The sequence below is a fragment of the Epinephelus fuscoguttatus genome, linkage group LG11, assembly GCF_011397635.1.
Source record: "Epinephelus fuscoguttatus linkage group LG11, E.fuscoguttatus.final_Chr_v1".
Classification (NCBI taxonomy): Eukaryota; Metazoa; Chordata; class Actinopteri; order Perciformes; family Serranidae; genus Epinephelus; species Epinephelus fuscoguttatus.
Window position 1 is genome coordinate 29,999,501 of NC_064762.1, and position 121,896 is coordinate 30,121,396.

At 41.1% G+C, this 121,896-nt stretch overlaps 6 protein-coding genes and 1 long non-coding RNA gene across 10 annotated transcripts; 6 read left to right on the top strand and 1 right to left on the bottom strand.

Annotated features, from left to right (window-relative positions):
* Positions 1-18,148: 18,148 nt before the first annotated feature.
* Positions 18,149-25,080, bottom strand: LOC125896885 (uncharacterized). Of its 2 annotated transcripts, none has more exons than XM_049589838.1 (7): positions 24,996-25,080; positions 24,503-24,826; positions 24,103-24,360; positions 23,916-23,993; positions 22,116-22,202; positions 21,991-22,019; positions 18,149-19,937 (listed from the first exon to the last, which is right to left on the bottom strand). In XM_049589838.1, the coding sequence occupies exons 1-7, from the start codon at positions 25,051-25,053 to the stop codon at positions 19,860-19,862; spliced, it is 912 nt and encodes a 303-aa protein (XP_049445795.1). In that variant the 5' UTR covers positions 25,054-25,080; the 3' UTR covers positions 18,149-19,859. The 2 variants fall into 2 exon arrangements, with proteins under 2 accessions (XP_049445795.1, XP_049445794.1); XM_049589837.1 differs by having other exon boundaries at positions 24,503-24,841; positions 24,996-25,068.
* A 4,291-nt stretch (positions 25,081-29,371) lies between these two features.
* LOC125896894 (cilia- and flagella-associated protein 20-like) lies at positions 29,372-31,686 on the top strand. The gene is made up of 6 exons (XM_049589852.1): positions 29,372-29,560; positions 30,449-30,528; positions 30,626-30,737; positions 30,892-31,080; positions 31,202-31,315; positions 31,513-31,686. Exons 1-6 carry the CDS (start codon positions 29,477-29,479, stop codon positions 31,516-31,518), a joined length of 585 nt encoding a protein of 194 aa, XP_049445809.1. The 5' UTR covers positions 29,372-29,476; the 3' UTR covers positions 31,519-31,686.
* A 12,613-nt stretch (positions 31,687-44,299) lies between these two features.
* LOC125896897 (uncharacterized) lies at positions 44,300-49,182 on the top strand. The gene is made up of 5 exons (XR_007450357.1): positions 44,300-44,451; positions 44,631-44,705; positions 44,919-45,005; positions 45,105-45,133; positions 49,059-49,182. It is a non-coding gene; the product is annotated as an uncharacterized LOC125896897 (long non-coding RNA).
* Positions 49,183-55,799: 6,617 nt separating this feature from the next.
* LOC125896871 (probable serine/threonine-protein kinase dyrk2) lies at positions 55,800-78,977 on the top strand. 3 transcript variants are annotated; one of them, XM_049589777.1, is made up of 9 exons: positions 55,800-55,899; positions 56,043-56,354; positions 64,687-64,965; positions 65,138-65,287; positions 65,468-65,581; positions 65,762-65,848; positions 65,952-65,980; positions 78,159-78,227; positions 78,587-78,977. In XM_049589777.1, the coding sequence occupies exons 1-9, from the start codon at positions 55,836-55,838 to the stop codon at positions 78,737-78,739; spliced, it is 1,257 nt and encodes a 418-aa protein (XP_049445734.1). In that variant the 5' UTR covers positions 55,800-55,835; the 3' UTR covers positions 78,740-78,977. The 3 variants fall into 3 exon arrangements, with proteins under 3 accessions (XP_049445734.1, XP_049445735.1, XP_049445736.1); XM_049589778.1 differs by lacking the exons at positions 55,800-55,899; positions 56,043-56,354; positions 64,687-64,965; ... (2 more) ...; positions 65,762-65,848; positions 65,952-65,980 and adding exons at positions 64,024-64,089; positions 72,523-72,834; positions 72,977-73,249; positions 73,630-73,716; positions 73,811-73,839; XM_049589779.1 differs by lacking the exons at positions 55,800-55,899; positions 56,043-56,354; positions 64,687-64,965; ... (2 more) ...; positions 65,762-65,848; positions 65,952-65,980 and adding exons at positions 72,314-72,379; positions 72,523-72,834; positions 72,977-73,249; positions 73,630-73,716; positions 73,811-73,839.
* A 9,061-nt stretch (positions 78,978-88,038) lies between these two features.
* Positions 88,039-100,522, top strand: crip2l (cysteine-rich protein 2-like). Its single transcript, XM_049589851.1, has 8 exons — positions 88,039-88,258; positions 93,732-93,826; positions 96,788-96,845; positions 96,930-97,058; positions 97,403-97,471; positions 97,603-97,697; positions 97,811-97,868; positions 99,946-100,522. The coding sequence occupies exons 1-8, from the start codon at positions 88,216-88,218 to the stop codon at positions 100,008-100,010; spliced, it is 612 nt and encodes a 203-aa protein (XP_049445808.1). The 5' UTR covers positions 88,039-88,215; the 3' UTR covers positions 100,011-100,522.
* A 2,489-nt stretch (positions 100,523-103,011) lies between these two features.
* pnrc1 (proline-rich nuclear receptor coactivator 1) lies at positions 103,012-109,841 on the top strand. Its single transcript, XM_049589849.1, has 2 exons — positions 103,012-103,651; positions 106,981-109,841. Exons 1-2 carry the CDS (start codon positions 103,310-103,312, stop codon positions 107,467-107,469), a joined length of 831 nt encoding a protein of 276 aa, XP_049445806.1. The 5' UTR covers positions 103,012-103,309; the 3' UTR covers positions 107,470-109,841.
* Positions 109,842-116,148: 6,307 nt separating this feature from the next.
* LOC125896882 (uncharacterized) lies at positions 116,149-120,359 on the top strand. The gene is made up of 7 exons (XM_049589833.1): positions 116,149-116,254; positions 116,460-116,804; positions 116,947-117,213; positions 117,348-117,413; positions 119,325-119,429; positions 119,520-119,548; positions 119,769-120,359. Exons 1-7 carry the CDS (start codon positions 116,194-116,196, stop codon positions 119,850-119,852), a joined length of 957 nt encoding a protein of 318 aa, XP_049445790.1. The 5' UTR covers positions 116,149-116,193; the 3' UTR covers positions 119,853-120,359.
* Positions 120,360-121,896: the final 1,537 nt, after the last annotated feature.

Here is a 121,896-nt window from a genome sequence, read left to right on the forward strand (position 1 = left end):
GAAAGACAATGAAGCCTATGAATGAAAACAAACTTTCTTGTGACACCGCTTGTACACTGTCTTGTTGGTGTATATGTACTTGTCTAATAAATTTAAACCTACACCATCCTCCCAGTCCCATTATTCTATACAGTACTTACTTAGAGGAACCCAAAAGGCTGCTTGGTCTAGTGAACCTCCTGAACAATGAACGTATGATGGGATCCTGAAAATTGGACAATGAGGAACAGAGGTGAGACATGATCATTGATGAATATTAAAATGAATAAATGACAGATTCAGTAATATTTTCATAGACTATGTACTCACCACATCAATAAACAGCACACCAACACATAATACTTCCTCAAACATGGCAACCTTTAAAAAGTGAAGGGATATTTTAAATTGAATGGAAACATGCCCACAATAAAAACAAAATACAGGTAATTATTGTCCACAAGAGTTTGCTGTTACATGTCAGTAAAAAAAAAAACCCAATAAGATAAAAACACAACATATCTAGAATAAAGAGAATATTTATGTATAAAAGATAAATACATTTAAGTAGTTACTTTTAACTCCAAGCCACTTTTATGTTAATGAGCAGCATCACATCTCCTGGCAAATCCTAATTTGATTCATTCTAAAGTATATCTGCAAGTGCAGAGGGTTTATGATGAGTACTAGGCTAATCATTTGGTTTTACATGAACATTTTTGCTCTGTTGAGCTTTATCTGTTTCAGAGTAAAGAATTACTGCATAGTGCACTTATATCAATTAATAGACATTGAAATATTTTACTACCTAACTAATAAAGACTATACTTAACTAACTAAATGAATAAAATAAAGTGACTGAAGCACTAAGATCACCATCACTAGTATAACATCATAGAAACAGCCCAGCAGTAGAGAAACCCCTGCTCACACTGCTCAACAGCCAGCTAAATTGTTAAATGGCCTACTCATAACTATGCTGTGTTAAGAGTTAGCAAGCACAACGGAAATAAACTATCAACCAAACATGATTCATATCTGACCCAGGTAGACTGCAGTTCATCACTTCTTACCTGAAGTTCAAATTCCCCTCCAGTTGCACAGCCTGTGGCATCGTCATATAATGCGGCGGCTGCGGGTCTCCTCCTCCTGCCTCCCCTTCGCCTCATCCACCTGCTGACGGCCACCTCCGCCATTATTACCTGCTGCAGCTGCTTTGGATGCCAGTGCGGGTGCGGTCACTGATGCTGCCGCTGAAGAAGCTCCGCCATAGCCAGCAAACATCTGTGTTATTTTAACACATTTGGCAGCATCTTCCTAAAGGGCTTGTCTCTTTTTCTCTCTTATTTTTTCCGCACCTCCTTTGAGTTTCTTCTCAATTTTGTCAATCTCCTCTCTCTCTCTGTATGACTGATTGACTGGCAGCCGAGGCCCAAGTGGGAGGGGGCATGACATGACTAAAAAAAAAAAAAAGGCCCAGCCTAAAATTACCATCGGCCCGGTATGCCCGATGGCCAGTCCAGCACTGGCTAACCTCTGACCACTAACCAACGCTGGGATTTTACCAGAACTTTTTTTCCCACTCATTTTCTTAAACATTGCCCAAACATTTTGTAGTTTTATTTCTCTTCCTATGGATGAACAATAGTTTCTCCATGTTTCCTTTATTACCCTTCAGGCTACAGCCCTTTTCCTTTTATAATCTACAAGGTTCTCTATTGACATGTTCTTTCTTAACATTCTAAGAGCCTTGTTTCTTTCTTATATTGCTCGTCATTCCACCAGGGGACTACTCTTACCTCACTTTTTGTTGTTCTTTTTGGAATACAAAGATTTGCAGTATTTAAGATATGCTCTGTAACTTCACTAGCACATTCCTCAATATTTCCTCCAAGTGTTACCATGTGTGCAGTCTCCCTACAACACAACCTAAAATGTTCCCAGTTAGCTTTACTAATGCGCCAACTGGTGACTGTATACCCTTCTTGCTTGCACACATTATCATTTATTGTGGTAATAATTGGAAAATGATCAGTGTAGTGTCATCTTTAACACACCATTCACAAATATTCACCATTTTATCTGACACCAGAGTAAGATCTAGTACTGATACTGCTCCTCTGTTTACATTTATTCTGGTTCCTTTTCCATCATTAATACAAACCAGATTTCTCTCATCCATCATTTCCTCAACTACACTCCCGTTATTGTCTGTAAGATTACTGCCCCATAAGCTGTTATGAGCATTGAAATTTCTCTCTAATATACTATACCTGCTATTTCTTTAAACATGTCACATGTTAAGTTCCTGCATGGATTATAGAAGTTTATTATCTTCAAATTTCTTTCCTTCCGTGAGCTGCAGAGCTCTACTACAACACACTCTATCTCTTTAGGTGAGGTGATCTCTCTGTAGGCCAACCCATCTCTGATAAATGTGGCACAACCACCTCCACTATGCTTATCATCTCTGTCATGTCTAACTACGCTGAATCCAGGGATCCTAAAATCTATCTGTGGTCTCAACCAAGTTTCCTGAACACAAATAACATCTGGAACTACTTTCAGATCATAAATATATCTTTTAAGCTCCTGACCATTAGCTAACAAACTTCTGGCATTCCATTGAAGAATGTGTATAACCATAAATAGTGCATCAAGCCACATCTTTGGTGTTTTCTGCAGCTTCTGCCACTGTCAACAGTGTATGTATTTGATTGCCTTTAATTTCTTTCATGTCGAGGAATTTTCCTGCTGCCTCTACAATTGTCTTAATTTTATCACTTTTCTTTTTCATGTTTACTGCTACATTGATGGCATGGCAGATAAAAGCCACAAAGTTCTCTTTTTTCACTACCATGGTACTGTCATCCACTTTACATTTATGTGAGCATGTCCTTTGCTCTGGTACAGAGGGCCCTCGTATTTGGGTCTGATTTCCTTGAGTGCTTGCTCTCTCCACTGACATCCATACTGTGAGCTCCCTCCTTTCTTATTCTCTTTAGAGCTTCTGCATATGAGACATTCTCTGTTATTTTGACTCTCTGAGCTTCCCTTGCTTCTCTCTGAGCTATGCATCCTCCGTATGCAGCTCTATGATCTCCTCCACAGTTACAGCATTTCACTTGAGCGTCTTTTCCACATTTTCCATACTCATGCTGCCCTCCACATCGTGCACACCGTAGTTTCCCTTTGCATTCTTTAGCAATATGTCCCATTCTTTGACATACAAAGCACCTGATTGGTTTAGGTATATACTCTCTCACATTGTAATTCATGTACCCAATCTGCACTGATTTTGGGATGCTGTTCTCAAACTGTAGAATCACTGACACTGAGTCTTTCAGAATACCATCCCTTTTGCTCTTAATCCTGGTCGCATCAATCACTTTCCCTCCTTTGACTTCTTTTTTAATGTCATCCATAGACACACTAAGTGGCATCCCTGAGATTACTCCCTTCAACCTGGCTCCAGGTACATAGGCCTTGATCTTTTCCCCTACTAGTGATGTCATTTTAATGATCTTATCCTGCTGTTGTTTGCTCATGAATAAGCACTCTCTTTTTATTCAGCAGCTTTGCTAACTTGATCTTACCAATTTCCTGTTCAATTGCTAGTTAGTTTGATCAGATGGAAACGACCCCCCACCCGATCAGATTCAATCATTACTTTCATCTCATCTGTCTGTTTTTGCTCCTCATGCACTGTTTTTATTGGAGAGGTCCGCGTCTTCTTGTTATGACTTTTCGAGTTTTCACGTTCTTCTGACCAGCTCCTCGCTCTTTCTTGCCTATCTCTAAGCACTCTTTTCATTCTAGCAGATCTAGAGATCATCCACCATTTCATTCTCACTGTTTCCCCCTGAGGACGAGGACATGGCGCTACAGTCAAAGTACAACTTTACAAGTTTACAACCGCCAAACAATTTTCAATCCTACCGCCAACCGAGTCTCCGAGTTCCACTTCCTCCTCCTTCCTTCTCAGCTCTCCTCACCAGTTACCCACCGGCGTACAGCTTGACATCAGCGTGGCGCTGATTGGCTAATCGCTAGACCCGCCCCCACCCCAGGCGTTCATTGGTCCATCCATCGTTTGGACGAGATAAATCGCAAATTCATTGCAGTATGCCAGACCAGAGACGCAAGCCTCCTCAGTTGAGTGGGCGGGGTCTATGGTCTGGAACCAGGCTACACATTTTGTGCTCCACTGTTCAACTATATAGTGTAGACAGAAGTGGCTGAAGGTGTTGGACATCAATACTTCACCTGTGGTTTGCAGGTTTTTAAAGCTATATGCTCACTGTGTCTCTGTGAACAGGTCTGAGGAAGTATAAATGTGGCTGGAGGGACAGAGAGGCAGAATGTGACACTGCAGAGACAACTAGTTGGATGTTGAAGAAGTGTACCTGTGGTCTGGAGGTTTTTCATATGCTCACTGTGTCTCTGTGAGGGCATTGCAGTAAGGGTTAATGTGGCTGCAGGGACAGAGGAACATGATGCAGACGACTAGTTGAACATTTAAGATATGTGAAATGTATTTGCATTCATATTCACAGTTGGTCAAGTCACAGTAGGTGGTCAGGTGCATCCAAAATGTCTGAAAGTAGTATTCTCAGGTCACTTTGGGTTCACTTATATCTGTATTTAGACACATGTCTGTGTTAGTATATGAAAGAATCACCAAACAAAGTGTAGAATTAAGTGGTGAGCATTTGTGTGCAGGTTATATTGTTATATAAAAATAGAGAATAAATAAAGAGAAGGCTGTCAGTGGTTTTTAACCTGACTGGCTGCTACATGGGTGGCATAGTGGTGCAGTGGTAATAATGTTCTCATCTTCTCCAGGTACTCCAACTTCCTCCCACAGTCCAAAGGATATGTTGGGGATAGGTTAATTGGTGACCGTAAGTGTGAATGGTTGTCTGTCTCTGTGTGTTAGTGGGGTGTACCCTGCCTCTCACCCAATGTCAGCTGAGAAAGGCTCCATCCCCTCCACGATCCTAAAGGGGATAAGCGGTTACGAAAATGGTTGAATGGATGGATGCTGGACCTGAATGCTTCACTGTTTGGCTTCTTACTGAGTTTAAAACAGTGACACATTCACAGTCCTGCATCACAGTAACATGAACAGTCTCCACCAGCATCTTACCATCATTTACACTGACTGACAGTCCCTGATCATTCATAGACATTTTTCACTTCACACGTCACTTCACTTCAGTTTATATTTTCATCTCATTATACTTTGAATCAAAAAGAGAAGTCTCAAGAAGCCACAGTGACCCCAGCAGTCAGGGGCTGATGTCTTCATGTCTCTGTCTTTACCCACATACAGCCACTTCACTGTGTGTCTACACACTCCATATGTCCACACAGAACAGTATAAGGTCACCTCATCAGCTATGGAGTCATATTACAGCTACAGTAAGAGCTCATGTACATCCAACATGAACACTTCTGTACACAACCTGAGACAACGTAATGCAGTTTAGCACCTAACCAGAAGTGCAGTAGTATTATAGAATATATAGAATACACATTAGGGGGTTTATATGAATACACTAAGTTATATACAGTACAGTAGGAGTAGTATTGTTATACCATTTCATTGAATATTGCTTTTTGCTGAGTGAATTTGATTAGCCATGTTATGCTTTAATGAATAAATGATTAGTGTATGGTTATCACCTTGTGAGTGGGATGGATCTTTATGTGTTTGGTGTTTTTAGTCTTTATCATTCTACAGGCAGAAAAACTGTTTGGCCAAATTAAATACTGCAGGAAATTCTCTTCCTCAGCTTTTTTACATTTCAAACACAACACTTTTTCCATTTCTCACCACAGAGTGGCGCCAAAGATCCTTCACAGCATGTGGAGCTCTCTGCTGTCCACTCACACTGTACTGCATAGCCAAAACTATGTAAACACCCAAACATACACACATATGTGATTGTTGACCATCTTACTCCAAAACCATGAATGACATACTGTATGCTGCTGAAACTGCCCCAGCAGACTGAACTCATGTGCTGCATGTTTGATTTAAAACAAAACATGCTCAGTTTTTCCTTAAAGTAGATTTTTGAATATACTTTTACTTAAATAAGGTTTTGAATGGACTTTTAAGTAAAGTATTTTTACAGTGAGGTACTACTGTTACTGAAGTGAAGGACCTGAATACTTCTCCCATCGCTGGGTAAAATGCACAAGCACCTGATGCGTGACCAAATATTGGCGGTGAAGTAAAATTCAGTTTTCACCAGAACAATATCTGTCAGAGAACACACACTGGCTCATATAACAATTCATATTAGAAGATCTTGATTATCTGATTAGATTTACTTTAACATGACAATGTTTAGCATGAAGATATATGGCTTTGGTGGTAGGGGAGGTTGTTGGATGTGAAAGTTTGAAGGCAGCATCCAGGATGAACAGCACAGTTGTAACCTTTCTGAACTCCACTGATAAAGTCAACACTGTTGTTGAATCAGGAATAGCTCTGAGAAACACACATGTAACAGTTTCCCCCTCTTGAATCCAGCAAAAAAACATCATCCTGTCTAACCTGCCACCCTTTTATCAGTGACAAGGTGTTGGAGAGGGAGCTGTCACGTCATGGTGAGACTGTGTCTGCAGTGAAAATGCTTCTGTCAGGTTGTAAATCAGCCAAATTAAAGCATGTTGTTTCATCTAGGAGATAAGTGTACATGATTCTAAGGAATGACAACAATGAGCTAAATGTTGTAATGAAATTTAAAGTTGATGGTTTTGACAATTTTAGCAGCGACAGAGACAATGAAGTGTTTTGGTTGCAGGCAAGAAGGGCACCTAGTGCATAGCTGTCCAGGAAAAGCTCTGAAGTCAGAGGCTGGGTCTGCTCAGGGTGCAGAGGATGGGAGTCAGAGGCTGGGTCTGCTCAGGGTGCAGAGGGTGCAGAGGATGGGAGTCAGAGGCTGGGTCTGCTCAGGGTGCAGAGGGTGCAGAGGATGGGAGTCAGAGGCTGGGTCTGCTCAGGGTGCAGAGGATGGGAGTCAGAGGCTGGGTCTGCTCAGGGTGCAGAGGGTGCAGAGGATGGGAGTCATAGGCTGGGTCTGCTCAGGGTGCAGAGGGTGCAGAGGATGGGAGTCAGAGGCTGGGTCTGCTCAGGGTGCAGAGGGTGCAGAGGGAGGGAGTCAGAGGCTGGGTCTGCTCAGGGTGCAGAGGATGGGAGTCAGAGGCTGGGTCTGCTCAGGGTGCAGAGGGTGCAGAGGGAGGGAGTCAGAGGCTGGGTTTGCTCAGAGTGCAGAGGAGGATGGGAGTCAGAGGCTGGGTCTGCTCAGAGTGCAGAGGAGGATGGGAGTCAGAGGCTGGGTCTGCTCAGGGTGCAGAGGGTGCAGAGGGAGGGAGTCAGAGGCTGGGTCTGCTCAGGGTGCAGAGGGTGCAGAGGGAGGGAGTCAGAGGCTGGGTCTGCTCAGGGTGCAGAGGTTGCAGAGTATGGGAGTCAGAGGCTGGGTCTGCTCAGGGTGCAGAGGGTGCAGAGGGAGGGAGTCAGAGGCTGGGTTTGCTCAGAGTGCAGAGGAGGATGGGAGTCAGAGGCTGGGTCTGCTCAGGGTGCAGAGGGTGCAGAGGGAGGGAGTCAGAGGCTGGGTCTGCTCAGGGTGCAGAGGGTGCAGAGGATGGGAGTCAGAGGCTGGGTCTGCTCAGGGTGCAGAGGGTGCAGAGGATGGGAGTCAGAGGCTGGGTCTGCTTAGGGTGCAGAGGGTGCAGAGGGAGGGAGTCATAGGCTGGGTCTGCTCAGGGTGCAGAGGGTGCAGAGGATGGGAGTCATAGGCTGGGTCTGCTTAGGGTGCAGAGGGTGCAGAGGATGGGAGTCAGAGGCTGGGTCTGCTCAGGGTGCAGAGGGTGCAGAGGATGGGAGTCAGAGGCTGGGTCTGCTCAGGGTGCAGAGGGTGCAGAGGGAGGGAGTCAGAGGCTGGATCTTGCTTCTTGTGTCCATAGATTTATGAGATCACTGTTTGTTAGGAGGAAATGTCTTCATTATAGGGTGAAACCTGAGAGTGCATTTTGGCACTTGGGCCCTAGGTCCTTTTTGGGGTTATTTTACTGCCTTTACTTTTAAGCTCATATCACAGTCATTATAAAGGCTACATACACGTGCTATGTCTTGTTATTTTCAGGACAATCTGGGCTATTCAGATTTGTCATTATTACATGTCTTTCTATGTGCCTGTATTTCATATTAAATTTTATGTCAATGAAAAAAAAATCTGTGTTACTAAATTCTTACATTTTTACATGTATCTCAGCATAGCAAGTTGGAAGTTGACATATTCTGCCATATATGAAGAGGGGAGACTCTCTGGAATCTGGCAATATAAGAACCATGATGCTGGGACATTCTGTCACTTCACAGCTGTCCAAAACATGTGGTTTGTGCCAGGCGGACATGATTGCCAGTATTTTTTCATTAATACAAGAAATTCCATTGACTCATTCACAAGTCAAAAATGTGTTTTATTTGAAAGAAACATGCAATATTTACATCTAAGATAATGGAAAGTGACTATATACATGAAGTGACTGATAACAAGATCTGTTTAATGGATTGTAAAGAAATTCGTCAGGTTTTTATTTTGTAGACAAAAAAAAAAATTTAAAAAAAATCTGTATTTACAGCATGATGGGATGACAGCACAATGATGTGTTTGGTATCATCAGAAAGCTCCGGTCCTGCGCTTTCACGTGATATGCGTGGCTCCTCGCTATGATGAATGGTTACGGAGAAAATCAGTAGAGAAGAACAGGTGTGAATTTGGACGCACTTTGTGTCGTTCGGGCCCACAGGGTTAATACTGTTTTGATACATGATGGTCACTTTAGAAGATGTTTCAATTTTTTTTGGGAAACAATGGAAGTTCATAAAAAATCTCAGTTTGTGTCCCTTCAGCAATGGTGGGATCTTGGAATTAAACTAATTCAACAGTTTTGTAATCGATACAATTTCAGTGTCACTAGACACATCACAGTCTCTCATTAAAGTTAATGGTGGTTTAAGTGCTCCTTTTACGGTTAACAGGGGTAGGCAGCAAGGTGGTGTAATGTCTGTCATGCTTTACTCCTTAGCCATAGAACCAATGTTATGTCAGATCAGGTAAGAGTTAAGAGGGATAAAAATTAGGACCAACTTTTCACCTTCTCATCTCTCTGCATATGCAGATGACATTATGGTGTCTGTGACAGATTATAGTGATGTCCAAAAGTTAATGCACATCATAGATTGTTTTGGAAAAATCTCCTTCTCAAAAGTAAATTGGAATAAGTGTACTGCTTTGTTAGCAGGTAAATGGTGAGGAAATGAGCCTAGGCTACCTGATGGTTTTAAGTGGGGGAAGAATGGGATCAAATATTAAAGGGATAGTGCACCCAAAAATAAAAATTCAGCCATTATCTACTCACCCTCATGCTGAGGAAGGCTCTGGTGAAGTTTTAGAGTCCTCACATCCCTTGCGGAGATCGGCGGGGGGAGCGGCTAGCAAACCTAATGGCAGACGGCGCCCCAGACTAACGTCCAAGAACACAAAATCGAAACCACAAAATATCTCCAACATGCTTATCCATAGTGATCCAAGTGTGCTGCAGCCCCGACATAAAAAGTTGTTTCGAAAAACATCATTTGAACTCTGTTTTTTGCCTCACTGTAGCCTGTAGCTCTGACTGCTTCTCTGTGCTCTGCGTTCATGTGTGCGCGCTCCGGGTGATCGGTGGTGCACAGTCTCTGAAGAGCAGCAGTCTAGTCAGTACTGATGTCCAGATTCTCAAGTGCAGGCATCGCCAAATCCAGTCTGAGCAGCATAGACTTTACTCATCCGTTGGCATTGCTTTGCATTTGAAACAACTACACCACCAGGTTTCCAGTGCTCGACTCCGGTATTCTGCGGCTGGCTGAGAGTTAGGCTCATGAGCTGCGGTGGCTGCTTCTTCCAGTAGCCTGAGTTCCGTCCGTATACTCGGGCTCAAACAAATACGGCTCAACAAAGAAATGCTGTTCCTCCTCAATTTCAAAGTCTTCAGACATGTTGGGCTGTCCTTTGCTAAAAGACCATAGTGCAAATTATCTAATAGCTCTGTGGTTACTGTTGTCTCCCCCTGTGGTGCACGTGTCACGTGATGTAAACACGGGTGAGCAAAGCTCATGCTTTCGCTGGTCTCGCGCAAGCGCGCACACGTGAACGCGGAGCACAGAGAAGCAGTCAGAGCTACAGGCTACAGTGAGGCTAAAAACAGAGTTCATATGATGTTTTTCGAAACAACTTTTTATGTCGCGGCTGCAGCACACTTGGATCACTACGGATGAGCAGTATGGAGATACTTTGTGGATTCAATTTTGTGTTCTTGGACGTTAGTCTGGGGCGCCATCAGCCATTAGGCGTGCTAGCCGCTCCCATGAACTGACCTGCTGGTACTTGTTGTGAAGGCTTTATGATCTATCTTACATACACTTCAGTTAGGATGCTCATCAGAGTTTTCCCTGTTTTTTGCAGCTAGTCTCAGTGACCCAAAACCTTCCAGGGGTTAAATTAATTTATAACATAATTTGATAAGTGCCTTTTTGTCCAAATAAAGTGTGGACTGTTCCTGTGTGTTTCTCATGTGTTTCTGATCTGATCATCATTAGAGGGTAAAACCTCCAGACCTCTGCTGCTGTTGTTAACCACATTCTCACCAAATCACTTCTCCTTCAGTTCTCAGAAAAACAACTTCAAAGACACAATGAGGAACCAACAGCTCTCAGACCAATAAAACATAATCTTATCTGTGTTCCCTCCCAGCTGCTACAGTATCATCATATTGCACCACAGACATCAAGAGTGAAATTCTGGTCGTGTTATTGCACATATATTTGCCTGTTAAAACTTAAAGTCCCCCAATTGAGAGCGACTTTGCAAACACAGTGTGAAACAATGCACTGATCACGAAGAATATAGTGATGTTGCACATCAAATTAAACAGCAGAACCTCAGCTACAAGGCTGTAAAAACCCTTTTTACATGCCCCAAACACAGCTCAAACAACAACTAGATAAACAACAACAAATCCAACTCCATACAGCACCAATATCCCGACCCACTCAGTATATTTCGGGCTCTAACTCCGCTGTTTCCACACATATGTGCCAAAGTACTCTACACCAAAGCACCAGAGAGAGATAGAGGCCAAAGAACAACAACAACAACAACAGAAATCGTTTCGCCTAGCTTTAGTTGTAAAACTTCTCTTATCTTCGCCTGCTTACTACTATGCCCAGACTTGGAATACAAAAGGCAAAACCTGACTTCCCTGTTCCTGAATCTTGGGTCCCGTCTGTGTAAATTTGAAGATGATGTTGCCAGGAGCTTTCTAATCTGTTTTCCACCAGGTCACTATAAACTGTACTTTCGTTTGTTTTGATTGATTCCAATATGCTGAGGTCTATCTCCGGTGATGGTTATAACCAAGGCGGTACAACTGGCCAGTGCACTATAGGGGCAACCCCCACCTCCCCCAACCCCGGCCCCTCCATTTCCTTACTGATCTTAAAGATGAAGCACACCTTTTTGACACTTCCTCCTCCCCACTCACATGCTTCCTCCAGGACTTATTTTGCTGGATTCTCCCCTTTTTCATCCCCTTAGTTTACTTATGTACTGCATTGCCAATTTTGTCCTCCGAATTCCCAGTGGAGTCTCTTCCATTTCAACCTGTAAGGCCGGGATTGGGGTGGTGCGGAGGGCCCCACAGCACACTCTCAATGCTTTTGCTTGCACTACATCAAGACGCTTTAGAGCTGTTTTGGCTGCTGTACCATAGCACAAACATCCATAATCTAGCCTTGATCTTACCATTGCTCTGTATATTAGTATTCGTGTGTCTCGGCCAGCGCCCCAAGTACTTACAGAGAGAGACCTCATCACATTAATAACCTTTTCACTACCTACAGTACTGTCAACATGTTTTCCCCATGTGAGCCTTTCATCAAAATGTACGCCCAAGAATTTAAATACTTTTACCCTCTCAATTGCCTGTCCATACATAGTTAAACCTTGACATTCAGTTTTCTTATTACCGAACACAACATACTTTGTTTTTTCTACTGATATCTTAAAGCCCCACCTGCTTCCCCAGTCAATTATTTTATTTATCGCTCCTTGCATTCTCTCAGTTATGTGTTTCATGTTCCTCCCGCTTTTCCACACTGCTCCATCATCTGCGAACAGAGAGAGACCAAACCAGGCCCAATATCTTTAAAAATGTCATTAATCATAATATTGAATAGTACTGGACTAATTACGCTTCCCTGTGGTGTTCCATTCTCAATGCCTGTGCCGCTAGATAGAGCCCCTCCCACCCTCACCTGTATTTCCCTCTTCTTAAGAAAGTCCTGGATCCAGTTTAGTAAGCGTTCTCGTATTCCTGCGTCATACAATTTCACAATTAGCCCCTCCTTCCACAACATATCATAAGCTTTTTCTATATCTAAAAACATTACTATCAGTCCCTCTTTATTTACCATGGCCTTCTTTATATCAGACTTAAGTGAAAGCAGAGAGTCCATGGTGCTCCTACCTCTACGGAACCCGCTATGCTTTGGAGTGAACCACCCCTCCTTCTCCAATTTATACGTTAACCTATCAGTCACCATTCTCTCCATTATTTTGCATATTACTGCAGTAACTGCAATAGGTCTGTACGACCCTGGCTTCGCTGCATCTTTCCCCGGTTTTAAAATTGGGACCCCTACTGCTTGCTTCCAGGCTGCAGGAAGAACTCCTTCCTTCCATATGTTGTTAATGAGAGCAAGTGTTTCCTCCAACACTAACACTCCTAAAATCTTAAATATTCCAGACTTTAACCCATCTTTTCCTGGTGCTGTCCTTCCCCCATTCTTTATAGCTTTGCACAGCTCTGTCATGGAGAAGTAAATATTGACAGCATCAGTATTATCATCATCCACTTTGAGTTTGAATATGTGGTGTCTCAATGTCTCATTCCTTTTCCTTATACCCTCCTCCCCAATGTTGGTACAACTATGGACAGCCTTAAACTTACTTTCACACATCTTTGCTTTCTCTACATCACTTGTAGCAACCACCCTTTCCTCCTCTAACACTGGCATTCTCTTCTGCCTCACTACCCCTGACATTCGGTGAACTGCTGCCCATACTTCTCCCACTGAAGTGTCTACCCCTAACCCTCCACAGTACTTCCTCCAGCACTCCTTTTTTGCAGACTTAATCACTCTTCTTGCCTTAGCTCTCAACCTTTTATACTCTATCATATTACTCTCTGTCGGGCCCTTTCTCAGTGCTCTATATGCCCGATTCCTACCTCTAACTGCCTTATCATACTCTTTATTCCACCACGGGACACTTACTTTTACAGCAAGGTTTTTCTTAATAGGGCAGATTTGGAGGCCCTTATGCTGTATGCAATAACATTTCACAAAGACTATTACTCCACTCATCTATTGTTCCTTCCCCCTTTACACTATCAAGGGCCTGCACTTCTCTGCAAATTTCCTCCAGTCTGCCTTGCTGTAGTCAAAATAACCTGGCCTAACCTGTTCTTCAATTAACAATGTTAATGTTTTCCCAAATCTCAACAAAATAGGAAAGTGATCACTGCCCAATGTGTACCTGTCCATGGAATCCCATTCTCTCACAGGCGAACATGACGGCCTTCCGGTTCCGGGGATAAGGCTATGGGTACGTCCCAAGTCTCTTATTTTATACTGCTAACTCCTAACTCCTTACTTAAGTCGTTCGAGCTCCGCCATCTTTAAGGCCGTCTCATGTCTCTTATTCCTGCCAGTAAGGAGTTAGCATTAGGCATTAGGAGGATCTGTTAGGTGCGATGAGTAAGGTAACGTGAGAGGTTCCTAACAGGAAGTCTTTTTTAGTTTGAGGCCATGACGTATAAATACCTGCCCCCTTCGTCTGTCTCATTTGAACGAGATGGCGGAGAAACAGCGCAAGTACCCGTTACATGCATTCTTTGCAATGAAATGCTGTAATTCACATGCCTACGTGACTACAAGAGTAACGTTAATGATATTTCGTGCAAGACTGTCATGTTGTAATTAAGTTTATTTCATTCACAACCCGTTGAGTTGTTCAGCGGACTGTCTGTGATGCGTGGCTGTTAAATGTGCAGCTGCTCGAGTGATATAACACCACGCACACACATACACAAACACATTTGCCCATCATTAATTGTCCTGCATGTCATGTGAGTGGAATAATGTTTAATAGGCTGCAGGTAATATTAATTATTAATATTAATATTACTTAATACTGTCCTGCATCTCTCTCTGTCTCTCTCTGTCTCTCTTTCCGTCTCATACGGATTACTGTTAATTTATTATGCTGATCTGTTCTGTACGACATCTATTGCACGTCTGTCTGTCCTGGAAGAGGGATCCCTCCTCGTGCTCTTCCTGAGGTTTCTACCTTTCTACTGTTTTTTCCCCCTTTAAAGGGGTTTTTGCGGAGTTTTTCCTTATCCACTGTGAGGGTCCTAAGGACAGAGGGATACGGCTTTGATCAGCGAATATAATGTGACTTGGGATGTACGCCAAATGCTGGCTCCGTTATGCAGCAGATCCAGCTGTGCCGCCCATAGGCGCCGCCGTCACCAGAATAGGACGTCGCTTTATGTGACGCTTCAGAGTAAGGCCGTCTCATGTCTCTTATCAGCAATCCTCGCTCCTCACTCCTAACTCCTGACTCCTTAAATGTTTTCCTCAGTGGGAGGGGCTAAACAGTTAGGTAAGGTGGCTAGGTTAGGTGGTTAGCAGTAATTTTAAGGGGCTTGGGACGTACCCCAAGGCTATTCAAGAGAAGGCTGAGACACGGGGTCAAACATGGGCGGATTGCACATGTGCAGTGTAACTTGAGCTGCGATGCTGGAGGGTGACAGCAGGGGCGCTAGATAAAAAGCGCAGGATCCGCTCAGGCGATCAAGGAGTGCGCTTGGTGCGGTCTGCTTGGACTTTTGGACGGCGGCTGCCTGAAGTTGTCAGAATTGCATCTCTGTCATTCTCACCCACAACGCAGGCCACCAGTGACAGTCCAGTAGCCTAATAAGCTGTGAAAATTACATGCATGCACATCCCCCTTATTCAGCGGTCTCACGCCATCTACTGAGCCTTTGAGGAAGTGCAGACCAGATTTTACTGCACATGTGCAATTCCCCCATGTTTGACCCCGTGTCTCAGCCTTCTCTTGAATAGCCTTTGGATAAGCATAACAATGACCACTCACAGCAGCTGACATCTCCCCACAATGCGTTCTGCTGACTCTGATTGGCTTACAGTGCTGTCAATCTCTTGGTGGGTATAGCGTCATTCTATTGGCTCTAAAGGCCCAAACATACGCGGAGGTCCGCGCGGACTCAAAGCGGACGTCCGCAAGGCCTGTGCGTGCAAAGCTCAGATTTTACGACCGCACGGACTCCGCTCCGCGCACCAGTAACTGCTCGGCATGTATTTTTCACATCGCGGGGATTTTTCACGAACATTTTTACAGGAAGCTACAACGCGGAAGTGCGCTCGACTATGGAAGCCCGAATGACTGCGGACATTCCTCGCGGAGTCCGTTCCGCTTATAGTACGCCCGAGTATGTTCGGGCCTTAACGAATCAATCACTCAAATTGCCTGAGCCGTCATGGAGATACGGGCCTCCAAATCTCAGAAGAGCAAATCAGTTTCAAATGTAGTAGGTGTGTATTGGTCAGTTTGGAGTCTATTCAAATAGACCTTGTGGTTGCAGAGATATTTCATTTCATTATGGATATGCAATTTTCGAGCAGAGGCCTATAAAATAGGCTTAGGGTTTAATTAAGAAAAGAGATCATATTTCTCCTGTTTTAACTTCCCTGCACTGGCTCCCTGTACTTTTAATTTGAGCTGCACGGTATGCAAAATATTGCCATTATTTTTACAGATACTGTGAATGTGATATAAGTCACAATTTTTTGTATTACATCTTCACTGAGAAAATATAAAAATAATGCTGATGGCATTTTTGCTGGGGTCTGTATCAAACGAGCATGTTTCCTTTCATCTGGAATATGATTTCTGGCCTGGGCATCTCTGTAGCACCGCATTGCTACATTTATGTTGTTGACACATTGACAGGCAGAGATACTGTCCACTATACTAACGAGGAATGCTGCCTGATCATTTTTAATACATTAATGCGCAGGTGGTATTGTTCCAGCAGGAACACACAGAGATAGACAGGAAAGCATTTGCGTTGGTAGACCAAAGGTGTGGAATGTGGATAATTAAGCAATATCACACTCGAGGGCGTGATGTTGTACTGTATATCGTCACAGCTGTAATTCGGTCGAAGCCAATTACAGCCGCTTATCAATAATGAATCAATCTTAATATCTGGGTTATGAATTCTCCATACAGGGATCTTAGTTCCTGCTAAAAAGAGATATAAACAGACAACAACTTGGCGATAAATGCAGATTTATTTAAGCTAAATGTGTAACAACTGAGTCAATGAATAGCAAATGATAATGATATGAAATAACACAAAATCAACAGTATATATACAGTATATGGATTGAAATGAAAGGTAACACGTGTGAGTTATTTAGTTTGGCAATAGTGAGAGTATGTGGCTATAGATAAATTGGGAACGCAGGGATGCGCAAAACCATTCACCTAAGGAAATCTAACTACTAACGACCAGAATAATTAAGCCTCCTAATCGACATCACTCTCTTACCACACAGCGGCGGCCTGGAGTTAGAGAAATTATCTTCCTACTTTCTTAGCAGCTTGATTCAGGTGTTCAGACATTTCTTTCCGAGGGCCCCCAGACTGTCGCTTGGCAGCTCCACACTTCTCAGCAGAATGAAACTGGCTGGCATACAGTGGTGGAGGAGCGGTTGAGCCTGACAGTGGCATCCCTTGGGTGACCCTCAAACGTTGGTTCTCTTAAGCTGCAGAAAGTCTCTGGGTTTGGCAACAGAACCACTGTGACAAGTGGCTGGCAGCTGCTGGCTCCGATGAATCTGGTGTTTGTTATGATTACTCGCTTATCATAAAGTTGAAAACAATCTTGCCGGCCGTTCGATCTTGTTATCGAAGTTACTATTAACGTGCATAAAAATGTTGAAATCGGCTAGCTTCGTCACTTCAAGTATAATGTTACCGAAGGCACTGGAGGTAAAGGACTCCAGGAGAAAAACTGGATAAGTAAAACTTAAAAGTTTAAAATACTTCGATTGTGAGCAAGAAAGAGTTACACTGAACTGACTTTAAGAGCGTAAGAAAAACGCAACAACAAGAGAAACAAAAGAAAGAAAAAGAAGAGTGGAGAAGATGAGAAGTGGAAAAAAAGGTAAGATGGGACAAAAAAGAATAGCCCACTTGTTTTTATCGGGCCAAAGTGGGCGGGTTTGTTAAGGCGGTCACTTAGTTGTAAATTTGCTTCTTATTTTATTTTGGAGGAAACTTAATGCTTCTATTATACAAGATCATATACTTTAACATGTTACGCGCGATAGACACATACTCTTCCCATTATGGTCAAAATTGGTTCTTAACATCCAATTACAGTTTTTCTCAGTTGTTTACACACATTTTCTGAAAGCATGCCTCATACTCTCAGAACTCTACACAAATCAAAAAACACACACATAATTGGCAAAACCCCTCAATTCCCCTGCAAAATGAAACTTTACATTCAAAACAATGTTATTTCTTCTCAAAATGGTATTTTGTTTTCAAATGACACACACAAACCATCATATGAATAGACATTTATAAGAACCAGTTGAACACTGATGTGCTCAATGTAAAACACTATGATGAATGGAAAACACTTCTTCTCCATTCATCATAATGACTTTGGCCTTTTTTTGTTCAGTGTTACACTTACTACAGACAGTACATACATAAGTGTGTTGTAAAATATTTTAGAATATTGTTTTTATACTCAGAACACACAAATACACGGTAACAAATATATTTTATTTTTCCCACAAAAACAATGTACACAGTGTACATCCCAACCAACACAAAGTTGCACATACAGTGGTCTACATACAAAACAACAGAAGAATTTACTGTATACACTTACAGTAAAGAAGCAAAAAACTATGCTGCCACAAGGCCCTTGACCTTCCTCATCCTCGTCCTCCCCGTCCTCCCCGTCCTCCTCCTCTTACTCTCACTCCTCTGGCTCTGGCTCTGCCTCTGTTTCCAATGTTGGCATCCATTGCTCCAAAACAGAAGAGCTCACCTGTTTCCCTTTTAAGCTAAAGCTCTGATTGCTAATTGTAAAACTGTGTGACAGGTGTTTGCCCATGTGATGAGTCAATGTGCATAGTAGGGCAATTAACTTTAGAATTTTGAATGACAGTGTGTTCCTTGTGAAAACGAGATTTTCTTCATGAAAATTGTGCCAAATGCAGAGAACTGTGTGTAGTGTTTTGAAAAAAGTCTGTTTTAGAACTGCAATTTGAATGTAAAGCAAGAATTGTGCTTGTAGTTTAGCAGAATTGGCTCAGGGGGTTGGTGCATGAGTTACATGTTGTGGTCATTGTGTCTCAAGTACCAGTATTTGTGTGTAAACAATTGAGAAAAACTGCAAAGTTAATACAATTATTATACCGCGTGTATCAGCAAAGTACACGTATAAACTGCTTCAAATACACACACTCTAGACTAACCTAGAGTTTTAATATATAATGAAAAAAACAAAATGAAGAAGCAAATATTCATGAAAACAAGTTGATTAATAAACCCAACTATATTCTAACTCTAAATATAATATGGGGCTCCTTAAGAGAACCCACTTTGACTAACATCTCAAGATGGCAGTATGACTATGTTAAATGAGGGATTAAAAATCTAAAATCACAATTTCCTTATCTTCTGTCTTACAAGATCAAAAACAAAACATCATTCAACTAACAAAAAACGATTATGCACATTTACAACGTTAAAACATGGATAAATAGTATAATTTTACTTCCAACAGACATGCCAAGTTTGTTACCACAGAAACTTTTGGTGAGAGAGGGGAAGGATGTGATTCCCCGGGGTGACAGAAATGGACAGGATGTGGTTGAGAAAAGAGGCATTGTCTTAAGACCCTAGCTGGGTGTTAATCAAGTGAGTTGCCCCCAGGGTGGATCCTTTTAAGCGACATCTGGAACTTTGGGGGGATCTCAAGTGAACTTTTTACCTGTTTTTGGCTTAAGGATGGCTGAAAGAAGTGTTTGTCAAGACTGGGGGTGATTCCGGGGTTGAGTACTTAACTTTTGACCCTCTGGTGGTCTCTCGTTGGTCTGTTCATTGATAATACTGGTTCAGGGGAAGTTCAAAAGGGAGGTGTCTGTCCTACAATGTAACAGGCAGAGCTAGATACGGTGTCCCAGCACATCAACAACCAACACAGCCAGGGTACCTTGCACATCGTATCTCAATGTGGATAGTCCACGGCCTAAACGTCGATATGTGACGTTTGGTCAGAGTGAGAATGTGTTGATGCTTCCCAGCATGACACCTGCATATAAAGTCTTTCCTCCTTAGCTGAGATGCTGATCACCACTTCCATCATCCAATAAAGTTTGCTGCTTGTATTACATGCATATATATGCAAGTGTGGCCTGGATGTTTGAGCTCTGTTTAGTCAGTTCATGAGGCCAGGGCTTTACAAGGCTTAAGAGTTAGGGTCGTTGCATTCTTGGGCTTCAGGTCATATCAGCTGTTGCTAACTAACATTAATTCTAAGAGAAACTTGCCAACATACCAAAATGAAGCTAGGCTAAAATGCTTGCTGCAACCCAGTGTCTGTGGTCAAAAAAGAGCACAATATAAAGCAGTCCATTTTGATCAGTGGAGTCTGACAGAGGCATCAAGGTCTCCCAGATTTTCATAGATAACTGTACTATCATTTTCGATGTTGTGCACCTGTGAAGAAAACACAACACAACACATTTGAGATTCCAAGTCAGGAGCTCAAAAGAAACACCTGAGGTTTTTATTGTAGTACTTTGCTCAAGGGAACCTCCTTGAGTGGAGCCATTTTGTTTCGTTGCTGGACACTGTGTGTGTGTGTGTGTGTGTGTGTGTGTGTGTGTGTGTGTGTGTGTGTGTGTGTGTGTGTGTAATGTGGATGTTAATATAGTAAGTAGTTCATCAAACAGTGTCCTGTCAGATTTTCAAAACACATTAGTAGTTCTGCTCTGGTTGCGCTGTCCTCTTTATCTTAAATTTATATTACTTTGTTCAGAGGTTTTAACACAACTCATTTGTGACGTGCCAGTGATGTTGATTGGTCCATCCAGCACTTTGTTCCCGACTAAAATATCTTAACAACTGTGGGATGTTTTGCCATGAAAGGCTGTACAGATATTCATGCTCCTCAGAGGACTGGTGATGCCCTGAAATTTCCTCAGGTCAGAATTTGAATATGTTCAGTCCTTTAGTTTATGAACAAATTCATGCAAAACTACTGCAACCCAATCACGAAAAAAAATATTTTTTTGACTGTTTTTGTAAAAACCTCAGATACGTAGTATTTGTACTTTATTTTGTAGCAGATACATTAAAAGTTTATGTTTCTCAATAACGCTGTGGTAAAGGCGTGGTTAGGTTTAGGCACAAAAATTTGGTCACAGAATGCTAATGTTTTCACTCAAAACACAAAAGCTGCAAGTAAAGTAGGGTCAGGTCAATGAAAAGCTCCACTGGGAAACACTGCGATCTGTCAGTGAAAAACACCCAGGTTCAGTGGCTCAAACACGGCTGGAAAATGCCACAAAGTCTTGAAATCACAATGTCTTGGTACCACAATGTGTTGGTACCACAAATGCTGATGAAAACATCATGAAAGTCAACCCAGTCTCACTCTGAATTTGTCGAAATCCGGTGCTTGGGCAGTGCCTTGCGGTATCAGACACGGACAAAAAAAAGCCATCCTTCAACACTTGCATGATATGCGGCCGGTCGCTGTAATAGTTTAACGGAGCCCGGCAGCATCATGGGGGAAATGCAGCGGTAAAAAAAAGTAAAGTTAAGGCAGCAAAAGTTCAACTTTGGCAGGCTGACGGGGCGGTGGTGGATGGGTCCAACAAACGCCGACTTTAACCCGGAGCGGTGTCCTGTAAGATTCTAAAGCCAAACCCTGTTGTTTTCCTAAATCTAACCAGGTGATTTTGTTGCCTAAACCCAACCATGTGCGTTCGTTGCTGAAGGAAAAAAACTTCAATTCAAGATGTTGTACCAACATTGTGTGTTTAACATACAGAACTTTAACAATATGTGACAAGGTCGAATTGAAAATGTGTTGGAAAGGCTGGCACTGGAAAAGCCTAAACATCATCACCTAGGGAGCATGCTATTCACCATCCACTCCACCTCCCAATAACAAAAGTCAGCTTATACATTAGGTCATTTTGGAATCGTTGATATGATACATATGTGAGTTGTTAGTGGTTTGCATAAATGCATAATGCAGATGTTTTCATCTGGTGACTGGGCCGACTACCAACAATCCTCCCAGCCTCAGCTGTAATTTGTGTTAATTAGCAAATGTTAGCATGGTAACACTTTACCAATATTGTAAGTGTGGTAGACACTGATGAAAACACTGATGATAAACCTTCACATAATCCTTAAAACTATTATGTAATAGTGTCATTCACCTTGCTTAAAGGACCTGAAAATGTATTTTTTCACTCAGCTGCTAATGATGAGCGACGGGATGTTACATGAGCACACGGTTTTCAGTATGTTTTCTATGTTCTCTTCTCACTGGTTTGAAGTTGACAGGACTCTATTTTGGTGCACCAATCTGTGTCTACCCACCTTTAATTAATAGATAACAGTTGGTGGGTTGTCTGTTCACAGTTTTATTTGCTTTACAATAAAAGAGAGTTTCTCATCAGCCAGTGGGCGTTTACGATTATCGTATTAAGCTTCAACTAAAGAATCACAAATAATTGTTAGTTTTAGAACTCACCTGATTTTCATCCATTTGTGTTTTGTTCCCTGAAAAGACAAAGAGCTGGCTTAAGCTTCCACAGGGAAAATCCAGATATATTGAAACCCCTGTCTTATAAAAGTTTAACCATTGGATACTCTCACCTTTAGTTTTTGTCCATATGTTAACAGCCACAACAGTTATTATCAGTGCTGCTAAACACACACACACAATGGTGTATCTCCACCAGTCTGAAAAGATAATAAAAACATTTTAGCTGCAGCTTTCTGTTCTCTTTGAAACCCTGAAGCTGTGCTTTTTAAAAAGTATTGAAATATTCCTTTAAAAATAAAAGACATTAATAAACAAAACAATTTATGTTGGTGCTAAAGTGGCATCCATTAGTAATCTATCATTAGGAGACTTTGATACTTTCAAAGCACACAGAGAGAGTTTATTGAGTTACAGTTGCATGCAAAAGTAGCTAAGTGAGTAAAAGATGATCTGATTTCCAAAAGGCAAAAAGTTAAAGATAACACATTTCTTTATTATTTTAAGCAAGATTACTTTTTAATTTTAAAATAACAAAAAAGGAAAGGGACCTGAAGCAGAAGTTTGGGCACTCTGCATGGTCAGTGCTTACTTCTAAACACATTTTGTAGCCAGCTAAGAGTGTTTCAGTTCTTGTTTGGGGGATTTGCACCCATTCTTTCTGCAAAAGGTTTCTAGCTCTGCGAGATTCTTGGACAGTCTTGCATGTATTGCTCTTTTGAGGTCTATCTACAGACTTTTAATGACATTTATGTCGGGGAACTGTGGCGGCCATGGCAAAACCTTCCGCTTGTGTTTAGGATCATTGTCCTATTGTAGAAGCCATTCTCTCTTCATCTTCAGCTTTTTTTCAGATGGTGTGATGTTTGTCTCCAGAATTTGCTGAAATTTACCTGAATCCATTTTTCCCTCTACCTGTGAAGTGTTCCCTGTACCACTGGCTGCAGCACAAGCCCAAAGCACGATCGAATAACCCCAGTGTTTAACAGTCAGACAGATGCTCTTTTCACAAAATTCTGCACCCTTTCACATACCTTTGCTCGTTGCATCCAAAAAGTTCTATTCTAACTTCATCAGTCCACAGGACTGGTTTCCAAAAAGCATCAGGCTTATTTAAACGTTCCTCTGCAAACTTCTGATGCTGAATTTTATGGTGGGGACACAGGAAAGGTTTTCTTCCACGAAGGTCATATTTGTACAGGTGTCACTGCACAGTAGAACAGTGCACCACTGCAAAAGACCTGCAGGAAGATCTATCAGACTCTGGAGATCTTCCTGCAGGTCTTTTGCAGTCAAACAGGTTTTGATTTGCCCATCTAACAATCCTACGAGCAGCTCTCTCGGAAAGTTTTCTTGGTCTTTCAGACCTTAACTTGACCTCTACAGTTCCTATTAACCGCCATTTCTTAATTACACCACAAACTAAGGAAGCAGCTAGCTAAAAACACTTCTGCTATCTTCTTATAACCTTCTCCTGCTTTGTGGGCATCAATTATATTAGTTCTCAGAGCGTTAGGCAGCTGTTCAGAGGAGCCCATGGTTGCTGATCGTTGGGACAAGGGACTGAAATTTGCATTAGCTGGCCTTTCCTAACGACGATTGTTAACAAACCAAAGCCCAACAAGCTAACTATGGTCTGAGACCCTGTTAAAAGTTGTCTCAGAGCTTAAATGTCTCAGGGTGCCCAAACTTTTGCATGGTGCTCCTTTCCTTTTTTCACTTTCAAATAGTACCAAACAAAAATAATACACGAAGCTTGCTTAAAATGTTGAAATGCATGCTCCATCTTTAATTTAATGCCTTTTTGAGATCGGTTTCTATTCTACTTACTTAACTACTCACAGTAAATGAAATTGTGACTATGGGTGCCCAAACTTTTGCATGCCACTGTATGCTGCATGTTTGATCCCTACCTTGTGGTGATCTTGTGTCGTCTGCAGCTGTTGCTTTTGTGCCGTTTTCAATCGTTCCCATTGTTGTCGCAGCCTCACCTGAACAAATACAATAATGCAAGGTATCAACCTCATGTGCATTTGCAGTGACTAAAAGAGAAATATATAAAAGTTTAAATAAAAAGAGAGTTTAAACAGCTCATCTCACCTGACTGGCGGCTGAAGGTGAACTGCTTCACTTTCCCAGTGAAAATATCAACTGTTTGACACACAGACAATCCATAACTTGATGTGTCAGTGTCGGGAGAGTTCATAAAGGTAAGACTGGACGTGCAGTAAGACTGTGACGTCTTTACATCTCTGATATTGTTACTGTTAAACAGCCAGTTCATTCTCTGTGTACACCATCCGTATGTTGACACAGAGCAGGAGAGTTTAACGTTATCGTTGTCCTTATCTTCCTCCACTGGTGAAGATGGAGATAGTGTGAGAGAAAGACAACAAGAGTAAAATGAACTTCATCACTGTAATCATAATTATTGTAATGTTTCAGTATATTGTTCTAACAAGACAGCTTGAGCTGAAAACATTATGATGGAAATACTCACTGGTAACAACAGACAGATAAACGTGAGCATCTTCACCATGTTGTTGTCCTGATCTGAACTGTCTGCAGCTGTAACGACCAACATCCTCACGTGTGACATTTTTTATAACCAAAGAACAGTCTGCTGTAACACTCAGTCCCTCTGATATGGCGTTTTCAACAATCCGTCCAAGGTTAACCAGCTCCACTGATGGTGTGTTTCCGGCGCCACTGAAGAGCCAGTTTGTATTTTCACATTCATTCTGGTTGTGTGTCACATTTTCACAAGGCAAAGTGACATCATCTCCGTCTCTGACAATGAAGGCTGAGTACCGTCCATTTATAGCTGTCAAAGAAATGACTGAGAAATAAGAGCACAGCTATTCGCAGCGTGAAATTTAAGCAAGGACAAACTAACCACAGCGTTCTAAAAACATAAGAGGGTTAACTAAATGTCATATCTGCTGTGTTACACTGAATGATGAACACTAAATGAACACTAAATGTTGTCTCACCTGTCAAATGAAGCAGCATAAGGAATGAAGACATTTGAGTCCACTTGAAACCAAACATTCTGCTCTCTCTCTGTCAGTGTCTGATGAACAACTGTTTCCTCATATAGAAATACTTCTGTTTTTATGATGAATAGAGGGCGGCACTTACTGATTATGTGGCAAGTCTTTCTGTTTCTGATATAAGGAGCCGTTGCTTCCATCTCCTCCCCAGCCCAGAGCTTTGTTAACATTGTTTGGATGTTATTTTTTTGTTTGTTTGTTTTTTGTACGTGAAAGAGAAAATGCTTTTGAATAACGGCTTCATTAAAATATTTAACAAACAACATGATAAAAGCATATGAAGAACTCACCATAACAGAAAACAGTGTAAACTGAACCAAGACGGACCAACTAGTACTGAGCCTCAATGAGGTGAATGGGCTGTCAGTTTCTTTACATTTCTTCTTCATTTTCTTCTGACCCTGTATGTTATGGTGAAATAAGCACAGGAACTTACAGTTCCTCTAATAATTATTTTTTTGTTCCCTTTTCAAAAGACAAGTGTGTCCACTTCTCATTTGTTTTTCTTTTGAAACTCATAATAGGTCCTGTTTTAGAAAATAGGGTATTTCAAATTTTGACGAGTGGGTGTCGGACTGAGCAGCACTGATGATAGACAGGACAGCTTAGAATGAACTTAAATGCACTGCTTTGATAAACACAGAGTGAGCAGACAGGTGAAGCAACTGGGAGAGTCAGTATCTGGGTTCAGAGCCTTCTAAGAAGCAGGTCCAGCCAAACAATCTGGCAACAAGTGTCTGTAATGCTGGGGTCTTGATAGTGGCAGAGAGTAATGAGGCACGGAGCTGGCTTGTTGAGAAGGGTATGGTGGACCAGCAGGAGTGGGAAATGTGTGGACAGGAGATAGGCTGGCAAGTAGGTGTGGTGGATAGGCGGGGTGAGTGGAAAACTACTGCGTGAGCTGAGATGAGGTTTTGTTACTGCCACAGTATAATACAACAGTCACACACACACACACACACACACACACACACACACACACACACAGATAGTGGACTTATGTTGGGACATCAGGCAGGAACAGTCAGTCCACTAGGATCTCATAATGATAGGATTTTACTGTTGTAGCTGGCTGAGGTGGAGCTCATTTTGAACTATTAACTAATGATTATTTTTATTATGGATGAATCTGCTGATTACTTTCTCCATTATTTGACTGATTGTTTGGTTTGTGAAGCGGCACGGTGTGTAGTGGTTAGCACTGTTGCATCATAGCAAGAGGGTTTTTGGTTCGATCCCGGGTGCGGGAGCCCCTCTGTGCAGAGTTTGCATGTTCTCCCTGTGTCAGTGTGGGTTTTCTCCGGGTACTCTGGTTTCCTCCCACAGTCCATAGACATGCAGGTTAATTGGTGACTCTAAATTGTCCGTAGGTGTGAATGCGAGTGAGAATGGTTGTCTGTCTCTACATGTCAGCCCTGCGATAGTCTGGTGACCTGTCCAGGGTGTACCCTGCCTCTCGCCCAATGTAAGCTGCGATAGGCTTCAGCCCCCCCGCGACCCCCAACAGGATAAGCAGTTAGAAAATTGATGGATGGATGTTTGGTTTGTAAAAATTCTGGAAATTGTGAGAGATAGCATCACACTTACCCAGAGCCCAAAGTGACATCTTCAGAATGTTTTTTTTTTGTCCAACCAACAGTTCAAACCTCAGCTTAAAAAACATTAAATAATAAAAAGCAAAAGCAGAAAAAAAATTATTCATATTTTGAAGGTGAAACCATGAAATGTTGATGATTATCAAAACAGTGGCAAATTTATTTTCTGTCAATACTGACTCATAGTTTCAGCTGCACTTGCACATTTTCTTGTGTTTGGAGTGCAAAATCTAAATTTGTAAAGTGACTAGTAACTAAAGCCCTCAGATATATGTAGTGTAGTAAAGGTAGACGATGGCATGAGAAGAAAAGACTCAGATTTGTACTTACAGTACCTGAGTAAATGTGTTTACTTACATTCCTGTTGTTCCCCAGGAAATAGTTTGTACCAGGCAGAGGCCTGACTTAGTGTTGTGGTCAGTGAGTCAACGGATAGTTTATTTCATTGAGCTGACAGTTCCTTGGGAAGACTCAGTGGAAGAAGCCTATGAAAGAAAAAAGCTTAGATATGCAGACTTAGGAGCAGAAGCTGAGCAGCGAGGATGGAAGACTAGGATTTGTCCAGTGGAAGTGGGGTGTAGGGGATTCATAGCAAGATCAGCTGTCTCGCTCCTGGGGGAACTTGGAGTGTGGGGACAGAGTTTGAGGAAGACAGTGAGGGAAATGTCAGATGAAGCAATTAAATGCAGCCAGTTTATCTATTACAGAAGAAATAATGTCAGCTGGGGGCCAGCAGGGGGAACTACTAAACAGGGCACATAACCCCTTGAGATCAGGTGGAGAGATCCACTTCCTCTCACGAGAAATCCAGGAAGAGGAAGTATTTAAGTGTGGGAGTGGCCTATTTGAATCCATTTTGTTTGAGGCCATGCGGCAAGGTGAGTGTGTTTGCTGATCTTGTAAGTTCATTTAGCTCCTTTAACTTTATCTTATATTGGAGTTATGCTATGTAGCATGTGAAATAGAGTATATTGAATGTGCTAGGAAAGGTAGTATCATGTGAAATAGAGTATGGTGAATGTGTTAGGAAAGGTAGCGTCAGCCCTGCTTCTACTTAGAGCTCGCATGTACAGAGCCTGGGCTTGGTTGAAGATGGCAGTGCTGCTTGGGCTGAGAAAGCCATGTGTCGGCAGAGAAAGCCATGTGTGTAAGTAAGGAGGAAGTCCAGGAAGAGGAAGGGTATTTAAGTGTGGGAGTGGCCTATTTGAATCCATTTTGTTTGAGGCCATGCGGCATGGTGAGTGTGTTTGCTGATCCTGTAAGTTTATTTAGCTCCTTTAACTTTAGCTTATATTGGAGTTATGCTATGTAGCATGTGAAATAGAGTATGGTGAATGTGCTAGGAAAGGTAGCATCAGCCCTGCTTCTACCTGGAGCTCGCATGTACGGAGCCTGGGTTTGGTTGAAGGTGGCAGTGCTGTTTGGGCTGAGAAAGCCATGTGTAAGTAAGGTAAAGGAGGTTGATTAGGTTAGTGTGGAGAGCAGTGAGACCTGGCATTAGGGGAGTGTCTCTGGGACGCCAGAGATCACTGTCTAGCCTCCTGGAGGTGTCGTGGGACCAACTAGACGAAACACTGGTGAAAGGAGGTTCCCACCCGATGACCCCAAAGACATGCTAGTTATCACTGCTCATTGGTTTGTATAGTTAAGTCTTGCCATATTAGCTTATCATAGGGCTTAGGTTTTTCACTGAGTGTTGATCCTTTCTCTAGAGCACAAGCTTCTTGTGTTTTATTTGAATGAACTCCACTGGGTGCAGTTCATGTTTTATATTATCTTTATAAGTTTGTGAGTATGACTTGACGTGTGACTTGCTTGACCTGAGCAATGACTTGACTCCACTTGCTTGGCTTATAGCAAGGACTTGACTTGCTTGATTTTCACCACAGTGACTTGGGACTTGCTTGAGACTTGAAGGTTATGACTTGAGACTTGCTTATGACTTGCACGTGTGACTTACTCCCACCTCTGGCAATTATAAAAGAATGGTTATAGATGTCAAAGAGCTGAACTATTGCTGTATCGATGAAGTTCTTGTGACCTGTTTAAAGTTTGAATGAAGTCTCTAGCTGCACGTATGCGGAAGCAGTGGCAATTCAATGTGGACTGGGCTGAAGAGGAGTTGAAGATTTTCCCAATAGAAATGAATGGCAAAAAAGTTGAAAACAGCTTATATCACAATAAAGTAGAAATAGCAGAAATGTGAAAATATAAAGCAGAAATGTCCACAACAAGCCGGACATTTTGATAGTTGAATGGTTCCTGTGGCACAAAGTATGCAGGAGGAGTAGCGAATTGAAAAATGGCAGAAACTGTACTGAAATAAGAATAAAGATTTGAGAAACATATGCGTGGATGTAGAAGTGTCCACACTAAAAACATATATAGTTTAAATGTGTTGAATATCAGTATAATATTAATATAAAGCAGGTCATTTACAGAAAACCCACAGAAAGCATTGCTCAGGCTTTTGGTTGCCACGGCGACCGAGGTGCGTCACCATTTAAGAACCGGCGTGAACACCTCCAAGAAATTGAGTTCCCCTAGCAACACCAAAATAACGAAGAAATTACCACTACTCTCTTTTTCTTTTTACATGCTCTCAGAAAAAGCGTGTGGGAATATCATACACGACTAATGTTATTTTTATCGAACCGAAACGTTTTAATCTGTGACAGTGGAACTGTTTAGTTTGTACCACACGGAAGCGGTAGCGTTGGAAACGGGAAACAAATCTGTAAACAAACGTAACGCTCGTTGGCTAGCAACAGCTTCATGTAGGCGTAAACTCATTTGCAAAAGGACTGTGGACCAGGAGCAGAGAAGATGTTTAAGAACACGTTTCAAAGCGGATTCTTGTCTATTTTGTACAGCATTGGCAGCAAACCGCTTCAGATATGGGATAAAAAGGTGAGCTGCAGTTCAGACTGAGTGCTGTGAGGCTCCTTGAGCTTCCTTAGCTAGCCGTGCTAAAGCTGGCAAGCGTTGGAGCTCAACGGTTAATAACATTTAAACTGTCATATCTGTTGCAGTGTGTTTTGGATACGTTGTCCAAACGACTGATAAAGCTTGTGTTCGTCACACATGTCAGTTTTACACGTGGTGTAAACCTGCAACAGCAAAAGACAAATAGATAAACTCGATAGAGGTTTAGTTAGACAGAAAAAATATAAAGACTTAATAATTAGGCCAACTCTAAATGGCGTTGATAAAATATTGAAATTTGTATCACCATGATGTTGTCAATTTACACAAAATGATGACTGAAGAAAGCTCCTAGTTCTCACTGAATGCAACATGTAACTATAGCAGGATACAAGGTGGGCTGAAATGTGCTTTTGCCAAGCAGCAGTTAATAGTAACAAAGAAGGTCATAATTTATTTAAGACAGTATGAGGTTAGCTAATTTACAGCACTTTTTTAATATGTAGAATTTCCTGACAATATTCGCTGAGTTCATGCTGACTGACTGCTCCCACATCTGAATTATAGCCTGACTAATGAAGGATTTAAGAGGCCAATAACAGTGTTAATATTTGAGAGATGATACATATGAACAGCTGACATTTTTGATAAGGATTCCTAAAATGTGTGAAGACGACTCTCAAAAACTCTCAGGTTTGCAAACAAACATTATGTAATGGTAATGTTGTTTCTAAATGACCTTAAACATATCTTTGGCTTTGCTGCACATCAATATGGATATATCTGCAATGGACTAATATCTGTGAAGTGAGAGTTACAGCTTGATTTCTCGATATAAACTTGAAGAAAAGCAATATGTCTGTGTCTTCACAGGTGAGGAATGGTCACATCAAGAGGATCACAGACAATGACATCCACTCATCGGTGTTGGAGGTGGAGGGGACAAATGTCAGGTGAGTTTGTGTTTGTTTAACTTTATCCTCTGCTCATTGAAGCTCTACCCACTCTCACCTGCACCCCTCATCTTTTTATTTCTTCTACTCCTCACAGCACCACGTATATAACCTGTCCCCCAGACCCAAAGAAGACATTGGGCATCAAGCTTCCTTTCCTGGTCATGATCATCAAAAATCTGAAGAAGTACTTCACCTTCGAAGTCCAGGTAGGGAAGGTAGTCCTGCAGATACAGCCCCCCCGTCCATGTGTTGTTGGCGCCAACATGTACTCATGCATATGTGAGCACAACATACAGCACATGTGTGTGTGTTAGGATTCATGGTCACTCACACTTTCTCCCCATCTTTTACAACTTCTAGGTGTTAGATGATAAAAATGTTCGCCGGCGGTTTCGGGCGAGTAACTATCAGAGCACGACACGAGTGAATCCCTTTATCTGCACTATGCCTATGAGGCTGGATGATGGCTGGAACCAGATTCAGTTCAACCTGTCGGACTTCACCAGGAGGGCCTACGGGACCAATTACATTGAGACACTGCGGGTACAGGTCAGTGAACAGAGACGGATGGGGAACCAGCTGCCTCCGGATACAACTGACTCTAGCGTGACTGTAGAATCCCCACTGTATCCTCTTTCTGTTGCTAATGTCTGACCTGCTTTCCTCTCAGATCCACGCTAACTGTCGAATAAGGAGAGTGTATTTCTCAGACAGACTGTACTCTGAGGACGAGCTCCCAGCGGAGTTTAAACTCTACCTGCCTGTCCAGAACCAGAAAGCCAAGGTGAAACACACACACAAACAAACAAACAAACACATAACACACCTAAATGCATTTGCATGTTACAGTAATATTATATATGGGAATATTTTATCTTCATGATAACAACTATGAGTCAAACAAGCAGATTAGAAAGTGGATATTTGGACTTCTAGACATTTGTCTTAACACTTGTCCATTTGTGTGTTTGTGTCTTGCAGCAGTAAAGATTGTCCCCCAGCACTGTTCCCCCAGATCTGATGTGGAGCCGTAAGATTTCTCTGTGTGTAGACTCATGATGACATTTAATAATATAATATTATTATAATTTTGGAAGTTTTAGTTTCGAGTGCTCTCTCGTGTTGCTCTCTGCACAATAAAATTTTTTATGGACTCATCTGTCCGCATGGTTAATGCATGCTGTAGTTGTTGAAAGGTGATAGTATCAGTTAAGAAAACTACATGGCAGGGGCGTCGGTAGCATAGTGGATAGTGCCGGCGCCCCACGTCCAGAAGCGATGCCTCACTGCAGCGGTCACAGGTTCGACTCTGGCTTGCAACCCTTTGCTGCATGTCAACCCCCACTCTCTCTCTCACCCCATTTCTATCTGCCCTGTCCATTAAAGGCAAAAAGCCCCAAAAAATAATCTTTAAAAAAACAAAAAAAAGAGAAAACTACATGGCAGACATCTTAGGAATGTAAGGGCTCAGTTCTTGCTCTTAAAAATACAAAGAAATGTAGACAAGTATATTCATCAAATATAAATAATCTTTATCAATGACACAAAAAATTTGAAGTGAATGGCTATGAAAATGATTTGCATTGCCAAAACATTTCATTTTTGCTTCACTTTGTATTTCTGTTTATAGTATGTATCATGGCTTCCTTTGTCACTATCCGCACATACTGGTCTGAAGGGCTTGTATGTGTGCCAATGTAGGCTATAGGTGCTGGTGTAAGTGCACAAACACAGCAAAAATGTCCAAACATTTGCTTTTCTTTGTGCTGATTTATTATATATAGCCAAGGCAAAGTATAGACTGCTTTACCCAATACTCAATACATAATAACAAGTTTAAATAATAACTTACGAGGAACAATACTCTGACCTGCGTCGTTGGCACGCCATGGCATGGTCAAAAACTGTATGGCTTCCCCAGCGTGCGCACCTGCGCTTATTAACCCACCTGACTATATAGACAGAAAACCACAAGCCTGAACAGATACTGCCACCTACTGGCACAAACATGCACAACACCCACAAGCAAAACAGAAAATGAACAACCTGGCCCCTACACACCGGCCCCTAATTGTTAATGGTGTGCAAGCATAACAATTCAAACAAACAAAAGGAGCCAAATGTTCTTCTTGAGTGGTAGTTGTACACGTAACATACCATATTAGTGCATAAACACCAATTAAACATCACAGGCTGCCATCAGCAGGCAAAGCTTTGTTACAGGTCTTTCCATAATATTGCATTTTGTTTTGAGACGGACAGATCGCACAAAACCATTCTTGTCAGGAAAGGTTTCCAGCACTTTACTGAGCAGCCAAGATCCTTGAGGAGCTGTTGAGTCCACCACTAAGACGATGTCCCCAGCAACAAGACTTCTTCTCTCTTTGTTCCATTTCTGCCTCTCCTGAAGCAATGGAAGATACTCTTGCACCCATCGTTTCCAGAACACATCCGAGAGATATTGGACCTGTCTCCACCTTCGTTTGACATACAGATCTTGCTTCACAAACAGTCCAGGTGGTACAGCAGGTTTGCCCTTCAGGAGGAGAATGTGATTGGGTGTAAGAGGTTCAACGTCATTCGGATCCTCAGATAACTTAGTGATGGGCCGATCATTTAGTATGGCCTCAACTTCACAAAGAACTGTATACAGTCCATCATCATCCAGTGTTTGTAGACGCAGAACAGAATTAAGCACCTTTCTGATCATCCAAATAACACGTTCCCAAACACCACCGTAATGGGATGCTGCTGGTGTATTGAAACTCCACTCGATTCCATGTTGAAGCATTGCTCCCTGAATCTTGCTGTGATTCAACTTTGCAAGAGCCTCACGCAATTCTCTCTCGGATCCAACAAAATTAGTGCCATTGTCAGACAGCATATGAGTAACATGGCCTCTTCTGCTCATAAATCACCTCAAAGCATTAATGCATGCATCACTGTCTAATGAGGTCGCCATCTCCAGGTGAACTGCTCTGCTTGACAAACAGGTAAAAATCACTCCATAGCGTTTACACATGCTTCTCCCTCTTTTCACCTCAGCTGGTCCGAAGTAGTCGACTCCAACGCTTGTAAATGGAGGGAAATCAGAGTCGTCTCTAGTGGCAGGTCTGCCATTTTTTGATTTTACTACATGTTACATCGGACAATCATCCAAAAAGAAAAAAGAAAAAAAAACTTCATAAAAGACAGTTCAACTTAAAGCAGCACCCTCAGCATTTTCAACTCCTATTCCGAACACAGACACAGTGCAGTAATGTGGAAACAGGAAGTTCTAGGTGAATTAAAAACAAACAAAAAATCTTGATAATCCCATCTAAAGATGTGGGGATGATACTTTCCATGTTAAACTCAGACGGAACTGGGGAAAAAATCTCACAAAAACAAAATAAAGCAAGGCAGAATTGAAGGAAAAACAACTTGAGTCATACTAGTTTGTAATTTTTTTTTTTATTTTTTTTTTTTGAGTTTGATTTCTTACACTGACTGACTTGAGTAATTTTACTGTTTAGTGTTTGCAGAGAAGCTGCCCAGACAGCAGCTCTCTGCACTGAGATACAATAGTTAATATAGTTCTCAAGACATCGTTGCTACATGTGCAACTTTAGAAATAATCCTCAGATGTTCACTCTATTTAAAACATCAAAAGGTCAGACAAATGTCATGAGCTTACCGGTTGCTCAGTTTATAAGGTTTACACAGATTTTAGACAGGGTCACATTTGTGGACCAAAGTGTCATTCTGACAGAAAATAGAGCTGACAAGATCTTCATCTCACGAAAACTTAGAAATCACTGCTTCAAAAATTTACTTTTGATAAAAAATGGTATTATACTCTTAAAGGGTTAGGTTGCATTTAGACAAGAATTGAAACTACGGGTAATAATACTTCAATACCCAAACATTTCAAAACACCATGAATACTAAAAGCACTTTGAATCAAATGGCTTCATATGATACAGCTGAGGAAATTCATGTTTTTACATGAAACTTTTTAAGCGTATGTTTCAATCAATCAATCAATCAATCAATTTTATTTATAGAGCCCAATATCACAAATCCCAATTTGCCTCAGAGGACTTTACAGCATACGACATCCCTCTGTTCTTAGGACCCTCACAGCAGATAAGGAAAAACTCCCCCAAAAAAAACCTTTAACAGGGGAAAAAAGCGGTAGAAACCTCAGGAAGAGCAACTGAGGAGGGATCCCTCTTCCAGGATAGACAGACGTGCAATAGATGTCGTACAGAACAGATCAACATAATAAATTAACAGTAATCCTTATGACACAATGAGACAGAAGGATAGACAGAGACAGAGACAGAGAGAGAGAGAGAGACAGAGAGATGCAGGACAGACGGTAATGACAGTAGCTTACAACAACATTAATGAAAGTAATAATATTATAGTTATAGTTCTGGCTACTGTGATATAATATGTTGAAAGTATATATTAATATCTGACAGTATACATATGTGACAACAATCATATGTGTATAATAACAGTAGAAGTATGACTAATGATGACAGCAGCAGCAGGAGGCATCTGGCAGGACCACGGCAGCAGCACAACCACACACGTCACACCATCCAGGCACCACTGCGATATGAGTTAACCTGAGAGACAGTGGAGCACAAAGGCTCCAGAGAAGAGGCCGAGTTAGTGACATGCAGTACAGCCGAGTTAGCAAGATGCAGTAATAGAATACGAGAGAGAGAGAGAGAGAGAGAGAGAGAGAGAGAGAGAAGGAGACAGAGAGAGAGAGAGAAGGAGAGAGACAGAGAAGGAGGGAAGGTGCCCAGTGTATTATAGGAGGTCCCCCAGCAGACTAGGCCTAAGTCAGTCACAAGGCAAGCCTGAGCCAGCCCTAACTATAAGCTTTATCAAAGAGGAAAGTCTTTGGTCTAGTCTTAAATGTGGAGATGGTGTCTGATCAAAATGACATTCAGCCAGCCTTATATGACAACAAACAACAACATGCAAATGACAAAAATACCAATTATTTTAAAGCATATTTTCCTCACACGATCGACATAACTTAAAGTATACATTCGTAGAAATCTATTGCTTTATTCAACAGCATGCATCGCTTTAAAGTGCAAATAACATTCACTGGTTCAAATCAGTAAATCAACTTCTGCATTGAATTATTGAAAATAAAATACAACATAAATTGTATGTGGCACAACATAACTTCACACCATCGTACAGGCACATAACATCATACAAAGTATAAAAAGTTTCAAATGAAACACAAAAAGACACTAAGGTCAAGACCAATAACACCTGTAGCATGTACAAGAGCTTGCATTGATGTTTGGGGTTGAGAGACAGAAGAGGAGAGGCTGTCGGAAGTTCTAACATCCTTCTTCAGATATCAACCCACAAACCAAGCCAGAGGCACCTGAAGAAATTAAAGTGCAGAGGTCAAGTTTGTTTGTCTACAACAAAGGAGACAAAGTGATTTGTGACAGTTCAATGTGTCTTTTTTCAGAGGATCACACACCAGGTACTGAAGAAGACTGAGAGAAATACAAGAACTTTTTCAAAAAATGTATTCAAACTATGTAAATGTGAGAAGGGAGGAGCTATACACTCCAAACTCAGATGTTTTCAGCTTGAATTTGCAGATATGTAGACCTCAGCAGCATTTCGTGTCACAATGACTGCTGTTGGTTTACCTGGTGGAAGAAGGCAGACACCAGTTTGAGCCAGAAACTTATTGACCCCCTTTCTCAACATGGGCTTATAGAAGTGTCTGTAACACACAAGGACATGTGAAATTACACTGATCTTTATCTCTTAGATCTGACGGATAATACCCTCAAACAAATGCCAGTGCACACCTTGATTTCTTTTATCACTGTAGTTTGGGATTTCATTATATTCAGACTACAATGAGAATGCGAAGCCAAAATATCAAACAGGATGTCAATGACACATACAGAAAGTCATTATAGAAAGTGTGTGTGCTCACCATTGGTGTGTCTCAAATCACATACCTCCGTTAGCATACTTGCATGTAGTATACTGTGAGCACTATGACTCATTGGCATAGTGCGCACATTTTGACAGGGTAGTCTTGTCTCAAACCAAACGCGGCCGTTGTGCACTCACCGGAAATGACGCAATTAGCTAGTTAGCAAACTAGCATTAGCGTTCGCGTTATCGTTCGCAGTACCAAATCATTACAGAATTAACCCAACAAACATACTCCTGGTTTATACCCAACAACAGTATAGTGGTGCTTAGTACAAAAAACACATGTATTATACAATGCAGCGATGTTCACGGTTGCACAGTCCTTGGCCGCTATTTCCAGTTTTAAAAGTGGTACCTTTCCTTCCACTACCTAGCCAAGATGGCGACCATTGAGGGCAAGAAGTGTCCGCTTTGAGTGCACCATCCGGGTACTCATAGTGCACTGCATTTTTCCATACTTCTCAGTGTGAACGCATTTATGAACTCAAAATAGTAAGTGTAAATAAAAGTACGCAATTTGAGACACAGCACATGTGACAGTCTCAGAGTTCCTGCAATGAACAAAAATGGCACAGTTTGAGAATGTGACATTAAGGCTACTGGGTGTTCTGGATGATGGCTGATGAATGACTGAATGTTCCTTTGACTCACCGCCAGTCTGCCACAAAGTTCAACGAAGAGTGGAAAAACCAATAGAAGAATACTGACCATATCAGGTGGTTAGGGACCTGGGAGAGGACAAGTATAGTAGGAAAGCAGATAGGAGGTGAGGAGGAGGAGAGGAGAGGAGAGGAGAGGAGAGAAAAGGATGGGGGAAGAGAGAGTGCTCTCTCTCAAAATTTCAAAAAGTCTTCTCATCAAGGAGACTGTCGGAAGTTGAGTTAAGGCAAAGACAAAGTGGTACATGTCTAAAGACAAACACAGAAACTTCTGATCTGATCATCATCAGAGGTTAAAACCTCCAGACCTCTCACAAAGAAAGCTATTTGGTGACATGTTTAAACCCGGTGCAACAAATGAGTCATGTGCACAGATCACAAATACCACGCGCAACGAGGATGAAATCAGAACCACCTGTGCGTAAAGCTGTGCCAAGCTCCGTGGCCTGGCCCTAATGTTTGCCTGTAAAATGAACTTGTCTTTCCCAATTGGATTGTGATCATTTTGGCATGTAGGTAAATCACAAAATCAAAGATGTGAAAACGTTTGATAAACTTTATTTTGACACAAACACAACAATAACCAGCTTCTGTAAACTAAAAACATAAACTTATAGCCCTAGAAGTGCAATTGTATAAGCCTATTTAAAAAAAAAGCTACTACAACGTAAAACTGAAGATCATCTTGTCAGCTCCACAGGCTTTGCCGCAGGAGGAGGAGGAAGAGGAAGAGGAGGAGGAGGAGACCGCGCGCAGCCAGACCAGACGGGCCCGGGTGCAGCCACGGGACCAGCCCTTCCTGGACCTTCAGGCGGGGGGGTTCAGGATGCTGAAGAGGCCTTCCACTCCTTGGAGCGGGCCTCCAACCCAAGGTTAGAGAGCCCAGCTCCAAGGAGTGGAAGACCGGCTCCGGGGCATGAGTGACAGGCTCCTCCCGCTGGCCTCGATAGATGCCAGCCTGCGTCGGCTGGTGGATGGAGCCGAGCGCCTGCTGCCATAGGGTATGGTCACGGTCGCGTGGAGGTGTCGCTAACCAGAGGAGTAGAAGAAGAAGAGGAGGGGGGGTGTCAATAAATAAAATAAATTGAACGTTGAAATAATTTGTTTTGGATGATTTGTTAGCCTATATTTAATGTGATTGAGTAAATTTACACCATAAATGTGTGAATGGATGTACAGGGAAATACTCACATTAAAGGACAGCTGTGAAGCCAGGTGGTCTCTCCTTTCCCGTGCGCCCTGATGCTGTTCCTGCTGATTTGGCACATGCAGTTCGGCCTCTCTCTGTCTTAAGTCCTGTAATGTCTCCTCCGTGAGGTCAAAGTGGCATCCATGGCGTGTAGCTATGTTGTGTATAACACAACATGCCACGAAGAATGCACTGACTTTCTGGGGGCTGTATGTTAATGAACCACCTGAACGGTCCACACATCTGAAACGCATTTTGATCTGGCCAAAAGTGCGTTCGATGACTGACTGAGCACTGCTGAAAACACGGTTAAAACCATGCTGCCTTCTTGTTGTGGGTGTAATGTATGGCGTTATCAGTCACGTTTTCAGTCACCTAGCAGCCACCCATCCAGAGGGGGGTCCCCCTGAAAGACTGTAGGGATGACAGAATTCGCTAGGATTAACGAGTCATGAGCAGACCCAGGAAAATTAGCATACACATGTGTCACCAGGCAATTCGAGTCACAAATCACCTTGATATTAATAGAGTGTGCTCCCTTACGGTTCACATAAGCGATGGCTTGGGTATCTAGGGTGCGCAACTCTAGCTACATGTGTGCAGTCGATTGCTCCCAGTACCCCAGGGAATCCACAATTCAACAAGAAACCTCGCTTCGTTTCCAGCTGGCTCTCACTCATAATGGAAAAATTATGAGTGACGCCGAGATCGAAAAGTGGCTGAAGGTATGTCAATTGCTGCTCAGCGGCATATACAGATCCCCAGACTGGCATGCAGATCCCTAGACTGGTATATACCGATCCCCAGACTGGCATAAAAATCCCCAGACTGGCATACAGATTCTCGGAGTGGTATGCTGCTATTATGCCGCTGTTATTCCACCGACACACGACGGTATGTGCCGCTTGAGATTGTTATGGCACTGAGAGACTGTTGGATGGGTACCGCCCCCTGATGGATATGCAAATGTAATGCCACTGGGCTGGTTTGACGACAAGTACTGCCATTAATGTATACATTTTTTTGTCTTTATTGACAATGCTAACTTAACACTTTACCGCAAGTAAAGGAACTATGTTGTTATGTATGTTATGTTGTTGGGATGTACGCATATAGACAGCAATTACACGTGGGACTCTTACGATATGATAGTAAAGTAATACGTCTAAATGTCCGCCCATAAACTACTTAAAGCTAATGAAAGCGCTAGCCTTAGCTAACATGGCTAATGTTAGCCCAGCCACCGTAGCCAGTCTGACTAATCAATAGCAGAAAGTCAACCAAGTCTTTGAGTCAACCAACAAAACAATACTTAGTGACAGCTTATCATTATTATCTCTCTCGTATTCTATTACTGCATCTTGCTAACTCGGCCATTCTGGATGTCACTAACTCGGCTTCTTCTCCGGAGCCTTTGTGCTCCACTATCTCTCAGATTAACTCATATCACAGCGGTGCCTGGACAGCGTGACGTGTGTGGTTGTGCTGCTGCCGTGGTCCTGCCAGATGCCTCCTGCTGCTGCTGCTGTCATTAGTCATACTTCTACTGTTATTATACACATATGACTATTGTCACACATGTATACTGCCAGATATTAATACATACTTTCAACATATTGTACCGCAGTAGCCAGAACTATAACTATAATATTATTACTTTCAATAATGTTGTTGTAAGCTACTGTCATTACCTGCATCTCTCTCTCGCTCTCTGTCTCTCCCTCTTTCTGTGTCATTGTGTCATACGGATTACTGTTAATTTATTATGCTGATCTGTTCTGTACGACATCTATTGCACGTCTGTCCGTCCTGGAAGAGGGATCCCTCCTCAGTTGCTCTTCCTGAGGTTTCTACTGTTTTTTTCCCCATTAAAGCGTTTTTTTTGGGGAGTTTTTCCTTATCCGCTGCGAGGGTCATAAGGACATAGGGATGTCGTTTGCTGTAAAGCCCTGTGAGGCAAATTGTGATTTGTGATATTGGGCTTTATAAATAAAATTGATTGATTGATTGATTGATTGATTGACAATAATACATTACTTCATATCTTCAAATCTGCTTCGCAGAACATTAACCATTGTGGCATATTATGTATCATGTTTACTATACATTGAGATATTTTCTAACTATTGTCAAAATGAGTAAACAAATTTAATGGTGACTTGTGAAACATTCATTTTATAACCGCATCTTAAAATCAACGTCTGCATCCCAGTTGGTGGCCACTGGCATCATATAAACGACATATTCCTCTGGCTCATCAGTGGTATGTCCATGCCTAAAGGCTTATACCGCTGGAAGTGTCCATGCCTAAAGGGTTATACCACTGGAGGTGTCCATGCCTAACGGCTGATACCGCTGGAAGAGTAGCGGTATGTCCATGCCTAAAGACTTATACCGCTGGATCAATTGGTATATCGATGTCCAAAGGCTTATACACTGGATCAGTGTGTCGATGCAGGACATCATATGGTGCTGAAGCAGGAGCGGTGTGTACGTAGTAGGGGCGCAGTGTTGGCTGAATGAGACTTGTGATATTCAAGGACATATGCTGCTCCATAGACATGAGTAGAATAGCATGATTCAAGACCTAGATGAAACATAGAAGTAACAATTAAATTGAGACACAAAAATTCCAACATTTCTTATCACAATAAGTATACAGTAAAACTACCAGGTGATTATTTATATATATATATATATATATACACACACACACACACACACACACACACACACACAAAAATGAATAATCACCTGGTAGTTTTACTGTAACAAGCACATGCACACACACACACACACACACACACACACACACACACATACATACATACATACATGCACATGCACACACACTGATTGACAATAGTTAGAAAATACCTCAATGTATAGTAAACATGATACATAATATGCCACAATGGTTAATGCTCTGTGAAGTAGATTTTATATGAAGTAATGTATTATTGTGTTCTCCTAATAATGAAAACCTGTCACTAAGTATTGTTTTGTTGGTTGACTCAAAGTTTCTGCTATCAATTAGTCAGACTGGCTACGGTGGCTGGGCTAGCTAAGGCTAGCGCTTTCATTAGCTTTAAGTAGTTTATGGGCGGACATTTAGACGTATTACTTTACTATCATATCGTAAGAGTCCCACGTGTAATTACTGTCTATATGCGTACATCCCAACAACATAACATACATAACAACATAGTTCCTTTACTTGCGGTAAAGTGTTAAGTTAGCATTGTCAATAAAGACAAAAAAATGTATACATTAATGGCAGTACTTGTCGTCAAACCAGCCCAGTGGCATTACATTTGCATATCCATCAGGGGGCGGTACCCATCCAACAGTCTCTCAGTGCCATAACAATCTCAAGCGGCACATACCGTCGTGTGTCGGTGGAATAACAGCGGCATAATAGCAGCATACCACTCCAAGAATCTTTATGCCAGTCTGGGGATCGGTATATACCAGTCTAGGGATCTTTATGCCAGTCTGGGGATCAGTATATGCCGCTGAGCAGCAATCGACATACCTTCAGCCATTTTTCGATCTCGGCGCTACTGGAAATTATGTGCTCATTTGCATGTCGGACTAGACTAGACGTCACTGCATGTATAGCCGAACTGACAGCTCTCTGACTGATCCCCGCCACCGCGGCCACGGTGTGCTGGAAAGACCCGGTGGCGAAGGTCAGAGCCACTGTCACCTTTACAGCAACAGGGAGAGCACAGGTGGCACATCACAGGTGCACATCAGAGGCGAAGCCTTTTGGCACGAAACTGTCACTGCGCCAAGCTGGATCTGTTGACACCCCCTGCTGCACACACACACACACACACACACACACACAGTGATGTGGCTGTTTCAGGGTCAAGATGTAGATAAAGACAACAAGGACATAAAGCCATCACAGTCTCTCTGCTCTGCCTCTTCAGCACCACAGACAGCGCCATAGATTCATCAACACACAGCACAGTTAGGCTACATATATTTTGGGGATATTATGGATATTTTTGGATGCATTTGCTCATCCCCCGCTCAGATCAAGTTTCTCATTTGAACAAAATGTTAAATTATCATGTTATAATATGAAATATTTCAGTTTATTAGGTGATAAGTGACCATGCTGTAACATGAAGCTTTCATGTTAATATGTGATAAAAAAAAGTTTCTTGTTAGAAGAAGAAATGTTTCCTGTTAGGACGTGGAGTGTTTGATGATGTAGTAACATGAAAATATCCTGTCAAACATGAAAAACATCTTGTTATAACAACAAACGTTTCATGTTATTACCTGATACTGATCAGTTTTCTTCTGATGTGCCATCACTGAGCTTCTGTAGTCAGTGATGTGAAAGCTGTCAGTTTAAGTGTGTCAGAGTGTTTGTATTGTGTTTCACAGGTAACTGATGATGAAGGTGTGGTGAACTATGAAAACGTTGGAGACCCTTTTGTCTCTGTCAGACTCCACTGATCAACAACTTCATATCAGCATCAACTCATCAGAGAATGTGATGTGAATGTGTTTGAGTGGGTTTTCAGCCTTAATAGAGTTAGTAACAGTCAACCCTTTTTATATCTGATAACAATATAACCTGCAAACAAAGAAATGTTTAGCACTAATTCCAACACTGTGTTTCTTGATTCCTTCATGTGCTAACATGAGCACTCAAATGTGTCTAAATACAGATATAAATGAACCCAAAGGGACCTGACAATGCTGCTGTCATAAGTTTTGGATGTACATGACCACATACTGTGACTAAATAGAAATACAAATCTTAATTGTCTAACATTTGTCTACATAACATATAAATGTTCTGGGATTGTTTGGAGTTGGTGCTCCACCTTCAGCTGATTAAAGACAGTTCAATCAGACACTCATCAGTTTGTGTTTCTGATGTCTATGAGGTCATCATCAGAGGGTAAAACCACCAGAGCTCTGCTGCTGGTGTTAACCACATTCTCACCAAATCACTTCTCCTTCAGTTCTCAGGAAAACACCTGCAAATATACCAACAGGTCTCAGACCAGTAAAACATCATGTTATATGTGTTCTCTGGGAGGAAGTTAATCATCACAGGAAGTAGATGCTGTGTTCATTTTAAGAAGCAGCAGGTTAGAGACTTTGACAGTTGAGAGCGTGAGACCAAGAGAGAAACATGATGGCTGAATTCAGATGGATTATAATGTCTTTATTTCTGATGCTGCTGTTTAAGTTTACAGGTAAGGATATAACACACATTAACTGAAGAGACATTACAAAACTGTATTGATATTATTAATAGTACTTTATTAAGTATTCTTCCAAGTTTTGTTTGTAACGTGGTGAGTTTAGTGAACTCTTTCTTCATCTCTCTCTTTTTCAGCAGCAGCAACTGAGAAATATTCCTTAGTTGGAGATGAAGTCACTTTGTCTTGTGAAAATGTGACACATGATCAGGATAACTGTGACAGTGCTACATGGTTATTTAGTTATCGAAGAAACACAGTGCCGCTGTGAACACGGGAAGATTCACAGAGAAGCTGAAGCTAAATCAGACAGACTGAGTGTTACAGCAAACTGTTCTCTGGTTATAAAGAAGGTCACACGTGAGGATGTTGAACGTTACAGCTGCAGACAGTTCAGATCAGGACGACAAGTTTCACACTCTGATGTTCATCTGTCTGTTGTTACCAGTGAGTATTTCCATCATAATGTTTTCAGCTCAAACTGTCTTGTTAGAACAATATACTGAAACATTACAATAATTATGATTACAGTGATGAAGTTCATTTTACTCTTGTTGTCTTTCTCTCACAATATCTCCATCTTCACCAGTGACTGAACATAAGAACAGTGGTCGGGTCATCTTCTTCTGCTCTGTGTGGACATATGAACAGTGTCCACACACAGTGAAGTGGTTGTATGAGGGTAATCAGAATGACTTGGACACATCACAGAGTACATGTTCAGCCTCTGTGACATTTACAACATCTGACTATAATCAGAAGTTGAAGTATTCTGAGTTATTGAAATGTGAAGTGACAGATGGTCACACTGAAGAAGTTCATCAGTTCACCTTCAGCCCTCCTCAGTCCTCAGGTGAGAAACCAGGTGAGAACATGATGAGCTGTTTAAAATCATTTCAAACTGATGTGAATAATCACACAAAATGTTTCAATCTGAGCTTTTAATATTTCATCATTCTTTGTCATTTGTTTTATGCAGAAGTTTTTTGATAAAGTGCACAGTTCTTGCATTTTGTTATTGTATTCATTAAGGTCATGATGCAACAACTGAATCACCATCGACAACAGGAAATAAATGGACGTCAGTGAAAAGGAGCACATCAGAAGGTACAAACAACACAACATCTGAAAACAACAATAATCAAATAAATCAAGGTGACTGAACAACAGATCCACATTTTCAGATCGAAAGGAGTTTCAACAGACAACTTGATAATTCAAAGAGATTTAGAGACACACAGGCACAAGAACCTACTGATAATTAGCTCATCATCACAAACTCAACTAATGTAACACTCCTATCTTCTCTTCTCTTTCCAGGCTGGTGGAGGTTCATTGTTGTGTCTGTGGGTTTAGCAGCGCTCATAATAAGTGTTGTCACAGTCAACATATGGACAAGAACTAAAGGTGAGAACATTCACACATGAAACTTTTATCAACAACAAGTTTTGATGAACCTGAATTTTCACTGTTGAAGCTAAAGTCGACTCTTTTTTTGTCTTTCAGGGAACAAAACACAGATGGATGAAAACATGGTGAGTTTTAAAACTGAATAATCAAATGTGTGTTCAGGTTCTGCTGAATCAACTGTGAACTGTGTTCAGTTTGAAATGTCCCAGCCTCAGCAGTCAGTTGGTTGACAGTGGAGGGTCGTCAGCTGATTAAACTATGATCAATGTGTGTTCATCTTAATCGTCCATATTCGTCATCCTCCGCAGCAGCCTCAGCAAAGAAGCCCAGACAGTCCTCTTCTCAGCCACTTCGGTCAGCTCTTCCAAGGGAACCCCGAGGCGTTCCCAGGCCAGCCAGCGTGTCCTGGGGCGGCCCTGAGGTCTCCTCCCAGTTGGACATATCCGAAACACCTCCCAAGGGAGGCGTCCGGAAGGCATCCTTTCCAGATGCCCGAACCACCTCAACTGGCTCCTCTCGATGTGGAGGAGCAGCGGCTCTACTCCGGGTCCCTCCCAGATGTCCGAGCTCCTCACCTTATCTCTAAGGCTGAGCCCAGCCACCGTGCGGAGGAAACTCATTTCGGCCACTTGTACTCGCGATATCGTTCTTTCGGTCACTACCCAGAGCTCATGACCATAGGTGAGGGTTGGAACGTAGATCGATCGGTAAATCGACAGCTTCACTTTCTGGCTAAGCTCCCTTTTCACGACAACGGACCGGTTAAGCACCTGCATCACTGCTGACGCCACCCCAGTCCGCCTGTCAGTCTCCCGCTCCATCCTACCCTCACTCGTGAACAAGATCCAGAGATACTTAAACTCCTCCACCTGAGGCAGGACCTCCCCCCCGACCTGGAGTGGGCAATCCACCCCTTTCTGGCTGAGGACCACGGCCTCAGACTTGGAGAAGCTGATTCTCATCCCAGCCACTTCACACTCGGCTGCGAACCGTCCCAGCAAGAGCTGGAGGTCACTGTTTGATGGAGCTAAGAGGACCATGTCATCCGCAAAAAGCAGGGATGAGATCCTCCCGTCACCGAACCTGACACCCTCCACCACTCGGCTGCACCTAGAAATTCTGTCCATAAAAGTTATGAACAGAACCGGTGACAAAGGGCAGCCCTGGCGGAGTCCAACTCTCGCTGGGAACAGGTCAGATTTACTGGTACAGGCATGTCAGCCAGGACAGCCCTACAACACGCAGAGCCTTGAGATATCCAGAGCGAATCTCATCCACCCCCGGGGCTTCCCTACCTCGGCGACTTCTGCCCCAGAAATTGGAGGACCCTCTCCCGAGACCCCCGGCTCTGTTTCCTCACTGGAATACGTGTTGGTGGGATTGAGGAGCTCCTCAAAGTATTCCTTCCACCAACGTCTCCAGTTGACGTCAGCAGCTCCCCGCCCCCACTGTAAACAGTGTGAGCAAGTTACTGCCTTCCCCCCTGAGGCGCCGGACGGTTTGCCAGAACCTCTTTGGAGTCGATCGATAGTCTTTCTCCATGGCCTCACCAAACTCCTCCCATGCCCGAGTTTTTGCCTCTGCGACTGCCACTGCTGCGCTCCACTTGGCCCGCCGGTAGGGGTGTGCGATATGGACAAATAATATCTCAATATTTTGGGGGATTTTGACGATAACGATAATTAGACAATATTCTTTTAAATATGTGTTTTTAACAGCCTGAGTTATAGCTCATTAATTGTTTCTCATGGATGATATTAATGGACACACTGTTTTAAAGGAAAAATGTTAGGAATAACATTTCTTGCTGCTTTTTTACCTGCTTGCTCTGTTTGACTCTGGTGATGGCCTTTTGTAGCGTCAATTCCGGGTCCAACTGTTCAGATAGGTGTTTGTCCCGCAGACTCACCACAAGCTTGTCTCTCACCATCTCATCATGTAGAGCCCCGTAACCGCAGTGCTCCGCCGGGCAGGCAGTGCAGCGCCGTAATGAAACTGTCGGCCGTCTCGCTCATTTCTTGATGCCACTGATTAAACTTTCTCTCTCAAAGATCACATTCCTGCGATTCTCTTCTGCTTGCATCTCCAATCCAGAAGCAATGCGGAATCTGTCGAAGTGTTTAATCCATTTAGGCCAGTCTTCAGCCTTGAAGGTGAACTTTTCTGGCGGGGAGACTTGAAACTGTGCCATGTTGCTGCTTCGTTTAGCTAACTGTGGCTAGGCTAAGTAGCTCCATAGATGGTCTTCCGGTACTGCAAACTTTCCCGACCTACAACTAGACACTTTTGCATGTCGCTATATGCAGACTAAGTCACTAGTACTGTCGCTCGCGTCTGACTTTACTTCTGACACCATGTTCAGTTATTGGTATAACCGCAAACCACTCATGAACCACGCAAGCTTCAGGTACTTGAGCAACCCGTTAATTGTTCCCCTGCAACACAATACAGCATGAGTTCCCACCTTACAGGCTGGGACCTATCACTACAGTTGACCCACGTCTTCCGAAGCTGCTGGAGCATCCGTGGGCGGTGTTGCCATGTTGTTTCGTTAATGTTTGTTTAGCAGCAGGCTAACCTGCCGGGAAGGTGCCAGTGAGAGATCATGTGACCACCTAGGTGTACTGCGGTGTGCTGCTGCACACAAGTTACGTAACTCTTGTTCGGTGAATGTGTGGGGTTTCAACCTGGTCTCAACGTGTGTTTTCAGTTGTTTTTGTGAAGTCATTTGCATACTTGATAACGTAAATTTGCACATCGTTAAAACAACAATGACGATGTGACTGTTAACAATATATGTCGCCCACCCCTACCCGCTGGTACCCATCAGCTGCCTCCAGAGACCCACAGACCAACCATGCCCTGTAGGCCTCCTTCTTCAGCCTGAAGGCTCCCCTCACCTCTGGTGTCCACCAGCAGGCTCAGGGATTACCGCCGCAACTGGCATGCACTGATGGACATCCTTATGTCCGAACATGGTGTTTGTCATGGCCAAACTGCAACCCGCACAGAGGTCCAATAACTGAACACCACTCAGGTTCAGATCGGGCAGGCCGTTCCTCCCAGGTCCAGGTCCTACTGTCATTGCCCAGATGAGCATTGAAGTCCCCCAGCAGAACAATGGACTTCCCGGTCGGGGCACTGTCCAGCACCCATCCCAGGGACTCCAAAAAGGGAGGGTACTCTGAACTGCTGTTTGGCGCATAAGCTCAGACAACAGTCAGGATCCGTTCCCCGACCCGAAGTCGCAGGGAAGCAACCCTTTCGTTTACTGGGGTGAACCCCAACTTACAGGCAGAGAGTCTGGGGGCTATCAGAAAGCCCACCCCGGCCCTCCGCCTCTCACCCGGAGCAACTCCAGCAAAGGAGAGAGTCCAACCCCTCTCAAGGACTTGGGTTCCAGAGCAGGAACTATGTGTCGAGGTGAGGCCGACTATATCTAGCTGGTAGCGCTCAACCTCTTCCACAAGCTCTGGTGAGGATCGGACCGCCAAGGCCCCCGCCTTGGTCTGCTGCCCGATCCACAAAGCACCGATCTCTTCTGGATCCCTCTGCGGGTGGTGGGCCTGCAGGGAGACGAGCCCATGTAGCCGTTTCGGGCTGGGCCTGGCCGGACCCCATGGGCGAAGGCCCGGCCACCATGCGCTCACGGGCCCCAACCCCAGGCCTGGCTCCAGGGCGGGGCCTCGGTAACCCTCCAGGCTGGGTACACTAGTTCTTGTTGATGTCCATCATGAAAGGTCTTTTGAACCGTTCTTCGTCTAACCCTTCGCCCAGAACCAATCTGCCATGGGAAACCCTACCAGGGGCAAAATGCTCCCGACAGCATCGCTCCTAGGGTCATTAGGGCACTCAAACTCTCAAACCACGATAAGGTGACAGTTCATCTTAAATTAATAAATTACAGTTTAAAGTAAATCTTGAGCTGACTCCCTCCTTGTCATCTGCTCCAGCAACCGGCACTCTGGTTCTCTTGAGCAAGGCACTCAACCCCAGCTGTTCCTCTGGAGCTGCTCTGTGTTTCAACACTGATTTGCTCCATTTTCACAGGAGCACATTGAGGAAGATGAAGATGAAGTTACGGTGGACTATGAAGACATCAGAGACCCCTCTGCCTCTGTGTGACTCCACTGATCAACAACATCAACTCACCACAGAGTCCACTGCTGTTAAAGGCCCAGTGTGTAAAATGGGTTGAAAACAGTGACATCAGTGGTCAAATTCTAGATTGCAGGGCTCACTCGCTCACCACTCCCGTTGGGTAAATGACGGTGGCCTTGTAGGGACAAAAAGCCTTGCGCACGAGTTTTTCAGGAGTAGGTCTATCTAGCGACGAGGTGAATGTTTATTTAGAAATCTAAGCCATGTTACGATATTGTAATGAATCCCTCACGAGCAGGAGACCAGAGTAGCGTTCGGGAAAAAGGCCCATTTATTTGAGCACTCCAAAAACTCCGGTAACACTCCAGGGGGTAAAAGACTCCGTCCCAAACTCTGACTCTTCTAGCGTAACACACACACTCCATAACTTTACACACATACACGTTTACCATACTGGGTGGGGACCCCCCTCCCCTCTCTGCTCCACCAATCTCCAGCCCGCACACTGACTGACAGCGTAGCCGGTAAACAGAGCTCAGCTGTTTATTTAGCCTAGCGATATCTCCGGACTATAGTAGCTGCAATGGACGACTTTGAACGCGATTTTGAAGAGTTTCTTGTAGCGGACACAGATCCAGAGCCATACCTGTTTGAGCCGGAGCATACAGATGAGGAACTCCATGTGTTTGATGCTGAGCGGGCGAGAAGAGAGGCTGAATGCACAGAATGGGATTCAGTGCTACCATCGTTGGGGAGATATATCATCAGGAGGAAAAGCGCCGCAGAGAGTGCATGACAAGGAGTGAAGTTGCGTCTTCTTTTCCTCGCAGATGACGGTTCGGGTTCATTCTCTCCTGTTGCGTGGTAAGTGTGGTCCATTCGCAAACTTTATAACTAAAAAAACTTTTCACTACTCTCTATCGACGAACTACTAACACTCTCTGCTGTTTCCTCCTCCTTCCTTCCTTCCGCTGTCTTCTTTGGTTCATTTATACACGTGAAACACGTTCTCTGGCTGGCTGGATTGTCTGCTCGGGCTGCCTTACATACATGGCGGCGCAAGATGCCGACCTCTCTAAAGCAAGGCCCTTGCTATATATATATATATATATATATATATATATAAAAGCATAATTATAAGGCTACGAAAACCAAATGAATTTTATTTTGTAGCGATTATACACTTGTATAAACATATTAATGGGTAGAATATTCAGATTCAGATTCAGATTGACAGTAAACCATGCCAAATATTACACACTGGCCTTTTAAATATCATCTCATCATATTTTACATAAGTAGATAACAATAGAATCATAAGATCATTTTAAGATTTCTGATGACTGAATGTGTTTTCTGTGCCAAGCTGTTTATATTTTAGTTTGACTTGGACAAAGATACTCAAGTCTTGATCTGATCTCACATTAAGAAGCCCCCTGTGAGTCCAGAACCTTAACTTCATCTAACATGACAGATATCTTACAACAATAAAGCTGAATGTGTTCTTGAATCTAAATTGGCTCCTGTTGCAACATCTATCTGTGAGTTTAAGATTTACTGGTTGTTTTTGAAGCTGCAGCAGATTTGCATCACTTTTATCACTCAGTGTACAGAGGAAGTGATTTTGGTTGTCTTTCATTTAAACATATCAGACTACAGTGTGTGTTTGATGAGCTTTGAGCCTTAATGGAATTTGTAACAATCTTGTCTTTGTTATGACTGATGATAATGTAAATTGTAAATATCAAAAGTGTTAATATTCAGTTTTATAGTGTGCTTTGTAGCTCTCTCTCCATTTCCTCATTCTTCACTGACCTCTTACTGTAGCTGTAATATGACTCCATAGCTGATGAGGTGACCTTAAACTGCTCTGTGTGGACATATGGGGCTCTAGTTTCGCAGACAGGGCAAGTCGGGGGCGCAGCGCACCTGCGCTTCGCCAACTGGGTGTGGCCAGGAGGATTTTGTAAGTTTGGCACATTGTGCGCCCTGGTGCAGCTACTCCTCTTTCCCACCTCCGTCTCTCCTACCTGTGCAAGTCGGAAAGAGAGAGGAGAGAAGGCGTGGAGTGGGTTTTACACAGCCCATTCACATCACACCAATCAAATGAGCCCCTCTCCTCGCCCTTAAATGTGCCGTGTGATGGCGTAATGAGAGTTTACTCAATTCGCCATGGCAGAAGAGAGCAGCAGCGTCAGACAGCCAAACTTCTCCCAGGAGGAAACTGATGTTTTGGTCCGGGAGGTCCAAGCTCGCAGTGTCCGGATATACGGAACTGCGAGCAGACCTCCACGGGCTGATGATGCAAAGGTAGCCTGGGAGGAGGTCACCACAATTGTAAATCAATGTTGTGTTTCTCTTGTGAGTGCGCGTGCTCTCTCTTTCTCTCTCGCAGTCTCACTCTGTTTCTTTTCTTTTGACTTTTCTAAGATGACAGATGCTGAATATATACTCCCTATCTGATGCTGTGGTTGTTTATTCAATGCAACTATCTGCAATCAGCACATAAATGTATCTCTATATCGACTGTCCCGTCACATCTGATGTCAGATCAAAGGGGATTGGCACCGTTTGGCACGTTTGGCACGCGTAATGGAAACCCAACCTGATTTGATTAATACAGCCTGCAAACTAATGAGTTCACATCCCTCTCAGCCAACCACGGTGTTTTTTGGGGTATTTATTGCATCGTTAACATGCCTGATATTCTGGAAACCTGCCTGTGAGGTTTTGGTGACGTGTGCGCACTGTCCGCCGGTCAGCCAAACTTCGGCTTACACCGGCTGCGCTCCCCCTGCGCTAACAGTAGACCTGGGGCGAAGCCTTTTGGCACGAATCTGTCACTGCGCCAAGCTGGATCTGTCGACAACTCCCCCTGCTGCGCCACCACACCCATCTCAGCACACCTCGGTCTGCCAAACTACCAAACTGAGTGCGCCTCGGGTTGCGCTGCCCGAAACTAGCTCTGTGTGGGATTCGCTACCCTGCGCCACCCTGCGCTGCGCCGGGAAACTAGAGCCCATGGAGTGTGTAGACACACAGTGAAGTGGCTTTATGTGGGTAAAGACAGAGACACGAAGACATCCATCTTTTACGGAGTAGTCTGCTGAGGCAGCAGCGTCTCAGCTACAGATAGGAAGAGACTGGACAAACTGATCAAGAAGGCCAGCTCTGTCCTGGGATGTTCTCTGGACTCTGTGCAGGTGGTGGGAGAAAGGAGGATGACAGCCAAGCTGTCATCTCTGAGGACTAATGACTCCCATCCTCTGCAGGAGGAGATAAAAGCTCTGGAGAGCTCCTTCAGCAACAGACTGATTCACCCAAAGTGTGTGAAGGAACACTATCGCATGTCCTTCCTGCCTGCTGCTGTCAGGCTACATAACCAGCACTGCTCACAGTAGACTGCACCATGGACACTTTATTGACACTTTATTGACACTATGGACACTTTATGGACACCACAGCTGTCTGCTGTTTTGCACATACAATCACTTGCACTAGATGTGCTCCCTTTATCCACTGCTCATTTTCATTCACTGCTGCTCATTATTATCCACTTCATATTATTTTCATTATTATTATTATTGTTATTGTTATTTATCCCCATCTCTTGTATTTTTGTACTTATTTGCATGCCTAGTTATTTAAGTTTTTTAAGTCTAATTTTGAAATCTTTAATCTGGTTCTTTCTCCTTGACTGCTGTAACACTGGAATTTCTCAATTATGGGATCAATAAAGGTGTATCTTATCTTATCTTATCTTATCAGCCCCTGACTGCTGGGGTCACTGTGGCTTCTTGAGACTTCTCTTTTTCAAGTATTCTACACATTCCCACTTCCTTGTTCATGTTCACAGAGACGCAGTGAGCATATGAAAAACCTCCAAACCACAGGTACATTTCACACAACTTAAAACCCAACTAGTCGTCTCTGCAGTGTCACATTCTGCCTCTCTGTCCCTGCAGCCACATTCCCACTTCCTCAAACCTGTTCACAGAGACACAGTGAGCATATAGCCTTAAATACCTCCAAACCACAGCTGAAGTATTGATGTCAAACACACTCAGACACCTCTGTCCACACTGTTTAGCCAAACAGTGGAGCACAAAATGTGTATTTTTGTCTCAGCAACATGAACAGACTTGCTGCTTCATATTGTGGAGGGTTGATACTCGACAGTTAAATACACTTCAGTCAGGATGCTCATCAGTGTTTTCACTGTTTGTTGCAGCGAGTCTCAGTGACCCCAAACCTTCCAGGGCTCAAAGTAGTTTATAACATATTTTGAAAAGTCTCTCTTTGTCTGGACTGTCTGTTCCTGTGAGCCTCATGTGTTTCTGATCTGATCATCATTAGAGGGTAAAACCTCCAGACCTCTGCTGCTGGTGTTAACCACATTCTCACCAAAACACTTCTCCTTCAGTTCTCAGAGAAACAACTTCAAGCTCAGCGTCATCCAAATTAGCTTCAAATTGCAACTGATGTGTTTTTGATGAACTGAACTGAGTAATGTCACACCTACACAAGTGTTAGCCACTGGTAGTGTTTCCATAGTCAGTTTTTTAAAAATGAGATGATGATGTCAGAATCAGTCCTGCAACACTTCCTCTCAACCTGCAGGTCAGTGACACTTCTGCAAACTAACCAGGCTCAGATAGTAGCTGCATGTGTGTGTGTGCATATATGTGTTTTTGCAGACCATGTGCTTATACATTATGTGTGCATTTGTAAATTTGAGTGTATTTATGTATGCATGTGCAGATACATTGGGTCTAACACCTCTGTTTGCACTGGGCTCTAACATTTGTCCACATTAAATACATGTATCTATAATGACAAGAAGAATGCAGAGAAATGCAATAACTCAGACCAACATGAACCTGCACAGTTTCTGTCCAAGGCCTGAGCTCAACCCATGGCAGCAGTTTTGGGCCCCAATCCCATTAAACACCCAAATTACTACTGTGAAAGAAATATATATTCTTTATATTAAAACATATATCACAAGCTAAGGGCTTATGTGTTTCCTTGAAGCACTTTTCTTTCCTCAGGAGGAATTTACACAGATGAAAAGTTGACATGCTCCACCTACTGAAAAAAAACAGACTATGAGGAAGTGACTCCATCTTAACCACAGGTTCTATAAGTAGCACTGGTTTAGAGACTTGGACAGTTAGAACAGCAGAGATACACAGAAGCAGCACGATGGCTGAATTCAGATGGATTAAAACGTATTTATTTTTCATCCTGGTGCTTCAGTTTACAGGTAAGGATACATATAACATCTGTAAATAACACAAATATTTTAAGTCTTTCTCACTTTCTTTCACAATATCTCCATCTTCACCAGTGACTGAAGATAACGACACTGATGAGGTGACATTAACCTGCTGTGTGAGGACATATGAACGATGTACACACACAGTGAAGTGGCTGTTTCAGGGTCAAGATGTAGATAAAGACAACAAGGACATAAAGCCATCACAGTCTCTCTGCTCTGCCTCTTCAGCACCACAGACAGCACCATAGATTCATCAACACACAGCACAGTTAGGCTACATATATTTTGGGGATATTATGGATATTTTTGGATGCATTTGCTCATCCCCCGCTCAGATCAAGTTAATGTTAAATTAATAAATTATCATGTTATAATACGAAACGTTTCAGCTCATTAGGTGATAAGTGACCATGCTGTAACATGAAGCTTTCATGTTAATATGTGATCAATAGTTTATTGTTATGTGAAGAAATGTTTCCTGTTAGGACGTGGAGTGTTTGATGATGTAATAACATGAAAATATCCTGTCAAACATTAAAAACATCTTGTTATAACAACAAACTTTTCATGTTATTACCTGATACTGATCAGTTTTCTTCTGATGTGCCATCACTGAGCTTCTGTAGTCAGTGATGTGAAAGTTGTCAGTTTAAGTGTGTCAGAGTGTTTGTATTGTGTTTCACAGGTAACTGATGATGAAGGTGTGGTGAACTATGAAAACACTGGAGACCCTTTTGTCTCTGTCCGACTCCACTGATCAACAACTTCATATCAGCATCAACTCATCAGAGAATGTGATGTGAATGTGTTTGAGTGGGTTTTCAGCCTTAATAGAGTTAGTAACAGTCAACCCTTTTTATATCTGATAACAATATAACCTGCAAACAAAGAAATGTTTAGCACTAATTCCAACACTGTGTTTCTTGATTCCTTCATGTGCTAACATGAGCACTCAAATGTGTCTAAATACAGATATAAATGAACCCAAAGGGACCTGACAATGCTGCTGTCATAAGTTTTGGATGTACATGACCACATACTGTGACTAAATAGAAATACAAATCTTAATCGTCTAACATTTGTCTAAATAACATATAAATGTTCTGGGATTGTTTGGAGTTGGTGCTCCACCTTCAGCCGATTGAAGACAGTTCAATCAGACACTCAACAGTTTGTGTGTCTGATGTCTATGAGGTCATCATCAGAGGGTAAAACCACCAGAGCTCTGCTGCTGGTGTTAACCACATTCTCACCAAAACACTTCTCCTTCAGTTCTCAGAAAAACATCTGCAAATATACCAACAGGTCTCAGACCAGTAAAACATCATCTTATATGTGTTCTCTGTGAGGAAGTTAATCATCACAGGAAGTAGATGCTGTGTTCATTTTAAGAAGCAGCAGGTTAGAGACTTTGACAGTTGAGAGCGTGAGACCAAGAGAGAAACATGATGGCTGAATTCAGATGGATTATAATGTCTTTATTTCTGATGCTGCTGTTTAAGTTTACAGGTAAGGATATAACACACATTAACTGAAGAGACATTACAAAACTGTATTGATATTATTAATAGTACTTTATTAAGTATTCTTCCAAGTTTTGTTTGTAATGTGGTGAGTTTAGTGAACTCTTTCTTCATCTCTCTCTTTTTCAGCAGCAGCAACTGAGAAATATTCCTTAGTTGGAGATGAAGTCACTTTGTCTTGTGAAAATGTGACACATGATCAGGATAACTGTGACAGTGCTACATGGGTATTTAGTGATGGAGGAAACACAGAGAAGCTGTTTGAACACGGGAAGATTGACAGAGAAGCTGAAGCTAAATCAGACAGACTGAGTGTTACAGCAAACTGTTCTCTGGTTATAAAGAAGGTCACACGTGAGGATGTTGGACGTTACAGCTGCAGACAGTTCAGATCAGGACGACAAGTTTCAGACTCTCAGGTTGATGTGTCTGTTGTTGACAGTGAGTATTTCCATCATAATGTTTTCAGCTCAAACTGTCTTGTTAGAACAATATACTGAAACATTACAATAATTATGATTACAGTGATGAAGTTCATTTTACTCTTGTTGTCTTTCTCTCACAATATCTCCATCTTCACCAGTGATTGAACGTCAGGACACTGATCGGGTCATCTTGTGCTGCTCTGTGTGGACATATGGACAGTGTCCACACACAGTGAAGTGGTTGTATGAGGGTAATCAGAATGACTTGGAGACATCACAGAGTACATGTTCAGCCTCTGTGACATTTACAACATCTGACTATAATCAGAAGTTGAAGTATTCTGAGTTCTTGAAATGTGCAGTGACAGATGGTCACACTGAAGAAGTTCATCAGTTCACCTTCAGCCCTCCTCAGTCCTCAGGTGAGAAACCAGGTGAGAACATGATGAGCTGTTTAAAATCATTTCAAACTGATGTGAATAATCACACAAAATGTTTCAATCTGAGCTTTTAATATTTCATCATTCTTTGTCATTTGTTTTATGCAGAAGTTTTTGATAAAGTGTACAGTTCTTGCATTTTGTTATTGTATTTATTAAGGTCATGACGCAACAACAACAACAAAAACAACATCAACAACAATAACAAAAACAACGTCAACAACAACTACAACAACAACAACAACAACAACAACAACTGAATCACTGTTGACAACAGGAAATAGATGGACATCAGTGACAATGAGCACATCAGAAGTGACAGACAACACTGCATCTGAAAACAACAATGATCAACTAAAACAAGGTGAGTGAACAGAAGTACACACAGAAAGAAAGAGTTTTGATATAAACTTTGTTCATTCAGATATTAGAGATGTAAAGACAGCACAAGAACACACAAACAAACTGGTTATCATTTAAAAAAAAAAAAAAACTTAACTAATTTAACACTATCTTCATTTTGTTTCTACTTTCTATTGTATTCATTAAGGCCATGATGCAACAACAACTACAACAACTACAATATCATCAGCAACAACTGAATCACCATCTACAACAGGAAATAAATGGAATCTGAAATCTGAAAACAATCAGACAAAACAAGGTGACTGAACAACAGAACCACATTTACAGTTAAAAGAGACATTAAAAATATATTTTACAGATGCTGACAGACTCTGTGTTAATGTAGAATATTAGACATACAGAGACAGCCAAGGACACTAACAACCAGCTTATCATCAAAAAACCTCAGACTTCAGACACTTCTAACTTCTCTTTGCAGATTGGTGGAAGTTCATCGTTGCAGCTGTGGGTTTAGCAGCACTGATAATAATCACTGTGGCTGTCATCAGATGCAAGAGAACTAAAGGTGAGAACATTCACAGGAAAAACTTTAATAAATGAAGAAGTTTGATAAACCTGGATTTTCACTGTTGAAGCTAAAGTCAACTCTTTGTTGTTGTTGTTGTTGTTGTTGTTGTTGTTGTTGTTGTTGTTGTTGTTGTTGTTTTCAGGGAACAAAACACAGATGGAGGAAATCATGGTGAGTTTTAAAAGTAAATGCTCAAACTTTAATGTAGTGCTTTGATACATAAATGGAAGCAGGGTTTATGGTTTGTTCAGGACCTGAACTGTGTGTTACTAAAGTGTATTTGAAGAGACTGAGGTTAAACACTGCAGTGACTCAATGTGGTCTATAAACCAGTCAGGACACAGTGAGATCACACACTACACCCAGTACAAAGCTACACTCGTATACAAGTTATGTTTGTATTTCTTCTCTGAAGAAGAAGAAGGAACTGTGATGCAACTAGAATTGAATTAAATGAATTAAGTGTAAGAGTGAGTCAGTATGTTACATGTTACTGAGCAGTCATTATGTTGTCTCCTCTGTGCAGGCTGATCCTGAAGCTGATGTTTCCTACGCCTCCATCAGCTACATAAGAAGAAACACAGGCCAGCCAAGGTCAGCTGTATGACTGCTTATACTGGTGATGTTACTGATTTTAACATTAAAGTCCATATAGATTGATGATGAATTATTCTGATGTCAGTCCAAAACTACAGGCCAGGATGACATGACATTTGCTGTGAGTGTTCATGGTCACCAGATGATAAATGCTGGTGTTTGTTGGAGACTCTGTTACCTTTCCTGTGCAGTAGCGCCACCATCAGACCAACATGTCAACTTCACACACAAGATATTTCATCATCTAATCAGCAGATAAAAGCTGCTGCAACTACAGTTGTTTGATGGCAGCAACATCAGGAAGTTGTGTTAAGTTTATGTGTGCGTCATTTATGAGTTGTACTTTTTCCCTCCAGGTCCGTGTTGATGATGATGATGATCAAGGTGATGAAGGTGATGCAGTGACCTACAGCACTGTGAACGCTCCCTCCTCTTCTTCTGCTGGAGCCTCTGCTGATCCCAGAAACCTCTACGCTACCATCAACAAACCAACCAAATAAGATGTTACTTATTAAATGCAACATGTTTTATAACAACTGCAGGATTGTTTGGATCATAGATTCAGAATTTTAAGTGAGCAGCATTATAATAAGCATGATCTCACTTGGTCATGGTCATGCATTTGGCTTAACTGTAGCAAAGTGAGAACACAGCAGCAGCAGCAGCAGCTCTATGACACATTGAGGGAGTTGAGGCTCCCCCTAGAGGTGGAGAGTGTATAAAAAGGAAGCAGACATATTGGATATATATACTGTATTCTTAGTGCTGTGTCCCTGCATGGGCACAATGCAGGTTTTGTAACATTGAATCTTGTTTGTTTTGTTATACCATTTCACTGAATATTGCTTTTTGCTGAGTGAATTTGATTAGCCATGTTATGCTTTCATGAATAAATGATTAGTGTATGGTTATCACCTTGTGAGTGGGATGGATCTTTATGTGTTTGGTGTTTTTAGTCTTTATCATTCTACAGGCAGAAAAACTGTTTGGCCAAATTAAATACTGCAGGAAATTCTCTTCCTCAGCTTTTTTACATTTCAAACACAACACTTTTTCCATTTCTCACCACAGAGTGGCGCCAAAGATCCTTCACAGCATGTGGAGCTCTCTGCTGTCCACTCACACTGTACTGCATAGCCAAAACTATGTAAACACCCAAACATACACACATATGTGACTGTTGACCATCTTACTCCAAAACCATGAATGACATACTAAGACAGAGAAGGTGGAGTGATGAAAAAATGATATTAGTGTCTACATTTATCTGGAAATCAAGTCCCAGTGCACCACCCAGGGCCGGCCCAAGCCTCCACGGTGCCCTAAGCAAAATTTGATTTTGGGGCCCTCTATTACTGCCAATAATACTGATTATTGATCATTCACACACCTACTATAAGTTATTTCATGTTCTACTTGGTCATCACTTGTAAAACTAGAGGTGAGAACTTTTTGTTGTCGTTAGATTGTAATCCACAGTGATTAAGGCCATGGAAGCAGCCAACAGATTTTCAAACTTGCAGAAAAATCTTTCAATTAATATTTGGCAAAGTCAGCAACTCCCCCTACTGGCCACACAGAGAATCAATTCATAAAACCTCAAAGAGCAGCCTGGCATGTTGTACCCATCTGTGGTTTTTAATCTGATATGGTAGCAAATTCAGCTACAAGAGCAGCCTGGGGTCGATTTACTTTTAATATTCAAAGTGATATAGTGCTAAGTGGGATACCAAATGTCATCTAGGCCAACTAAAAGTAACAAAATAAACCAGTCTTTACTGTAAACACAATCTGCTTTATAATTATTTTTTTGTTTTGAATAAACTGCAACAGCAAATGTACAATAACAGACAGTATTAAATAAAATTTAAAGAAAAAAAATCAAACAAATACTTAAATAATGATGTAAATGAACAGTGGCACCTGAAACAAGGCAACAAAAATGGTTTAAAAATAAAATAAAATTACAAAGGCTGTTTTGTGGTTAACTTACCAGGTTGAGCTGAGGTTGTAGCAGACACGGGGGGGACAGTGGGCACAGAGGCTGTGTCAGAGGATGGAGATGGATCTAAGATGAAAAACAACAACAACAACAACAACAACAACAAAAGTTTTCATAATGTTGAAAATGTTTCCGTCAGGTATTTTTACAAAGCCTTTTGGTCCACATCAGGGGAGGATCCGCAGGAGGTGATAAGTCACAGTTTGTCTGATGGCAGACTGCCTCTCAGCTGCCTCAGTCTACCTCTCAGCTGCCTCAGACTACCTCTCAGCTGCCTCAGACTACCTCTCAACTGCCTCAGTCTACCTCTCAGCAGACTACCTCTCAGCTGCCTCAGACTACCTCTCAACTGCCTCAATCTACCTCTCAGCTGCCTCAGACTACCTCTCAACTGCCTCAGTCTACCTCTCAGCAGACTACCTCTCAGCTGCCTCAGACTACCTCTCAGCTGCCTCAGTCTACCTCTCAGCTGCCTCAGACTACCTCTCAGCTGCCTCAGACTACCTCTCAGCTGCCTCAGTCTACCTCTCAGCTGCTTCAGACTACCTCTCAGCTGCCTCAGACTGCCTCTCAGCTGCCTCAGACTACCTCTCAGCTGCCTCAGACTACCTCTCAGCTGCCTCAGTCTACCTCTCAGTCTACCTCTCAGCTGCCTCAGTCTACCTCTCAGCTGCTTCAGATGACCTCTCAGCTGCCTCAGTCTACCTCCCAGCTGCCTCAGACTACCTCTCAGCTGCCTCAGTCTACCTCTCAGCTGCTTCAGACTGCCTCTCAGCTGCCTCAGACTACCTCTCAGACTACCTCAGTCTACCTCTCAGCTGCTTCAGATGACCTCTCAGCTGCCTCAGTCTACCTCTCAGCTGCTTCAGATGACCTCTCAGCTGCCTCAGTCTACCTCCCAGCTGCCTCAGACTACCTCTAAGCTGCCTCAGACTACCTCTCAGCTGCCTCAGTCTACCTCTCAGCTGCTTCAGACTACCTCTCAGCTGCCTCAGTCTACCTCTCAGCTGCCTCAGACTACCTCTCAGCTGCCTCAGTCTACCCCTCAGCTGCCTCAGTCTACCTCTCAGCTGCCTCAGTCTACCTCTCAGCTGCTTCAGATGACCTCTCAGCTGCCTCAGTCTACCTCCCAGCTGCCTCAGACTACCTCTAAGCTGCCTCAGACTACCTCTCAGCTGCCTCAGTCTACCTCTCAGCTGCTTCAGACTACCTCTCAGCTGCCTCAGTCTACCTCTCAGCTGCCTCAGACTGCCTCTCAGCTGCCTCAGTCTACCCCTCAGCTGCCTCAGTCTACCTCTCAGCTGCCTCAGACTGCCTCTCAGCTGCCTCAGTCTACCCCTCAGCTGCCTCAGACTACCTCTCAGCTGCCTCAGTCTACCTCTAAGCTGCCTCAGACTACCTCTCAGCTGCCTCAGTCTACCTCTCAGCTGCCTCAGTCTACCTCTCAGCTGCTTCAGACTACCTCTCAGCTGCCTCAGACTACCTCTCAGCTGCCTCAGTCTACCTCTCAGCTGCCTCAGACTACCTCTCAGCTGCCTCAGTCTACCTCTCAGCTGCCTCAGACTACCTCTCAGCTGCCTCAGACTACCCCTCAACTGCCTCAGACTACCTCTCAGCTGCCTCAGTCTACCTCTCAGCTGCCTCAGTCTACCTCTCAGCTGCCTCAGACTGCCTCTCAGCTGCTTCAGTCTACCTCTCAGCTGCTTCAGTCTACCTCTCAGCTGCCTCAGTCTACCTCTCAGCTGCCTCAGACTGCCTCTCAGCTGCCTCAGTCTACCTCTCAGCTGCCGGAGAGGATGCTTTTGGACATATATGGAATTAAGGTTTTCCTGGATATTACTTTTTCAGATGTGTTGCTTTAATTGAAGTGAACTTATTTATCTTCTGATCTGTGTTGTCGTCTGTGACTGTCTTTGTTGCCAACTATTGTAAATGTAAAATAATCTCTCTCTCTCTCTCTCTCTCTCTCTCTCTCTCTCTCTCTCTCAAAAACAAAGACACACCACAAACTTGCCTCTGCTCAGCTGTCCACTTTTTGTTCTCTCTGCTCTCATAGTAAACTTTCTCTCAGTCAGGTTGAACACCTCTGTTTGTTTGCACTGGGCTCTAACATTTGTCTACATAACATATACAAACATCCAAAATGACAAGATTACACTCTCTCCACACTACAAACTTGTCTCTGCTCAGCTGTCCACTTTTTGTTCTCTCTGCTCTCATAGTAATTTTTGTCAGTCACTGTGGCTTCTCGAGACTTCTCTTTTTCAAGTATTCTACACATTTCCACTTCCTCATACCTGTTCACAGAGACACAGTGAGAATATAACATGGAAATACCTCCAGACCTCTGCTGCTGTTGTTTAAGCCTGTAAGGCCCACTGTTTTAAAATTACAACATCACTTTTAGCTGTCCCAAAAACAAACCTACAAATGTTTTTTTAAAGACCATATTTACATAGTCATTAGGTCCTATTGTTTAGCCTTGCAATGCCATTGGATGGTAAATGTGTAAATAGGTCTGGCCATCAGGCTGTGAACTCATACAACTTGCGAACTTTCCTGGATGCACATCTCCCTGTTTTACTGAACTGGATATATCAACACTGAAGTAAGTAAAATCCCTGAAATATTGTTTGTTGTTGTTGTGATTATTAGAATGTCTAGAACAGGAAAATACTAAATCATTGCTGAATGCATGCATCAAATTAGATTTTCAGCTTGTTGTGTCTTTGTTGTAATTTTACAGTGTTGGGTGAGGATGGGAGTCAAAATAGCACATAGACCTTGCACATTACATGGGGACAATGCACTTCTCAAATGTTCACATATGGTAAAATACTTACTTATTACTACTAGAAATATAATGTATTTGATGATTTACAATTCTAAATGTGTTTTATCTGTTTAGACCAGATTTGAGTAATTCTGAATGAATAAATGATTTCTTGTTGTGGTATTTCAAGCCCTTTCAGTAGCAGTATTTGAAACTGTGGCTGTATTTTATCAGTAAAAATACATATACAACTGTTTTTCTGGGCTTTGGCCAATTTTTTTGCTCTTTTTTCTATTTTTGGGTTTTTCGTAACCACATTCTCACCACATCACTTCTCCTTCAGTTCTCAGGAAAACAACTTCAAAGACACAATGAGGAACCAACAGGTCTCAGACCAGTGAAACATCATCTTATCTGTGTTCCCTCCCAGCTGCTACAGTATCACCATATTGCAACACAGACATCAAGAGTGAAATTCTGCTGGGCGAGGAGTTTGACTCTTCACCTGTCTGTTCATGTGTGCTGTCAAACATCACCATGAATCCTGTCTGTTTTCTAAACTTGTCCAAAATACTGCAGCGAGACTTCTTACAAGAACTCAAACATGTACACACATTTCCCCAATTCATGCTTTATTGCACTGGTTACCTGTGGTGTTCAAAACTGCCCCGTCATACATCAGTGACCCTCTCACCCTTTACAACCCTTGTCTACTGTTGTCATCACTGTGAATCAGTGAAGATTAGAAAGTCAGCCAAATGCATCAAACTTAATACAAGTTAATATCACAAATGAATTCAACATGCAAACAGAGGAGAGAAGACACAGACTGAAGGCAGTATGAGGAAGTTAATCATCACAGGAAGTAGATGCTGTGTTCATTTTAAGAAGCAGCAGGTTAGAGACTTTGACAGTTGAGAGCGTGAGACCAAGAGAGAAACATGATGGCTGAATTCAGATGGATTATAATGTCTTTATTTCTGATGCTGCTGTTTAAGTTTACAGGTAAGGATATAACACACATTAACTGAAGAGACATTACAAAACTGTATTGATATTATTAATAGTATTTTATTAAGTATTCTTCCAAGTTTTGTTTGTAACGTGGTGAGTTTAGTGAACTCTTTCTTCATCTCTCTCTTTTTCAGCAACAGCAACTGAGAAATATTCCTTAGTTGGAGATGAAGTCACTTTGTCTTGTGAAAATGCGAAACATGATCAGGATAACTGTGACAGTGTTACATGGTTATTTAGTGATGAAGGAAACACAGTGACGCTGTTTGAACACGGGAAGATTCACAGAGGAGCTGAAGCTAAATCAGACAGACTGAGTGTTACAGCAAAATGTTCTCTGGTTATAAAGAAGGTCACACGTGAGGATGTTGGACGTTACGGCTGCAGACAGTTCAGATCAGGACGACAAGTTTCAGACTTTCAGGTTCATCTGTCTGTTGTTGAAAGTGAGTATTTCCATCATAATGTTTTCAGCTCAAACTGTCTTGTTAGAACAATATACTGAAACATTACAATAATTATGATTACAGTGATGAAGTTCATTTTACTCTTGTTGTCTTTCTCTCACAATATCTCCATCTTCACCAGTGACTGAACGTCAGGACACTGATCGGGTCATCTTGAACTGCTCTGTGTGGATATATGGACACATATGTACCCACAAAGTGAAGTGGCTGTATGAGGGTGATCAGAATGACTTGGAGACATCACAGAGTACATGTTCAGCCTCTGTGACATTTACAACATCTGACTATAATCAGAAGTTGAAGTATTCTGAGTTCTTGAAATGTGAAGTGACAGATGGTCACACTGAAGAAGTTCATCAGTTCACCTTCAGCCCTCCTCAGTCCTCAGGTGAGAAACCAGGTGAGAACATGATGAGCTGTTTAAAATCATTTCAAACTGATGTGAATAATCACACAAAATGTTTCAATCTGAGCTTTTAATATTTCATCATTCTTTGTCATTTGTTTTATGTTTTTATTCAAGTTTTTGATAAAGTGTACAGTTCTTGCATTTTGTTATTGTGTTCATTAAGGTCATGACGCAACCACAGCAGCTACAATATCATCAACAACAACTGAATCACTGTTGACAACAGGAAATAGATGGACATCAGTGACAATGAGCACATCAGAAGTGACAAACAACACTGCATCTGAAAACAACAATGATCAACTAAAACAAGGTGAGTGAAGTACACACAGAAAGAAAGAGTTTTGATATAAACTTTGTTCATTCAGATATTAGAGATGTAAAGACAGCACAAGAACACACAAACAAATTGGTTATTATTTAAAAAAAAAACTTAACTAATTTAACACTATCTATTTTCATTTTGTTTCTACTTTCTATTGTATTCATTAAGGTCATGATGCAACAACAACTACAACAACTACAATATCATCAGCAACAACTGAATCACCATCTACAACAGGAAATAAATGGAATCTGAAATCTGAAAACAATCAGACAAAACAAGGTGACTGAACAACAGAACCACATTTACAGTTAAAAGAGACATTAAAAATATATTTTACAGATGCTGACAGACTCTGTGTTAATGTAGATATTAGACATACAGAGACAGCCCAAGGACACTAACAATCAGCTTATCATCAAAAAACCTCAGACTTCAGACACTTCTAACTTCTCTTTGCAGATTGGTGGAAGTTCATCGTTGCGGCTGTGGGTTTAGCAGCACTGATAATAATCACTGTGGCTGTCATCAGATGCAAGAGAACTAAAGGTGAGAACATTTACAGGAAAAACTTTAATAAACAAAGAAGTTTGATAAACATGGATTTTCACTGTTGAAGCTAAAGTCAACTCTTTGTTGTTGTTGTTTTCAGGGAACAAAACACAGATGGATGAAAACATGGTGAGTTTTAAAAGTACATGCTCAAACTTTAATGTTCCTCAGCTGGAAGAAGTAGTTTTTTGTAAGCTGTTTGGAATGATGCTCCAAGGACATCGCTGAATCAAAAACAGCACCTAGGTTCCTGAGCTTTGGCAGGACAGACGAGCTTGGAGCACCAATATGCTGCTTAATCTGGGAAATACTGCTTTCTGGGACGATAATTAATGTTTCTGTCTTGTCTGAGTTCAACTGCAGATAGTTGTCACTTAACCACTGTTTGATGTTAGTCAGGCAGTTAAATAAGGAAGACAGCTTATGGGACTCAGTGGCCTTGAATGAGCAGTACAGCTGGATGTCATCAGCATAGAGATGGTAAGATACATTGTTGAACTGTCTGATTATCTGTCTAAGAGGAAGTAAATACGAGAAGAACAGAATAGGTGCCAGGACAGAACCCTGAGGTACCCCCACATGACAGCCCTGTGGTTTCAGACATAATCTGATTTGCAAAAACACTGAAACTTCTGTCAGAAAGGTAAGAGGAAAACCACTTTTAAACCAGGCCAGACAATCCAACCAGATCATGGAGTCTATTTATCATATTATTATGATCAACAGTGTCAAAGGCTGATGAAAGGTCTTGTAAAACCAGAACAGTGTATTCACCAGAATCAGCTGACATCAAAATGTCACTGGAGACTTTAAGTGGTGCAGTTTCTGTAGTTTCTGGAGCGCTTGGTGCGGAAACCAGACTGAAATATGTCAAAGACCTTGTGATTCTCTAAAAACATTGTAAGTTCCTCTGCTACAACTTTTTCTAAAATTTTTGACATGTATGGCAGTTTGGAAATTGGCCTGTAATTGGTGGTCTATAAACCAGTCAGGACACAGTGAGATCACACACTACACCCAGTACAAAGCTACACTCATATACAGGTTATGTTTGTATTTCTTCTCTGAAGAAGAAGAAGAAGAAGAAGAAGAAGAAGAAGAAGAAGGAGGAGGAACTGTGATGCAACTAGAATTTTATCAAATTAATTAAGTGTAAGAGTGAGTCAGTATGTTACATGTTACTGAGCAGCCATTATGTTGTCTCCTCTGTGCAGGCTGATCCTGAAGCTGATGTTTCCCTCTGCCTCCATCAGCTACACCAAGAACACAGGCCGTAAAGCCAAGGTCAGCTGTATGACTGCTTATACTGGTGATGTTACTGATTTTAACATTAAAGTCCATATAGATTGATGATGAATTATTCTGATGTCAGTCCAAAACTAAAGGCCAGGATGACATGACATTTGCTGTGAGTGTTCATGGTCACCAGATGATAAATGCTGGTGTTTGTTGGAGACTCTGTTACCTTTCCTGTGCAGTAGCGCCACCATCAGACCAACATGTCAACTTCACACACAAGATATTTCATCATCTAATCAGCAGATAAAAGCTGCTGCAACTACAGTTGTTTGATGGCAGCAACATCAGGAAGTTGTGTTAAGTTTATGTGTGAGTCATTTATGAGTTGTACTTTTTCCCTCCAGGTCCGTCTTGATGATGATGATGATGATGATGATGATGATGCAGTGACCTTCAGCACTGTGACAGCTCCCTCCTCTTCTTCTGCTGGAGCCTCTGCTGATCCCAGAAACCTCTACGCTACCATCAACAAACCAACCAAATAAGATGTTACTTATTAAATGCAACATGTTTTATAACAACTGCAGGATTGTTTGGATCATAGATTCAGAATTTTAAGTGAGCAGAATTATAATAAGCATGATCTCACTTGGTCATGTCATGCATTTGCTTGGCTTAACTGTAGCAAAGTGAGAACACAGCAGCAGCAGCAGCAGCAGCAGCTCTATGACACATTGAGGGAGTTGAGGCTCCCTCTAGAGGTGGAGAGTGTATAAAAAGGAAGCAGACATATTGGATATATATACTGTATTCTTAGTGCTGTGTCCCTGCATGGGCACAATGCAGGTTTTGTAACATTGAATCTTGTTTGTTTTGTTATACCATTTCATTGGATATTGCTTTTTGCTGAGTGAATTTGATTAGCCATGTTATGCTTTAATGAATAAATGATTAGTGTATGGTTATCACCTTGTGAGTGGGATGGATCTTTATGTGTTTGGTGTTTTTAGTCTTTATCAGTCTACAGGCAGAACAACTGTTCAGGCAAATTAAATACTGCAGGAAATTCTTTTCCTCAGCTTTTTTAGATTTCAAACGCAACACTTTTTCCATTTCTCACCACAGACTGGTGCCAAAGATCCTATCTGAGTAGACTTACTTTAACGTGATGATGTTTAGCATGAAGATATGTGGCTTTGGTGGTCAGGGAGGTTGTTGGTTGTGAAAGTTTGAAGGCAGCGTTCAGGATGAACAGTGCAGTTGTTATCTTTCTGAAATCCACTGTTAAAGTCAACACTGTTGTGGAGTGAGGAATAAGATAAGATAAGATAAGATAAGATAAGATAAGATAAGATACACCTTTACTGATCCCATAATTGAGAAATTCCAGTGTTACAGCAGTCAAGGGGAAAGAGTCAGATTAAAGATTTCAAAATTTAAAGTTAAAAACTTAAAACTTAAAAAACTAGTCATGCAAAATAACTACAAAAATACAAGATACAGCAATAAATAACAATAACAATAATAATAATAATAATGAGCAGCTCTGAATATCTCTGAGAAACACACATGTAACAATTTCCCCCTCTTGAATCCAGCAAAAAAGATCATCCTGTCTAACATGCCACCCTTTATCAGTGACGAGGTGTTGGAGAGGGAGCTGTCACGTCATGGTGAGATTGTGTCCGCACTGAAATGCTTCTGTCAGGTTGTAAATCAGCCAAATTAAAGCATGTTGTTTCATCTGGGAGATAAGTGTACATGACAAAGATGAGCTAAATGTTGTAATGACATTTAAAGTTGATGGTTTCGACAATTTTAGCAGCGACAGAGACAATGAAGTGTTTTGGCTGCAGGCAAGAAGGGCACCTAGTAGGGGCGTTGGTAGCGTCGTGGATAGTGCTGGTGCCCCATGTACAGAGGCAATGCCTCGCTGCAGCGGTCGCAGGTTCAGCTCTGGCTTGCAACCATTTGCTGCATGTCAGTCAGAGGCTGGGTCTGGGATCTTGCTTCTTGTGTCCAGTAGGTTTATGAGATCACTGTGTGTCAGTAGGAAATGTATTTATTGTGGGGTGAAACCTCAGAGTGCATATTGCCACTTTGATACTGTTTTGATACACGATGGTCACTTTAGAAGATGTTTCAGGTTGTTGGGGGGTTTTTTTGTTTTTGTTTTTTTTGTGTGGAAACAATGGAACTTCAGAAAATCTCAGTTTGCGTCCCTTCAGCAATGGTGGGATCTTGGAATTAAACTAATTCAACAGTTTTGTAATCAATGCAATTTCAATGTCACTAGAGACATCACACAATCAAAGTTAGAGTTAATGGTGGTTCAAGTGCTTCTTTTATGGTTAACAGGGGTAGTCAGCAAGGTGGTGTAATGTCTGGCATGCTTTACTCCTTTGCCACAGAACCAATGTTATGTCAGATCAGAAAAGAGTTAAGAGGGATAAAAATTAGAAACAACTTTTCACCTTTTCGCTTCTCTGCATATGCAGATGACATTATGGTGTCTGTGACAGATGATAGTGATGTCCAAAAATAAGTACACATCACAGATTATCAAAAGTAAACTGGAATAAGCTACCTACCTCGGCTACCTGATAGTTTTAAGTGGGGGAAGAATGGGATCAAATATTTAGGTGTTCACCTAGGTGACCATTTAGAGGTTATAAAAACTGGGAGGGTCTTGTAGAAAGGATGGAAGGAGGGCTAAAGAAATGGCATTGGCTTGTACCCCAGATGTCCTACAGAGGGCGGACCCTTATCATTAAAAATCTGGTGGCCTCCACTTTGTGTCTCCATCTGGCTGTGGTCAAACCCCCAGCAAATCTGTTGATGAAATTACAGACCATTATTGTAGACTTCTCTTTTCTTTTTACTATGGAAAAAGGAGAAAAATGGTCGCCTACTGAACTTTCTTTTGGGTCAAGCAAAGTTGGCAATTTGTTTAAGTAGGAAAGACAAAATGGAAAGAGGTGTGATTCTTTACTAGCTTTCAAGAGTCTGGTTAGAGCATGAGTACCATTAGAATATAAATATTATGTCAAAATGAAGGATTGGGATGCTTTTGGAGATGTATGGGATTACGAAGGCTTTTCTCTTTAAAAGACCTGGATATTACTTTTTCAGATGTGTTGCTTTAATTGAAGTGAATTTATTTATCATCTGATGTGTACTGTAGTCTGTGATTGTCTTTGTTGCCAACTATTGAAAGAGTAGAATAATTTTATATATAAAAAAAACTCTCTCTCTCTCTCTCTCTCTCTCTCAAAAACAAAGACACACCACAAACTTGCCTCTGCTCAGCTGTCCACTTTTTGTTCTCTCTGCTCTCATAGTAAACTTTCTCTCAGTCAGGTTGAACACCTCTGTTTGTTTGCACTGGGCTCTAACATTTGTCTACATAACATATACAAACATCCAAAATGACAAGAAAACACAGAGAAGTGCAATAACTCAGGTTGTGTACAGAAGTGTTCATGTTGGATGTACATGAGCTCTTACTGTAGCTGTAATATGACTCCATAGCTGATGAGGTGACCTTAAACTGCTCTGTGTGGACATATGGAGTGTGCAGACACACAGTGAAGTGGCTGTATGTGGGTAAAGACAGAGACATGAAGACATCAGCCCCTGACTGCTGGGGTCACTGTGGCTTCCTGAGACTTCTCTTTTTGACTCAAAGTATAATGAGATGAAAATATAAACTGAAGTGAAGTGATGTGTGAAGTGAAAAATGTCTATGAATGATCAGGGACTGTCAGTTAGTGTAAATGATGGTAAGATGCTGGTGGAGACTGTTCATGTTAATGTGATGCAGGACTGTCAATGTGTCACTGTTTTAAACTCAGTAAGAAGCCAAACAGTGAAGCGTTCAGGTCCAGCATCCATCCATTCAACCATTTTCGTAACCGCTTATCCCCTTTAGGGTCGTGGAGGGGATGGAGCCTTTCCCAGCTGACACTGGGTGAGAGGCAGGGTACACCCCACTAACACACAGAGACAGACAACCATTCACACTTACGGTCACCCATTAACCTATCCCCAACCTATCCTTTGGACTGTGGGAGGAAGCTGGAGTACCTGGAGAAGATGAGAAAATGCAAATTCCACACAGAGGAGAGAGCCCTCTTCCCAGGCTCCCTCCATGGATCGAACCAGCAACTCTCTTGCTGGTTTGATCTCTTACCACTGCACCACTATGCCACCCATGTAGCAGCCAGTCAGGTTAAAAACACTGACAGCCTTCTCTTTATTTATTCTCTATTTTTATATAACAATATAACCTGCACACAAATGCTCACCACTTAATTCTACACTTTGTTTAGTGATTCTTTCATATACTAACACAGACATGTGTCTAAATACAGATATAAGTGAACCCAAGGTGACCTGAGAATACTACTTTCAGACATTTTGGATGCACCTGACCACCTACTGTGACTTGACCAACTGTGAATATGAATGCAAATACATTTCAAATATCTTAAATGTTCAACTAGTCGTCTGCATCATGTTCCTCTGTCCCTGCAGCCACATTAACCCTTACTGCAATGCCCTAATAGAGACACAGTGAGCATATGAAAAACCTCCAGACCACAGGTACACTTCTTCAACGTCCAACTAGTTGTCTCTGCAGTGTCACATTTGGCCTCTCTGTCCCTCCAGCCACATTTATACTTCCTCAGACCTGTTCACAGAGACACAGTGAGCATATAGCATTAAAAACCTGCAAACCACAGGTGAAGTATTGATGTCCAACACCTTCAGCCACCTCTGTCTACACTATATAGTTGAACAGTGGAGCACAAAATGTGTATTCTTGAAGCCGAGTTAGTGACGTGTAGAAGAGCCGAGTTAGCGAGATGCAGTAACAGGACATGAATGTTAGCAAAGGAGAGAGAGAGAAGGGGCTCGGTGCTTGGTCTGATCTATTGCTGATCAAGACCTTATCTACTGTTGCCATCACTGTGAATCAGTGTAGATTAGAAAGTTGGCAAAATGTATCAAAATTAAAAGATTTTCACTCTGTGTTCACAAGAAATTCAGGTAGTATACAAGTTAATATCACACATGAATTCAACAGCAAACAGAGGAGACAAGACACAGACTGAAGGCAGTATGAGGAAGTTAATCATCACAGGAAGTAGATGCTGTGTCCATTTTAAGAAGCAGCAGGTGAGAGACTTTGACAGTTGAGAGCGTGAGACCAGGAGAGAAACATGATGGCTGAATTCAGATGGATTATAATGTCTTTATTTCTGATGCTGCTGTTTAAGTTTACAGGTAAGGATATAACACACATTAACTGAAGAGACATTACAAAACTGTATTGATATTATTAATAGTACTTTATTAAGTATTCTTCCAAGTTTTGTTTGTAATGTGGTGAGTTTAGTGAACTCTTTCTTCATCTCTCTCTTTTTCAGCAACAGCAACTGAGAAATATTCCTTAGTTGGAGATGAAGTCACTTTGTCTTGTGAAAATGTGACACATGATCAGGATAACTGTGACAGTGCTACATGGTTATTTAGTGCTCAAAGAAACACAGTGCCGCTGTTTGAACACGGGAAGATTCACAGAGGAGCTGAAGCTAAATCAGACAGACTGAGTGTTACAGCAAAATGTTCTCTGGTTATAAAGAAGGTCACACGTGAGGATGTTGGACGTTACAGCTGCAGACAGTTCAGATCAGAACGACAAGTTTCAGACTCTGATGTTCATCTGTCTGTTGTTGACAGTGAGTATTTCCATCATAATGTTTTCAGCTCAAACTGTCTTGTTAGAACAATATACTGAAACATTACAATAATTATGATTACAGTGATGAAGTTCATTTTACTCTTGTTGTCTTTCTCTCACAATATCTCCATCTTCACCAGTGACTGAACATAAGAACAGTGATCGGGTCATCTTGGACTGCTCTGTGTGGACATATGAACAGTGTCCACACACAGTGAAGTGGTTGTATGAGGGTAATCAGAATGACTTGGACACATCACAGAGTACATGTGTAGCCTCTGTGACATTTACATCTGACTATAATCAGAAGTTGAAGTATTCTGAGTTATTGAAATGTGAAGTGACAGATGGTTACACTAAAGAAGTTCATCAGTTCACCTTCAGCCCTCCTCAGTCCTCAGGTGAGAAACCAGGTGAGAACATGATGAGCTGTTTAAAATCATTTCAAACTGATGTGAATAATCACACAAAATGTTTCAATCTGAGCTTTTAATATTTCATCATTCTTTGTCATTTGTTTTATGCAGAAGGTTTTGACAAAGTGCACAGTTCTTGCATTTTGGTATTGTATTCATTAAGGTCATGATGCAGCAATTAACAGTTAGAATAGACATGCAGTCAAAATACACTTTGTTCATTCAGATCTAAAAGATACTAACACACACACACACACACACACACACACACACACACACACACACACACACACACACAAAAACACACTAACAAATAGCTCATCATCATCAAAAAAACCCCACAGAGAACACTGAAGACTTCACACCTCTATTTCCAGGTCAGTGGAAATTCATCGTTGCTGCTGTGGGTTTAGCAGCACTTATAATAATCACTGTGGCTGTCATCAGATGCAAGAGAACTAAAGGTGAGAACATTCACAGAAGAAATATTAATATACAATACTGAACAATAAATTTTCACTGTGAAAGTTGAAGTTGACCTTTTTTTTGTCTTTTCAGGGAACAAAACACAGATGGATGAAAACATGGTGAGTTTTAAAAGTGAATAATTAAACTTCTATACATCTGTTAATAAATCTAAGCAGGGTTTGTGGTTTGTGGCTATTCACTATTAACTGTGTAGTTCTCGACTAAGTCTTACATTGGCAGTATTTGTTGTGGGACTGTTGTATTGGATTACATTGCACAGATGCAGGTGCAGAGTTGCAGGCTTTAAACTCTGTGTGGGTGGGAACACTTGCAGAGTCGTTGGGGCCACATGTGAGCTCCTACAGTACTTTCAAAGTTGTTAAGGTCACAATGTGAGTCGTTGACCCACCTGGCCATCATGTGTATTGTTAGGGTCAGGTGGGACCAGATGTTAATGGGTGTGAAGTCGTCTAGGAAGGTATGGGGTGCCGTTTGTAAAGTGTCTCACGCTGAAAATAACATCAACATTTTGCCACATTTAGCTTCAAACAGTGTTTAAAAAAGTATTGTGAATTTTTTAACGTCACCTTTTACCACATTTACGGCAATATTTGTTAACTTAGAAATATATTAAATAGTTAAATCTAAATATTAAATCTAAATCTAAATCTAAATATTAAATTTAAATATTAAATCTAAATCTAAATGCTAAATATAAATATAAATATAAATATAAATGTTAAATCTAAATATTAAATATAAATCTAAATATAAATGTTAAATCTAAATGCTAAATCTAAATCTAAATGTTAAATGTTAAATTTAAATGTTCTGGGTGAAACTAAATATTTAGCTAATATGCAAATTCACACTGCCGGTCACCGGAAGTACCAAAATAAAAGCTCGAGATGGTCAGACTGTGTTTATAGAATCAAATAACGAATTAAAACCAACTTATCGGGGGAAATGGACACTTGAACATACATTGGCGTGATAATAACTACCTAAAATAACAAGAAACGTGTTTGGAGAAATTTTATTTGATGTGTACTTTGAGCTGTTAGGGCCCCTTCGGAGGGAATCACCTTGTTGTTTACAAATACTTCCGGGTAGAAAACCAGCGGAGTTTAGCTACACATATATATGCATATCTCACATTTTTCACGTCACTGTATCACCGTTTAGACTAATCTGGTGTTTGTAAAGCCTATAAACACTATGACTGAACAAACATTACTATCACGTTCTGAAATTAATAACATGGTTATCGTAGATTAGCGAGGCTAACTGTTAGCTGTTAGCTCCGTTAGCAGTGTCTGTAATGACTCACTAACTCTAAACGGTCCGTGAAGAAAATATTTTTTCCAGCGGATGTCTTAGTTACAACATGATTGAGCTAACTGGAGTAGTTTAATGTCGTATCCGACAATGGGAGACATTTAACAGATGACGTCCTGATAGCTTTGCTGCTGCTGCAGTCTCTGATGCTTTCTAGACATCGTGATTTCCCAAAACTGAATAAATACCACACATCGCAACACAAAACTGCTTTGCTAGCTCAATCATGTTGTAACTAAGACATCCGCTGGAAAAAAATATTTTTTTCACGGACCGTTTAAGAGTTAATGAGTCATTACAGACACTGCTAACGGGACTAAGAACTGACGGTTGTTAGCTTAGTTTAGGTTGTTAATCCCTCCGAAGGGACACTAACAACTCAAAGTACACGTCAAATAAAATTTCTCCAAACACGTTTCTTGTTATTTTAGGTCATTATTATCACGCTAATGTATGTTCAAGTGTCCATTTCCCCCGATAAGTTGGTTTTAATTCGTTATTTGATTCTATAAACACAGTCTGACCATCTCGAGCTTTTATTTTGGTACTTCCGGTGACCGGCAGTGTGAATTTGCATATTAGCTCAATATTTAGTTTCACCCAGAACATTTAGATTTAACATTTAACATTTAGATTTAGATTTAGCATTTAGATTTAACATTTAGATTTAGATTTATATTTAATATTTAGATTTAACATTTATATTTATATTTATATTTATATTTAGCATTTAGATGTAACATTTATATTTATATTTAACATTTATATTTAACATTTAGATTTAGATTTAGATTTAATATTTAGATTTAACATTTAGATTTAGATTTAGATTTAATATTTAGATTTAACATTTATATTTAGATTTAGATTTAGCATTTAGATTTAGATTTAACATTTAATATATTTCGAAGTTAACAAATATTGCTGTAAATGTGGTAAAAGGTGACGTTAAAAAATTCACAATACTTTTTTAAACATTGTTTGAAGCTAAATGTGGCAAAATGTTGATGTTTTTTTTAACGTGAGACACTTTACAAACGGCACCCCATAGGAAGGTATCCCAAGACTGCACTGCAGGTGGGTGATTAGTGGTGATAAGGCCACCTCCTCTGTTTAACAATGGTCATTCCAGTTTGACATAGATGGCTTCTTTTATGCCTCTTTCAAACCATCTGCCTTCCCTGGCCAAGATGTGCACATTGCTGTCCTCAAAAGAGTGTCTATTCTTCTTTAGATGTAAATGGACAGCTGAGTCTTGACCTGAGGAGCTGGCTGTGCTGTGCCATGCGCTTGTGGAGTGGTTGTTTTGTTTCCCCAGTGTACAAATCTGTGCATTCCTGGCTGCACTATATTGCTCTGCTTATGTCTGGGTGTTTTGTCCTTGGGGTGGACAAGTTCCTGTCTAAGAGTGTTACTGGGTTTAAAGTGCACAGGGATGTGCACATTGCTGTCCTCAAAAGAGTGTCTATTCTTCATTGTGCACTGCACAGTCTAAGAATGGTAGACTGTCTCTCTGACATCCTCCCGTGTGAGATGGATGTTGGGGTCCACTGTATTAATGTGTTCCATAAAGGTTTCCACTTCCTTGGTTTTGATTTTGACCCAGGTGTAATCCACATATCTGAACTAGAGGCTAGAAGCTGCTCCTGTAAAGATGGTCAGAGCTCTCTTCTCCAAATCTTCCATGTAAAGACTGGCCACGAAGGGGGACACCAGTGAGCCCATAGCACAGCCATGCTTTGTAGCCGACATTTCCTCACTGTCTCAATTGCTTCTTTGGTGGGAATGCAAGTGAAAAGTGAAGTGACGTCGTGTGATACCATAGTTTTGTCAGAGTCCAGTGTTATCTCTCTGGTCTTGTTGGTAAAATTCTGAGAGTTATTTACATGTTGTGGAGTGTTACCATCAGGATCATAGCTAGGCGTTTGGACATATGTGACTGAGTTGCTGATGCTGATGATGGAACTAAGAGCTTAGTGGTGCTCCTTGTGTATCTTGGGGAGTGCATAGATGCATGGGATGGCCTCACCGGGGAACAGTCGATAATACAGAGGTCTGTCAATGACTTTGTCCTTTTCCAGTTTTTGGAGATAATCTATGACCTTCTTTTTGAAGCTACTGGTAGGATCACGCTTCAGTGTTTCGTATGTCTCTATGTCGCTGAGCAGAGTAGTGATTTTGGAATCATAGTCCACTGTCCTCAGCACCACTGTGCATCTCCCTTTGTCTGCAGGCAAGATGGTGATTTTCCAGTCTTTCCTCAGTGATGCCAGGGCCTTCCTTTCTTCAATGGTTAGGTTGGAAGGTGGTGCTTTTACTCCAGCGAGAGTGGCTGATACCTTTAATATCAGATGTCTGCCTCTGTGTCTGCCAGCGTGTTGTCTCTGATGGCTGACTCTGTTGCTGTGATAATCTCTACCACCGGTATCAGTTCTGGTGTTACGGCAAAGTTCAGTCCCTTGGCCATGGTTTGAAAAAGGCGTAAAATAAGCCATCTACATCAATCTGGAACGTCAATCGTTAAACAGAGGAGGTGGCCTCTTATCACACCACTTATCAACCACCTACAATGCAGTCTTGGGATACGTCCCGAGACGACTTCACACCCATTCACATCTGGTCCCACCTGAACCAAACGATACACATGATGGCCAGGTGGGTCAATGACTCAAATTGTGACCTTAATGACTCTGAAAATAGGAGCTCACATGTGACCCCAACGACTTTGCAAGGGTTCCCACCCACACAGAGTTTAAAGCCTGCATCTCCCCACCGGTCATTTAGAACTGAAGACGCTTCTGGATGAGAGGTGAAACATCTTCAAGAAATACAAGTCCAGCTACCTACAATACAGCACTGATGACTGAGGTTAAACACTGCAGTGACTCAATGTGGTCTATAAACCAGTCAGGACACAGTGAGATCACACACTACACCCAGTACAAAGCTACACTCGTATACAAGTTATGTTTGTATTTCTTCTCTGAAGAAGAAGAAGGAACTGTGATGCAACTAGAATTGAATTAAATGAATTAAGTGTAAGAGTGAGTCAGTATGTTACATGTTACTGAGCAGTCATTATGTTGTCTCCTCTGTGCAGGCTGATCCTGAAGCTGATGTTTCCTACGCCTCCATCAGCTACACCAAGAACACAGGCCGTAAAGCCAAGGTCAGCTGTATGACTGCTTATACTGGTGATGTTACTGATTTTAACATTAAAGTCCATATAGATTGATGATGAATTATTCTGATGTCAGTCCAAAACTACAGGCCAGGATGACATGACATTTGCTGTGAGTGTTCATGGTCACCAGATGATAAATGCTGGTGTTTGTTGGAGACTCTGTTACCTTTCCTGTGCAGTAGCGCCACCATCAGACCAACATGTCAACTCCACACACAAGATATTTCATCATCTAATCAGCAGATAAAAGCTGCTGCAACTACAGTTGTTTGATGGCAGCAACATCAGGAAGTTGTGTTAAGTTTATGTGTGAGTCATTTATGAGTTGTACTTTTTCCCTCCAGGTCCGTCTTGATGATGATGATGATGGTGATGATGATGGTGATGATGGTGATGCAGTGACCTTCAGCACCGTGACAGCTCCCTCCTCTTCTTCTGCTGGAGCCTCTGCTGATCCCAGAAACCTCTACGCTACCATCAACAAACCAACCAAATAAGATGTTACTTATTAAATGCAACATGTTTTTATAACAACTGCAGGATTGTTTGGATCATAGATTCAGAATTTTAAGTGAGCAGAATTATAATAAGCATGATCTCACTTGGTCATGTCATGCATTTGCTTGGCTTAACTGTAGCAAAGTGAGAACACAGCAGCAGCAGCAGCAGCAGCAGCTCTATGACACATTGAGGGAGTTGAGGCTCCCTCTAGAGGTGGAGAGTGTATAAAAAGGAAGCAGATATATTGGATATATATACTGTATTCTTAGTGCTGTGTCCCTGCATGGGCACAATGCAGATTTTGTAACACTGAATCTTGTTTGTTTTGTTATACCATTTCATTGAATATTGCTTTTTTCTGAGTGAATTTGATTAGCCATGTTATGCTTTAATGAATAAATGATTAGTGTATGGTTATCACCTTGTGAGTGGGATGGATCTTTATGTGTTTTGTGTTTTTAGTCTTTATCAGTCTACTAAATACTGCAGGAAATTCTTTTCCTCAGCTTTTTTACATTTCAAACGCAACACTTTTTCCATTTCTCACCACAGACTGGTGCCAAAGATCCTATCTGAGTAGACTTACTTTAACGTGATGATGTTTAGCATGAAGATATGTGGCTTTGGTGGTCAGGGAGGTTGTTGGTTGTGAAAGTTTGAAGGCAGCGTTCAGGATGAACAGTGCAGTTGTTATCTTTCTGAAATCCACTGTTAAAGTCAACACTGTTGTGGAGTGAGGAATAAGATAAGATAAGATAAGATAAGATAAGACATCATAGTTACCTCTGTGGGTGAAGTTGCCTGGGTAGGAGACATGACTATAAACTGCTGATCCATTGGACTGTGCCACAGACCAACCTGAAAGATACAAAGTCACAAGCTCGTTTCAAAAACTACCATACCCCTGTTTTTCTACAACAACCCACCAAATCACATTGTAAGTACAACAGACGATTAGCATGTTGGATTTCAAGGATGCTGTAGGAGCTGGGATAAACCGACAACACACACAGAAATCCTTGAAATCCAACATGCTAATCGTCTGTTGTACTTACAATGTGATTTGGTGGCTCCTACAGCAAAGATATAAAGCCATCAAGTTGCTTTTAGGATTAAAAGAGCTATAAAACACACAACATTGACCTCTGTCTGTGTGGATGACAGTGTTTTATTGCCAAAAGTATGTCCTGTGACCACTAGATGGAAGCAGCAGCACAGTACTAAAAAATAACACTCCTGATAGTATGCTCTGGTATTTGCGTGTGTGAGAATCAGTTTTTAAAGGTCCCATGACGTGAAAATTTCACTTTGTGAGGTTTTTTTTAAACATTAATATGAGGTCCTTTCTCAGCCAAGTTAGGCTTACTGTTGGTCTGATCTGCCAGCAGCAACTCTGGGGTTAAGTGCCCCTGAAGATCATCAGTTATGTTTTGGAAATGGTACCCTAGCAATCAAAGAAAGGAAAACAGAAGAGTCTCATCACTGTAAAACACAACTGTGTATAGTACAAGTCAAAATGTCACATGAATTCTCGTAGCACAGACCTGGCCTGAATACTGGTGAATCAGTTCATCTTCACTTCATATGAAACTAATAAAAGATTTTTAATTTATGCTGCGTTCCAGGTGATGTCATTTCGCAAAGGTCCTGGCTAATGTTTGATTGAATGTTTCTTGGCTTGTTCAGATATTGGAAACCGTCATTGGATCTATCCCGGCCCAGCTAGTTTAAAGTACTTGTGAAAGAGAGGAAGGATGTCCCACTTGACACTTTAGTGTGATTTAGAGGGTGAAAGGATTTTTAAATTTGAGGGGCACTCCAACAATTTCACATCTATAGGTAAGTTAAGTAATGCACAGCAAATGTCTTCTGAGGGTCTGAAGAAGCTTTATAAAGTTTGAGAAAATTAATTAAAGGTCCAGTGTGTAGGATTTAGGGGATGGCGGAATTGGAATATGATATAGAAAATGTGTAACCTGGAAATCCAGATGCCCTGCCCCTAGCAAATTTGAATTTGCTCTGCACGAAGATCTGGCCCCAATGAGCAGAGCCAGCTGAATCGCCATTGGACCAATCAGATCAGTCTATCTGACAGAGGCGGACTCTGGGCGGGTGTAACATGATGAGGACAGCGCTGCGCCATACCAGTCAAAAAGTAAACAGCCAAGATGGCCGCTGCCGAAGGGCCGCGTCCATTCAATTTAGCTTTGGAAGAAACGCTAAGCTAACTACACTTATCTTTTTCCTTGAGAGAGGAACAGAAGCCTTCGCTGCCAGGAAGGATGTTTTTGCCGGTTTGCCAGTAAAAGCATAATATATCAGTTAGCCCCACTGGTCTGCAAACAAATGGGGCTTAGTGCAATAAATACATCACCTTGTTTTTTGTTCTGATTGGCTATCGTGCTATCCAATTGCGTGCAGCGGCATTTAATATGCCTCAGTTAGTACCACCCCTTGAGTAGGAAGGGCCAGACTCAAAATCTTTCTAGATGTAAGTCTGGATTTCCAGGCTAGTAAATATGTATAATCATGTTACACCACCATGATTCTACAGATTAGTAGCCCAGAATGGACAAACCACACAGTGACTCTAGATAGGGCCATTTGTGTTTTAGCATCCCCTCCGCGACGAGCAGTGTCTGAAAAACACTGATTTCTTTTAACACAAAACTGCTTTATTCAGCGTTTTTACTGGTTTAAATTACCCAATCCATTTGTGTTAAAAAGGAGGAGACTGCTACGACTAATTTGGCTCCTAATAAAAACCCGAAAGTCTTCATCTTGTGTTACCAGAGAAAAAGGTGAGCACACAGCAGCCCGTCTCTGATGAGCCAAATAGCATCAGAGAAACATTGATCTTTCCTAAATGTGAAACTGCTTTATTCAGTTCAGTTTTGATTCATCGATCAATTATTGTCTCAGTAAACATTTGTGATTTGTAATAGAGCAGTCCTCTGTGGTTATTTGTGCATTGTATATTGTACTAACAGCTGGTTGAGACGGTGAGTGCTGTTGTTCACGTCTTCTAACCTGCGTGATTGTTAATATTTTACACATATTAACAAACTTAGATGAGTATTTCCCTTTTAGACTGAATACAAGTTGGCCATTGATCCCTAATCTAATCAAGCATTTCAATGTTCAGAGCATTTTCACAGCTGGTTAATAAAAGCTTTATAGTGCACAGTAGTCTTAGAGCCTTTTTGTGATTTCAGGAGAAAAACATTAGTATTTCCAGCATTGAAGACTACAGTCCTGATGTAGCAGCTCTGTAATTTTTAAACTGCTGGTGACGTAAAAAGAAAAATAAAGTGCTCACAAAGATCAGGAGAATTCGTCCTCTAGGGACAATAAATGTCTGTACATAATGTCATGCCATCTATCCAACAGTTGTTGAGCTCGCTCTACGGTTGGCAGTCTCAGTTAGTCCGTCCACCACTTTGGTCCTGACCAAAACATCTTAACAACTAAAGTAACAACTGTTTTCAGCTCTCCCTGAGGATAAATCCTACTTTGTCAACTAATCCCGTCGGCTTTACGTTTCCTTCAGAACACATTTGCTGCAGCAAATTAGTTGTTTGTGATTATTACTAAGAGACAAGGTTGACGAACCACACCTTAAAATCTCACCTTAAAGACAAACTACAGTGTGTGTGTTTGTGATAATGAAGGAATATGTCACCCAGTGCAGTGTGGTTCACTGATGTGTTTTTTTTTTAAGATAATTGTGGGGGCATTTTTAGCCTTTAATGGATAGGACAGACAAGTGTGAAGGGGGAGAGAGAGAGAGAGAGAGTGACATGCAGCAAAGGGCCACAGGCTGGAGTCGAACCTGGGCCGCTGCAGCAACAGCCTTGTACATGGGGCGCCTGCTCTACCACTAAGCCACCGACACCCCCACTGATGTGGTTTTAATAGTGTTTGGACAGCACTGGAACTTCAGGTACAGAGGAATAAGAGCAGGCTTTGGATACATTCACAAATGTATTGTTGTTGTATACATGCATGTGATTTGTCGATACTAGACAGAATGTTCCCATCTTTTGAGGAAAGAGAGGAGGGCACTGTTAAACACAAAATTCTGACAAGACAGACAAATGTGAAGGCGGAAAAATCTCTGAGGCAGATATGAGACAGAAGCCGTTTGGGAGCAGACCCCTCTACAGCCCAATACATCCAGTCACAGTTGACGTCTGTGCCAAAATTACATAGAGACACAATCTGGATGTGTTTATTTTAAGATTACTGCATTCCCAGGCCCTCGATGGCTCAAGACCAAGTGCACTAACTGTGGAAAAAGAATTGCCACTGTTTCCATCTTTGCTCAATCTGTTTATGTGTGTTTATCTCATATAAAAATACAGCATGCACTTGTTGGCCTAGGAGACTTAATAGAAAAGAAAGTCTGGCACAAAGCCACTGCCCAATGTCTCCTTATATCCACCTCAGGGTCCTGTTCATGTCGCAACTAACCTGGGGTCCAGGACCAAAGGCAACTAGTTGGTTGTTTGATCCAACCAGTGGCAATTAATATGTGATCATGTAATTAATTGCTAATTATTTTTTAATTATTTATATTGTAGGTGACCCTAAAGCACATTTCAAACAGAAATTTTAGGGGCCTTAAGAAACCACACATTTGTTGAGTATCACATGAAAGTAGTATGTATCTTCTCAGATGCACTAGGCTGTTATTACTGCCACTTCCTGAGAGCCTCCCTACCGGTTGTAGACGTGTAACTATGGTAACCCATGCCAACCTCAGCTCTACTGGTAATTTAAAAAATATTTTAAACATAAATTACGCCCAGCCAAATGGAAACTCTGTTGTGAACGTTGCCATCTACCGTGTTGCACTGTGGGATATGCATCCCACTGTCGAGTGCCGTATTTACATACTGTAATAATTCACTGGAAAAACTATGCCATTCATGTACTAGTGGTTTCATACTACGGTTTTGGACATACAAAAAGTGTAGCATACTGTTTTAGCGCACTAAAGAGCATGTTAAAATATTAAACACAGCCATTTAGGCAACTCTTAAGTCCGTATGCTAAGTATGAAGCTACAGCCAGTGATGGATTGATTGCCGAAGGAGCTTACTGGGGCCAAAGGCCCAAAATGTTAGCCCTAAACCTGCTAAATGTGACTCAAATTAATACATAGCAACCAGGAAGAGAATCAAAATGACAGGGACACAAAAATCTAATCTAAAAATCTACTTTAAGGTGCAAAACAACTACAAAGAGACACAAAATGACTAGAAAGAGACATTAAAACAATAATAAAGAGACACAAAGTGACTACAGACACAAAACAGTAATGAAGAGACACAAAATGATTACAAAGAGACACAAAACCACAACAGAAATACACAAATCGACTGCAAAGAGACACAAGGAGACACAAAATGACCACACACAAAATCCATGTGTCTCGCTCCTGTATAAGGAAAGCCAGTGGAGCCTTTGGCATATCTGGCCCACTGTCTAATACTGCAAGCAGCCACTTAGCTTAGCACAAAGACTGAACACAAAGGGAAACAGTAAACCCATCAGTACCTAAATCAGCATCTAGCATTCATTAATTAAATGGTATCTGGTTTGTTTAATTTGTTCAAAAACCAAGAAGGGGGTTATGTGTAACTGGTATTTCCTAAAATAGTTACACCATTTCTTTAAGGGTTAGTTACAGTATGTTGGGGCGGTAATGTAGCAGTGTGGCTGTGGGTTTGGGAGATTCACTGTTTGAATTCTTTATTTGTTTCATGTTTTGCATTGAATCTGTTTTGTCTCATTGCAGCATTTGGGGATCTTTCACTGTTTGGTTAAATCAAATATTTAGAAAAGGGAGAGGAAAAATGATCATATGCATCTTCACACACAGGCGAACATCTTAAGCCACCAATTTATGGTCTTAAAAAAATCTATGTTTACATTTTAAATGTATATTTTACTCTAAATTCCACACAAAAGGCCACCTTATGTCAGCTCGTCTTTTAGGTCTGTGCCAAGAACATACAAAGCAGGTCTCCTGGGAGCTGCAGACCTTCACTTAACATTCCCTGTGAAGAGCTGTGCTGTCCGGCAGCGTAACCTAACAACCACACACAGGACACAAACAGAGCTGACGGGTGACACTGATGAATGCAGGGGAGCCAGCATTGCTAGGATTTACTATTATTCACATTTCCAAAATAGAGGCACTTGCAACGACCCATGTCTGCAGAGGATAATACATTTAAATATAGGTCACAAATGAGACATCTTCACTTATGTGGGACCTCTGTGCTCCAGGAAGTCCATTTGAGGACACCAGGAGGTCCCTTCTTAACTAACAAAAATATGTTGTTGTTTTTTTGTGTTATAGAGTTTACTCCAATCTGGCTGCCAGATTTAGATTTTTTATTTTACATTTTGGGAACACCAGCTAGTGAAACTGAAAGTCAGAGTGGCACTAAGACCATTAGCAATTCTTCTTTTGGGACAATAGGTGTCCATAATAAGACAGCGCAACATGACATTCTGCCATCAACAGGACAACATAATTCTGAGTTAAAGTGGCTATAATCAATATTTTTATAATAAACACTGATCAAATGACAATGTAGGAAAGTTTGTTCTGTTTGTCGTGATGACCCACAAACTGTATACAGAGATGAATTATGCGTCTCCACTTCCTCCCACTGCACAAAAATGAAGCCAAAATATCCCAGATACATCCGCTGCCATCTTGCACTGGTGACATCATTAAGAGCCAGACTCCTTGCAGTAGTGATCTCCGCCATGTTGAGTTCCTGCCCAAACACCTGCCACACCGCGAGGACCACCATTGATCACAAGCACACCGACTGGCCACAGAGCCAGTCTGCGATGCCAGGGATCGATACGCTCAGGGCCCTGCCCCTTCCTGCTGCCAAGCACACAATGCACCCAACCCACAGGGTGGCGGCTCTATGTGACTTACTTGAGCTGAGCCCAACTGGGCCCCATGGCCCAATGCCCGGCCACCAGATGCTCAACTGCAAGCTAGCCCCCAGGTCTGGTTCTGGGGGGGCCCTGGTGTCCCCATACTGTGCGAGGTTCACACACACACAGTATGGGGCCCTGGTGTCCCCATACTGTGCGAGGTTTTCACACACAGTATGGTCCCTGGTGTCCCCATACTGTGTGTGTGAACCTCGCACAGTATGGGGCCCTGGTGTCCCCATACTGTGCGAGGTTCTCAATGTCCAAATTTTGCCGAATCATCAAGGTCTTCTTTGCTCTTAGTCTGGTCCCTCCCCTGGGACCACTTTGCCTTGGGAGACCAGGGGCTATTAGCCCTGGACAACACAGGATCACGGGGAAACACAAGCCCCTCCACCATGTAAAGGTGGTGACTCTCTGAGGAATTTCAAGCAAGGGAGTTCAAGCATCTCGGCGTCTTGTTCACGAGCAAGGGTAGAATGGAGCATGGGATAGATTGCTGAATTGGTGCCGTGTCTGCAGTGATGCACCACCATGGACCGTCGTGGTGAAGAGGGAGTAGAGCCGAAAGGCAAAGCTTTCGATTTACTGGTCCATCTATGTCCCAACCCTCACCTATGGTCATGAGCTCTGGGTAGTGACTGAAAGAATGAGATTGTGGATACAAGCAGCCAAAATTAGTTGCCACCGTGGGATGACTGGGCTCAGAATTATATGTATACTTTATTTAACCAGGTCAAAGCCTCATTGAGATTAAAAATTTCTTTTTCAGAGTGACCTGACCAAGAAGGCAGCATAAAACATTCTTACAAGTTACAACAAGGCAAAGAGACATTTACAACTGTCACACACAACAAATAAATAAACACCACAGTATGCAATTAACATGGAATATAAGGTTTAGAACAAGAGCAAATATGAAGCGAGTGCAATTTCTAAAATGAATTAGGAACAGTCACATTGACTAACAGAGCTAATTTCCAGACCCTTTAAAATTGACTTAAACTCCCCCACAGTGATCGGCTCTGCCAGTCTCAGATCCTTCTGTAAATTACTCCAGGATGAAGGAGCAGCATATTTAAAAGCATTTTTGCCAAGTTCTGCTCTCACCCTTGGAACCAGCATTTGCAGAATATTATGATTATGATCAAGATGTCTCGTGGGCGCCTCCCATTAGAGGTGTTCTGGGCATGTCCAACTGGTAGGAGGCCCTGGGGCAGACCCAGAACACGCAGGAGGGATTACATATCTCGTCTGGCCTGGGAACACACCGGGGTCCCCCAGGAAGTGCTGGAAAGTGTCGCTGGAGAGAGGAACGCCTGTGGTGCTTTGCTTGGCCTGTTGTCCCCGTGACCCGGCTAAGTGGAGAAGATGGATGGATGGATGGATGGATGGATGGATGGACACTGATTGGCACACACAGCTGTCAATCGTGATGTGAAACCCCCTTTTTTAGTATTAAATAACTAATTTAAAACAAACTTACCAGAAAAACAAACATCAGCGTGATAAGGACTTAAAATGATAGTTTCACTTTTGGGAAGTTGTCATGTTGTCCATCTTTATTATACAGTCTATGTGATAAACTCACAGAGAATTATCATACTTTGCTGTTCCCCTCAGCTCTGACTGTGCCGTTTTAGCATCTTTCAGTCCATTGTTTTGGTTTTCGTGCCCACAGCTTTTTCGGTGGTGTCTCCAGCCGCAGCACACAGCTGTTCTAGGTGTAAATAAATTATAAACCCAACTGAACAACACCTGCACAACATCCTGCAGCAAACAGATACAGTTAGACGCAGGAGTGGACCAAACAGAGCTAAAGGAAGAGTGAATACTGGACTAACATTAATAAGGAAAATTAATCATAATTTTTCAAAATGTTAAAAGTAGGCCTGTAAAAGCAAAGCATTTATTATGTAATATTACTATTTATTTATTTTGTATTATGAGATCATCATATGTTGCATAAAGATGAACGCAGAATTTTAACTGGTTGAATTCTTGAGCTACTTTATGCTGTGCATTTTTATATATAACAATGTGTTATTATTAAAAAATGATGACAGCGTTTTGCATGAAAAATCCACCAATCTCTATCTCAATATCTCTGATAGGAGATGGGAAATATTACCATTATAAACCAACTTTCACCACAAGAAATATTTAAAAAGATTAAAAAAAACCAACAACAACTAAATATTGATGAAAAAATACATATTTTTCTTTACATAAATGTACAATTTTATATTTCCTCTACTAGCCTGTCTGCAGTACATGATGACTGCATGATGTCATCCTAGGGGCGGGATTATGTAAATGAGACAGAGGAATCTATGGGAGGATGTGAGCGTCAGTCTTTCACATCATCATCACCACCATCCCCATCATCCTGAGGTGTGTCTCCTGCCGCTGGAGCTGCAGACAGACGGCAGGCACACAGGCAGACGGACAGAGCGCCGGTGCACCGACTGAAAACTGCTCCATCCCTTTGTTCACACGGAACATGGCGTCAAAATGTCCAAAATGCGACAAGACGGTGTATTTCGGTAAGTGGATGTTTTCTGTGTAAGCGCCCAGCGTCGAGGTTGTTGTCAGAGCCGAGGGCTTTGACTGCTAGTAAGAGTGTTAACCATCTGTGGGGTTTATTTTGAAAATATATTCTTTAAGTCTTATTATCTTATTCTTAATATTTGTTGATGCATGATGTTTGTTGACAGTGAGAATGTATTTATTATTTGCCATGCAGCTTCAGAGCTCATAGAAGATCTGAGGTGACGTGTACTCATTGACAAAAAAGGGGTTTCATTCTGTAAAACTGTTTTCTTATTATATTTTTTTATGAATATAATATAAGCCCATTTAAAAATAATCAGCATCCAGGAATATTGCAGAAAATATATTATTATCTTATAAGTCACTGCCTCTTTTTAAAAGAATATGTGCATGGTTTTTATTTCAGATGGGGCTTGGCAATATGGTTATGAATATTAGTATGGTGATAACACATGTCATACTGAAGTATTCAAAATCACATGGTGAAAATGTATCCCATTGTGTCCTATTGATTTCTGTTGTTTGTTTGTTTCACATAAAATAGTATTCAGATTTCCCACTGCAAAACATTTAGATGAAATATAAATTAATATTAAGTAAGGATAAAACCCATATTCTAGTGTGTATAGTTTTGTTAAAGGAGCACTTCACCCACAAAAGCATCATTTGTAAATCAGTCACTCACCCTGTGATACGTTCATGAAGAAAACTTTTTTCCTCCATTCCTCCACGGTGAACGAAGAATCCAAAAAACAGAACATTCTTGATGAACTGGGGTAAAGGGAGTCCATGTTCAGCAACAGCAAAACTATGTCAAAACACCCATTTCTTAAACAACTTATCCAGAATAAAACAAGTCTCACTTATCCAGTCGTGTGCTCAGTACCTCCAAAACACAAGCATTGCGCTGAAACCTTAGTATTTAACACTTTAGCATTACCAGTCTCATGCACGGACAAGTAGCGCACCAAGCAACTCAATGGAATGCACTTTGCCATTCGCTCTGCTTGTATGCGGAAGTGTTTTAAATAGTAACGTGTCACTGAAAATGCACATGTTTGGGAAGTACTGAGCAGACGACTGGATAAATGAGACTTGGAAGTTGTGTGACAGTATGTAAACCGATGTTTTTGACATAGTTTTGCTTTTTCTATTTTTGGATTCTTCATTCACTGTGGAGGAAAAATAGTTTTCTTTAAACTTCAACATAACATGGGATGAGTAAGTGATACACAAACGGTCATTTTGGGTGTTAGTATTGCTAGTGTGTGTCATGATATAGTAAATAACAATAAAATAAGTCCTATGAAATAAATTCAGTATTGCCATAAAGCAGTCTTACTTATTCATTTGCAACATTATTTGCAAACTAAAGATATGAAAGTACAGCTACCATGATATAAGCGGTACGACAAAGTTAATGAAAACATATTATTGGATGGTATATACTGTCACATCACTCAAGTCTATTATGCTTCATTTAGAGCTGAGACTGTGGACTATAAAAATGTAAATATGAGGATTTTATTATAATCAGTCTTATAGCGAAGACACCAGTACAACAGGGATGTGCCAGCATCAGATTTACGTGGCCAAATATATCGCAGTAAACTGTTATATCAAAACATTCATCAAACCCTCATGAAACCCTACTATCAGAGCTGCAACACAGTACAATTACCCCACACCATGTTTGCCTTAACACAAACTGGCTTCTCTAGCAGAAAGACTAGGTAATTTAGCACAGCAAGCCAGTATACTGTGGCCTGGTATGAAGTACGATACAGGCACACCTCTACGCTGCAATAGAAAATAAGGATAATAGTCATAAACTTTATTTATATAGCACTGTCTTAACAAGGTCGCAAAGTGCTTTACAGAAAAACAGAAGATAAAAACAAAAAGCAGAATAAAAACACAGTGATCATATAACACCAGGGGATAAAATAAAGTGAAATGGCAAAAGTGAAAAGATAAAAACCCGAGACACAAAGCTTCAAGACCCAACAGGAGTATTTTAGTTCTGCAGCAAAATGTTACAGACATGCAGGAACCTGAATGTCACAGTGAAGTCCTGCCAGAGCAGCTAACATCCTGATCTAATAACCCTCCTACTGTAATTATCTGACGTCTGGTCTGCGCTGCCTCAGTTTGCCTCAGTTTCTCCTTTTTTAGCGGTTTGGATGTGAAATGAATGTGACAGTTTCTCTCAAAAATGTTTAAAAACGTCTCAGATGGTGAGTCCCAGACTCAAACTGGTAACCACTGTGCTGTGACGCAGCCCAGACTGGGCTGTAAGTGGTTCATTACCTTTGGATAAGATTACAGGGAGCCATTAACAGTCCTTTCCTGTGTGCATGTGGTCATCAGCCTAAACTATATTATCTGCCAGCCTATGACAAATCACCATCTTTACATTGAAGTCCACCTTTAAATGACCTGGCTTTTCCCAGACTGTTTGCGAGATCATTTTCGAGTTTTACATGAGAAAAAGGGGTGATATCATATTTCTTGTCTGTCAGCTTCTTTTCATTTTGGAGCAACACCACATGGCATTGTAAATAATTTATTGATTGCTCATGGGTGACATGGATTGATTTTCTTTTTGTTCTTTCATCTTCCTTTCTCTGGAGAATGGCAGCGAAACCGCGCCCTGCAGGTTCAACCAAACTGCTGTTCTCTCTTGTTCCCGCTTGAAGCTCTGCAGTAAATGTCAAAGAAATGTGTTTCCTCTGGCAGTGTAGTTGTTGTTTTGTGGCTGCGTGGGGAATTTATTGAGGTGGAGATGCATTTTATACATTTTAGCTCGGTCATTTGGTCTATTTTGGGATTTTGAGCTTCAGAGTTGTCAGTATCCATCAAGTGTTTTTCCACACAAATGTATCATCAGCATGTCATTGAAACAAGGAATTTGTATGAAAGGAAAAAAGGGGGGGAAAACAAAAAAACAAACACACAAACCTAAAAGGAAATAAATAAATAAAACGAAGACAAGACAAGAAGGAGTAACACACACAACTGTGAGTATAAATGATAAGGACACACTACTGTACACTTGTTTGGCACACACGTCCCCCACCATCAATGCAAAGTGCTCGCTTTGTGCCAAGGTGACTTACTGTCACATATCACAGTGACAGGCTGGCCAGCGAGTCTAAACAGGAAGTGTCATGTTGTATCAGGGCCGCGGTGTCTTTGGACTGTGGGAGGAAGCCAGAGTACCCGGAGATAACCCACGCTGACACGGGGAGAACATGCAAACTCCGCACAGAAGGGATCGGCCACCATGGGTTCAAACCAGGAACCCTCTTGCTGTGAGGCGACAATGCTAACCACTGGACCACCGTGCAGAAATGTCCCATGGCGGATATACTATAGGCATATTTGTCCATATCATATATTATAACTATTGATGTATTAATGTGTTCATCACTTCAATGCTGCGGCTGGTAAAGGTGGATCTAATTTTGATACAGTCTAACTTTATAATTTGCAGCTTGTAAAGCCATATTTTAACATATAATAATATATATATATATTTTAATATTTTGGCTTATAAACTGAAACTGGAAAGTAAAGATAAAGCTATCAAATTATTGACGTGGAGTAAAAAGGGCAATATTTGCCTCTGAATTGTAGTGGAGTGGAATTAAAAAGTAGTATTATAGCAGCAAACCACTATTTGCTATGTAAAGCTATGGTGGAGTAATGGCATCATGCTCCCTCTGTGTGTGTTGTAATACAGTTTCTCTGTGGTTTGTTGTGATTATCAGGTCTTGCCACGCATGCATGTGCATGTGAATCCCACTGGCTAGCTCAATGCTGCCGCTTTGCACGGCGCCCATACAGCTGTAACTTCTGATATTGGGACGGCGTTGTTGTGAATCATAGCGCTCACACTCTGCTTCCCCTTGGTTAACACTTGGTAGCCATTGTTTGGCACTGTTTATGGAGTTAGCACTGTTACCTGCTAGCTGCCGGCTCAGCCACCTCCATGTTAAGAACCGTAAAAAGACAATTCCACCCCAGACTCTGAATTGTAAGCCCATTTTACACTGCCTCATCAAGATGGGAATTTCATGCTGTTATGCCACTTTGTGGTTCTGTATAAAAGGTATAATTTTAGAGTGGGGGGCAGAGTTATGTTTCCTTTAAGGCGGCATTGGAGGTAGTAACAGCAGGAGAGCTGGCAGGACAGGATCATGGGCAGCACGTGTTATGTGTTATGTGTTGTGTTAATGTGTTACGCGTCCAACCCACCACAGGAGATTTAAAAAGTAGCTGTTAGCGGCTAACTCAAAGGAGACGAATAGCAGCCAAAAATGCCCATAAATTGGGAAAAAAATTAGTCTGGGTGCTCCTTACACTCTGAGCAGAGGACGAGATCAGCCGCCATATAATGGGGACCATAAATGATTGTTATTGCCATGTTAATGCCGTTGTTATTATTGATATAGTGCTGCCAGCACTTATGATAAATGTCACACCAGAGGCCGATGCTGCTGTGTTACACGTCCTCTTTTGCATCCATGATGCCGGCATGCTGTCTAAAATCACACACTGGAGCAGTATAAGGCCGCTGTTGTTTGGTCCTGTGTAAAAATGCAAAGGGGGCACAGAGGAGAGACTTTGTAGCGGCCGTATAGCACGACCTCTGTTTAAAAAGGACTCTGATATGCTCTGAGTGTTGCATACAGCTCCTTTGAAGGAGTTGTATCAGTGAAACACTACCGACTTTATTCTGAAGACTTGGTTTTTGACTTATTTTGAAGACTTGGTTTTTAGGTTAATCTAGAAATAGTTTTAGGATGGGATAAGGATCTGGCATGTAGCTTTCATCATGTTCAGGATTGCATTAAAGCAGAAGTGTCATTAGAGTCAGAGGGATGGGGAAACTTCCAGTGGCTTTATCAAAAGTCTGACGATGTCGTCAAAAGATGAATCTCTCTGTGTCACTCTACTGTCCTACTTGTCCCTAGTGGAAAGAATGTGCTTTAGGCTGATATGAACACCCAAGAGTCTCCCAGGTGTCTTCTATCTCTTTAATTAACTGTAGCCGTTCCCAGTACAGTATCATGGAACAAACTGCTCTGATATAATTTACAATACAGTTTTGTGTCAGAAACAAACAAGCTGTTGGACTGAACACACTGACACTAGAGCTTTCCCCATCATGTCAGGTCCTCTAAATATGTACCACCTATGGCTGACTATAAAAAGGTTTATTCATGTGTTAATAAAGTCACATTTTAACTTGACCACCATATCTGGTGTTAAATACAGTTTGTTTGATGCCATAGTGTAGATGGATTGCAAGAAGGGCTGCGTACCTGGTCCATTCATTTTATCTGGATCTTCCTAGACATTATGAAGGGGTTAACATCTCAGGAATGCCATAAATCTGGACATGTAATGCCTTCATTTTATGACGCAGGTTCCTAATTGTTGTCTCTTCTTCTTCTACAGCGGAGAAGGTGTCATCTTTAGGGAAAGACTGGCACAAGTTCTGTTTGAAATGTGAGCGCTGCAACAAGACGTTGAATCCAGGAGGCCACGCTGAGGTAAGAGAAGTGAGAGGAAGTGTACAGGAGGAGGTGTCAAACTGGAGAATGGATGAGTATATTGTAAGATGATGCTTTACTCTAGAGCAATTTAAGAAGCGTAACAATAGAATATGTTTGAAGTTAATATGTTTTCCCAGATTTTTGTGTGATTATAAAGGTGTAGTGACTCAGGATTGTCAATTTTAAGTGCTTTAATTCTACTTTAAAATACATTTTTTTTGACTGATGATGAAGCGGTGATGGAAAGATCATTTAAATAATTAAACTACTTGCAGTTACAGGCTGTAGCTGTTTTAAATACACTTTATGTGACGAGATATTACTTTATCTGGCCTCTGACGAAACCTCAGCAGGAAGTTCAGGGTTTCATTGTGGTCAAACTTACACGGTCATTTTCTTACCACCTGAGAGTTCTGCAAAAAAAGTCAGCACAATGACTGTGCATGTTTGACCACAAAGCAACCACATGTTCTTCCTGTTGAGGTTACATTCTCTGTGGTCAAAGGTCAAACAAGTGACTGACTTTGAAGATCTCTTCACACCGAGTGTATTCAGAACAGTTTTTTAAGGTTAATAGAAACAGTCTTAAACCTCCCGGACTGCTTGCAGACTCGTCCGGGCCTTGATATTTTAAACATGTTTGATACGTAGAATTTAAAATCTGGTGATGATGGTTATGATTACATCAGTACGGAGCAGCTGATGGTGTTGCCAAGCAAGGGTAAACATTCTAGCCCTTGAAGCTAATATTAGCTAGCTTACTACTGCTGACAGTTGCATGTTTGATTCGAGAGAGAAGAACGTCTGTGAAGTTTCTCCCTATATCATGCAACCTGATTTTGAAGAGGCAACAGATAGGATTTGTTTTTTTTTTTTAGCTTGGCACCACCTAGTGTCAGTGGTGTTGCATCGCACTGTTGCAACAACCAAATTGACCGTGGGGATCAGAGATAATCAATAATATGACTCTATTAGACACTCTAAATTAAATAAAATGTAGGCTGTAAAGCCACCGGTATACCTCTATGTATATGTAGAATGAGAAGGTGTGTGGACACTCTACTAAATACATGAGTAAAGAGACCGAGCAACAATTATCAGATTTATCTGAAGAAAAAAAAATAGTAATGCAAATAATTATACCAGAATGTACAGTATCAGTACAAACAACAGTAGACACAGTGGAATTATACCAATATGCACATGTAAACAGTCCCGATTCTAGAATAAACGTTACCGTATGGAAATGATGCGGCCGGTTGGAGCTCAAACTGAACAGGAAACAAAGTCCAGTGTTCACTTAGCTGGGCGTAACTTAGCTGGGCGATGTCCGTCGATAGCTGCCTCCGTGAGAGGAGAACAGAAGGAAGGGAGGGGGTATCACTGTCCGAGGGCTGCCGTAGAATGGCAACGAGGATGTCAGCCGACCAACACTCGCTACCCGGTCCCTGGTTGCGGCAATTTGTGATGCTGGCCAGCTAGGAATGAACTAGCAGCCAGTACAGTACGGTCCTCTCTCGTCTAGCTAACATTTAGCCGTGTTACTTACTGATCCATTAGAAAGAAAGCTAGCTGGACATCAGTTTTGAAGCCTCTTTGGCCTCTTTGGTCATGGAGCTCCCTCCATCTCTTGAACACCTGACTGATGTTTACTCTTGTTTTTTCTCTTCTTTTATCACCCTCCTTTTTGCCTCCTCAGATAGAGGAGCTCGTTTTCTTTTGCTAGGCCGTTTTTCACTTGTCTCCAAACTTTGTCCGTCTGCCATTGAGCTCATGACTCAACTATCTCATGCCTAACTCCTCATAAGGACCAGCTCCAGTCCCTGATTGGCTGACCGACCAGTTTCGCAATACATGACGCGTTTCATGCCGTAAAACAGATTTTTTTCCGCAAAATTCCGGCACGGTTGGCAGAAGCTTATTGCAAAGATTGCAGAGCCACTAAGTAACCTATGTAAACGCTGATAGTCTGATTTTACTGTGGCCACTACCCTGTGCAACCCACATTATTTTCATAATGATATACTTAGGAAAAGATGCTATCTGTTGCCTCTTTAAATCGGTTAGAACTCCTGTAGTCAGAGTCAGCTTAAGACCGTAAAGATAACACATATGAATTTTGAAAATGTGCATAGCTTCCCTTTAATACCTTAGAAGCCTTTTCATGACTGTGATTGTTTCTGTGGCTTTCACAGTCTTTTAATAAGCTTTTAATGAGGAAGTTAAGTACTGTGAATCACAGCTGAGCTGACAACGGTGCTTTCAGTCGCCAGTGAGGAACTCTACTGCCTAAAGCAACTAATTTAGTCCGTGACAGCAGTGAATAAAAGATCTGTGAACACATCTAGCATGAGTGAAACAAAAAGAAAAGGATTGAAAAACATGGCTAAAACGCCTCCTGTGTGGATGACCCTTCACGGTCCAGACATCTGAATAAAGTCATTACAGAACATTGCCATAAAGGACGGCAATGTCTGAAAGACAAAGGGTCAGTAGTTTAGATGAAGCAAGCATTGTTGTTGATTATATCACTGAAAGGGGTCATACATGGAAGTCAAGCTAATGGAAAAGACATTTTCCCGAAAAAGGCACATTAGTCGTTGTTTGCTTGAAACAACACAGTTATCAAAAAGAGCTCACTGTGTCATTTTCCAGGGAAATGCCTTTTAGAGAGAATAAAAAAAATGTAGTGAGGGTAAACAGACCACAGAAGGGACTGATGCTCATATTTAGATCTCTAGTCATGCGTTATGAATTGCTTTGAAAATAACAGAGAGCAGACAAGGATTATAAACGTCTGTGAACAAGTCTTGGTTCATTTGTTATCTGGTGTTATGTGAATCCAAACAGACTGAATACAAAAATGTGTTAAACTAAACTGTTCCACTTTGGTTCAGAGCAGTGAGAAACTGGAAGTGGCTGCCTTTGCTTACTGTCCCTTCATCTTGTGTTTTACAGCATGATGGGACGCCTTATTGCCACAAGCCCTGCTACGCTGCCCTCTTCGGTCCAAAAGGTGCAGTTTGTTCTTGTTTACACTAAAAAAAGAACATTTGGGTCGTTTGCAGGTTCATAAATTTAATGTTTGCATGCGTTTTAGGAGTGAACATCGGAGGAGCTGGTTCCTACGTGTACGACGCTCCTGTCAACGAAGCCCCTGCTGCCGTCTCCATGGAAACAAATGCCAAACCAGAGGAGAGAAAAGCCCCCGCACGGGGACCAGTGAAGGGTGAGAAATATGTGGAGCAAAAATAGAAAACTGTCATATGCTGGGAAGGGAAATTAAACGTATGCTCAAACAGTATCCTCTCTGCTGGTTTGCGGTGTAGTTTAGATCACTTATGTTGCAAAGATGATTAACATATGAAGATATGGCGGTCAGATTTTAGTGAATAACATGAAATCACACTGAAAAAGAAACTAGTGAAGGGATGATGAAGATAAAAGCTGTTTCAGTCAAAGTGAAAATTTGAAGATGTGTGACAAACAGCGAGATAAAAATAGCTACAGGGGGATAACAGAGATTGCAGGTGTTGGGGGGAAAAATATTCCAATTCAGTGTGTCTTTTTCAGCTGCAAGCTTCTCGTCTTTCTCTGGAGGACCCAACATTTGCCCCAGATGCAACAAGACGGTTTATTTCGGTAAGCAGATTGTCTTCATATCTGCGTTTGCATGTACTATATGAGTGTTGGAATGTGTCCATGTGACTAAGGTGGCTGGTTTCCATAGTGACTATCTCCATGGTGCTATGTGTGTGTGCATGTGTGTGCAGCTGAAAAGGTGTCCTCTCTCGGGAAGAACTGGCACCGGCCCTGTCTGCGCTGTGAGAGATGCAGTAAGACTCTGGCTCCTGGGAGCCACGCGGAGGTGAGGGACTCAACTCACACTCACACTGCTGGATGTTTCCTGATGTTTCCGATGGTTTTTCATCATATAAAAATGGGTCCTCATACGGAAGAATTCTTTTCTTTCTGTTGCAGCATGATGGACAGCCGTACTGCCACAAACCGTGCTACGCTGTGCTGTTTGGGCCCAAAGGTATGAACTCAGAAACACTGGGCAGCAGCAGAATGGTGGGCTAATGCTTAAAGAGAAAACAATCACAGTGTCCCCTAACAACTGTCTGCAGAGGTTCATTTTAGATCTACAAATATTCATCAGAAGCAGCCATATTGTTGACTCAAACCTTGGTGGGTGACGCCAAAGTTTTTGTGGCCTTAAAGTGTCAGAAGCTCAGTTAAAAACGCAAGAGGTACATGAGGAGAGAAAGAAACTGACCTTAGTGCTCTCCCTGATTCTATAACTGAACCTGTATAATCCTGTATAGCCATTCCAAGTTAACAAGGTCATTAGTCGCTTTACACTCCATAAAACTGTGGCTCTTTTTTAGGAGGAAAAGAAGTGATGCAGTCTCTATAGTGAGAACTTGAAAATAAGAATCGTTGTTTTTCTGTTGCTTTAGAATGAGCCGTTTATATATCAACATACAGAGTGGGTCCGTCTTCTCTGGAGTCTGACATGTTGTTTCTACAGTAGCCATGAATGGACCACAGTAGTGCAAGCTTGGCACATGAGGGAAGTTTTAGTTGGTTGCAATTTGCCACCTCACCACTTGATACCACTATTATGTTACCCAGTCAGGCTCAGGGGTAACAGTAGCCCCTTTTACACTGCCAGATTTTCCGCGAATGTTGGGCTGTTTTGCCGACAACCTGCGAGCGTTTAGACACACAGAGCTGGACTGGCGAGTTGATCTGAGGTGCCCAATTTTCTGCCTCGTAGTGTAGTCATATTGGCGGAACCCTTTTAGTTTAAACAGACCGAGGCGGCCTTCCGCAACAAGAGGGGCTGTTGATGACTTGTGGGAGGAGCTGTTGATGACGCTGCACGTGCGACCCACTGGCGGTGGATAAACAGGAAACAGCTGATAGCAGGAATTAGCGAGCAGCTAGTAGCAAGAGGGAAACACAAACCTGACAGACACTGTAAAGATGAGCAACTGGGGAGACAAGAAATTGCGCGCCCTCCTTGTCCTCAACAAAGAGGCCATTAACCGTCAGATGAACGGGTAAAGAATGGGCCGACTTACGAGAGAATTGCCGAAGGACTGACCAGTCACTATTTACATCACACGCTGAGCTACACGTTTTGTCACTTGCTCACGCCCCCCATTGCCCCAAAAAAGGCACATTCTGTATAAACAAAAGTAGGTAGGCGGCATTTTGCCGCACTTAACGATTTTGTTTTTCTACTGCCAATGCTGAAAGAAGACTGATTGGGCTTTCCTGCAAATTTGCACAATTCCTATCTAAAAAGGGCTAGTAAGTGAAACAAGGGGTGGGGAAGGACAAAGAAAAGCAGAAATGGATGTTTAAAGAAAAGTTAGGGTTTATTTACAAAAAAACAAAGAAATAAAGGTGTACAAAAAGTCAAAGAAAGTGATTCTACATTAGCGATTAGCAGTTAAATGATTTTAAATTAATGACTCAACCAAAGGTTTCCACATCCTCCCCCCAAATGGGAGTGATAATCACCGACTCTGGTACAGAGTATTGTAAAACTGCAACTACCACACAGCACCTAAGCTGCCAAATTATCCCCCTAGCTCCAGGACTGTTAATTTCTCCAGGCTTTTAAACCTACATGTCCTTGATGAGTGATTAGACAGCAGTGTACCCAACCACTCGTCACAGCAAGCAGAGGGGAGGGCAGAACCTATGGCGAGACACAAAAGAGAAACGCAGGAAACAGAAAAGAAGGGCACACCCATCCCTCACCAGTAACACCTGCACACTAGACCTTCACTATTATTTTAATAGGATCTGTCTCTTGCTCTTACACCGCCCAAACAAAGCCACAAAGCCCCTCCTTAAATATAACTAGGCTTCCTCTGCAGCTCGACAGCAGTCATATTGTTAATTAGGCTTTCCTGTGCTATTTCAGCTGTAGAAATTAGTGTCAATGAAAACTGCTCACAACTTTTTAAATGTATTATAACACTGGCAGACATACAGAGAATTAAACATATCTGCATAGCTGGTTAGTTTCATGTAGAAATGATATTTTGGTGAACTGACCCTTTAAATGTAAAGCCTGTGTACTTGCCCTCTCTCAGGTGTAAACACCGGAGGTGTCGGCAGCTACATCTACGACGAGCCTGAAGCTGAGGCACAGCCCTGAGCCCTGACGCCGCCTCCAACCCCCTCCAGGACCCTCAATGTCTCTGATTTGCCTTCTACAGTCATGGTGACAGATGATATGTACTACAATCACAGGGATGGATATTTAGATGTTTCTGTTGTATTTGTATATTGTTTATATATCTATTTTTTGTACCAATACAAACCTTTAACATGTCCTCCCTTGTGAGTTTCAGATTTGCCTTTAAATTTCTCGGTTCTCTTTGCCAAATAATTATTATGTAGTGGATTAAAGCACCTGCATCACTCATGATTAATAGTTTGTCAGACTTTTGTGCACTTAAAAGACGTACTGTACGAAACGTACCCGTCCACCTATTTATTGACAGTGTTTGTTGAACAGGTTCATCCTGGTTCTAAAAAGAGGGATGAATGTAGATGTAGCTGTACGCACAGAGATGTGAATTTCAATGAATGTTATGAAGGTCAGTTTGGGGTCTGTTGGGATCAAAAGGTTTTCATTTGTGCATCACATTTTCTACAGTAAAACTGTGTGATACCAAAGCTGTGTTCAGTGTCTGTGGATATTTTTTCATTTATTACAAATAAGCAACAATATTTACAAGGTATACTTTAGCAAAGGAAGGCTGAGTTCAGTTATGTGGAGCTTTTATAAAGCCAAAAATCTGTTGAGCTGCAACTAATAATTGTTTATCAATACTGATTCATCTGTCTTTTTTAAATTAAGATATTTATAGTTTAGAAAATAGTCAAAAGTCCAATCCAAGATCCCAAACTATTCCATTTACAGTAATTTAAACAGACACAAGCAACAAACCCTTACAATGGAGGAGCTGTTTGGTACATTTGATTAATAAATTAGGCTATTTCTAAACTGTCAAAGACATTATAGGAGAGCTGCTGATACCATGTCTCCTTATAAAGTATTCATACAAAGCATATAGAGGCAATAATAAATATTAATAAAATTGTTTTGAGCACATGAATTTAAAATTACCTCCAGTGACCTGAGAAGTCGAGGTGATTTAAAGCATCTAAACATGTCTAGCATTCACATACAGAGCTTATAGTGCCTCTCATAAACAGATAAGAGAGCCTTAAAATTTTAGAGGGTATGCCAAGATACTTCTTGAAGATATTTCTTCATTTAAAGTACAGAGTGAACAGCAGGGACCTATGTCTGGTTTTCCAGTTGTATGTACAGTATTTCAGCTCTCTATTTTTCCCTCTCATCTCGTGCTCCGCCTTATATGTGCCAGCCAATTAGAAGGTAAAACGTCACCAACAGGATGCAACCTGAAACGCCCCTTACTGGAAACAGTATCCCCGGAAGTGGAGCTTTGCTGTACAGCTAGACAGAGTACTATCCGGAAGTTGGAGGAATCTGTCTACAAAATAATAGTATAAAAAGTGACAACCACTGTATCAGTATGCTGCCGTAACCAGAGATGGACAGTATGCTAACATAATGAAGACTTATACTTTATGAGTCTGCTGCATTTTATATTGTGCTCTTTAATCCACTAAATTTATCTGACAGCTTTGCAAATACATGCAATCATTTCATCAGCTTTTAAAACATGGCACATAATAACAGATGAAATTGTCTCACAGTGCCAGCTACCAAATGATTATTTTCATTGTCAGTTAATCTGTCGATTATTTTCTTAAAAATAGTTTACTTGTTTGGTACAACAAATGTCCGAAAATGTAAAAAAATAATGTCGATCAGTGTTTCCCAAAACCCAATGGTCTGGTAGTGTCCACAACCTAAAGATATTCATTTTACTGCCATAGAGAAGTAAGGAAGCTAGAAAACATCACCTTAAGTCAGTTGTAATTTTTTATGCATCCATGAAAGCCGTGTTTGGAGGCATTATGTTTGTTTGAGTTGTCCGACCATCCCATTCTTATGAACATGATATCCCAAGAAAACTTTAAAAGATTTTTTTCAAATTTGGGACAAAGGTCCACTTGGCCTCAAAGATGAACTGATTACATTTTGGTGGTTAAAGGTCAAGGTCACTGTGACCTTGCATATGTCTCATTCAGTGGTGTAGTGGTAGTTGATGAGGTGGGTATACTGCTAGGTAGATAGGTAGGTTACCGATGAGGAAATAGGCATACTCTTCTATTAAAATGGCTTTTTAGCTGATAGGTGGGTATACTGTAACTGGATAGAAAAAAAAGTGGGTATACCCCGTATACCTGTGTATACCCTCCACTACACCACTGGCCTCATTCTTGTGAATGCATTATCTCAAGAAAATCTTGAGGGCATTTCCTAATCTTTGGCACAAATGTCCACTTGGTATAAAGAATGAACTGATTAGAATTTGGTGGTCAAAGGTTACAGTCACTGTGATCAGGTTTACAGCCATACACAAAAATTCAAATGCTAATTATCGCAAAATTTCCTACAAATGTTTGATAGAATAAGATTATGAAGTGATGACATTTTATGTAAAAATGGTTCAAGGTCAGGGGAAGCTTGCCTGGGGCACTGAAACTGTGAGTGGCCTACTTTACTTTGAGCAAATTTGAATACATGGCTCTTCCTCTGAAAAAGCATTTTTACATTGTGGTTGTTCTACTCTTATGGTCTGAAAACCTCCTCCACAACTGAGGGCAAACATAAGCCTGAAAATAAGCTACAGTGATGTCTCCTGAGGGGTCAATTTGTATTACTTTTTTTTTTTTTTACATGAAAGTAGTAGAAACGTCCAAGAGAAAGAAAGGAAAGGTTATTTTGGATAGCAAAATTAATGTAGGCTACTTAACAAGACCTTTATATCAATACCTTTATTTCTGTGAGACAGAAACACGTAGATTAGCCTATTTATTTCCCTGTTTTTAATATAGCCTTGCACAGACCCCATGCTAAAACAAAACAGTACAGGTGAATAGAAATTCAATGTAGCCTAGTGGATATTCAGCAGTCTGTGTTTCATTTGTTCTCCGTCAAGAAACCTCTTATTTTGAAATACAGCGCCGGAAGTCATATGTTTCATTTTGGCTAATATTATGCTAACGCTACTTCTGCCTTACAAAGCGCACTTACGCCGACGCCATCTCGGGACAAAGGTCGTCCATCGTTTTTTAGCAGGAGAAATAATAATTAAAATCCCACAACTTTACCCTCAGGAACTTCTGAGACTATTTAAGGTTATATTCGTGCAGTAACTCTTTCTTCGTCGATAAGAACGTGTGTTACTCGAAGCGTAGTTGGCTAACCGTTAGCTTGTGACGTTGTTAGCTAAACCAACTTAGCCGCGGAGGAATTTCACAGCCTGTTTATGTTTTCGCCAGTCCAAAGACATGTTGGACGGATCTCCGACTCCCAGCGATGAAGCTAACATCGGCAACGTCGAAAACAACAACCCGATATCGTTAATTCCCAGCAGTGATGGGGTGAACACGGGCAATAAGACGAGGCAGGCGCTGCTGAAGAAAGGAGGAAGGAAGCTGCGGTCGACGGCGCCGCTGCATCACCTGAAACCTCCGAGAAACAGCCCCAACATCCGGCTGTCTGACCACAACAACAACTCTCTCGCTGCTGCATCTGCTCACAAACCTGCAGCTCAGCCCGGTACCGAGCACCCTACAGGAACACAAACCGTGCTCACCCTCCATCATCTCAAACAGGGAGCCAAGAAGGAGGTAACTATAACGTTACTGGTTTATTGTTGATATCATCTGCACTGCAGTACTGTTATGTGATCAGCTGTTTACCACCCAGTCAGTTTAGTTAATACCGGAAATCAATTGCAATCCAATATATCTCTGTATCTCTCTTGATATCGCGCTATTACACAACATACTGTACTGTGTTTACATATCTTCCATTTAGAGCTGACAGAAGAATAAATGTGATAATAATTGATACAAAAATAAGTTGCCACCTGTTTGGATGATCAATTAATTAATCAAGTATCTTTTTAAGCAAAAGTGCCACAACTTCTTCTCTAATGTGAATATTTTCTGGGTGGTTATGCAGTATATTTTTAGTTGAATTTCAGATTGAAATGAGCATTTTCCACCATTTTTTGACATGTTATGAACAAAAGAAGTACTCTATTAACCCAGGAAATATTCAATAGCTGAAAGTAACAGTTACATGCAGTTATTTCCATATTTTTTGGCATATTTTGTGAAGTCTTTATGATTTTATAACATCATAAAACATATCAACATCTATCAAACAAATAAAATATTGTTGTTCATGAGTCTACTGTAGTGCCTGAGGCTGTTTGACATGACGCAGTTAGTATCGTTGTTGTAAGGAATCGAAAGTAGAGATGTAGTGAGCAAGTCTGTCTTCCTCCTTTCACAGGCTGCTTCAAAAGCCTCAGGTTGCATCCTGCTTACAGCATTATCGGTGAAATGAAAGTGAGAGAAAGCCCATGTAAACAATGCAGGGCTCATAACACTCAAATATGCTTATGATGTTGCAATTAGGGCTGCCATGTTTAGTCGACTAATCGATGACTAATCGACTATTAAAATAATCAGTGACTATTTTAGTAGTCGACTAATTGGTTTGAGTCATTTTTCATAGAAAAGTACTATAAAAGTACTCAAAATACTCTTATTCCAGTTTCTTACGTTGAAATATTGGCAGCTTTACACACTCTCCCAAGACAGTGAACTAAAACCCTTTGGCGTGAGTAGGAAACAAGACATTAGATGACGTAATTTTGGGGTTTGGGTGAGACAGACCGACATTTTTCAACATTTTAACACATTTTTCGATGAACTGATTAGTCAGCTAATCAAAGAAATAATCGACAGATTAGTCGACAGTGAAAATAATCGTTAGTGGCAGCCCTAGTTGCAATTCAGTTTTATCACATAATTAAAAGTTCTTGTCTTTTAAACCTTGTTAATTTAACAGCCAGGCAGGGACATGTCATCTGTAATACATGTTTGATAATTACTGAAAGAAGATTCCTGTAGAACTTGATGTGAACATGTGAAAAGATTTTAAATCGACTGCGATACCCGATGGACATTAATAGGACAAGTTCAGGAAATGAGTTATGTGAAGGAGGTGTGATGTAACTGGGGTGTTGGTTTGCGATTTGCCCAAACTGTGTGTGTGTGGCTGCCTTCTCTTTGTGCACAAAACAAAAACAAACTGCCAAACAAGTTAAACAGGTAAAAGTAAAACAAATAGAATAGTTAATTGCTCCTCCTTTGTTGGTCTTGTTCCAGATTCAATATTTAAAGGTATAGGCTGTTTTTGTGTTTGCGTAGACCTCAACAATAATGTAGTAACCTAATGTTTGTTCAGACTCCCTTAGGCGGCTTTACAGTAAAGCCCTACCACCACACTCACTATAAAATAAGTGTGTACGTGTTGTTTTTGTCCTACTACAACCCTAAAATAAAGTCTGGACACAGTGTAAAATGTAATAAATAAAAACAGAATGTAATGATAGCAAATCCTTTTGAGACCTATATCTAATTGAATGCAGTACAAAGACAAGACATTTAATGTTTGAATTGATTAACTTTATTGTTCTTTGTAAACATAGACTCATTCTGAATTTGATGCCTGCAAAGAAATTGGGACAGGAGCATGTTTACCACTGTGTTACATCATCTTCTCTTTTAACACACACATAGGTGCATAACAGGACACCTTTTGAAAGTGAAAGTCTTTCCCATTCTAGCTTGATATAAGACTTGCTCAGTTCAGTTGCTTCAGTTGTCTGGGATCTCTCGTATTCTGCGCTTCATAATGCACCACACATTTTCAATGGGAGACGGGTCTGGACTGCAGGCAGGCCAGTCTAGTACCTACACTGTCTTGCTACAACACCACACTGTTGTAACATGCAGAATGTGACTCATTGTCTTGCTGAAGTAAACGGGGATGTCCCTGATAATTCAGTGATGTACCTTTCAGCATTCATGGTGCCTTCACAGATGTGCAGGTTACCCATGATGCCATGGGCACTAACACGCATACCATCACAGATGCTGGCTTTGAACTTTGCGCTGGTAACAATCTGGATGGTCCTTTGCCTCTTATTCCCAGAGGACAGGACGTCATGATTTTAAAAAAACAATTTGAAATGTGGACTCGTCCGACCACAGCACACTTTTCCACTTTGTGTCAGTCCATCTCAGATGAGCTCAGGCTCAGAGAGGTCTGTGGCGTATTTATGTTGTTGATATATGGCTTTCACTTTGCATGGTTCAGTCTTAACTTGCATTTTTAGATGCAGTGATGAACTATGTTTACCGACAGTGGTTTTCCGAAGTTCTCCTGAGCCCATGTAGTAATATCTTTTATACAGTTAATGTCAGTGCCGTCTGAGTGATCACAGGTCATTTGGTGTTGGTTTTCAGCCTTGCCTTTTGCGTGCAGAGATTTCTCCAGATGCACTGAATCTGTTGGTGATATTATTGGTTGATGGTGCAGTCCCTTTCTTGCAATTGTGTGTTGAGAAATGTTACTCTGCAACTGTTGGCCTGTTTGCCCATGCAGCTTTTCACAAAGCAATGAATGTTGCCCTTCCCTTGTTTGTGAATAACAAAGTCTTTCAAGGATGCCCCTCCACAATCATGACACTGTCATCTGTTACCAATTAACCTGTTTACCTGTGGACTGTTCCAAACAGTTTTGTTTTGTTTGTTTTTTTGTTTTTTTGAGCATTCATGTACCAACTTTTTTAGAAGATGTTGCAAGTATCAAATTCAGAATGAGTGTATATTCACAAGAAACAATAAAGTTTATCAGTTTGAGCATTAAATATCTTGTTTTTGTACTGAATATAGGTCTAAGAGGATTTGCAAATTATTACATTGTGTTTCTATTTACATTTTACACAGCGTTCCAACTTTATGGAATCAGAGTTGTACTATTTCCATGGTCAAAAATTAACTTTCATGCTCAACAAGAGGATGTAAGGTTGTCCATTCATAGAATGATTATTCATCAGACATCTGGATTAATAAGAAAATTTGCTTCTGTTTTTTAGCAACTGAAATCCAAAGGTGGCCGATTGGAGAGAGGAGCCACACAGCCAGATGGCCAGCCTGCCCGCAACCTGCCCCGAAATGATCAAACCGCCCAGAACATGATCAAACGGAGCCACAAGCCCAAGCAGGGCCAAACCCCTGGAGCATCCCACTCCATAAAGAAAAAAGATAACAGCAGCCCGAATAAGCCCTCATCTCTCCACCAGCCTCCACTCCGGGAGCAGAAAAAACCCCTCCGCAACTCGGGCAACGTGAAGATTGTGAACATACCGTCTGCTGAAGCTGCACCTGAATACCTCAAAGATGGCGAGAAGGTCTACGCTGGAGCTAAGTTCAGTGAGCCGCCGTCGCCGAGTGTCTTACCTAAACCGCCCAGTCACTGGGTGGGAGAAAACGAGCCTCAACAGAGCAACCAAAGCCGAGAGCAAATGACTGTTCACTTAAAGTCGCTGCTGAAGGTACAAGATAATAATAATGATCACATCTGATTGGATTTAAATGCCAACAATTGGAAAATAGGCATTAAGGTAAATTGAGTTTGGCCTTTAACACATTGCAATACAATGAAGGGAGTTTTTTATTAGCTGTAGTACAATTTCCCATTATTCAACATGCTGCCTGCATTTGTGAACATTTTGGAGACATTGTGTTGTTGCTGGAGATCTGACCGACAATGCTGTGTCCGCCAGGTGTGTCTCATATTTTCTGCCTTCTTGCTGGCAGAGGAAAATATGTTTTTGTGATTGAAATTGTGCAGTAGGAAGCTGAGGTCGTCTCCAGTAGCAACAGGACCAGTGTCTCATGTTTACATTATGCAAAGTGATGACGGCACTTTCTTTGTGAATACTTTTCAAAAGGCAGCCTTGCGTTGATTTTTTAAAGAGCTCGTGTAAATGTACAAAATATATTGTAAACATATATTTGTGTATATTTTTCCTTGTTATTTTAACTGAGATTCTAGTTTTGTTACTGAGGTTTTTCCAGAAAAAAAAAAATAACAAAAAAGAAAAAAATGTCCCCTGCAAACTGAGGCACTTTTTGACAGCTCCTTCAGCGTGAGGCTCAGTGGACGTAAGAAAGACTTTTCTAGCTGATTTGCACTGAAAAATCGAGAAGGGCGGGAAATCTGTTGTTCCAAAGCTTGACCAGCCACTTTGATGAAATCACCAGCCAGCTTTGAGCACAGGAGAGGACTTCTAGATCCTGGCTGGGCACCTTTCAAAATGGCTCAGATAGCGCACAAATCAAAGCAGAACTTTTTCAGCTGGTGGCTGAAGTTCTGTCCCTTCTCCGAACACGGGTCCAGCCAGTGAAAAGCCAAGCGTCGAATCAGGGACTGTGGGGCTGCTGAGGCCTCAGCAAACTGAGGAGACGACGACAATGTGAAAAGTCTCACAACCAGCTGCTGCAGAAAGCCAGTATCCAGACCGAGTGCTTTTTCTTTTTTATTTTTATTGCACTGACTCAGAGTACGTTCACATTAAGCCAACTACTTTTTAAAACATTTTTTTTTCTCTGTTTCCGGCCATCTGTCCACACCGAGCCGGTGCCTTTCACAACCAAAAAGAAAGCTTTTTCCAGGACGCTAATCAGAGTGGGAAAATCTTGTAATGAAGGCTTTGTGTTTCAGGTAGAGCTGCAGAGATGATCATTTAATCGATTAGTTGTCAACTAATTTGATATTCAAATAATCAGAGTAAACTTTGAAGAAAGAAAACATCAAAATTCACCAATTTTGCTTATTGAATGTGAATATTTTCTGTTTCCAATACTCCTCTATCAAAATACAGTAAATATCTTTGGGTGGTGGACAAAACGAGACATTTGAGTACATCATCACGTGTGTTGAGACACTTTATAAACCAAAATACTAATCAATTAATTGAGAGAATAATTGTCAGATTAATGGACAGTGTAGATAATCGTTAGTTGCAGCCCTACTTTTAGTGTGTATGGGGAACTTTGAACATAGCTGAGGAGTGTGTGGCAGTAACATTAAAAAGACAGTCTTCTGTCACTTGTAAATTTGTCTGTGATCAGCAGACTTTTTTGACAGAAGATATCTTGTCAATTAAGTCATTAATTGGCCAACGAGAAAAATTTTCTGCGACCATTTTAGTAATCTGATAATTGTCTAAGCATAAAAACCCCAAACAATTGGTGGTTCCAAATTTATTTTGGACTGCTAGTCACACAAAACTAGACATCCAATGTGTCACTTAAGGATCTATTGTAAGAGGAAAGAATTTTTCATTTTGTAGAATGATATGAAATGGGCTAATCAGTAATGAAAATGATCATTAATCGTAGCCACAGTCATATTTCAATCATAAAATGATGTCTTAGTTGGCACTGGAGTGCTTGTAAACGCATAATTATATACTCTTTGTGAGAAATAAAGAACTAAATGTGGAATTTGGCTCTGTTAAATAATAATAGGTTATCATAGAGAGCAGTAAATGACAGAAAACAGGTTTGTCCCACTCCTCGCCAGGTGTTTGCGTTGATGACCGTTTTGTTGTTTGCTGAATGAAAAGAGAAAAACAAAGAAGAGATTAAGCTGTATTCATATTGTTAAGGTGTTTAAATGTGGACGGCATGAAAAGGGTCGCGTGTGGACGCACATTGTTTTTACACGTAAACTGCGTTTTAAAGATTGTATGGCTTCATGTGGACGTAGTCTCACTTATGTCTGTATAATATGTTTTTTCTTAAAGGGGACTTGTTTTCACACACTTCATTTCTCATACCTCTTCTTTACCTTTTCATTTCTTTAAGATACTTTAAAGCACGTTAATGTTTACCAAGAGTGCAGTATGTGTTGAATGTGGCACAGATCTTGTGATTATGTAACACGAGTGTTTTCTTTTTTTTTTATTTTATTTGAATGGTTTCCATGGATGCAGGCAGCTGCTGGATCTTGTTTCTTGACCTCTGTGACGTCACGTAAATGGAAAATTGTATTACTGTAGCAAAAACTGCCCCTTTTATTACAGGGTTTTAAGATTATTTCATTCCAGTCATCAGAATATGCTTAACGACACATCTCCATGCTACAATTTGGGAAAAAAATGTTTATTTTATGAAGTCTTTAATATCTAAATTAAAATTATATTAAAATATTGGTTACCCCTATTTTATGTTGCTTCTGTGTTTTATTACAAGCTAATAAAAAGTGAATTTGCAATTTTTTTGTCATGGAACAGACATAGAGAACAAAAAGATACGGCTACAAAACATGTTTTCCTGCAGAGGGACATTTTTTAAAATTTTATTTAGCCATTTAAAACTAACAAAATTTGTGTTAAATTGTGGTTTTACACAAAAAATGGGTACAACAGGAATCTAGTAAAACAAATAAAAACATCAAAACCATCCCTAACTCTTTAGAGGCGCCCCTCTGATAACATTTGAATAGAAAAAGAGGTCCTGCCACTAAATTATCATTTTAGTAAATGTAGTTTGGTGTGAGATCTCAAGAACGACATAACAATTGGAATTTATTTGGGTGTTAATCTCATTCTACTGGAGCAAAAAATTATCATAGTTATAAAGAATCAGAAACTTAACATCTAATTGCAAAATTTAAATGCCACTGAATTTATAGCTGTGAAATATTTTACATTGAAAAGCATCCGATTTAATGTTTTAAGACTTTCAATAGTCAATTCCAGGGTCTGAATATGACAAAGCAGCTAGATTCTTACACTTAAACTTATAGATCCAAATTAAGCTTAATGAATTTGACAGTTTGTCTGTAGGTCCTTAAAAAGTCTTAAAATTTCTTAGATTGATTTTATTTTTCGAACTGAATATTAGGCCTTAAAAGCCATTAAATAGTCTTAAATTTAACTTTGTGAGGTTGTAATCACCACAGACATCCCGTTTCATTCACTGTCTTTTAATTTCTTTTTATCAAAATGAGTGTCTTTGTGAAAGTCCACATTTCTGATGTTATAAATTTTTAAATCTACCACTCAACCTGATGCTGTCTTTTTACTCTATACCTGCTCCTACCTGTTGGCAAAATGTGGGTATAAACTAATCTCTCGTCAATAACCATATTCCTACTACATGAAAGCTACCTCTGTGTGAGACCTTATATAAACCAACCTTTATGCTTACCTGCAATGCTTGAATAAGAAAAATACTTTTTGTCTTAAAATCAGTCTTACATTTAGTCTAAATTTATCTTGAAAAGGTTTATAAAAAATTTTTTAAAAAAAATAAAAAATTTTGATTCATGAAAAAAGCATACATTTCTTGAAAATAAAGTTTTTTATTTTATGTATTTTCTATATTTTAAAGAGGGGAATTCAGACCACATAAATTCAGATTAAGATGACAGTTTACATGTAAATGTAAAAAGTGTCAGAGCTATACAGTCTGAGGTATTTGAATTAAATTTCACAGTAAGGTCACTTGTTAATCACAGTCAGTTCTGTTTAACATTTTGCCAGCTCACTTTAAAATCTCTCGGTTTTTCAGGTGCCAACTAACAGACAAACAAACACGCAGGATCCCAGTCATAAACTCAAGTGTTGGAGGTAATACAGATAAACTGCCTGCAGGTGTCACAGCAGAGCCTTTATCATCCATCCATCCACCCATTATCTGTGCCTGCCTTTCAGCAGAGGAACAAACAACCACACCTCTGCTGCTGTCGTAACTTTAGATTGCAAAACATCATCCTGCACATCTTTAAAACCTGCAATAATTAACTCAGTAACCCCCAAAACATCTATTTTAATATGATAATATGATAATAAAAGCTGTTTTTTTGCTAGCTTGCTATTTTTTTTATTTGCATAGGTGCATAATGAATAAATTTGAGAAGGACATTTTGGAAACCAAGTACTTCTCTTCTTTATGTCTCAGATGTAAACGACTTACCCTACATTCACAGTATAATTTTAGTAACCTTAGCAGTTTTCATGAGCCAGATGATAGAATAGAATAGAATAGAAGGTAGACAATAAAGTATTATTCTATTCTATTCTATTCTATTCTATTCTATTCTATTCTATTCTATTCTATCATCTGGCTCATGGTCTAACTGTTGGACAAATGTCGTTGTAGTATCCAGCGAACTAAGACATAATTGAACAAAACCTCAGAGTTCACAGTGAAACTGGAATGAAGTCTCTCTCTAGGCTGGATATAAGCGAGTGTAATTTGGACACATTTCCAGTGGTGAAAAGTACATTTACTCAAATACTGTACTTAAGTACAATTTTGCGGTACTTTTACTTAAGTATCTAAATTCCATGTATCTCAAAGGTAAATATTGCACGTTAGGTCACTTTTTATCTGACTGCTTTAATTACTCTACAGATAAAGATTTTATTAACAAAACACATGATCAGTTTATAAAATATGAACGACTGTGCTGTTGTTCAAACTTTCCAACAGTATATAAATAAATTAAAATGTGCTCCAACACCACCACCATAATATTATAAATACTTTCTAAAAAGGGATCATTCTGCCCAACAAGTACTTTAACTTAAATACTTTAAATGTTGCTGTTAATATGAACTTTTATTATTACTTGTAATAGAGTATTTTGAAAAAGCAGTACTACTTTGACAATATAAGTAAAATATATGAGGACTTCTTCCACCACTGTGTTTCCGTTACTTGCACAAACTGGCTGTATAACTAACACAGAGACCAGCTGAGGCTGATGGGAATGACATTAGTTTTGCAGGTATTTGATATTAGACAAATAAAATCTTTGGCCTGAGGGTGGTGCTAGATGAAAGCTTAAAGGATCGTGAAAGTTATTATAGTTCATCCTAAGAGGAACATGCAAGTCCGAGTTCATCGAATGCTGGGGAGGGGGGAATGGTCAGTTCTTCACTCGCCGAGGGGGAGGAGGAGAGCAGGCCAAAGTCCACTTTTGCAGCACGTTGGCAGCTCCTGTAGTTGTCCTTTTTTGTCACATGTAACTGTTACTTGATGGCTGACTTCAGACTGCTGCCATTCACAAGGCCGGCATCACTCCTCGGCCTTTCTGGAGGTGCAACCCAGCCTTATGGCTGCAGCATGTCGGGAAGACCCATGCCTGCGGATTAGAAGCACACGGAGAATGAGAGGGAGGGCAGTGTTTGCAGCCTGCAGCTTAAATACCCCAGGGAGTGAGGCACCTGAATCACACCTGTCCTCAATTGGTAACTGCCCCACACAGCCATTGGCTCACAGCAAGTGAAGTCCACACCACAATCAGTGCCACTAGACTACAGGTCAGGTAAGATGAGGGTGTCTCGGGACCACGAATGTCAGTTCAAATTTTCAGGTTATTAATCTAATAATTGTTGATATATTTCAGGCTGTAGCAAAGTCATGGACTGACAATAAATCATATATTATATATAATAAACACAGTTACTCCCAACTTGTCAAATACCAATGATTTTTTGGCGTCAGATACTGACTAAGGAGGCACCCTTTAGCAGTGGTATGACACGCACAGGGCAGAGGCATTCTTTGATGCTTCAAGCGACTGCTGTAGTAAAAAGAGCGAGAAAGTCTGCATAGGTTTGGTGGGAAGGAAGGGACAAACTTCCTACCTCAGGTAGATTCCTGTTTGTAACAGTGTAGTGTGCTTTTGTTGTCTAGATTTAAAGCAACATAATGTAGGATTGCGCTTTTTACCTCATGGGGTCCCCCTACAGACGAAAGACAGTATTGTCTGTTACAGCTTTCGCAGAAATCTTTCTGTGCGTGCATGTGTTGACAAGTCAATACCGGTGAACTCCCTGAAGCTGGCCCGTGTAATGCGCAATCATCATGTCATCAGAACAGGTAAAGTAGCCTTATAGGTTGCCCAGGTGTGAAAGCGGGGCCAATAATCCTTGTTCGAGCTCTTGTTTTATTCCTCTCCCATTTTCTTTTCTTTGTCTCCTCGGACAACACCTTCACCTTCTTCCTTTTCTTTGTCGCTTCAGCCATGACAACCACATCGTTCACCTTGGTTCGGCTACGCTACTCTAAAGAGAGGAGGGGGATATGATGTATGCCGTAAAGCAGCCAAATTTCATAGTCCTTTTTGTGTCCGGGTACCTACCCGAACCCCGAAACTGCATAGTGCCGGTGCAAGTGAAACAGACGCTCTCAAGCAAGGACGGAGGTGTTATCCAACCTACGAGTTGATGTACCATCACAAGGATCTTGGATATATATTTTGACACCTCAAGAACTATATTGTGTTGTTTAAGTGTAATTTAGAAAGAGTCAGTAATGAACAGAAACTGGAAATTTCCTGTGAAAACACAAGGTAATTTTTAAAAGACACAGCGCAGGTATCATAAAGTAGTGACGCACCTGCTCTGGGGCATCCAAAACTGATGGTGATGAGGTATGTTGTGCGTTATAGCGTAGACCACTGACCAAGCATTGGTATTTGACAAGTTGGGAGTGAGAATGTGTTGTTATAGTTCAAGACCAGTGTTGGGGACTAACTAGTTACACATAATGTAGTTACATAATTATTATTTATTGTAAATGTCACAGTTACTGAGGAAAAAATATGTAAGTAAATTACAGTTACTGTTTCTTTGCGTCTCGCTTTCGCTGTGTGGTAACGCCTTCTTTTGGCATATTTCTAGACATCTGGACTCAGCAAAGTCGTCTCCACATCCCGACAGGTTCCATCAGTTTGGCAGCATATACTTAAATGTTGAACATTGTTTTCAATTGGTCCTCATGTTTAAAAATCACAGTGCCTCTTGTCTGCCAATCAAACCAGAGTGAACTGCTATAAGCAACTTGAGTCTGCCATGTCTGCAACCATGTCATCGGATAATAAGAACGTCTCTCAGTGCTAGAAATTCAACAGTATTTACTGCTGAAATCAGAAGAGAGCTCTCACATTACTGTACAATATAAAGCTTGTTTACCAGCGGTGGAAATGCTGTCAAAATTGACATTCTAGATGTATGTTGCCCACTTTAAAACATTGTTTAGAAAAGCTATCAATAAGTAATCAGATGTGATTAGTTATATGAAGTAATTAACATAGCTGCATAACTAAAGTGTGAAATGTGAGGTGGCCTCAGAGGGAACACAAAAGGGAAACTGCAGGTCTAAAAAAATGCAACAGTAACTTTTTGTGTTAATTTAAACAGAATAAAGAACTGACAGCTCACTTACTGGCACATCCACATGTCGTCATGTTGAGGCTTTATACAGCCAACAGGTATCCAACTGTTGCACCTCTGACATCAGGAGTGAAATCCTGGTGGGTGAGGAGTTTGACTCTTCACCTCCTCACCATAAATCCTGTCTGTTTTCTAACAAACATCATCTAAAGAAAACAAGTTGAATTATTGCAAAAGATGTTTGTTAACCAACAGTTGTTACACATTAGAATTCCTCCGTCATCTTCTTCTTCTTAGGAGGTGAAAAACATCAATGTCACAAATGCATCATGTGAGTGTATTTAACAAAATCTCCTGAGCATCTCTCAGTCCACATGTTTAATCCAGTTTCACAGGATCTTTACGAGGCTGCAGTGACCTCTGACCTCTTTAATGTTGATTTCTTCTAATATTGCCGCTGATAAGGGAATAGGGGATCATTTAGCTGCAGTTGCATTCACTGTAAGTTACTGTCGATGGCTGTTTCGAAATTTCCAGAGCGAAAAGGTGGCATGCTCCACCTACAAGAAAAAAAACAGAATGTGAGTAAGTGACTTCGTCTTAGCCACAGTTGATACTGCTTCCCTACATAAGAAGCACCAGTTAAGAGACTTGGACAGAAACTACAGCAGAAGTGCATCAAACACACACAGCTGCCATTTTGTGGATAAGCACGAATGTGACATCTCCTGTGACAAACTGTATTATTTCAGAACAACAAGAACAAATCGGACAGTACATGTGTGCAAAATGCTCTTCCTGTAGTTATTTAACATCTATCAGACACTAACTATTAATGTGATCAGCCTTTGTGTTCAAACGTCCAGAGCTCTGCTGCTGTTGTTACCAACATTCTCATCAAAACTCTTCAGTTCTCATAAAAAAAAAATTAAAACAGCAAGTCAAAATTTCTTATAACTAAGACAGAAGCTTATCTTTACTGTTTGCAGCAGCTTCAGTAACATTATATTGCCACATGAGGAAGTGTCCACAACTGATTCCTATTGCTTTCTTGTGAAAGACACTCCAGTTTAGAGCGTGAGAACAGCAGAGATACACAGAAGCAGCACGATGGCTGAATTCAGATGGATTAAAACAAATTTATTTTTCATCCTGGTGCTTCAGTTTACAGGTAAGGATACATATATCATCTGTAAATAACAGAAATATTCTTTTAAAAAAAGCTGATTTATTAATATCATTAATGTTCCTTTCTTACTAAACCTTCATTTAATCAACACAGCCAAGTAGTCGGTTTGATTTCCAGCCAGGTGAATGGGGACTTTAGTGAACTCTTGACTTTAATAGTCATGTTTTTAATTCTCTCTATTCCTTAGGTTTCTCTCTCATATTATCAGCAGCAGCAACTGGACAGCGTCCCCTCTTAACTGTCAGAGCTGGAGATGATGTCACTTTGTCTTGTGAAAATAAGGCAGATGATCAGGTTAACTGTGACGGTACTACATGGCTCTTCCGTCAACGACTAACCTCACAAACAGAGCTGGTTAATCATGGGCAGCTTGTTGAAAACACTAAATCAGACAGACTGAATATTACAGAGAAATGTTCTCTGGTTATGAAGAAGGTCACAGATGAGGATGCTGGTTATTACAGCTGCATACAGGACCACAAATCAGAGCAACAAAGTTTTTTCCGTGGGTATGAAATGTCTGTTCTTAGAAGTGAGTATTTCCATCATAATGTTTTCAGCTCAAATTGTCTTGTTAGAACAATATACTGAAACATTACAATAATTATGATTACAGTGATGAAGTTCATTTTACTCCTGTTGTCTTTCTCTCACAATATCTCCATCTTCACCAGTGACTGAACGTCAGGACACTGATGAGGTGACATTAAACTGCTCTGTGAGGACATATGAACGATGTCCACACACAGTGAAGTGGCTGTTTCAGGGTCAAGATGTGGATAAAGACAACAAGGACATAAAGACATCACAGTCTCCCTGCTCTGCCTCTGTGACCTTTCTGACTTCTCTCTACATTTACACATCAAGATATAAGTTATTTACATGTGCAGTGACTGATGGTGACAGAGTGCAGGTGTTTCCCTTCAGATCTCAATCCTCAGGTGAGAAACCAGGCGAGAACATGTTGAGCTGTTTAAAGTCACTTCAAACTGATGAGAATAATCACCTCAAATATTTGTTTATTTTATGTTTGAATATTACATCACAACAGTTTGAGTTGTGTTCATCTGTTCAGGTGAGGACACAACAACAGCAGCAACAACAGAATCAGCAACAACAACTGAAAACAACACAACAGCAGGTAACAATAGGAGATTTTTTTCACTAGAATACTGCAAGTTGTCACTGAGAAACATTGGAAGCAAGGCTGAGCTGCTTTCCTGGGGAACTATGCCATAGATGTATAATACAACCTGGATACAGCATTGGAGGCGGGTCCTCATTCATTCTTATGAAAGTCACTCACGTGGTGCATGAAGTCAAAATAGTCAACTGCCATATAGGTCTATATAATAACCAAGATGATCAGCATGGTTTCTGCACTCTGTGGCCCATAAAGCAGGCACCAGCTTCCGGTTTAGTGCTCCATTAACTTGAATGGGGACAAAATTATTCAGGCTCGCAGCATTTCTAGATTTTCCAAATGTTATTGGACCCACAAATCCTGATAGTGAAATGAATCATTTCGGGAGGGCTGTGATGCTCAGAAAAAAATCCACTGATTTACAGAAGTCTCTTTTGCCATGTAAATCTAAGGAAAAAATACTTTTTGGGCCATGGGGCATCACATAATGGTGTAACTGCACTGTTTGGCCACTATGAAAATTGGCTTCAAGCAGGATCAGGTACATCACAGATACGAAGGCCAATCGCTGTTTATCACAGGAAACACATAACAACGGGCAACAGACTTCACATAATACCAACAAAGAAAATAGAAACCCCCAGTGCAGAGCAGTCTTGGCATAGAGCAGAGTTAGCATCAGCATAGTCAAACATTTTGAAAGCAAACATGGTAGATGTGCAGTTTTTGGATGTAAACTTGGAGTTCCCTTCCACTAGCTACAAAAAAGAAACAAACATTGTAGCAGATATTATTTTAACACTGACACGATGTCAGTCACTGCCAGTTAGCCTGCAAGCTAACAAGCTAACAAACAACACCAGTAAAAGATGCTAACTACACTTAACATTCTGATATGGTTCATATATGTTGCCAGTTTTGGGGCACAACAGATGCTATCTTGAGGCAGCATGCTCTTTCACCAGTCATGCTAGCACGAGCAGCACCAGAGAAAGCAGAAAGCAGAAAGCAAAAGATAACTTAACCATAAGCAAATTTCTTAATGAGGGAGAAAGAATAGATTTTATGTTGGAAGACCATGTTCAACAAAATGTATTAGTAGTCAATAATAAAACATGTCTGGAGAGGGATATTTTTTGTTTGTAAAAGTAGTTGCAGAATTTAAACTATCAAATGAATGTTTAAACTCTGTTGAATGTCACAGGTATGCTAATTCTCTTTAGCAACAGGATTTTGAGCAGAACAGACGGGCAGCCAAAACGCTGTTTGTAACACGTGAAACACACACGTTTTTTGTGAATCTTTTATTTAAATCATTTTTCTTTTAATTGATTTTCACAGCACAGAAATGTCCTCCTGAATTTTTGGCTAGCACCTGTGAGATTTAGGGAGATAAAGTGAGGATTGCAGATTGCAACCAGCTGAATCTTCTCCCCGTGAGAATTCCGTCAGTGTTCTTGGTTCAGGAGGGTTTTACCAGGAGCCAAATTATCCACAGAGGTCTCCTCCTCTCTAAAACAAACCCGGTGATTGAAACTGCTAAAAACACTGAATAAAGTAATTGTCACATTTCCGACACTCTCATATCAGGAGGGCTGCTAACTATGGTGGCTGACGTTGACGTCTGTTTGGTTTGTCCTTTCTGGGCTACTGTAGAAACACGGTGGTGCGACATGGTGATCTCTGTAGACATGAACCTGCTGCCTATGTAGATATAAAGGCTCATTCTAAGGTAACAAAAATACATTGGTTCTTATCTTCAGGTAGTTATACACTAGAGAAAATTTACTTATAATAAATTCCACTTCTACCAATATATCCTCCTAAATCCAACTGGACCTTTAAATGCACGTTGGGCAGTCCATAGCAATTTGGGGATGCATCTGACATTATTCCTCTGTTGCACAGCTTGTACAGCTTACTGGTCTGCTCTGGACTACATCATGTTGGTGATGCGTGTGGCTGAACTCCTCCTTATAACTGTGATTACTGTTCTTCTCATCAGAGCTTCAGGTGAGAAAATTCACACCAACATTTGTTCAGACTGATGAACACAAACTGTAAGTTTACAGCTGAAATGTTCCTCTGTGCTTTATTTTCCAGGGAACCAGAGACCACCTGATGACAACACTGTGAGTTGGAAATATAAACTGAAGTGAAGTGATGTGTGAAATGAAAAATGTCTATGAATGATCAGGGACTGTCAGTCAGTGTAAATGATGGTAAGATGCTGGTGGAGACTGTTCATGTTGCGGTAACGTCTCACTGTTAAAAAGTCCACAGACTGCTCCAGTTTCAAATTCAACATTTATTTATTTCAGTCTAACTCAAGTGCTTATTTGTTTTCCACAGGTGAATTGTAATGCAAATGGACAAGACGTCACAGTGAACTATGAAAACGTCACAGTGCCTTCTGTTTCTGTCAGACTCCCCTGATCAACAACCTCCACACCAACATCAACTGAGAGCTGTTAAACATGTCTTCGCAGCATTATTTTACATGAAACATAAATCCTACTATCATTTTGAGGTCTCAGATGACATGTTGTTTAATGTACTGATGTGGAGAAAAAAAAGCTGATGTTGTGTTAAACCAGTTCTCACTTGCAGCCAGATATTAAAGCATTACTTTTATCTCATTTTAAGAATGTTGCTGTACATTTAAGGACATTTTGTTTTTTCCTGTATCAGTTCTGAAATAACACAACTTCAGATGACTTTCTCAGGGCATCATCCATTTGATTTTAGGTCTGCATTTTTCTGATTGCCTTTTCAATTTGTGAATAGCTCATCATGACTTTACTTTATGTGTAGAAGAACTCATTTAATCCATGTTTATATGGCAATGTTGCTTTGGAGTCCACTGTGTGTGTGCTAGTCTTGCAGAGTGAGTTTTTCTTCATTATAATTGATTAAATGATCTGCTGATAATAAATGGTTGGGTTTTTTTATGTGTTGCAATGGATTCATGTTTTGTGTCTTTAACGGTAAAATATGGATATCCGTGTTAACTTTGGAGAAACAAAAACAGTCAATGATCCCACCCTTTGTTATAATCACATTTCTTTATTCCCTTTAAGTTTATTGTTGTTAATTCTGTATTGATTCTCTATATGCAGTCAAAACTTTGAAGAGCCCCAAACCATCCAAGGATAAAACTGTTTTCAACAGCACCAGAGTTGTCATTTTTGTAGCGATAACAGTCGTGAATCAAAGTGGGTAACACAATTGTTTTAAAGCAGAACCAGAAAGGACTCATCTGAAAGATCACAGGGGGAATCAAAGGTGGAGGCCTCAGGTGGATTACATTTTATCAGGTTATTTAACTCATTATACACAGCTGCTGTGGTGTAGTCTGTCCAAAAACACATCAGTGGCTCATGTCCTTAAAGTGCACTGAATCACAACTTCCTCTTTTGCTGCCACCTCTATTTTTGGAAAATCTGAGTCACACTTATGAGTTCTAAAACTTCTAAAACTTCTAATAACTTCCTAAAAAGGGTCAGATAGCTCTCAGTCTTTAAGGTTTCTGTAAAGGACAGTGTCATTTGTACTAATTATAGAAAGGGTGAGAAAAGTCCTATGTTAGTTTCAGTTAACTGCTTAGCCTTCTAAGGTAACCATTTTTATATTAGTGCAAATTATCTTACTGTGAAATTGTAAGCATGTCATTCAACAAATATGGACAAATTTGAAACTGTTATTGTCAGCAAGTTACATTTTTTACAAAATAAATCATTAATAATTTAAAGTTAAACTAGTCCACAGCCATTGGTAGCTTTGTCACCTTCTACCTATGCCAATCCTCAATGCCTGTGTGCAGTTTCACATAGATTGACCACGTCAGTGAGCAGAAAAACGTGGGACAGACAGAATGACTGACAGAATGACACACTGACAGTTTCCGTGATTATGTACAGCATACCATACCATGACTTAGTCATACCAAAAATTAGAAAAAAAACAACAATATTGGGCCACAGGGGGAGCCACAGCAATTGTTCGCATTTTAGCCATTTTTAAGCATTTTTCTGTTGTTATAGCGCCACCCAGTTGCCAATTAGAGTTAAATTTCTCCAGTCACCTTGAGGTGTCCTGTTTTACATATCTACCAAGTTTAGTAAAAATCAATATGGCGGTTAGGCCTAGATAAGAAATTAGCTCTCTAGCGCCCCCATTTTGTTTGATGGGGTCAATAATGGAGGGGTCCCCTCAGATTATGTGTGGTCATATGCCTACAAAGTTGCGTGGTGATCGGTGAAACCCTTGAGATGTTATACACCTTTATGTGATGAGCCACGCCCTCCGCAATATTCATTGCCTTATAGAAGCTCAGTTTAAGTAAGTTTTCCAACTTTTGCCAAGAGGGAACTTTAGATATTGGTCCCTAGATTATGTTCACCGAGTTTCATGCAGATCGGTCAAACTTCCTAGGAAGAGATCGATTTTTTAAGTCTTTTTCAAAAAATTCAAAATGGCG

Coding starts and splice junctions, on each gene's coding strand:
- crip2l (XM_049589851.1), top strand. CDS start 88,216: ATGGCGTCAAAATGTCCAAAATGCGACAAGACGGTGTATTTCG. Junction 88,259..93,731: donor CGACAAGACGGTGTATTTCG/GTAAGTGGATGT, acceptor CTTCTTCTACAG/CGGAGAAGGTGTCATCTTTA. Junction 96,846..96,929: donor TGCCCTCTTCGGTCCAAAAG/GTGCAGTTTGTT, acceptor CATGCGTTTTAG/GAGTGAACATCGGAGGAGCT.
- pnrc1 (XM_049589849.1), top strand. CDS start 103,310: ATGTTGGACGGATCTCCGACTCCCAGCGATGAAGCTAACATCGGCAAC. Junction 103,652..106,980: donor AACAGGGAGCCAAGAAGGAG/GTAACTATAACG, acceptor TCTGTTTTTTAG/CAACTGAAATCCAAAGGTGG.
- LOC125896885 (XM_049589837.1), bottom strand. CDS start 25,053: ATGTTTGGTTTCAAGTGGACTCAAATGTCTTCATTCCTTATGCTGCTT. Junction 24,842..24,995: donor TATGCTGCTTCATTTGACAG/GTGAGACAACAT, acceptor CTTATTTCTCAG/TCATTTCTTTGACAGCTATA. Junction 19,938..21,990: donor CACAAATGGATGAAAATCAG/GTGAGTTCTAAA, acceptor TTTTCTTCACAG/GTGCACAACATCGAAAATGA.
- LOC125896894 (XM_049589852.1), top strand. CDS start 29,477: ATGTTTAAGAACACGTTTCAAAGCGGATTCTTGTCTATTTTGTACAGC. Junction 29,561..30,448: donor TTCAGATATGGGATAAAAAG/GTGAGCTGCAGT, acceptor GTGTCTTCACAG/GTGAGGAATGGTCACATCAA. Junction 30,738..30,891: donor ACTTCACCTTCGAAGTCCAG/GTAGGGAAGGTA, acceptor TACAACTTCTAG/GTGTTAGATGATAAAAATGT.
- LOC125896882 (XM_049589833.1), top strand. CDS start 116,194: ATGGCTGAATTCAGATGGATTAAAACAAATTTATTTTTCATCCTGGTG. Junction 116,255..116,459: donor CCTGGTGCTTCAGTTTACAG/GTAAGGATACAT, acceptor TCTATTCCTTAG/GTTTCTCTCTCATATTATCA. Junction 119,430..119,519: donor TCTTCTCATCAGAGCTTCAG/GTGAGAAAATTC, acceptor TTTATTTTCCAG/GGAACCAGAGACCACCTGAT.
- LOC125896871 (XM_049589777.1), top strand. CDS start 55,836: ATGATGGCTGAATTCAGATGGATTATAATGTCTTTATTTCTGATGCTG. Junction 64,966..65,137: donor GTCCTCAGGTGAGAAACCAG/GTGAGAACATGA, acceptor GTGTTCATTAAG/GTCATGACGCAACCACAGCA. Junction 65,582..65,761: donor AAACAATCAGACAAAACAAG/GTGACTGAACAA, acceptor TTCTCTTTGCAG/ATTGGTGGAAGTTCATCGTT.